Source organism: Oncorhynchus masou, chromosome 2, assembly GCF_036934945.1.
Source record: "Oncorhynchus masou masou isolate Uvic2021 chromosome 2, UVic_Omas_1.1, whole genome shotgun sequence".
NCBI lineage: Eukaryota > Metazoa > Chordata > Actinopteri > Salmoniformes > Salmonidae > Oncorhynchus > Oncorhynchus masou.
The window spans coordinates 45,030,021-45,174,199 of record NC_088213.1 but is presented as its reverse complement, the minus strand read 5'-3'; the positions used below and the strand labels follow the sequence as shown (position 1 = coordinate 45,174,199).

Sequence of the window (144,179 nt, the reverse complement as noted above, 5' to 3'; positions counted from 1 at the left end):
CCAAAACAGTGTAGAAAGTCTGAACTTCCAATAGACAACAGACAGGCAGGACAACATAGAGTACAACCAGACATTGGCACTGCTCCTTTGAGTCTGATATCAGCTGTGGACACACTTCAGTAACCTGAGTTATGCTTTGAGGTAGTTTGATTGACTGATCAGTATAGTGGGCTGGTGATTTGCAGGTTCATTGATTGGTTGATTGGTTAATTACAAGGTGTACTGATTGGTTGATTATGGCTAGTGTCCATGATGAGGCAGACTCTAACTGGGCTCCTCTTCTCATTCTGTTTCAGGGGGGAAGGTGCGCTGAGAGCCCCTTAAACAAAAGGAGAAGGAAGACTGGGAAAAAGTCGCTCACAAAAACATATACATACACATAGAAGAGGAGACTAAACCACAGGCACACACTGATGATTGGAGCGAGACAGGCAGTTCAACAGACAGGCAAAAAAGACGGAAGAATTAATAAATGGACACACACTTAGCAGAGGAGGCTGGTGGGAGGAGCTATAGGAGGACAGGCTCACTGTAATGGCTGGAATGATATAAATGAAATGGAGTCAAACATGTAGTTTCCATATGTTTAAACTTAACGTAGCAGGCGTAACAGAAACGCCTGAGAATATCCGGTTTTCTTCAGGGTAATGTCACGAACGCTTGAACCAGGTTATGTAGACAAACAGTGCAATTAGTGCAACCAATGACTATAGTGAGGGGTGTGTCATAATTATTTAGTTGATTACAATGAATTGAGTGAAACTGTAAAAAAAAAAAAAAAAAGTGTTTATAGCATATTAGATATATTAGGCTATTGTTATCCTAAGGAAACTGTACATAATATTAACATCAACATACTCTATTGTTTAATTCAATTTCACATACATATTTAATATATATAAAGTCAATATTCAGACCACTAGGGGTCAATGTTTTCAGAAAGGATATCCAGTAAGCCTTCCTTTGTAGTAGTAGGATCTCAATGTTACCTCCTCCTTGGTAGAGCAACATGCTCAATGCCTGTGTATTTGAGGGAGGACGTGGGACCTGATGACTCTGATCACCCGACTCTGTGACGTCCGACATTTCTACGTTTGTGGACCACCACATTAAACCGATGGATGAAAATCTCCCATCTTATGTCAAAGACACTAGTCACGTGATCTCATTGATAAAGGGCTTAGGAAGGACACCAGAGGGCACCCTGCTGGCCACTCTTGATGTGGAGAGCTTGTACACTAACATCCCACACACTGGAGGCTTGCAGGCACTGCAACACTTCCTTCAGCAGAGAGACTCTACCCTTTCTCCATCATCTTTGAGTCAGACTTTTTCCTTCAAATTCGGGGTGTAGCCAATGGCTCCCACTTTGCCCCCAACTATGCAAACCTGTGTGTGAGAGAACTTGAGGTAGCACTCATTTTAATAAGAGACACTAGTCACTTTCTAAAATCATCCTATGGAAGAGATACATATAGATGATGTCTTTGTACTCTGGGAAGGAAGTCAGCAGGAGCTAAATGAAATCCAAACTCTACTAAATGAGAGCTCTGAATACCTCAAATACACCATGCAGACTGATGAGAGAAAAATAAACTACCTGGATTTATGAATCATCAAAGAGAATGATGCATTACACACGGACTTATACACAAAGCCCACAAACCGCAATACCCTGCTATGTGCGAATACTATGCATCCCCTTCCCCTCAAGAATTGTCTACAATATAGCCAGTTATGCAGGGTTAAACGAATCTGTGGCCACCAGACAGATTTTGACAACAATACAACAAAAATGACAGATGCATTCAAAATGAGAGGATACAAGGACAAAACTCTTGATGCTGCAATGATCTCAAAAACCAAGAGAGCAATATGTAAAAACTCAACCAAAGAAGAAAAACAATGCCACAGTCTTTTGCACCGAGTACACCAAGTATTTGGAGAAAATGAAAGCAATCCCGAAAAAGCACTGGAATATTCTGCAATCTCATCACCTGTTCATGTGGGAAAGTCTACATAGGACAAGCAAAAAGATAATTAAAACAACGCATAGCTGAACACAGTAGCTCAATCAGGTGTAAGAACATTGACTATCCAGTAGCATTTCACTTGGGTGAAGCCAACCAGGTTGCGATCTCTGTAATATCCTTTTTAAGTTGTTCAGTGATCAGAGTCATCGGGTCCTATGTCCTCCCTCAAATACACAGGCATTGAGCATGTTGCTCTACAAAAGAGAGGAAGTAACATGGAGATCCTACTACTGCAATGGGAGGCTTACTGGAAACCCTATCTAAAAACATTGACCCCTAGTGGTCTGAATATTGACTTTGATCTCGGACCCTTCTTATGAACTCTTCGTTTGGGCTCCAGAGTGGCGCAGCAGTCTAAGGCACTGCATCTCAGTGCAAGATCTGTCACTGCAGTCCCTAGTTTGAATCCAGCCTGGGAGTCCCATAGGGCGGCGCACAATTGGTCTGGGGTAGGCCGTCATTATAAATAAGAATTTGTTCTTAACTGACTTGCCTGGTTAAATTTAAAAACATGTAATTGAAATGAACAACTCTCTCTTTTATGAACAAGTCTTATAAATGGACATCAGCTTATCAGCGTACACCCAATATGTTCCCCCTGTTGATGATGCTTATTATGGTTGAACCAAAAGATGACATGTAACAAAATGTTTTAATGAAATAGGGAACAATTAAAAATATGTGAAATTGAATTAAACAATAATGTATGTTGATGTTAATAATATGTACAATATTTAATTATGTTTCCATATGATAACAATAGCCTAATATATTCCTAATGCTACAGTTGAAGTCAGAAGTTTACATACACTTAGGTTGGAGTCATTAAAACTTGTTTTTCAACCACTCCACAAATTACTTTACTTCTTCACCTAACTATAGTTTTGCCAAGTCGGTTAGGACGTCTACGCTGTGCATGACACAAGTAATTTTCCAACAATTGTTTACAGACAGATTATTTCACTTATAATTCACTGTATCACAATTCCAGTGGGTCAGAAGTTCACATACACTAAGTTGACTGTGCCATTAAAAATCTTGGAAAATTCCAGAAAATTATGTCATGGCTTTAGTAACTTCTGATAGGCTAATTGACATAATTTGAGTCAATTGGAGGTGTACCTGTGGATGTATTTCAAGGCCTACCTTCAAACTTTGCTTGACATCACAGGAAAATCAAATGAAATCAGCCAAAAACATTGTAGACCTCCACAAGTCAGCAAATTCCAAATGCCTGAAGGTACCACGTTCATCTGTACAAACAATAGTACGCAAGTATAAACACCATGGGACCACGCAGCTGTCATACCGCTCAGGAAGGAGACGCGTTCTGTCTCCTAGAGATGAACGTACTTTGGTGCGAAGTGCAAATCAATCCCAGAACAACAGCAAAGGACCTTGTGAAGATTCTGAAGGAAACAGGTACAAACATATCTATATCCACAGTAAAACGAGTCCTATATCGACATAACCTGAAAGGCCGCTCACCAAGGAATAAGCCACTGCTCCAAAACCGCCATAACTACGGTTTGCAACTGCACATGGGGACAAATATTGTACTTTTTGGAGAAATGTACTCTGGTCTGATGAAACAAAAATAAAACTGTTTGGCCATAATGACCATCGTTATGTTGGAGGGAAAAGGGGGATGCTTGCAAGCCGAACAACACCATCCCAACCGTGAAGCACGGGGGTGGCAGCATCATGTCGTGGGGGTGCTTTGCTGCAGGAGGGACTGGTGCACTTCACAAAATAGATGGCATCATGAGGAGGGGAAATTATGTGGATTTATTGAAGCAACATCTCAAGGTATCAGTCAGGTCGCAAATGGGTCTTCCAAATGGACAATGACCACAAGCATACTTCCAAAGTTGTGGCAAAATGGACAACAAAGTCAAGGTATTGGAGTGGCCATCACAAAGCCCTGACCTCAATCCCATAGAACATTTGTGGGTAGAACTGAAAAAGCATGTGTGAGCAAGGAGGCCTACAAACATGACTCAGTTACACCAGCTCTGTCAGGAGGAATGGGCCAAAATTCACCTAACTTATTGTGGGAAGATTGTGGAAGGCTACCCAAACCGTTTGACCCGGGTTAAACAATTTAAAGGCAATGCTACCAAATACTAATTGAGTGTATGTAAACTTCTGACCCACTGGGGATGTGATGAAAGAAATAAAAGCTGAAATAAATCATTCTCTCTACTATTATTCTGACATTTCACATTCTTAAAATAAAGTGGTGATCCTAATTGACCTAATACAGGGAATATTTACTTGGTTTAAATGTCAGGAATTGTGAAAAACTGAGTTTAAATGTATTTGGTCGAGGTGTATGTAAACTTCCTCCGACTTCAACTGTATATGCTTTAACAGTTTCACTCAATGCATTAACTAAATAATTGATAATAATAATAATAACTAATTGATTGCACTTTTTTCTACATAACCTGATTCAAGCATTCATGACATTACCCTGAACAAGGCACAGTTATGCCGAAATGTTGGTGATTTACCCATTAAATGACTGGGAGTTTATATATAGAGTGTGCAACTCTCTTGATTTTATAGCTTATAGTGTTTTCGCCGTTAGTCAGCACCTCAACATAAAATCATTTTCTCTGGGTGTGCACCAGCTCATGTTTTTTTAACTCCACTAAGGGTGCCATAGGTTTGATGTGTTTGATAGCGTTCAATTTATTCCATTCCAGCCATTACAATGAGTCCATCCTCCTATAGCTTCTCCCACCAGCCTCTTCTGACACACACATAGCTAGAAATAGTCAATGGTTCTGTAAACCAATAGAGCTTTCAGTTCTTGCGCAGCTACAACACATAATGCACTTTCACCCTCTCCTTCCCACAAACGATTGAGCCAATGATAAGAGATTCTGAATGAAATTACTAATTAGGTTTAAGTACCCATAAACCAGGAGAATTAGCTTAGCATGGGAGTGAATATAGTCTAATTTACAAAGGCTGTGTTTACACAGGTGTCTCAATTTTGATCTTATGTCAATTATTTGGCATATCTGACATATATGATCTTTCCCCCCACAGCAACAAAAAAACATGGAATCTAATCTTTTAAATTCGGATTTATTCCACATCCGTGTGTGACTCAATTCTGATATGATTCTGATGCTCCATATGTGACCTCGTGTGGATGCTCAGATCGAATAATTATTTTTGCTCTGAAAGGTTTGTTGTTTGTTACATGAAAAAAAATAGCATTTTCAGAGGTCACATGAGTGTAAATGTGCAAATTTGTGGGTGTGAACAGCCAGAAAAAAATGGTTGAATATGAAACAAACATCTGAATTGGGTTGCTAGGATGGCTGTGCTAACATAGGCGTGATCATGCTATGATCATTATCTGTTAGCATCATAACTTTGGAAACAATATCTCACTCGAACTGCAATAGTGCATTGATGCTAATGATTTCTCCAAAAAGCCTAGGAATCTCAAAAAGCCTAGGAATACAGTTTTCTCCAGACAGACAGGGTGATCACAGCTAGTATAAGCTTTTTCCAATACTTTCCATTCTCATTTTAAACCGTGTAGAATAAATACACTGCTATCAATTGTTTTTAGATTGCATAGAAACGTGACAATAAAAAAAACAGTTGGATTGGCACTATATTTCACACACGGTTTGTAGTCGACATACTGTTAGCATAGTACACACTACTGTTAGTACTGTTGTTATTGTGTTTGTCCAATGAGACAAACACAATAACTAGCTAAGCCCAGGCAGCAATCTTATTGTTATGAAGATGTTTTTACATTATATGCCGTTTGTTTATGATTAATAAAGTGTTTGAAATGCAGTCTGGTGTTTTGTGTGACAGTCGATCAATCAATCAATCAATCAATCAATCAATCAATCAATCAATTAGGCTTATACCTATAAATATTCAAACAGCCAAGTATATAAAGGGGTCTGAATGACATGATATGATTAGAAGTTGGGTACACTGTATTTGTTGAATATATTTTCAATGGATCTGTACTGCTAGTGCTAACCTTTTGTAAAGCACAGTACTGCAATGTATTGAAGCGACCTTAAGCCAACACCTAGCGACCTCGTCAGGATGTTCGTTCCTCTTGGCGTAACGGTTAAGGCTTGACAGTTGCTGGACCCGGGTTCGAGTCCCAGTTGGGGCTGCCCCCCGACTTTGTTACATTGGTGTCAGAAATGGGATGGTGCCTGTGAGGCCATCGGAGAGGCGTGTACAGGTGGGGGACTTAGAACACTCTCCCGAAGGAAGGCGGTAAAGTATCGACCTTAAATCAACACCTAGCAACCTAGTCAAAATTTCTGACCTCTTGGTGTAATGGTTAAGGTGTTGGCTTCACAGTCGCTGGACCCAGGTTCCTGGTCAGGGCTACCCCCCAAATTCACTATACAGTATATTGAGCAAAATCAGTGGGCCCACTGATCCTCTGAGTCCATAATATGAGGTTGTAAATTGGGTAGACTATCCCTTTCATTTGAATATTCAAATTGGGAGTGGAGTAATACTGAGATCAAAACCAAGTAGGAAGATGATAATTAACAGTTTTGAAGTTGCAAATGCCAGTCGGATGAATTCATGTGCTTTGAACTCATTGAGAAACGCTGATTGGCTAATTGGCAAAAAAACAAAAAACACAGCTAGAAAACTGTTGTTACAAGCACCATGCTCTAACAGCTGAGCCACACGGAACCAGCTATCATGTTTGTAAACAAATGATAGTGTTCAAAAACCATATTAATAGATTGCTTTTTATAAATAATGTTATGTTGCTGCATTTATGAAGCCATTTGTTCCAACATTTTTCCCAGACATGCCACGATGCAAATATTATGCCCTTAACATGTAATCCTTAACATGTAATCCATATAGTTTTCTTTCTACACACAATACCCCATAATGAGAAGAAATGTTTTTAGACATTTTTGCAAATAATATAAAAAACCTTATATACAAAAGTATTCAGACCCTTTGCTATGAGACTCGAAATTGAGCTCAGGTGCATCCTGTTTCCATTGATCATCCTTGAGATGTTTCTACAACTTGATTGGAGTCCACCTGTGGTAAATTCAATTGATTGGACATGATTTGGAAAGGCACACACCTGTCTATACTGTATAAGGTCCCACAGTTGACAGTGCATGTTAGAATAAAAACCAAGCCATGAGTTCGAAGGAATTGTCCGTAGAGCTCTGAGACAGGATTGTGTCGAGGCACAGATCTAGGGAAGGGTACAAAAACAAATTCTGCAGCATTGAAGGTCCCCAAAAACACTGTGGCCTATAGCGTTCTTAAATGGAAGAAGTTTGGAACCAGCAACCCTTCCTATAGCTGGCCGCCCGGCCAAACCGAGAAATCGGATGGTCACTCTGACAGAGCTCTAGAGTTCCTCTGTGGAGATGGGAGAACCTTCCAGAAGGACAATCATCTCTGCAGCACTCCACCAATCAGGCCTTTATGGTAGAGTGGCAAGATGGAAGCCACTCCTCAAAAAAGGCACATGACAGCCCACTTGGATTTTGCCAAAAGGCACCTGACGGACTCAGACCATGAGGAACAAGATTCTCTGGGCTGATGAAACCAAGTTTAAAATCTATGGCCTGAATGCCAAGTGTCACGTCAGGAGGAAACCTGGCACCATCCCTACAGTGAAGAATGGTGGTGGCAGCATCATGCTGTGGGGATGTTTTTCAGCAGCAGGAACTGTGAGACTAGTCAGGATCAAGGGAAAGATGGACGGAGCAAAGTACAGAGAGATCCTTGATGAAAACCTGATCCAGAGTGCTCAGGACCTCAGACTGAGGCGAAGGTTCACCTTCCAACAGGTCAATGACCCTAAGCACACAGCCAAGACAATGCAGGAGTGGCTTCGGGACAAGTCTCTGAATGTCCTTGCGTGGCCCAGTCAGGGCCAGGACTCAAACATCTGAAAATAGCTGTGTTCCATCCCCATCCAACCTGACAGAGCTTCAAAGGATCTGCAGAGAAGAATGGGACAAACTCGCCAAATACACGTGTGCCAAGCTTGTGATGTCATACCCAAGAAGACTTGAGGCTGTCATCGTTGCCAACGGTGCTTCAACAAAGTACTGAGTAAAGGGTCTGAATACTTTTGCAAACGTGATACTTCCAGAGGGTCCTTGTTGTTAAAAAAAAACATTTAGAAAAACCTGTTTTTGCTTTTTCATCATGGAGTACTGCATGTAGATTGATGAGAAAATAAAAAAATATATATAATCTATTTTAGAATAAAGCTGTAACAACAAAATGTGGCAAAAGTCAAGGTGTCTGAATACTTTCCGAATGCACTGTACCCCTATTTCTCAGCTCCAATCTCTATATACCTCAGCCCACTTACCCACACACCTAAACCAAATTACTCACACATCCCAGCCCTGTTACCCTCATGCCCTAAAACTAACACCCAGAATCATCAGATCACTTGTTTTGGTACTGCCCTGTTTTTGGTCGCAGGTTCAGGAATGACTGAAAATTTTCAACATTTACATGGAGCTAGCTCTGCAAATAGCACTGCTGGGGGATTTGAAAAGTCATAGTCAATCGGTCCATAATATAATAATACATCATTTACAATCTGTATAAACTATGAAAATAGAAAGGTTCAGAACCTTTGTGAAACATCTCAGCACAGTGGGAAAATATATGGCAGCTAGAAATCAAAACGGGATGGTCTTCAGAGATACACTAGATGGTAGGGGTTGAGGGGAGCTGAAGGATGGGACTGGATGGTGTTCAGAGATAGATGGGAGGGGTTGAGAGTAGCTGAAGGCTGGGACTAAAAACAAACAAAAGATAAGTAATGTAAAATATATTGTCCGTAAAATGTATATGATATGTATAAGCTGGAAGTAGAAGCCTAAGTATTGTTGTCCATGAGTTTACTCAAATTAGGGGAGGGGTGAAAGGGTTAGGGGAAAATAATAAAGAAGGTAAATATATTTAAAAATTTATACAGTATCACTCAAAAGTTTGGACACACCTACTCATTCAAGGGTTTTCCTTTATTTTTACTATTTTTTACATTGGAGTATAATGGTGAAGACATCAAAACTAAGAAATAACACAGAAGCTTGATGCCCTCAACCACACACCAATTATCAATGAACCTACCAGGTACAACCCCAAAGCCGTATACACGGACACCCTCAAAGATATCATCTTAACCAACTTGCCCTCTAAATACACCTCTGCTGTTTTCAACCAAGACCAAGCAATCACTGCCTCATTAGTAATCACTGCCGCATTCGTCATGGGTCTGCGGTCAAACGACCTCCCCTCATCACTGTCAAACGCTCCCTGAAACACTTCAGCGAGCAGGCCTTTCTAATCGACCTGGCCCGGGTGTCCTGGAAGGATATTGACCTCATCCCGTCAGTAGAGCATTCCTGATTATTCTGTAAAAATGCCTTCCTCACCATCTTAAATAAGCATGTGTCATGTCCTGACCTTAGTTCCTTTTGTATGTTTCTGTTTTAGTTTGGTCAGGGCGTGAGTTGGGGTGGACATTCAATATTTTTGTTCTATGTTGTGTATTTCTACTTTTGGCCTGGTATTGTTCCCAATCAGAGGCAGCTGTCAATCGTTGTCTCTGAGAACTATTCTTAGGTAGCCTGTTTTCCCACTCTTGTTTGTGGGTGGTTGTTTTCTGTTTAGTGTATGTCACCTTGCAGAACTGTTTTGTTTTTTCCATTCACTTCGTTATTTTGTTTTGTGTGTTCAGTTAATAAATTAACATGGACACTTACCACGCTGCGCATTGGTCCGATATTTCATACTCGTCGTCAGACGACGAAGAGATCCGTTACAGCATGCCCCATTCAAGAAATTTAGAACCAAGAACAGATATAGCCCTTGGTTCTCTCCAGACCTGACTGCCCTTGATCAGCACAAGATCATCCTGTGGCGTTCTGCATTAGCACCGAACAGCCCCCGTGATATGCGGAGTTCGAGAGTCGCAAAATACATCAAGCATTATGATGAAACTGGCTCACATGAGGACAGCCACTGGAAAGGAAGACCTATAGTTACCTCTGCTGCAGAGGATATGTTCATTAGAGTTAACTGCAGCTCAGATTGCAGCCCAAATAAATTCTTCACAGAGTTCTAGTAACAGACACATTTCAACATCAACTGTTCAGAGGATACTGTTTGAATCAGGCCTTCATTGTTGGATTTCTGCAAAGAAACCACTACTAAAGAACACAAATAAGAGGAAGAGACTTGCTTGGGCCAAGAAGCGCACGCAATGGACATTAGACCAGTGGAAATCTGTCCTTTGGTCTAATGAGTCCAAATTTGAGGTTTTTGGTTCCAACCACCGTGTCTTTGTGAGATGCAGAGTAGGTGAACAGATAATCTCCACATGTGTGGTTCCACCGTGAAGCATGGAGAAGGAGTTGTGATGGTGTGGGGGAGGTTTGGGGGTGACACTGTCTGTGATTTATTTAGAATTCAAGGCACACTTAACCACCATGGCTATCACAGTATTTTGCAGCGACATGCCATCCCATCTGGTTTACACTTAGTGGGACTATCATTTGTTTTTCAACAGGACAATCACCTCCAGGCTGTGTAAGGGCTATTTGACCATGGAGAGTGATGGAGTGCTGCATCAGATAATCTGGCCTCCACAATCACCTGACCTCAACCCAATTGAGATGGTTTGGGATGAGATGGATCACAGAGTGAAGGAAAAACAGCCAAAAAGTGCTCAGCATATGTGGGAACTCCATCAAGACTATTGGAAAGCATTCCTCATGAAGTTGGTTAAGAGAATGCCAAGAGCACACAAAGCTGTCATCAAGATAAAGGGTGGCTACTTTGAAGAACATAACATGTATTTTGATTTAACACTTTTTTGGGTTACTAAATGATTCGGCAGGGTAGCCTAGTGGTTAGAGCGTTGGACTAGTAACCGGAAGGTTGCAAGTTCAAACCTCTGAGCTGACAAGGTACAAATCTGTCGTGCTGCCCCTGAACAGGCAGTTAACCCACTGTTCCTAGACCGTCATTGAAAATAAGAATTTGTTCTTAACTGACTTGCCTAGTTAAATATAGGTAAAATAAAAAATTCCATGTGTTATAGTTTTGACTTCTTCACTATTATTCTACAATGTAGAAAATAGTAAAAAATAAAGAAAAACCCTTGAATGAGTAGGTGTGTCCAAACTTTTGACTACTACTGCATATTTACAAAAAAATACATATGGGGTATTGGAAATGATGCAGACAATTACATTGATAGAAGCCATAATATGTCTGCAATGTTATAGCTGATTTAAGAAAAACACTAACAACCACATCCCAGTACACTCTTATTGATACAATCAAGTACAGATACATCCATATCTTAGCCCTAAATGCCCGATTTGTTAATCATAAACCCCAGTTCCTTTGCCAACACACCTCATCCATGTTATGCCTATCTCAGTCCTGTTACTCACTTTCCTTAGACCTGTATTCCCCAAGTCAACAACAGTAACCTATATCCAGCTATTAGCCTCACACCCCAACACTGTTATTTGCATATCTTAGTACTGTGACCTCTGACCTGTATATGCAAATCATTTCCTAGATAAACTCATAGTACAGTGGTAAAAAACATGTGCCAAAGCCCCATTCACTTTTTTTTATTACCACAAAGTTGTTGCCAGAAAGGATTTGAATGGGCAATACATGTCCATAAAGACACATTACCTGTATGAGCCTTGTGTATCCATACACCCCATTACTCATATAAACCAGGTAAATCCATTGGCATACTCATATAAGACAGGTCTACCCCCAGTGCCCAAGCCTCAACATTCATACAAACCAGGTCTACACTTGTACTTCAGCCTCAATATCCTTACAGACCAGGTGTGCATCTTCACTTCTAAACCAATATTGATTTTTTTTGTACTGTTACATAGAACTGCCAATTGTCATAACAATAGGTGTGCTTATGCATTTCAGCCCCACTATTCATACAAACCAGGTCGACACCTGTACTTCAGCACCAATTTACGTACCTACAAAATCTGCACCTGTTCTTGAACACATTTAGTCAACTAAGCCAGGTCTAAATGTGTCGTAGCCTGAATACTCATAAAATATAAACCAGGTCTACCCCTGCTACTCAGCACAAGTACTACTACTGTACAAACCAGGTCTACACCTTTGACTGAGTCCAAATACTAATATAAACCAGATCTACATCTGCATATCTATATCAAATCAAATCAAATGTATTTATATAGCCCTTTGTACATCAGCTGATATCTCAAAGTGCTGTACAGAAAACCAGCCTAAAACCCCAAACAGCAAGCAATGCAGGTGTTGAAGCACGTTGGCTAGGAAAAACTCCAGAGAAAGGCCAAAACCTAGGAAGAAACCTAGAGAGTAACCAGGCTATGAGGGGTGGCCAGTCCTCTTCTGGCTGTGCCGGGTGGAGATTATAACAGAACATGGCCAAAATGTTCATGAATGACCAGCATGGTCAAATAATGGGTCTGGGACAGGTAGCACGTCCGGTGAACAGGTCAGAATTCCATAGCCGCATGCAGAACAGTTGAAACTGGAGCAGCAGGACGGCCAGGTGGACTGGGGACAGCAAGGAGTCATCATGCCAGGTAGTCCTGAGGCATGGTCCTAGGGCTCAGGTCCTCCTAGAGAGAGAAAGAAAGAGAGAAAGAGAGAATTAGAGAGAGCATACTTAAATTCACACAGGACACCAGATAAGACAGGAGAAGTACTCCAGATATAACAAACTGACCCTAGCCCCCCGACACATAAACTACTGCAGCATAAATACTGGAGGCTGAAACAGGAGGGGTCAGGAGACACTGTGGCCCCATCCGATGATACCCCCGGACAGGGCCAAACAGGAAGGACATAACCCCACCCAGTTTGCCAAAGCACAGCCCCCACACCACTGGAGGGATATCTTCAACCACCAACTTACCATCCTGAAACAAGGCCGAGTATAGCCCACAAAGATCTCCGAGTGACGCACCCCTCCTAGGGACGGCATGAAAGAGCACCAGAGGCAGGGAATCCCAGTGGAAAGAGGGGAACCGGCCAGGCAGAGACAGCAAGGGCGGTTCCTTGCTCCAGAGCCTTTCCGTTCACCTTCACACACCTGGGCCAGACTACACTGAATCATATGACCCACTGAAGAGATGAGTCTTCAGTAAAGACTTAAAGGTTGAGACCGGGTTTGCGTCTCTCACATTGGTAGGCAGACCATTTCATAAAAATGGAGCTCTATAGGAGAAAGCCCTGCCTCCAGCTGTTTGCTTAGAAATTCTAGGGACAATTAGGAGGCCTGCGTCTTGTGACTGTAGCGTACGTGTAGGTAACTACGGCAGGACCAAATCAGAGAGATAGGTAGGAGCAAGCCCATGTAATGCTTTGTAGGTTAGCAGTAAACCTTGAAATCAGCCCTTGTTTTGACAGGAAGCCAGTGTAGGGAGGCTAGCACTGGAGTAATATGATCAAATCTTTTGGTTCTAGTCAGGATTCTAGCAGCCGTATTTAGCACTAACTGAAGTTTATTTAGTGCTTTATCCGGGTAGCCGGAAAGTAGAGCATTGCAGTAGTCTAACCTAGAAGTAACAAAAGCATGGATTAATTTTTGGACAAAACGTTTCTGATTTTTGTAATGTTACGTAAATGGAAAGAAGCTGTCCTTGAAACAGTCTTGATATGTTCATCAAAAGAGAGATCAGGGTCCAGAGTAACGCCGAGGTCCTTCACAGTTTTATTTGAGACGACTATAAAACCATTAAGATTAATTGTCAGATTCAACAGAAGATCTCTTTGTTTCTTGGGACCTAGAACAAGCATCTCTGTTTTGTCCGAGGTTAAAAGTAGAAAGTTTGCAGCCATCCACTTCCTTATGTCTGAAAGACAGGCGTTGCTCGCGAGGGCAATTTTGGGGCTTCACCATGTTTCATTGAAATGTACAGCTGTGTGTCATCCGCATAGCAGTGAAAGTTAACATTATGTTTTCGAATGACATCCACCAGGGGGAAAATATATAGTGAAAACAATAGTGGTCCTAAAACGGAACGTTGAGGAACACCGAAATTTACAGATGATTTGTCAGAGGACAAACCATTCACAGAGACAAACTGATATATTTCCGACAGATAAGATCTTTACCAGGCCAGAACTTGTCCGTGTAGACCAATTTGGGTTTCCAATCTCTCCAAAAGAATGTGGTGATCGATGGTATCAAAAGCAGCACTAAGGTCTAGGAGCACGAGGACAGATGCAGAGCCTCAGTCTGATGCCATTAAAAGGTCATTTACCAACTTCACAAGTGCAGTCTCAGTGCTTTGATGGGGTCTCAAACCAGACTGAAGCATTCCGTATACATTGTTTGTCTTCAGGAAGGCAGTGAGTTGTTGCGCAACTGCCTTTTCTAAAAATTTTGAGAGGAATGGAAGATTCGATATAGGCTGATAGTTTTTTATATTTTCTGGGTCAAGGTTTGGCTTTTTCAAGAGAGGCTTTATTACTGCCACTTTTAGGGAGTTTGGTACACATCCGGTGGATAGAGAGCCATGTATTATGTTCAACATAGGGGGGCCAAGCACAGGAAGCAGCTCTTTCAGTAGTTTAGTTGGAATAGGGTCTGGAATGGGGTATGCAGCTTGAAGGTTTAGAGGCCATGATTATTTTCATCATTGTGTCAAGAGATATAGTACTAAAACACTTGAGTGTCTCTCTTGATCCTAGGTCTTGGCAGAGTTGTGCAGACTCAGGACAACTGAGCTTTGAAGGAATATGCAGATTTAAAGAGGAGTTTGTAATTTGCTTTCTCATAATCATGATCTTTTCCTCAAAGAAGTTCATGAATTTATTACTGCTGAAGTGAAAGCCATCCTCACTTGGGGAATGCTGCATTTTAGTTAGCTTTGCGACAGTATCAAAAGAAAATTTTGGATTGTTCTTATTTTCCTCAATTAAGTTGGAAAAATAGGATGATCGAGCAGCAGTAAGGGCTATTCGATACTGCACGGTACTGTCTTTCCAAGCTAGTCGGAAGACTTCCAGTTTGGTGTGGCACCATTTCCGTTCCAATTTTCTGGAAGCTTGCTTCAGAGCTCGGGTATTTTCTGTATACCAGGGAGCTAGTTTCTTATGAGAAATGTTTTTAGTTTTTAGGGGTGCAACTGCGCAAGGTTAAATTGAGTTCCTCAGTTAGGTGGTTAACTGATTTTTGTCCTCTGACGTCCTTGGGTAGGCAGAGGGAGTCTGGAAGGGCATCAAGGAATCTTTGTGTTGTCTGTGAATTTATAGCACGACTCTTGATGCTCCTTGGTTGGAGTCTGAGCAGATTATTTGTTGCAATTGCAAACGTAATAAAATGGTGGTCCGATAGACCAGAAAAACATTAAGATCCACAACATTTATTCCATGGGACAAAACTAGGTCCAGAGTATGACTGTGACAGTGAGTAGGTCCAGAGACATGTTGGACAAAACCCACTGAGTCGATGATGGCTCCGAAAGCCTTTTGGAGTGGGTCTGTGGACTTTTCCATGTGAATATTAAAGTCACCAAAAATTTGAATATTATCTGCTACGATAGGAATTCAGGGAACTCAATGAGGAACGCTGTATATGGCAAAGGAGGCCTGTAAACTGTAGCTATAAAAAGTGATTTAGTAGTCTGCATAGATTTCATGACTAGAAGCTCAAATTGAAATTTGCTCTCGTAAATGTTAGCAACACCTCTGCCTTTGCGGGATGCACGGGGGATATGGTCACTAGTGTAACCAGGAGGTGAGGCCTCATTTAACACAGTAAATTCATCCGGCTTAAGCCATGTTTCAGTCAGGCCAATCACATCAAGATTATGATCAGTGATATAGTTCATTGACTATAATTGCCTTTGAAGTAAGGGATCTAACATTAAGTTGCCCTATTTTGAGATGTGAGCTATCATGATCTCTTTCAATAATGACAGGAATGGAGGTCTTTATCCTAGTGAGATTGCTAAGGCGAACACCGTCATGTTTAGTTTTGCCCAACCCAGGTCGAGGCACAGACACAGTCTCAGTGGGGATAGCTGAGCTGACTACACTGACTGTGCTAGTGGCAGACTCCACTAAGCTGGCAGGCTGGCTAACAGCCTGCTGCCTGGCCTACACCCTATTTCATTGTGGAGCTAGAGGAGTTAGAGCCCTGTCTATGTTGGTATATAAGATGAGAGCACCCCTCCAGCTAGGATGGAGTCTGTCACTCCTCAGCAGGCCAGGCTTGGTCCTGTTTGTGGGTGAGTCCCAAAAAGAGGGCCAATTATCTACAAATGCTATCTTTTGGGAGGGGCAGAAAACAGTTTTCAATCAGCGATTGAGTTGTGAGACTGCTGTAGAGCTCATCACTCCCCCTAACTGGGAGGGGGCCAGAGACAATTACTCGAATCCGACACATCTTTCTAGCTGATTTACACGCTGAAACTATGTTGGACTGTTTCAGCCCAAATACCCATATGAACCAGGTTTACACCTGTGGCTATGTCCCAATACTCTGGTAAACCAGGTCTTCCTTCATGACTATTCAGCAAAACGCACATAAACCAGAGACACTTAAGAAACCTATTGACGTTAAATATTTGTTCAATTATGACACTTTTTCAGTGTATGAGTCTATGTATTATGGATCCTCATTAGTTGCTGCCAAGGCATTACAATACATTCACAGATGATTTCACATCACATTAAGTGTGTCCTCAGGCTCCTACTCTACTACCACATATCTACAACACAAAATCCATGTGAACGTGTGTGTATAGTGCATATGTGATTGTGTATGCATGTGTCTGTGCCTATGTTTGTGTCCCTTCACAGTCCCTGCTGTTCCATAAGGTGTATTTTTATTTGTTTTTTCAATCTTATTTTACTGCTTGCATGAGTTACTTGATGTGGAATAGAGTTCCATTATAGTCATGGCTCCATGTAGTACTGTGTGCCTCCCATAGTCTGTTCTGGACTTGGGGACTGTGAAGAGACCTCTGGTGGCATGTCTTGGGGGGTATGCATGGGTGTCCAGTAGTTCAAACAGACAGCTTGGTGCATTCAACATGTCAATACCTCTCACAAATACAAGTAGTGATGAAGTCAATCTCTCCTCCACTTTGAGCCAGGATAGATTGATGTGCATATTATTAATGTTAGCTCTCTGTGTACATCCAAGGGCCAGCCGTGCTGCCCTGTTCTGAGCCAATTGCAATATTCCTAAGACCCTCTTTGTGGCAGCTGACCACACGACTGAGTGCAGGTGCGATAAAACTAGAGCCTGTAGGACCTACCTTGTTGATAGTGCTGTTAAGAAGGCAGAACAACGCTTTATTATGGACAGACCCATCTTAGCTACTGTTGTATCAATATGTTTTGACCATGACCACTACTTTCTCAATTTCCACATGATTAATTACAATATTAGTCGAGGTTTAGGGGTTAGTGAATTATTTTTCCCAAATACACCGCTTTCAGTTTCTTAAATATTTAGGACAAACTTATATCTTCCCTTCTGAAACCAACCGCAGCTCTTTGTTGCAGTCATTTAAATCTCTGTAGTAGCTGACATGTATAGTGTTGAGTAATCCGCATACATAGACACACTGTCTTTACTCAAAGCCAGTGGCATGTCGTTAGTAAAGATTGAAAAATGTAAGGGGCATCTGCCCTGGGGAATTCCTGATTCTACCTGGATTATGTTGGAGAGGCTTCCATTACATAACACCCTCTGTGTTCTGTCAGTTCTTTATCCACAATATAGCAGGGGGTGTAAAGCCATAATACATCAGTTTTACCAGCAGCAGACTATGATCGATAATGTCAAAAGCCACACTGAAGCCTAACAAAACAGCCCCACAATATTTGTATAATCAATTTCTCTCAGCCAATCATTAGTCATTTGTTCTTGTTGAATGTCCTTCCCTATAAGCGTAAGTCTGGTAATTCCCCAATGGCAATTCCCCCCAAAATATCAAAATATGATATTTTACAGTCAAAATCGCTGATTTACACATATGTAAAGGCTAATGGATAATCGTCAAAGCCACTGTATTTTCCCATTGGTCACAAAATGACTATTAAGATATTTTCATATACCACGAGCATGATGGATTCAATCTATTGCAAATTAGAGTGCATATGTAAACTACACCCTTTAAACATTATGTTTGAAGCTGTTGAATACAGACTTCTGGTGCCAAATGCATCGCTAAAAGTACACCTTGGAGATTTATGCTTGTGGTCTTGTGACCATTTTGAGAAATCATATGAAACTTCACTGAACCATATTAGACACCTTGGTAATGCATAATATATGACTTATTTGTTGATAAGGAAAACTTTAACTTCTGTAGAACCTGTTAAGTACAAAAAAGAATCCCTATTGTGACTGATGGGATTCAATCGGTTGCCAAAATGCTGTTATCGAGGTAATTTCCTAAGTAGGAAAATTGTGTGAGAAGTCGAAGAAGTCGAAGCTCGAAGAGGTCGAAGCTTGTGGGAGAAGTAGAAGCTCGGGGATGATAGACAAGCTTCCCACTAGTTGGAGGGGTTTCAAGTGGATTTTTCCCAGCCGTATGTGATAAATACCACCTTCCCACTTGGTTATGAATACAGTTTAAGCATTAATTGGCTTCTGAATATGAGGTTTCTCTTGATTGGTTGATCCCACCCTACTGTTCCATATCCTCTAACACTTAACCCACTGACCCACCTCCTTTTCATGCAACTTGTTTCCTATTTCCAATTTAGTCCTCATCCTGCAAGGCCATGAAGAAATGGTTCTGGAGGAGGTGGACCCAGATTGGGAGGAGAAGGAGAACAAAGTGGCTCAGGGAGCGGCCCTGCTCCAGGCCTTACCCTCACTCATACCCCAGGTCAGAGGCAGAATCAGATACAGCCTTGCTGGTAGTCAGTAGATTACCATGCTTGAATGGACAAAAGTGGCAATAGCTTCAAAGCTGACCAGAAAGTCACCAACATGATGTGACAGAAACAAAACTGTTCCATTTTCCCAATGGGAATTCCATTGAGCTTAATAATGTTCTTTATCAGGAGCTGCAATAGCCATACTATCTGTGTGTACTGTATTTCTCTGTTGCAGCAGGTTCTGGAAATGCAACAAGAAGCAGAAGATGCAGAGACACAGACAGAGAGATGGACTCCCCTCATAGAGAGCATAAAGAAAGAGGCAGAGGAGGCTGCTATGGTGAAAGTGGAGGAGAAGTAATAAAAGACTCCATCTGTTTTCCTCTTCCTCCTATTCTCTATGTAATTTCTCTCTGTCTCACACTCACTTTTTTTTACAATCTCGTATTTTTCCCCCCAGAGATCTGTCTCCCTTTGTCTGTACGAGTGATTGAATTGGGATTGGCCGTTGTGTTCATCAATGCCTTTTAGCTCTGTGTGATTGTCCGATGTATTGACCTCTGCCCACTCACCTGGTCTCCAGGCTGCAGCAGCAGTTAAAAGAAGCACGGATGGCTGAGGAGGTGGCCAGACAAGCGGCTGAGATGGCAGTTAGACAACTAGAGGAGGAGCAGGCTGCCAGTGCCCAGAGGGCCACAGACTCACAGCAAGAGACTGATGGAGAGCAGTACGTTCTCCCCCCTCCCACATACACACACAGAAACACATAGACACACATGCATGTTTGCATACAAACACATACATATACACACAGACACATACACACACATCTACTCACACACACGTACATACACACACACAAACGCACAAACACACACCCATAGGTGAATGAACATACATCCCCTACCATCTCAATGCACATGTGAGTGTGCTGGAGTGTGTGTTGCTGAGCTGGTTCGTGCTGAGCCAATGAAGTGAGGATCACTGGGTTGTGATAAAAAGCGCAATGTAAGGCTGAGAGCTGCACTTAGTGCCGTCGTGCAGCGGCTTGCTCCCACACACATGCAAACACATACACACACCAGGACATGTCATCGCCAATGAGACGACCCTTAATAATCATCCTGCTCACTGTCTGTTTTGCAAAGACTGCCCAATATCCAGGAGGAAGAGAACGAGGAAGACCCTGAGTAAGTCCCGCTCCTACTCCCTGTTATCCTTCCACGCTTCTATCCGCAGCAGAGTAGATGAATGTTGCCCTTAACCACGTCTCTTTGCTGTCAAACATTAAATCGCCACCCTAATGGTTAAGATTACAGTCAGGGGTTGTCTAATCTGATCCCGGAATCTGTAGTTAGGGGCAGCCTCTATCTCAAGCATGTTAACATCTCACATCCAAACCTTTAACCCCATCCTCTTCCCTCTACAGTTTGACTCATTAACCAGAAGTTTGATAGGATACGGAGCTTGAGATTTCTAAGACTGCTGCACAGTAGCCTACATACATTCTGGAGGGCTGAGGGGCTCTGTTTGTCTGCTGTTTGTCTGCTCTTCGTGATATGGATGCAGCCGTTCAAATTACAAGGGTGACTGGAGTTTCAAGGCACCCTCAATAAGCGGATTAAGCCCTAAAATGATCAATATTGGTTTTGCCCACTATTTGGGGAGCACTATTGAAAACTGATGTGTAAAATCGAGCTCTGTACATGTTTAAAACTACGGTTTATGACTATCTAACTGTCTGAGACTGTCTGAAGCTCTGTTTGTCCCCTTCTGCACACCGTCCAGGTTGCAGATGCTTCAGGCGGAGAGCGACGGGAGCATGGACATTGAGAGTCCCGAAGAGAATAAGATAACAGAGGACAATAAGATATCTATTCAGATTCATTTCAATGAAGACAAAAGGGTTGCATCTGAGGAGAATATAGTAACAGAGGAGGTTACGGTATTTGAGAAAATAGTTCCAAAAACTGAAGATAATATGACTACACAGGATAGTACGATATCTGAGACTAAAATAATAGAAGTTACAATCACTGAGGAAATGAAGAACCTTGAACAGAATACGGCCCTAGTGGCGTGTAAGATATCAAAAGAGAGTCATTTCCACAAAGACACAAAAGTTGTTCCTGAAGAGAATGTAATTACTGTCGATAAGATATCTGAGGAGACAAAAGTAACAGAGGAAAATGAAAATCCGGACAAGGCTAAAGTATCTGCGGTTACAGACGCTGAGAAAGTGAAGATCATTGAACAGAATATGACTACACAAGACAATAAGATATCTAAGGAGAAAAACGTACCCGAAAACAAAAAAGTTGCTGCTGATGAGAATGGAGTCACTGAAGAGAATATACCTATGGTAACAGTCAATGAGGTCATCAGGAATGTTGAACAGAATACAACCGCAGTGGAGGATATAGTCATAGGAGAGGAGATATCTGAGACAGAAGTAACGGAGGAAAATAAAAGTCCTGACGATAACAAAATACTAGAGGTTACAGGTGAGGTTATTGAGGTCATTGAGGAAATAATTCAGAACGCTGAAGAAAATACAACTAAACAGGGAAATAAGATGTCGGAGGAGACAAAAGGTACAGTGGAATATAAAAGACCTGATAAGAATAAGACAAAGGTTACTGCCGTTGAGAAAATTAAGATTGAAGAGAGCATCCTAACACCGGATATCAAGATACCTGAGGAAAAGCATGTAAATAAGGACAAGAAATCTTCTGATAGGAATATAGCGGTTGGAGAGATGGCCGTTGGAGAGATGATTTCTGTGGAGACTAAAGTAGCAGAGGAAAATGAAAAGTCTGACAAGGAGAAAGTCACAGAGGTTACCATTGTTGAGAAAATGAAGATGGTTGAAGAGAACACCATTATACAACACAATAAGATATTTGAGGACAAAAATATAAACGAAGACAAAAAAGTTGCTGCTGAGGAGAATAGAATAGTCTCTAAAGAGACGAAAGTAACAGAGGTTACAGTCACAGAAGATTATGATCAGAATATGACCACAGTGGAGGATATAGTCGTAGGAGAGGAGATATCTGAGACAGAAGTAACGGAGGAAAACAAAAAAGTTGCTGCTGAGGAGAATAGTATAGTCTCTAAAGAGACGAAAGTAACAGAGGTTACAGTCACAGAAGATTATGATCAGAATATGACCACAGTGGAGGATATAGTCATAGGAGAGGAGATATCTGAGACAGAAGTAACGGAGGAAAACAAAAAAGTTGCTGCTGATGAGAATGGAGTCACTGAAGAGAATATACCTATGGTAACAGTCAATGAGGTCATCAGGAATGTTGAACAGAATACAACCGCAGTGGAGGATATAGTCATAGGAGAGGAGATATCTGAGACAGAAGTAACGGAGGAAAATAAAAGTCCTGACGATAACAAAATACCAGAGGTTACAGGTGAGGTTATTGAGGTCATTGAGGAAATAATTCAGAACGCTGAAGAAAATACAACTAAACAGGGAAATAAGATGTCGGAGGAGACAAAAGGTACAGTGGAATATAAAAGACCTGATAAGAATAAGACAAAGGTTACTGCCGTTGAGAAAATTAAGATTGAAGAGAGCATCCTAACACCGGATATCAAGATACCTGAGGAAAAGCATGTAAATAAGGACAAGAAATCTTCTGATAGGAATATAGCGGTTGGAGAGATGGCCGTTGGAGAGATGATAACTGTGGAGACTAAAGTAGCAGAGGAAAATAAAAGTGCTGAGGAAAATAAGATTCCAGTGTTTACAAACGAGATTACCGTCGTTGAGGAAATGAAGACTGATGAAGGCATGACGACCACGCAGGATAATAAGACGTCTGAAGACAATAAAATAACAGAAGAGGTGACAGTCATTGTGAAAATTAAAATGAATGAACAGAATACTATGCGGGATATATCCAATGAGAAAACAATCGATGAATCCAGAAAAGTTGCAGAGGAGAAAATAGTAACTGTAGAGAATAAAATATCTCAGGTGAATAGATGTCCTGGGAAGAATAAGATAGCAGAAGTTTCAGTCATTATTACAATCACTGAAGACAGTCAAATATCAGAGGAGAAAACGGTCAACCAAGACATAAATGTTGCCGAGGACAATATTGTCGTTGAGGACCACATTGACGCTTTGGAGCTTACAGAGGACAATAAGATCACTGAGTAAGCTGAATCATTACCCGATAGAGGCTTATTCCCGCTTTGGAATGTGCTGAGAAGTTGTGCTTTGATGCCATAGAAACTAGGCTACGCATTCTTCATGGTACCCAATGTCACCCAATGTCTCATGGTACCCAATGTCAACTTTGAAACTTGCTCAATGGAGCATAATTGGGACAACAGGTACAAGACCTGTACGAAAAATTACATTTTCTGTCTCAAAGGACCATGAAAACAAAAACTCAACCAGCGTCATCTATACTGAACAAAAATATAAACGCGACATGAAACAATTACAACCATTTTCCTGAGTTACAGTTCATAGAAGAAAATCAGTCAATTGAAATAAATATATTAGGCCCTAAACTATGGATTTCACTTGATTGGGCAGGAGTGAAGCCAATGGGTGGGCCTGATCCAGGTCCAGCCAATTATAATGAGTTTTTCCACACAAGAAGGCTTTATTACAGACATAAATACTCCTCAGCACCCCTCTCCCCCTCCTCAGACGATCCTACAGGTGAAGAAGCCTGATGTAGAGATCCTGCTCTGGCGTGGTTACACGTGGCCTGCGGTTGTGAGGCCGGTTGTATGTACTGCTAAATTATCTAAAATGACGTTGGATATGGCTTATGGTAGAGAAATTAACATTCAATTCTCTAGCAGCAGCTCTGGTAGACATTCCTTCAGTCAGCATGCCAATTGCATGCTGACTGCATGCTCTCTCAAAACTTGAGACAGCTGCGTGACAAAACTATACATTTTAGGCCTTTTATTGTACCCAGCACAAGATGTACCTTGGTAATGATCAAGCTGTTTAATCAGCTTCTTGATATGCCACACCTGTCAGGTGGATGGATTATCTTGGCAAAGGAGAAATGCTCACTAACAGGGATGTAAACAAATTTGTGCACAACATTTGAGAGAAATCAGCTTTTTGTGGAACATTTCTGCGATCTTTTACTTCAGCTCATGAAACATGGGACCAACACTTTACATGCGTTTATATTTTTGTTCAGTATATATGGACAGTGTTTGGGCACAAACTTGTAAAGCTGAACAATGTTACGATTTATGGTAACACATATTGTTAACAGATTATTCATTGGTTACATCTTATTTGGCATATTAACTCTGCATGGATTCAAAGCCGACATTCCATGCTGCGCTTTCTCCCCAGCTTGAGTGCTGATAGAGTTGGTAAGCGATAGCGTTTGAATGTCTAATTCCTAAACCTTCTCATGGTCAAATCGTCCAGGTTGAAACTGCTTCACGAGAGCGACGAGAGCATGGAGAATAAAAGTCCCGAGAAAAATAAAGCCATAGAGGTTACTGTCCTTGAGAATATTCTGAGCGTTGAAGACAATACTCTGATGGATATTGTAGTTGCTGAAGACAATGAGATATCTGAAGACAACAAAGCTAAAGCTGTGGAGCCTAAAGTGGAAAATAAGATCAACGAGTAAGCCAAATCATTTAGCAGGTAGAGGCTTATTCCTGCTTTGTTTTTAACACCAAGGCTACTCACGCGTCATGGCATTCCCATGCGGCTAAACGGTTTGCTGTCCCCACATATGCTCAGCTTTGTGGCTTTTACTGAAACCAAAAGGCCAAAGAGGGATTTATTTATTCTGTGGAGTTTAAGATGACTATTTTGAGTGTTCAGAAGTAACATCCATCCCCAGTCATGCTAGGTGGTAGATTCTTCCTTGGGAATTATCTCATGCATAGTAGAATAAACACTGAGATATGAAGCTGAGGAGGCGAAGACTTAGTAATGAAAGGCTATGTTATGATATCATACAGTGCCTTCAGAAAATATTCATACCCCTTGACTTTTTCCACATTTTGTTGTGGTACAGCCTGAATTCGAAATTGATTAAATGTTTTTTTCTCTCTCCCATCTACAAACAATAACCTATAATAACAAAGTGAAAATGTGTTTTTAGACATTTTTGCACATTTATTGAAAATGAAGTACAGAAATATCTAATTTACTTAAGTATTCACACCCCTGAGTCAATACATGTCAGAATCACCTTTGGCAGCTGTGAGTCATTCTGAGTAAGTCTCCAAGATACTGTGCAACCTGGATTGTACAATATTTGCACATTCTTATTTTTTAAATTCTTCAAGTTCAGTCAAGTTGGTTGATGATCATTGCAAGACAGCCATTTTCAAGTCTTGTCATAGATCTTCAAATCAAATGAAATTGTTTTTGGTACATGCGCCGAATACAACAGGTGTAGACGTTACAGTGAAATGCTTACTTTACAAGCCCTTAACCAATAATGCAGTTTTAAGAAGAAAAAAAATTACAAAAATAAAAAATAATAATAATTAAAGAGCAGCAGTAAAATAACAATAGGGAGGCTATATACAGGGGGGTACCGGTACAGAGTCAATGTGCAGGGGCACCGGTTAGTTGAGGTAATTGAGGTAATATGTACATGTAGGTAGAGTTATTAAAGTGACTATGCATAGATAATAACAGGGAGTAGCAGCAGCATAAAAGAGGGGGGCGGGGGGGGCAATGCAAATAGTCTGGGTAGCCATTTGATAAGATGTTCAGGAGTCTTATGGCTTGGGGTAGGGGCTGTTTAGACGCCCGGGTACCTCTTGCCGTGCGGTAGCAGAGAGAACAGTCTATGACTATGGTGGCTGGAGTGTTTGACAATTTCTAGGGCCTTCCTCTGACACCGCCTAGTATAGAGATCCTGGATGGCAGGAAGCTTGGCCCCAGTGATGTACTGGGCCATACGCACTACCTTCTGTAGTGCCTTGCGGTCGGAGGCCGAGCAGTTGCCATACCAGGCAGTGATGCAACCCGTCAGGATGCTCTCGATGGTGCAGCTGTAGAACCTTTTGAGGATCTGAGGACCCATGCCAAGTCTTTTCAGTCTCCTGAGAGGGAATAGGTTTTGTTGTACCCTCTTCATGACTGTCTTGGTGTGTTTGGACCATGTTAGATTGTTGGTGATATGGACACCAAGCTCTCAACCTGCTCCACTACAGCCCCGTCGATGAAAATGGGGGTGTGCTTTGTCCTCTTTTTCCTTTAGTCCACAATCATCTCCTTTGTCTTGGTCACGTTGAGGGAGAGGTTGTTGTCCTTGCACCACACGGTCAGGCCTCTGACCTCCTATAGGCTGTCTAATCGTTGTCGGTGATCAGGCCTACCGCTACAATGTCATCAGCAAACTTTTCAAGACGATTTAACGGCAAACCCGTAACTAGGCCACTCAGGAACTTTCAATGTCGTCTTGGTAAGCAACTCCAGTGTATATTTGGCCTTGTGTTTTAGTTTATTGTCCTGCTGAAGGGTGAATTTGTCTCCCAATGTCTGTTGGAAAACAGACTGAACATGGTGTTCCTCTAGGATTGTGCCTGTGCTTAGCTTTGTTCTGTTTATATATATATATATAAACTCTCTGTAACGGCGTTCTTCGTTTGTCGCAAGAAAGTCGGACCGAAATGCAGCGTGTTGGTTACTCATGTCTTTAATGAAACAAATGACGATACATGAAATAACTTATAAATACAAAAACAACGAACGGAACGTGAAAAACCTATACAGCCTGTCTGGTGAACACTAACACAGAAACAGGAACAATCACCCACAAAATACAAAGTGAAACCCAGGCTACCTAAATACGGTTCCCAATCAGAGACAACGAGAATCACCTGACTCTGATTGAGAACCGCCTCAGGCAGCCAAACCTATGCAACACCCCTACTCAGCCGCAATCCCAATAACTAAAAAACCCCACTACGAAATACAACAACATAAACCCATGTCACACCCTGGCCTGACCAACTAATTAACGAAAACACAAAATACTAAGACCAAGGCGTGACACGCTCTAGTCCTTGCCAATGACAAGCATACCCATAACATGATGCATGCTTGAAAATATTAAGGAACGCATCTGAAGTCGGTAACGCTGATGTGCCAAGCCCAAACTATTTGAGCTACAAACTAATATGACCTCACGATGGAAGGGAAGGAAAGAAACTCTCATAATGCTCTATTTTGCTCTACAAGTGTCTCTGGACTCGTTTGAAGGTAACCTATACAAATGAATGGAAGTATGGAGATAGTTTTGTGCCAACCAAAATAAGCTGTTAAATATGTATTCAAAAAAACTTGAATATTTCCTGAGCTTTCTTATATCTCCTAGATATAGGACAGACACTTCAATACCGTATCACTTATGATTTAATGATTTCAATGCGTTTCTATGGGCTACGGAAGTAATGGCCAATTTCTATATGTTATCAAATAATTTGTCAATATATATATATATATATATAATGGGGTCCTAAGATTAAAAATATTTTCCATGTGTTAGCTTAGTAGAAATGGTTTACAAATGTTTTACTCGTGAACTTATTTATGCTTGCCATAACAAAGGGGTTGAATACTTATTGTTGCAAGACATTCCCGCTTTTCATTTTTTATGCATTTGTAAACATTTCAAAATTTCACATTGACATTATGGGGTATCGTGTTTAGGCCAGTGCCACCAAATCTCATTTGAATTCATTTTCAATTCAGGCTGTAACACATTTTTTTTTTGGGGGGGGGGTCAAGGGGTGTGAATACTTTCTGAAGGCACTGTACAACATTGATCACGCTTTTAAAGCTATCACTTGGAGGTTGAGCAATGAATTCACTAAGCAGCTTTAGTGCTATCTGCTGTTCAGTCTTTGGAGACTGTAGAATGCTAAAGCAACAGTCCATAGGCCTAACAACAGTGCTTTGTGCCGAGCTTGAGAGCTGATAGTAATGGTGAGAAAAGATCTTATTCAGTTTGACATGTCTCTTGTATTGCCTTGTGCCGCCAATTCCTCATTGAATCAGAGTGGACCTGAAAAGGTAGGTTCTAAAAAACAAATTTAGACCCTTAAGAATGACTTAGTCTCCAGATACTGTATTCTCATTGGCGGGCCGGCGGCGAGGCTATGTAATGACTAGTCTGGGATATGTTTAACTTAGTCTTTTTTTTTTCATTCTACACAAAACAATTGCTTCATTCATTTAAAAAAAAAACATAGTGTCTAACCCAATGTCAAACAGACAGAAGCCAATTCAAAGACAACATCTAAGTCGATCCCTCTCCCCAGTATCCATCCTCACAGTCCCCAATGACAAATGTTATCTTGATAATTCAATGCCGCTGTGGCAACATTGTCCGAAATCCTCCCATTCATACCCGTCTGATCTGGTTGTCGATGGTTGTCCTGATGATTTATGCCCTGTGATTGTCAGGGCAGTCATAGTTCACATCAAGTGCCAAAGTTTTTCCTCCAAATCAGAAATCAGACAAAACTCCAGGATTATTTGTTGTGAGGGTGAGATCACGCACTGTATTTTACATTGTGTTTGCCACAGAGGCAAACAGTCACGGAAGAAGGAGACCACATAGGCTTTAGAGAACAATATTCAGAGAGATTTCCCCCCCAATGGGTTCTGAGTAAGTTGTGTAATAGAAAACAATTTGTCTACATTGTTGTTGAGATATGGCTGCATCTGTTTCAGTGACGGATATAAATTATTTTCTTAGCAGTGGAGAATTCATTGTCTGCAATTGCGAGACATTGCATCTTGAGATCTTACTCTGGTATGCCCAGAGTGCATATGCCTATGGTAACGCTGAGCTTTCTAGCAAGCAGCTCTAACGTCCTGGACCAGAGCTAGGTGGATGTGTGTTTGTCCTAATTATTTTCTCTGCTTCACATCCAGCACTAAGATTGAATTGATAGGTTCTCTCAGTGTTCAACGCTACTCCTATTGGCTATCACGCAGTAAAGCTGCACTGATCGGACCACACTCCCTCTCCAGGTGCCTGATGGATGTGTGTCCAGCCGAGGGGTTGTCCGAGGTTGAGGCAGAGGCGGAGTCAGTCGAACCAAGCCCCCCAGTGTCTACCCCCAGAGAGGCCTCCCCAGAACCAGAGCCGCAAAATAAACAGTCTCCCACAGCGACAGAGGCCCCGGCAGTGACCGAACAGCCAGAACCAGCCGACCAGAAGACTCCACCCACTCCCGCAACTCAGGTAGGGAAAATTTTAACAGCCAACATATATCCTTGTTATTACACTGTAGTTACATGGGTGTTACTAACGCTATTACTATGGAGAATGTTTTTTATGTTCACTGCTCTCATTACAGGAAGAGGAAAGTGCCGACGAAGCAGGGTGTGAAGGTGAGTCTTCCTGATCATGTAATAAGAGGATATTCATCAATGCTGAACAGCAGTGTATATAGTAAAGTATGTGGACACCTGCTCATCAAACATCTCATTCCAGAATTATGGGGATTATTATGGAGTTGGTCTCCCCTTTGCTGCTATAACAGCCTCCATTGAAGACTTTCCACAAGATGTTTGAAAATTGCTGCAGGGACCACAAGAGCATTAGTGAGGTCGGGCACTGATGTTGGGTGATTAGGCATGGCTCGCAGTCGGCGTTCTAATTCACCCCAAAAATTAGGTTGAGGTCAGGATTCTGTGCAGGTCAGTCAAGTTTTTCCACACTGAAGTCATTTCTGTATGGACCTCGCTTTGTGCATGGGGGCATTGTCATGCTGAAACAGGAAAGAGCCTTCCCCAAACTGTTGCCACAAAGTTGGAAGCACAAAATTGGCTAGAATGTCATTGTATGCTGTAGCGCTAAGATTTCCCTTCACAGGAACTAAGGGGCTTAGCCCGAACCATGAAAAACCGCCCAAAACCATTATTCCTCCCCACCAAACTTTACAATTGTCACTATGCATTGGGGCAGGTAGCGTTCTCCTGCCAGATGGTGAAGTGTGATTCATCACTCCAGAGAACACATTTCCAATGCTACAGAGTCCAATGACGGTAAGCTTTACACCATTCCAGCCCACACTTGGCATTGCACATGGTGATCTTAGGCTTGTGTGTACGGCTACTCGGCCATGGAAACCCATTTGATGAAGCTCCCGATGAACAGTTCTTGTGCTGACGTTGCTTCCAGTGGCAGTTTGGAACTCGGTAGTGAGTGTTGCAACTGAGGACAGACGATTTTTACTCTTCAGCACTCAAATGTCCCGTTCTGTGAGCTTGTGTAACCTACCACTTCACAGCTGAGCCGATGTTGCTCCGAGACGTTTCCACTTCACAATAGTTGACAGTTGACCAGGGCAGCTCTAGTAGGTCAGAAATCTGACAAACTGACTTGTTGGAAAGGTGGCATCCTATTGTATGATGGTGCCACGTTGAAGGTCACTGAGCTCTTCAGTAAGGCCATTCTACTGCCAATGTTTGTCTATGGAGATTGCATGGCTGTGTGTTTGATTCTATTCACCTGTCAGCAACGGGTATGGCTGAAATAGTCTAATTAACTAATTTGAAGAGGTGTACACATACTTTGTATATATATATATATTGTATATGACAGCACAATTACCAGACATTAAAACTACTACTACTAACTACTACTCTAACATTTTCGATCTTAACATGACTTCCTGTTTTGCTCAATTGTATTGATCTGATTGGCTGTCTGACCATGTCGCCGCCCAGTGCCCTCCAATTGCTCTCCAATCAAGAGCCTGCTTGTGCATATCCCCCACGCCTGCCAGTGCCTCGACAATCTCACCAAGTTGCTACGCGACAACAACCTGAACCCTCCTAAACTGTCCATGCTTGCCCTGCCAGAAGAGTTAACCCTGCTAAAACATGAGATGTCCGAGCTACCCAAGCAGGTGCGACAGTACTGCCAAATGATACTCAATCGCCTCAACAGACTTAACCCAAATGCCGTGTCCCAAACGGAACCCCAGGAAGATGTCTCCAAGGAGTAACACTCCCTTCCCCTGTCCCAACGCCTGCCCCTCCCTGCAGACCTGGAGTTAGATTCGGAAAACTAGTGTCAAATTAGATCAACCGTCTCCTCAGAGCACTAAGTTTCACCTATCCTGAGACCTCCCGACTCCATCCTGACCCCATCCTCACCCCTGACCCCTTGACCACCGCCCTCCAAATCTCTGCCATCATGCTCTCTACCGTGCACCCTGCTTCATCTCGAAGAGCAGCAGCCATCCACCCACTGCTCAGGTGAACCGAACCCTCCAGGGTGAAATGTCCTGTGCCGTGCTGTTCTGTGTTGTGCAATGCCGTGTCGTGGTGTGCCATGTCGTGCTGTGTTGTGTCGTTCTGTTCTTTCACATCAATGACGATAGCCTCTTTATTTGTACTTTTTAACTTTTTTTCTACATTGTAGAGTAATAGTGAAGACATCAAAACTATGAAATAACAAATATGGGATCATGTAGCAACCAAAAAAGTGCCAAACAAATCAAAACACGCTCCACATTTGAGACTCTTCAAAGTAGCCACCCCCTGCCTCGATGACAGCCCGGGACACACTTGGCACTCTCCCAACCAGCCTCAGGAGGAAGTCACCTGTTAATTCACATTAGCCTCTTTACTGTTGTACGTACTGAAGTTATCCCTGGGCTAAGCAAACCCCATGGGTTCTAGAGTGTTTTTGTCATCATACAAAAGTTCTAGAACGCTTTCAAGTGTTGTTTCTAGAATTTTTATCTGATAGTTATGGGTTGTTGGTAGGTATCAACAGAACTCTCTTGAGTGAGTTTTCTAGAGTTATAGAAAACAGTTCCTCGTGTTCTTCAGGGAGCGTTGGAAAGGGCAGAGGAGGGAATGTGCTGCCAGAGGTTAAAGTGGAGGATGTGGACAGAGACATAGGGATGAGAGGGGGTCACAACATCCCCCAGATCATCACCTCCCAGGACCCCTGTCTATCTCTCTGACCGTGTCTCTCGCCCCCGGGACCAAGCGCAGGTAAACTGACTATACACTCTGCTGCTTCAAAAGCCTGTCTGATGATTATAGTAGCTGCACAGACTGCACAATCACTCTATGGTGATTTGCCTAGGATGACAGACAAACATTTAATTTACTAGCCATATTGCCTTAATATCACTCTCTCTTTTTCTCACACATTCAGCAAAGCTGTGGCTACAGAGTAAGTTGTGGCAGCTTTGTTTGTGCAGTTTATCCTACCCTTGTCTCTTTGTCTCCTATTGCCTAACCTTGTATCGCCTTTCCTTTAGTGGCTCGCTCCTCCCGGTAGAAGAGAGAAGTGCTGAAGAGGATGATATTTTTGGTGTTGATGACTTGGAGATGCAGACCGGCCTCCTGACTGTGGAAGATGGGTGAGTGATGCCACACAGGCAAATGCACAAGACGCATGCCAAACCAGTGGAGGCTGCTGAGCGGAGGACAGCTCTTAACAATGGCTGGAGTTAATGGAATGGCATCAACCATTTGGAAACCACGTGTTTTATGTATTTGATACCACTCAACCTATTCTGCTCCAGCCCGTCCTTCCCAATTAAGAAGCCACCAACTTGTTGTAATACAAACACGCATGCACACTTGCATGCATGGTACACTTGCACACGCTCACTCACTCACTGATGATGTCGTATCCTGCAGGGATCGTCCAGCATCAGCGGCCAGCTATGGCAGTGTGATTGTCCAAGAGAGAGTGACTACACTGGTCAAGCTGTTTAAGGCGAGGACGGTCCGCAAGAAGGAAAAACTGATGGACCCTGACGAATCTGAGGAAGACAGCCCTCAAACCTGTAGGTTACCACTAAGCATGACCTTTAACCTGTGACCCTGACCCTTGACCTTACAACAAGCAAAATACACAATTGCCAAATGATTTTCTAAAATGTACAAATGCAACCCTGACCCACATGCATTTTCACATAACCTATAACTTTTGACCTCTCAATCCCAGCCCCAGCCAAGGCGCCCCCTCCCCCTCCTCCCCCAGAAGATGACAAGGACATCTCAGCCCCGGTGGAGGAGGAAGAGGAGGAGGAGTACTGGGACTTCTATGGATACCCAATCAAAATCCTCAAACTTCCCAAAATGCCCCCACTTCCTAGTTGGCTTCAAACCATAGTGGACTATCGTTTCCCTTCCAGCATCGACCCTTATACTGGTGAGCTATATACCAAAACATATCATACTTAAGCACTAAGGCCCGAGGTGGTGTGGTACTGTATATGGCTAATATTCCATTGCTAAGAGCTGTTCTTATGCACGATGCAACGCAGAGTGCCTTGGTTCACCCCTTAGCCGTGGTATACTGGCCATAAACCACAAACCCCTGAGGTGCTTTACAGCTATTATAAACTGGTTATCAACATAATTATACAATAAACAAGTCATTTTGGGTCACGCCCGTGGTATATTTAAGTGATATGGCCCTAGGGGGGTGTGGTATATTGCCAATATACCACTTTTCAGGGCTGTTCTTAGGCCCGATGTACCGCGGTATTGCCTGCATACAGCCCTTGGCCGTGGTATATTATCTATATGCTACAAACCCCAGAACAGTAAACAGGTAATTCCTTGCCATACCCATGGTATACAATCTAATATACCACGGCTTTCAGCTAATCAGTATCCAGGAGCAAATCTTTAGAATAGTGGATAATATCCCTCACCAATTTTACTACCACATACCCCTGTTCCATTATACATTCCTATACAACGCATAATGATACTTTACCGACATGACTTGCCTCGTTAAATAAAGGTTAAATAAAATACAAATAAAAATGACCAACTGGCTGATGAGTGCGCCTTTTACAGGCCCATCTCACTTCTGAATCTTGACAATAAAATATGAACTATCTTTACCAGCCTGACCTTGGGCCCTGATACTTAATCTAATGAAATCCTAATATACCTTTTAGCCCCCACTGAGTTTTTATATTCACGTTGTAGTTGACTCTGCTCTGTCTGTGCCTCTCGTCTCCCTGTAGACCTGGTCTACGTGGTGTGGCTGTTCTTTGTGATGATGGCGTGGAACTGGAACGTGTGGCTGATCCCGGTGCGCTGGGCCTTCCCCTACCAGACTGCAGACAACATCTACTGGTGGCTGTTAATGGACTACACCTGTGACCTTATTTACATCACCGACATCCTGGTCTTTCAGCCCCGCCTGGAGTTTGTACGCGGAGGAGATATTGTGGTAAAGGGATCTGGATCCTCGCATATACTGTAGGCAATCACATATGCACCATGCTTATACAGACAGGTACATACACACAAACAGGCTCTCACACAAACAGGCCCTCACACAAACAGGCCCTCACACAAACAGGCCCTCACACAAACTGGCCCTCACACAAACTGGCCCTCACACAAACTGGCCCTCACACAAACTGGCCCTCACACAAACTGGCCCTCTATGGCAAGTAGTACTAGAAAATGTATGCCAACACAGACAATCATACACACAGATTCAGAAACACCTCTAAAACGCACATACATATACACATTTATAGATACAAGGAACTAAATTATGTTCTAATTTCTTCTCTTTTCTTGCAGTGTGACAAAAAGGACATGAGAGACAACTACATGACAACAGAAAGATTCAAGGTGAGGCTGAAGCTACACTGGGCTATTGACTGGGCTAGTAGACAAGTAACTCTATATTTCTCAGGTGGATGTGAGGAGTGTTGTTTTGTAAAGGAATGATTTGTCTTTCAGATGGATTGTGTCAGTATGTTCCCCATGGAGATATTTTACTACTTTACTGGCGTTAACTCCCTTCTCAGATTCCCCCGCCTACTGAAGGTACACACGCGCACACACACACACAAACAGACACACACACACAGACACACACACACACACACAGACACACACACACACACACACACACACACACACACACACACACGTACATTCATTGGAGTGCTTAGTGATTAATGATTGACGCCTCTCTTTCTCTGTTTCAGTACATGGCTTTCTTTGAGTTCAACGACCGTTTGGAAGCAGTCATGAAGAAAGCCTACATCTACAGGTCCCAGAGAGGGACACATAGAACACACTCTGACCATCAACCACACATACATACTCTACACAGGACATTAGCTCAACACAAAACACTCAGCAGAGAAAACCCTACACAGACACACTCAACGCGCAATACACATAATTAGCCAGCAGATGATGCTGTAGCCCTTACTGAGCTCTAGTAACTTTTCCTCATTCCCCTCCTCTCTCTCTCTCCCTCTCAGAGTGATCCTGACCACTTCCTACCTGTTGTATTCTCTCCACATCAACGCCTGTCTGTTCTATTGGGGTTCTGACTACGAGGGGCTGGGGTCCACTAAGTGGGTCTACAACGGCAAAGGGAACAGGTGAGGAGAACACCGCTAAACAGTCACAAAACGGCCGAAAAACCCTCACACCAACCACATTACCACAAAACATCTGGCTTTTTCCAAGCCCTCTTCTGCGGTCACCTTTAGAAATATTCATTCATCCCAGACGTGTGTGCGTGTGTGTATTTGTCGGACATCTGTGTGTATACAGTGCCTCTGTCTGTGTGCCCAGTTATATCCGGTGTTACTACTTTGCTGTAAAGACCCTGATCACCATCGGTGGTCTCCCGGACCCAACCACCGTGTTTGAGATCACATTCCAGCTCGTCAACTATTTTGTTGGCGTCTTTGCTTTCTCCATCATGATTGGTCAGGTAGGTGCAGCAAAGACAATCCATGCTCATTGGGGCATGCCACAGCAAAATGTTTTCCAACAGAAAATAATGGCTCAGATTGATGGCTCAGATCGTACGTTCTTGTTTCTGGACGTTTTGTTCCGTTTCATGCCTACTGAATATAAGGCTTGTTGTTCTGCTGTTGTTCCAGATGAGAGATGTGGTGGGGGCTGCCACAGCGGGTCAGAACTACTACCGGGCCTGTATGGACAACACCATCAAGTACATGACCTCCTACCACATCCCCACAGAGGTCCAGAACCGAGTCAAGACCTGGTATGACTACACCTGGAAAATACAGGGCATGCTGGGTGAGGAACGTTGGCTAAATGTTGTGAGAGTGCTACATGTCGAAATGTTACGAAGATATTGTTTTCTGTTATTGGCCTATTTGCTCGCTCACCATCCCCCTATCTCTCTCCTTCTCTCTGCCCATCTATCTCCCACCTTACCTTTTTCCCTCTTGCTGCCTCTTGGTCTCTCTCTCGCTCTACAGATGAGCAGGAGCTGTTGATCCAGCTGCCGGATAAGATGAGGATGGACATGGCTGTGGATGTTAACTACTCCATCGTGAGTAAAGTGGCCCTGTTCCAGGTAAGGGGAGGGAAGAGTCCAGCGCAGGAACTCAGACACTGCAGCCCTCGTCTTTGTCAAATCTTCAATAATACATACATTACTCTCTCGCTCTCTCTTTCTCTTGCGTTCTCTTTTTTTCTCTCTAATTGTACTAAACTCCCTCTTTCATGTCTCTCCATTCCCTGCCTCTATATCTGCCCCCTTTCTTTCTTTCTTTCTTTCTTTCTTTCTTTCTTTCTTTCTCTCTCTCTCTATTCCAGGGCTGTGACAGACAGATGATCTTTGACATGTTGATGAGGCTCAAGTCTGTGGTCTACCTGCCTGGGGACTTTGTCTGTAAAAAGGTAGGCCAATGGAGTAATGCCCTCACCCTCCCATCACAGCTTTTACCCTAAGCTTAGCCTAAATCACTTGCACATGGTCCATTCTCCCTCTGTGAACCGTACCTCGAATTGTACCTGTGTGCCTTTGCTATGATCTGATATAATGTGCTGTGTGTCCCATGTGGGCAGGGTGAGATCGGCAGGGAGATGTATATCATCAAGCAGGGGGAGGTTCAGGTGGTGGGAGGACCTGATTTGAAGACTGTGTTTGTGACAATCAGGGCCGGCTCTGTGTTTGGAGAAATCAGGTGAGAGCTCCCCCCTAATCACTGGTCCAAATCTTTTCCTCATATAGAGTATCATGTATTTAAATATCTACGGCCTGTACATTGTACACAATCCCAATGAACCTGTTTCAGCACTCAATGCATGTGACAGTGTGCATGCTACGTCTCAAGCTTGCCTCTAGAATGTCTCTAAGCATGTGTTTGGTGTTTGTTTGGCGTGTAACCCATATCTGTCCTCCGATTGGACAGCTTGCTGGCAGGGGGCGGGGGGAACAGACGCACGGCCAATGTGATGGCTCACGGATTCGCAAACCTCTTCATCCTGGATAAGAGGGACCTCTCAGACATCCTGGTGCACTACCCCGAGTCCCAGAAACTCCTCCGCAAGAAGGCCAAGTGAGGGGGTGACCTCTCGCATCCAACGTTCCTACCTTTTCCAGTTCACCTATCCCTCTCTTCTTACCCAGGACACGGCCAAAAGGCCTGAGGGGGAAGGTCAAATGGATGGGCTGGGAAGTGGCATATGAGTCTCGGGGGAAGGGTGGATGGGGATGGTTAAGGTGCTCTCTTTTTCTCTCTCTTTACCATAGCCTCTATCTCTCCACTTCATCTCTTCCTCCATCTGTCACTATCTCCCTCTGTCTGTTCGTCCACTCTGTATCTCTATCTCTTTCCCTCTCTACTGTAATTCTCTCTCTCTGATCATCGTTACGAGGAGAATTGAGCTCCTGATGAAGTATTATTGGTTTAAGTGAGAGGCAGGGAGAAGTTAGGAGGGAATCATGTCTGGATAAACAGACAGTCTCATGACCTGCTCTAACTCATCCGTGGCATCAATTTATCTCATAAGTGAGGACAGGGAGGTGCAGTGTGTGTGTGTGTGTGTGTGTGTGTGTGTGTGTGTGTGTGTGTGTGTGTGTGTGTGTGTGTGTGTGTGTGTGTGTGTGTGTGTGTGTGTGTGTGTGTGTGTGTGTGTGTGTGTGTGTGTGTGTGTGTGTGTGTGTGTGTGTGTGTGTGTGTGTGTGTGTGTGTGTGTGTGTGTGTGTGTGTATGTATATATATACATATATATATATATATAGTACCAGTCAAAAGTTTGGACACACCTACTCATTCAAGGGTTTTTCTTTATTTTTTTACTATTTTCTACAATTGTAGAATAATAGAGAAGAAATCAAAACGATGAAATACCCCATATGGAATCATGTAGTAACCAAAAATAGATTTTAGATTCTTCAAAGTAGCCACCCTTTTCCATGATGACAGCTTTGCACACTCTGGGTATCCTCTCAGCCAGCTTCATGAGGAATGCTTTTGGAGTTCCCACATATGATGAGCACTTGTTGGCTGCTTTTCCTTCACTCTGCAGTCCGACTCATCCCAAACCATCTCAATTGGGTTGAGTTCAAAAGGGTTGTGGATGCCAGGTCATCTGATGCAGCACTTCATCACTCTCCTTGGTCAAATAGCCCTTACACAGCCTGGTGGTGTGTTTTGGGTCATTGTCCTACTGAAAAACAAATTATAGTCCACTTAGTGCAAACCAGATGGAATGGCATATCATTGCAGAATGCTGTGGTAGCCATGATGGTTAAGTCTGCCTTGAATTCTAAATAAATCACAGACAGTGTCACCACCAAACCACCCCCACACCATCACACCTCCTCCTCCACATTTCACAGCAGGAACCACACATGTAGAGATCGTCCGTTCACCTACTTTGCGTCTCACAAAGACATAGTTAGTTTAGTTACAGGTTGTAACTAAAAATCTCAAATTTGGACTCATCAGACCAAAAAACAGATTTCCACCAGTCTAATCAAATCAAATGTCTCAAAGTGCTGTACAGAAACCCAGCCTAAAACCCCAAACAGCAAGCAATGCAGGTGTAGAAGCACGGTGGCTAGGAAAAACTCCCTAGAAAGGCCAAAACCTAGGAAGAAACCTAGAGAGGAACCAGGCTATGTGGGGTGGCCAGTCCTCTTCTGGCTGTGCCGGGTGGAGATTATAACAGAACATGGCCAAGATGTTCAAATGTTCATAAATAACCAGCATGGTCCAATAATAATAAGGCAGAACAGTTGAAACTGGAGCAGCAGCACGGCCAGGTGGACTGGGGACAGCAAGGAGTCATCATGCCAGGTAGTCCTGAGGCATGGTCCTAGGGCTCAGGTCCTCCGAGAGAGAGAAAGAAAGAGAGAATTAGAGAGAGCACACTTAAATTCACACAGGACACCGAATAGGACAGGAGAAGTACTCCAGATATAACAAACTGACCCTAGCCCCCCGACACATAAACTACTGCAGCATAAATACTGGAGGCTGAGACAGGAGGGGTCCATTGCTCGTGTTTCTTGGCCCAAGAAAGTCTCGCTAAGTCTTCTTCTTGGTGTCTTTTAGTAGTGGTTTCTTTGCAGCAAAAAGGAGACGCATTCTGAAATCTCCTAGAGATGAAGCACTTTGGTGCGAAAAGTGCAAATCAATCACAGAACAACAGCAAAGTACCGTGTGAAGATGCAGGTGGAAAGAGGTACAAAAGCATCTATATTCACAGTAAAACGAGTCCTATATTGACATAACCTGAAAGGCCGCTCAGCAAGGAAGAAGCTTCAAAACCGCCATACAAAACACAGACTATGGTTTGCAACTGCACATGGGGACAAAGATCGTACTTTTTGGAGAAATTTCCTTTGGTCTGATGAAACAAAAATAGAACGGTGTGGCCATAATGACCATCGTTATGTTTGGCGGAAAAAGGGGGATGCTTGCAAGCCGAAGAACACCATGCCAACCGTGAAGCACGGGGGTGGCAGCATCATGTATTGGGGGTGATTTGCTGCAGGAGGGACTGGTGCACTTCACAAAATAGATGGCATCACCAGGAATTAAAATGATGTGGATATATTGAAGCAACATCTCAAGACATCAGTCAGGAAGTCAAAGCTTAGTCGCAAATGGGTCTTCCAAATGGACAATGACCCCAAGCATACTTCCAAAGTTGTGGCAAAATGGCTTAAGGACAACAAAGGCAAGGTATTGGAGTGGCCATTACAAAGCCCTGACCTCATCCCATAGATAATTTGTGGGCAGAACTAAAAAAGCATGTGCGAGCAAGGAGGCCTACAAACCCTGACTCAGTTACACCATCTCTGTCAGGAGGAATGGGCTAAAATTCGCCCAACTTATTGTGGGAAGCTTGTGGAAGGCTACCCAAAACATTTGACCCAAGTTAAACAATTTAAAGGCAATGCTACCAAATACTAATTGAGTGCATGTAAACTGGGAATGTAATGAAAGAAATCAAATCTGAAAGCAATCATTTTCTCTACTATTATTCTGACATTTCACATTCTTAAAATAAAGTGGTGATCCTAACTTTTTACTCTGATTAAATGTCAGGAATTTTGAAAAACTGAGTTTAAATGTATTTGGCTAAGGTGTTTGTAAACTTCTGATTTCAACTGGATACAGTGTATTAGTTTGTGTTTGTTATGCCACATGTGTGCATCCCTAAATGTTTCAAGCACACAAAATGCATCAATGTACACAGTGTGTATGCACAGTGTGTATGCACAGTGAGACCATATCTGAAAGCTTTACCTCAGTCTGACGGAACTGACCACAACTTCTCCCTGCCTTCCTCCCTTTCCAGGAAAATGCTGACGAAGGATAAGAAGCCAGAGGAAAAGGCCGAGGTGAAGGAGACTGCCGAGGTGATCCCAGACAGGCCAGAGACCCCCAAGCTGTTCAAAGCAGCCCTGGTGATTACGGAGCAAGCAGGCATTAAGGGCACCTTCGCCAAGCTGAAAGAGGGCTACAAACCTGCCGAGACTGGGGTAAACAGTACACACATGCATTTACATGCACACACCTAGTGTCATACACACAACACACCTACCTCTGTGTCTGTCCCCAACTCTCCCTTCTCACACCCTCCCTCGTACTCTCTCTCTTTTTTGTGGGTGGATGGAAAATGGTCTGAAATCAATCTTTGTTCTCTTTCTCTCTCTCTCTCACACCCAAAACACCCCCCCTACCCCCAGTCCTCTGGACTCCCCATACCTCCTCCCTCCCCAATGGTGCACCGTCGCTCCCCCATCCCCCCTACAGATGCCCAGGTCGAGGATGACGAAGATGCGGTTTCCGAGACGACCGACAGTATGATGCTCATCCGCATGACACGCCGTCACAAAGGCGAGGAGCTCCTGTCCGTCGAGCAGAAGCCTGGAGATGAAGAGGAGGAGATGGAGAAGAAGTAGAAGGAGACCGAGAAGGAAATTGACAGAAAGAGAAGGGGAAGAAATGTTGTGATCACCCGCTACTCTTCTGTGTGTATTTTGACTGAGATTTCAGACCGAAATGGTTTTAAAAAATATATATATTTCTCTATTGCCGAGTTCACTTCATGTCAGAAACTCTGGATCTCCGAGTTAATATGAACGTAAGTTATTTGCGTAGAGCTTTCTATTGGTAGATTCTGATACTTCCCAAGTGGGAAACTCGAGTATCATATTTCTATAACGAGTAAGCAAGTCGGAAATGTCTGAGTTTCATGACGTGAACACGGCATATGTCCCCCTCAGGTTAAGTTCACTTTACAGCGTTATCCTGTCATATTCCGTGTGCCCCTTCTGTCCCTCACTCTCTCGTGGTCTCACTGATGATGTGTGTGTTAAATGCGTTTTAGTACCTTAAAGTGGCAATTAGCAGTTGAAACTTTTTCGGTAAAAAGCTGAGGGATGGAGAAATGTAACCACTGTCAAATTCATAGACAGAGCTATGGATGGAAGGATTGACCATCCATGATATCAAAATGTAGTGTTATGCATGTTCGGAGGCTATATAGTGTTTGTTTACATTTGTTTTGTTGAAAACATTGAAGTAAAACTAGCTTGTTATTTTGGGTTCTGAAATGGTATGACAGTTGAACTAAACTCATGAGACATTTATAAGTTATATTCTTCAAGAATGAATGGGTACATATCATTAATTTATATGTACAAAAAAATGATGTAGCAACTGCAGATTGCCCCTTTAATCCTTATTGATGCTTTATAATCCTATATAGCCTTGTTATAAAACTCCATTACCCAGGGGGCTTAGCTCCAGGTCTCCTACTGCTTCCTGCTTCGAAGTACTGCCACTCTCCCCAAGTACCTGTGACAGAGGCAATATGGCCTTAACCAAAACCTAGACGTTGCTGGTTTCTATATTTCTTTAGCCATTCCATTTTAAAAGAGAGACCATTTTCTTTTGTAGTCTGTGTCACAAGAGTGAACACTATTATGTTTAGCATTTAATCTTTGGGAAAACATCTGTGTTTCTCTTATCTGAGGTATATGGGAAAACTTTTTTTTCTTTCGTATTTGAACTCTTACGAGTGAGTGGTCCTGTGTTGGTTTTCTTTGGTGCCGTGACGCATCACACTAGTCGAAATCTGATTGGCTGATTCAGGGTCATGCCATGTGTCCTCCTGTCTGACACAGCAGGAGCTCAAATGGGTTTCAATGATTTTACTGAGCTACTGAGTTTTCGAGGTCAGAGAGAGTGTGTGTGTAAAATGTGGAAATGAGTGTGTATGAGCAGGAAGAGGTGCAGAAAGCCAGAGGAAGTGTTCATTGTGTCCGTCTCAACCAAACGGGGAAAGGCAGAATAAAAAGGCGTGAATAAAACAATGCTGAGCAAGCCTCCGAACGAACCTCTGTCCAATTCTGTGCTTACATCTCAGGGTGTGATGAAGTGTGTGCTTACTTGTGGTAGGAGTCACATTTGAACTGATATTACAGTTAACTTTCCAACCCCTTCCCATCTCTATCAGTGACCTTAAGTCAGGCACATAGTGGGTCGTCATAGTGGGTTCTTTTTACACACCATAGCATACTTCAGCCATAAAAAGATGCCTAGGTGCTATTAGAAGATTTCGGACTAGATTCAATAAGTAGCGCAGAAGTAGGATATCAAGGAAGATCAGCATTATATGTTCCCTCATTCGCCGATACGAGATTCATGGATAAACCATGCACGTGTCGGCTCAATCGAAAATGACCTTTACATTTTAATGTGGATCTTCCAAGATACTTCCGTGATACGGATTGAATCCAGCCCTTAAGCGCAACGCTCAGGGATTATGCCCATATTTCATGTTTTTACGAGACTGTTTTTAACGTGGATATATATCAGTCGACTGGACGTGCTTTTTTTGTGTGTCATTTTCAACTGAGAAAATGACGTTTTGAACCATTTTGGAAATAAAAGCTTGTGAATCCAAAGTCAAGCGTTTATAGATATTTTGTTGTTGTTGTTGTTGTTTAGTGTTTAAATTATATCTTTGGAACCAACAGCTGAATAAAACTGGCTAGGTAAACTCCCTTGTTGGATTCAGATAGATTTTTGATAATGAAGAAGAATGTTTTACAGATGACAATTTGCCTAGTATTGTAATAGGTATGGTGAAAGCATATGTATGCAGCTTGTAAACAATACAAATACTGCGCTTACTGAAGATTGTGTAAAGTGTGAGAGAGAGAGAGAGAGAGAGAGAGAGAGAGAGAGAGAGAGAGAGAGAGAGAGAGAGAGAGACAGAGAGAGAGAGACAGAGAGAGAGAGAGAGAGAGAGAGAGAGAGAGAGAGAGAGAGAGAGAGAGAGAGAGAGAGAGAGAGAGAGAGAGAGAGAGAGCCCACCTGCATCCTATGTCTGCCAGTTGCTATAGGTCAGAACTGTGGTAAAATAAAGGCAACAAAGTGATCCCTTAATATACATCTTTTATGCTCTCATGGTTTGCATTAGGACCACTGGTTGGTAATGAAGACGTTTCAGGGCACAGTGAAAAACTGTTTTGCTTGAGTTTTGAGCTTTTGACAGGTCTTCTAAACGGGACATTCGCATGAGTAAAGCACAGCAAAGATCAGTAAAAAAAAAAAAATGCATTCATTGTGGTGTAGTTTTTTTGACCAATGAGAAAGTCAAGGAAACACGATGCGGGGAAAATATATTATGGGTGCAAATACCCCTTGCCGAACCCCTATCTTCGTCTTCTGAGGTTTAACGGCGGGTGGCATCCAATTTGTTGCATTACCGCCACCTACTAGACTGCAGTACAACTCCCTTATACTTTACTTGAAAAAGAAAAATGTACTAAATAAATACCCTACCATCTGACACTATATACTCACTAATTTCAAAATAACATAAAATTAACACCACCCTACCCCCCTAATTAAATGTATTTATTCCTACCTCATGCCATCATCCTGAAAGGATGGGACATCACCACTTAACACACACCCAGTAACTCTTCTGATGTCAAGTCTCGCACACCCAAATACCTCTCTGTAGCTGCCACCAAAACCTCCATTTTCTGAGACTTCCGATCCATGCCTGTGTAACAGAATAACTTTATACCGTCCCCTCGCCCATACCCGGGTGCGAACCAGGGACCCTCTGCACACATCAACAACAGTCACCCACGAAGCATCGTTACCCATCGCTCCACAAAAGCCGCGGCCTTTGCAGAGCAAGGGGAACAACTAGTTCAAGGTCTCAGAGCAAGTGACGTCACCGATTGAAACGCTATTTAGCGCGCACCACCGCTAACTAAGCTAGCCGTTTCACATCTGTTACACCTGCAGTACAATTGATAACCATTGCTATAAATCCAATCTTCCTGAAACTTATTTCAGTGTTTGGCCTATCCCTCTGTACTGGTATATCTCTACTACTCTACCCTCTGTACTGGTATATCTCTACTACTCTACCCTCTGTACTGGTATATCTCTACTACTCTACCCTCTGTACTGGTATATCTCTACTACTCTACCCTCTGTACTGGTATATCTCTACTACTCTACCCTCTGTACTGGTATATCTCTACTACTCTACCCACTGTACTGGTATATCTCTACTACTCTACCCTCTGTACTGGTATATCTCTACTACTCTACCCTCTGTACTGTACTCTGTACTGGTATATCTCTACTACTCTACCCTCTGTACTGGTATATCTCTACTACTCTACCCTCTGTACTGGTATATCTCTACTACTCTACCCTCTGTACTGGTATATCTCTACTACTCTACCCTCTGTACTGGTATATCTCTACTACCCTCTCTATCCCTACTCTACCCTCCTCCCTCTGTACTGGTATATCTCTACTACTCTACCCTCTGTACTGGTATATCTCTACTACTCTACCCTCTGTACTGGTATATCTCTATATCTCTACTACTCTACCCTCTGTACTGGTATATCTCTACTACTCTACTCTACCCTCCTGGTATATCTCTACTCTCTACCCTCTGTACTGGTATATCTCTATACTCTACTCCCTCTGTACTGGTATATCTCTACTACTCTGGCCTCTCTGTATACTACCTCCCTACTGTACTGGTATATCTCTACTACCTCCCCTCTGTACTGGTATATCTCTACTACTATCCCTCTGTACTGGTATATCTCTACTACTCTCAACTCCTCCCTCTGTACTGGTATATCTCTACTACTCTACCCTCTGTACCTCCCCTCTGTACTGGTATATCTCTACTACTCTACCCACCCTCTGTACTGGTATATCTACTCTACTACTCTGTACTCTACCCTCTGTACTGGTATATCTCTACTACTCTACCCACTCCTCCCTCTGTACTGGTATATCTCTACTACTCTACCCTCTGTACTGGTATATCTCTACTACTCTACCCTGTACTGGTATATCTCCCTCTGTACTGGTATATCTCTACTATACTCCTCCCTCTGTACTGGTATATCTCTACTACTCTACCCTCTGTACTGGTATATCTCTACTACTCTACCCTCTACCTCTACTACTCTACCCTCTGTACTGGTATATCTCTACTACTCTACCCTCTGTACTGGTATATCTCTACTACTCTCCCACTCCTCCCTCTGTACTGGTATATCTCTACTACTCTACCCTCTGTACTGGTATATCTCTACTACTCTACCCCTGGTATACTCCTCCCTCTGTACTGGTATATCTCTACTACTCTCTCTACTACTCTACTCCTCCCTCTGTACTGGTATATCTCTACTACTCCTCCCTCTGTACCCTCTGTACTGGTATATCTCTCTACTCTACTCTCACCACTCCCCTCTGTACTGGTATATCTCTACTACTCTCACCACTCCTCCCTCTGTACTGGTATATCTCTACTACTCTCACCACTCCTCCCTCTGTACTGGTATATCTCTACTACTCTACACCCTCCTCCCTCTGTACCTCCCTCTGTACTGGTACTACTCTACCCTCTGTACTGGTATATCTCTACTAAATACCCTTAAATGTACTGGTATATCTCTACTACTCCTCCCTCTGTACTGGTATATCTCTACTACTCTACCCTCTGTACTGGTATATCTCTACCTAACTCTCCCTCTGTACTGGTACTCTATCTGTACTGGTATATCTCTACTCTACCCCCACTCCTCCCTCTGTACTGGTATATCTCTACTACTCTACCCACTCCTCCCTCTGTACTGGTATATCTCTACTACTCTCACCACTCCTCCCTCTGTACTGGTATATCTCTACTACTCTCACCACTCCTCCCTCTGTACCTCTCTACTCTCACCACTCCTCCCTCTGTACTGGTATATCTCTACTCCTCCCTCTGTACTGGTATATCTCTACTACTCTACCCACTCCTCCCTCTGTACTGGGTATATCTCTACTACTACTCTCACCACTCCTCCCTCTGTACTGGTATATCTCACTACTCTCCTCCCTCCCTCTGTACTGGTATATATCTCTACTACTCCTCCCTCTGTACTGGTATATCCACTCCTCCCTCTGTACTGGTATATCTCTACTACTCTACCCTCTGTCTGTACTGGTATATCTCTACTACTCTCACCACTCCTCCCTCTGTACTGGTATATCTCTACTACTCTACACCACTCCTCCCTCTGTACTGGTATATCTCTACTACCACTCCTCCCTCTGTACTGGTATATCTCTACTACTCTCACCACTCCTCCCTCTGTACTGGTATATCTCTCTACCCACTCCTCCCTCTACTCTGTACTGGTATACTCACTCCTACCCACTCCTCCCTCTGTACTGGTATATCTCTGTACTGGTATATATCTACTACTCTACCCTCTGTACTGGTATATCTCTACTACTCTACCCACTCCTCCCTCTGTACTGGTATATCTCTACTACTCTACCCACTCCTCCCTCTGTACTGGTATATCTCTACTACTCTACCCTCTGTACTCTCACCACTCACTCCTCCCTCTGTACTGGTATATCTCTACTACTCTGTACTGGTATATCCACTCCTCCCTCTGTACTGGTATATCTCTACTACTCTCACCACTCCTCCCTCTGTACTGGTATATCTCTACTACTCTACCCACTCCTCCCTCTGTACTGGTATATCTCTACTACTCTCACCACTCCTCCCTCTGTACTGGTATATCTCTACTACTCTACACCACTCCTCCCTCTGTACTGGTATATCTCTACTACTCTACCCTCTGTACTGGTATATCTCTACTACTCTCACCACTCCTCCCTCTGTACTGGTATATCTCTACTACTCTCACCACTCCTCCCTCTGTACTGGTATATCTCTACTACTCTACCCACTCCTCCCTCTGTACTGGTATATCTCTACTACTCTACCCACTCCTCCCTCTGTACTGGTATATCTCTACTACTCTCACCACTCCTCACCCTCAACCCATCTTCTTCAACTTTCTTGCCTCAGCATATGACAACTTCTGCTCTACTCTAACCCTGGAAACCTCTACCTACCTCTCTCGCATATGGGACACTACAATTAACACATTCCACTACGTTCCCAAATACTACACATTCCTTTGTCGCATGCCCTTCTGCACATTTCTCAGACCTTGGACCCTCCCTCCTCCACACTGCTGCCAAATGCCCATAAGCTTGACACCTGTAACATCTTAATGTGTTCGGCACATAAGCTTGTACATGATACCTTTATATATACATTATTCACTGTCAGGCAAAGACTCAAATTCAAAACTCAAAAGAACAGACAATGGCTCTTCTGTTTCCCCACTCTCACCACCCTGTCTGCGTTGCATCAAATGACGAGCATCACATACACCGGGAATATTTGCCCTCAGCTGGTCAACTTCTATATCTACTGCTACCCCAGTTATCACTCCTTTCATTGGTGCCCTTTTCTTGATAAACAAAACAATTTACTTTTCTTGCCCCCATTCGTTTTGCTTCGAGCGCATTCTTCCTCTGCCCAACAGAACCACAAACAATTATCACTTGACCACTTCTAGTTACCCTCACCAATTCCACATGACCCAACTCTTTTTCCACCTGTCGTGAAACCACAAATGGATCAGCCAAAAGGCAAGAGTCCACTTTCTCCATAAACTTCACTCCTACTGTCACAGACTCTTCTTCATCCCGACCCTCCGTGCACACCTCGGTCTCCGATAACTTTACTGCACCAACCACCTCTGATTCTTCACCCTCATTCTCTTCCATTTCTCCCCCTGTCTTCAGCTCCCTCTGCTTACACTTTCTACCATTCTTCTTTGACAAACCATCTCCCTTTTTCCCACCATTTTTATCCGCCCCAAGCTCACCCTCTTCTTCCCTCACTCTCTTAGACCTCTTCTCCCTCTCTTTTTTCCCTCCATCCCTTCTCCATTTTCCAAGTAGACGTCTCCTTATGATAATACTGCCGCTCCATCCCGCACAACCATCTTGTACTTGCTTTCTCTAGGGACTCCATTTCCCCCTCCCAGAGTTCTGCTCATGTCCCCGATAACGTGCCTCTACCCGAGTCCATATCAACCGGATGTTCCGGTTTAAGGGAAATGGAAAGAGAGCCAGGACTTCAACATGGCGATACTCCGCCTTCACATTTACTGGATTGGTTAAACAGTGCAGAAGATAACCATTCCCTGCCCTGTAACTGCATTTACCTTGTCAAAGTATTTTATTGGATAAACTAGTATAACATTAAGCTATTTACTCCAAACAGTTGAGCGTGTTATCGGTCAGCAGGTCAAGCAACAACACAAGGAGAGAAACATCTGTCAAAAGTCTCGCTCTTTTGGTGCTTTCAAGACAACTGGGAACTCGAAAATAATCTAGGTCAAATCATGACATCGGACATTGGGAAAGTGGAAGCTCAGACAGATGCCCAAGTTTACGACTTGGAAGCCCCGAAAAAAAAATCCCTGTTTGAGCTCGTTTTTTCCCCGAGTACATAGCTGTCTTGAACGCAATGAAGTCGGAGATGTCCGATTCCGCGTTTTTTTAAACGCGGCAATATGTCTGGTCTTTGAAGTGCAGTCAGCTGGTGAATCCACTCCAAGTCGCAAGGAGACTTGACTTTCGGCCGCGGCAACAAACAAAAAACTTATCCAAGGAAATATTTGCACCTCTTAATTCTGGATGGGCTACTAAATGATTTGCGCTGTGCAACACAGTCCAACCGCGACTATTGATGTGAGTTATTTGGTCAACTCGGGAATAAGAAGGGGAGGTTTCGCGTGTTGGACCGAGTGGTAAGAGTTGCACTATTTTCCTTTAACACGTTTGCTTTCCATTTCCCCATTTGTATTACATTGTTTGACATTTGCACACGCGTTTACAAAGTAAGTTTTAGTTACCTTGTCAAAACTGTTTTTTTAATTAACAATATTGTCAAGCCGCGAGTTGCATATTGATTTTGCAGCGTGGTCGTACGGCTCAATTAGTGATATTGACTGTTTTTGTTTTAGGTGCTTACAGAAAATGGCAACAGAGCACATCCAATTCACTGAAAACAGCTGTGGTTCACACCATTCAGCCGTTTCCACGCATGTCAAAAAATAAATGTAACCAGCGTTTTTATTTCAATGTTGACCGTGAAAGGTGTATGTGTGCGCCGACTCATGTATGTAAATTCAGCAACAACAAAAACACGTCCTCACTGTCAACTTTATTTTTAGGAAACCTAACGGAAATATTTGTATGAATATAAGATTCAACAACTGAGACACAAACTGAACAAGTTCCACAGACATGTGACTAACAGAAATGGAAGTAATGTGTCCCTGAATAAAGGGGGGGAGGGGGTCAAAACCAAAAGTAAGTCAGTATCTGGTGTGGCCACCAGCTGCATTAAGTACCCCACTCTTCCACCAAGGCACCTGCAAGTTCCCGGACATTTCTGGGGGGAATGGTCCTCACCCTCCGATCCAACAGGTCCCAAACGTGCTCAATGGGATTGAGATCCGGGATCTTCCCTGAACATTGCAGAACACTGACATTCCTGCCTTACAACAGGCCTACAAGCCCTCAGTCCAGCCACTCTCAGCCTGTTGTGGACAGTCTGAGCACTGATGGAGGGATTGTGCGTTCCTGGTGTAACTCTGGCAGTTGTTGTTGCCATCCTGTACCTGCCTCGCAGGTGTGATGTTTGGATGTACCGACCCTGTGTAGGTGTTGTTACACGTGGTCTGCCACTGCGAGGACGATCAGCTGTCCATCCTGTCTCCCTGTTGCGCTGTCTTAGGCGTCTCACAGTATGGACATTGCAATCTATTTCCCTGGCCACATCTGCAGTCCTCATGCCACCTTGCAGCATGCCAAAGGCACTTTCACGCAGATGAGCAGGGACTCTGGCCATCTTTCTTTTGGTGTTTTTCAGTCAGTAGAAAGGCCTCTTTAGTGTCCCTAAGTTGTCATAACTGTGACCTTAATTGCCTACCATCTGTAAGCTGTTAGTGTCTTAAAGACCATTCAACAGGTGCATGTTCATTAATTGTTTATGGTTCATTGAACAAGCGTGGGAAACAGTTTTTAAACCCTTTACAATGAAGATCTGTGAAGTTATTTGGATTTTTATAGATTATCTTTGAAAGACAGGATCCTTTAAAAAGGGACATGACTTTTTTTGCTGCATTTGTATATCTATGTGGTTATTTTTAGCATGTATATCTTGGTGGGGCAAACTCGCCAAAAATGTTTTAGATGCGTGCCAGCAAAGACACACAACACTAAACAATACATTAATTGCACCATAACGATAGCGAGCTGTGCCCACAAACTGTTAGGGCCTTCATAAAGCTATCTCAACAGCAGAGCAATCTTTCCAGCACAATGGATTGAATCCTTACCACCGCTACACCTGGATATCAGCAGAGCCTTGTCTGGCAGCGAAACAATTAATTCAGTCTTGTTTACTGCCTTTTAAAAACAACATGGCTGACTTGCTTAAACAAATGTGGTTCTACTGGCAATTGAGATGTACACACTATGGCATAAGGGAATGATGAGCGGATAAGAGGCATTCTGTAATTTCAATTAAGACATTAATGAGCGAGCGATGATGGACGTAGTCAATATAACTATGTGTAGAGCACTTTTGAAATGTAGACAGAATTCAGAACATGGGCTGCTCTTACAGAATTTTCCCTGTCCACCAAGTCAGAACTGTAGGATAAATAAAGGGGGCATATAAGCAGAAAATGAAACCTCTTACAATATTAGATGACTTTTCTCAAAAACAGGTTATAGGCTACATGTCAGTAACGTTAGGTGACATTATGGGAGCAAATAGACGTAATTATTAGGGTGAGGCACATGGGCTACTAACAGCTTACTACACAACATACACTTAGTATTACTTTCTTAGCTACAGTATATATATCTCCCATGTATGCTGCTGCATAAATTATGTAATATACAAGACATTTTTGGACTCACCTTGGCTTGTGATGTGCTCACTTAAACATGAAGATGGCACGGTGGTTTTCTCATCAAACTTTCATCAAATTCTGCTATTCTCTGGATTATGGTGGGAACTCAGGGGGGGAAAACACACAGCCACTCCATTGAATAGCAGGCTACTGGTTGCTTTGCACTGCTTGCAGTTAGTTGCTGATTCCTCCCAAAAGACTCATTGTTGAATATGCGATTTCCAATTTGTGTAATCTTTCTATCCAATGGCCGATGAGCACCGATACGCTTTATCTATAGTTTCTCTTCACATGACAAGGATTAAAGAGGATTTGAAAGTAGATTGTCGACTTGATTCATGATGATGACTACTAGCTAAGACTTTGAAAGTAAGACGTTGACATGATCAGTCCAATCAAAGCTACTGTACATATAACTTGATTTGATGTCATTTTATCTGTGGCCAATGACCTTGAGCCTTCTTGGAAGGACACTTGTAATATAACTCTATGGCGGGACCCAAAGGCTTGACGTTTTGGATGTCTACCCTTACTAAGGACATCAACTTCCAGATGACGTAGTTTCCCCATGAGGGACAGAACATTTAGCCAGTCATGGCTTAATGCTCCTATTTTTGTTCTGGCTCGCCCCACCACCACGGAATGCACTGAGCTAGGCAGAAACACCTGCATGTTAGAGACCATGTGTATGTGGCTTTATTTAACTCCATGATATATATATATATTTTACATTGTTTGCAAGCTGATATGTGACACGTATTAATGCCCAAACAACATGCAAAACAGGCAAGCCCCTCTAAAAATGACATGTATATAATTTATTTTTGCAACAAATGTGGGGCTCTGCCCTGAATGACAGGTTGCCACTGTAATACACTGCTCAAAAAATAAAGGGAACACTAAAATAAAACATCCTAGATCTGAATGAATGAAATATTCTTATTAAATATTTTTTCTTTACATAGTTGAATGTGCTGATGACAAAATCACACAAACATCAATGGAAATCAAATTTATCAACCCATGGAGGTCTGGATTTGGAGTGACACAAAATTAAAGTGGAAAACTACACTACAGGCTGATCCAACGTTGATGTAATGTCCTTAAAACAAGTCAAAATGAGGCTCAGTAGTGTGTGTGGCCTCCACGTGCCTTATGAGCTCCCTACAATGCCTGGGCATGCTCCTGATGAGGTGGCGGATGGTCTCCTGAGGGATCTCCATCTCGAGACATGATGTCCCAGATGTGCTCAATTGGATTCAGGTCTGGGGAACGGGCAGGCCAGTCCATAGCATCAATGCCTTCCTCTTACAGGAACTGCTGACAAACTCCAGCCACATGAGGTCTAGCATTGTCTTGCATTAGGAGGAACCCAGGAAAAACTGCACCAGCATATGGTCTCACAAGGGGTCTGAGGATCTCATCTCGGTACCTAATGGCAGTCAGGCTACCTCTGGCGAGCACATGGAGGGCTGTGCGGCCCCCCCAAAGAAATGCCACCCCACACCATGACTGACCCACCGCCAAACTGGTCATGCTGGAGGATGTTGCAGGCAGCAGAATGTTCTCCACGGCGTCTCCAGACTGTCACGTCTGTCACGTGCTCAGTGTGAACCTGCTTTCATCTGTGAAGAGCACAGGGTGCCAGTGGCGAATTTGCCAATCTTGGTGTTCTCTGGCAAATGCCAAACGTCCTGCACGGTGTTGGGCTGTAAGCACAACCCCCACCTGTGGATGTCGAGCCCTCATACCACCCTCATGGAGTCTGTTTCTGACCGTTTGAGCAGACACATGCACATTTGTGGCCTGCTGGAGGTCATTTTGCAGGGCTCTGGCAGAGCTCCTCCTGCTCCTCCTTGCGGCCTCCTTGCGGCCTCCACCACGTGTCCTGATGTACTGGCCTGTCTCCTGGTAGCGCCTCCATGCTCTGGACACTACGCTGACAGACACAGATAACCTTGCCACAGCTCGCATTGATGTGCCATCCTGGATGAGCTGCACTACCTGCGCCACTTGTGTGGGTTGTAGACTCAGTCTCATACTACCACTAGATTGAAAGCACCGCCGGTTTTCAAAAGTGGCCAGAACATCAGCCAGGAAGCATAGGAACTGAGAAGTGGTCTGTGGTTGCCACCTGCAGAACCACTCCTTTATTGGGGGTGTCTTGCTAATTGTCTATAATTTCCACCTGTCTATTCCATTTGCACAACAGCATGTGAAATTTATTATCAATCAGTGTTGCTTCCTAAGTGGACAGTTTGATTTCACAGAAGTGTGATTGACTTGGAGTTGCATTGTGTTGTTTAAGTGTTCCCTTTATTTTTTTGAGCAGTGTATATACATACATGCGTGCACACACACACACACACACTGCAATTCAGAAAGTATTCACACCCCTTTTTCCACATTTTGCTACGTTACAGCCGTATTCTATTTATTTAATTTATTCATTTTTTTCCCTCAATCTAGACACAATACCCCATAATGAAAGAGAAAAACAGGTTACATTTTTGTGTGCTAATTTATAAAAAATAAAAAACGGAATATATTTATATAAGTAGTCAGACCCTTTACTTTGTTGAAGCACCTTTGGCAGCATTGAGTCTTGGATATGACACAACAAACTTGGCACACCTGTATTTGGAGTTTCAGAGATGTTCGATCGGGTTCAAGTCCAGGCTCTGGCTGGGCCACTCAAGGACATTCACAGACTTATCCCAAAGCCACTCCTGTGTTGTCCTGTTGGAAGGTGAACCTTCAACCCAGTCTGAGGTCCTGAGTGCTCTGGAGCAGGTTTTCATCAAGATCTCTCTGTACTTTGCTCTGTTCATCTTTGCCTTGATCCTGACTAGTCTCCCAGTCCCTACTTCTGAAAAACACACCCACAGCATGATGCTGCCATGACCATGCTTCACCGTAGGGATGGTGCCAGGTTTCCTCCAGGTGTGACGCTTTGCATTCAGGCCAAAGAGTTCAATCTTGATTTCATCAAACCAGAGAATCTAGTTTCTCATGGTCAGAGTACTTTAGGTGCCTTTTGGCAAACTCCCAAGCAGGCTGTTGTGCCTTTTACTGAGGAGTGGCTTCCGCCTGGCCCCTCTACCATAAAGGCCTGATTGGTGGAATGCTGCAGAGATGGTTGTCCTTCTGGAAGGATCTCCCATCTCCACAGAGGAACTCTGGAGCTCTGTCAGATTGACCATCGGGTTCTTGGTCACCTCCCTGACCAAGGCCCTTCTCCCCCGATTACTCAGTTTGGCCGGGCGGCCAGCTCTAGGAAGAATCTTGCTGGTTCCAAACTTCTTCCATTTAAGAATGATGGAGGCCACTGTGTTCTTGTGAACCTTCAATGCTGCAGACATTTTTTGGTATCCTTCCCCAGATCTCTGCCTTGACACAATCCTGTCTCGGAGCTCTGCGGACAATTCCTTCGACCTCAGGGCTTGGTTTTTGCTCTGACACGCACTGTCAACTGTGGGGCCTTTTATATAGACTGGTGTGTGCCTTTCCAAATCATGTCCAATCAATTGAATTTACCACAGGTGGACTCCAAGTTGTAGAAACATCGAGGATGATCAATGGAAATGGGATGCACCTGAGTTCAATTTCGAGTCTCATAGCAAAGGGTCTAAACTTATGTAAATGAGGTATTTCTGTTTTTATTTTTTATAAATTAGCAAAGATTTCTAAGCCTGTTGTCATTATGGGGTATTGTGTTTAGATTGCTGAGGACTTATATTTATTTAATCCATTTTAGAATAAGGCTAAAATGTGGAAAAAGTCGAGGGACAGAGAGGAAAAAACATGATTTCACCTTGGCTTGGGTACATTTTGAAAGCCAGCGTGTCAGTTTCAATTGCATAGTTTGGTTCCCATTTTTGTACACGAGCATCCTGAACAGAAGCCCTTGGAGAGAGGGGGAACACATCGAGAACACAAACTGTGCCAATGAACGGATGATTGATCTAAAAATAGAAGTTGATTTATGAGTTATCCTACTTTCCTGCCAAGTTAGAAAAGTTTTTTTTTAAATTTAAATTACAGACCTGTGTCATGGGACAGTGATCTTGATTTGACTTTGGAACATATTTTTAACATTTTTAATGGAGAGCCTGTTCATTTGTTATTTAGTCCTGCTTCAGGAATAACTGTAAGTGTGGGTAACATCCCTCTCTTATTCTTAAAACATTTTATGTCCCAGTCAATGTGAGGGTGACTTATTTTAACAGGACCACTGTTTTTAAAAGCACTCCCAGTTGTTACTGCACCAGAGGGGGACTGTGTTTGTTAAATACATACTGCTGGAGTACACACCCACATAGACAGTACAGGGACATTCCATTTTGTTCTGCATGTTCCCTACAGCACCTCTCCTCACGTCATCACTGGCATGGCATTCCAGAGGCAGGAGTCACGAGCAGAATGAACTGACCCATACCCCTCTCTGTTGGACCTGCGTAGCTGAGAAGAATTAGACCGCTTTTACTCAATCATGTTGATGTGAGGGAAGATGAAGATCGGGGCTGCCTGCCAGGGCTCTGTACCTGTTCGGACTGTTATTGTGGGAATTGCTTAGACAGTTCATATGTTGGACTCTCATGGAGATAGAGACAATTCTCCCCCCCCCTCTTGATCATGGTCCCCCAAGCAAGGTATTGTTGGACAAGACACCAGTGTGGGGTGTAGAAACAGAGCTGAAAACACACACACACACACACAGTGTGGTTGCTGGGGGATGGGCTGGGTGAATCACAGGCTGGAAAGAGAATAAGAGACTACTGGTGGAAAATTACATGTTATGCAGAGGGATTATGTAGCTCCAACCGTGTGTGTGTGTGTGTGTGGCGCGCGCGCAGCTACTAGCTTACACATTAGACAATGTATTCTGTAAATATTTGCCAAAGACACTATGGGGAAATCTGTTCCTAAACATGCCTTGTCTGTGTTTGCACAAATGTATATGAGCTTGCATGGGGATAGTGTTTGTTTGGATCACACACTCAGTCTGGTTTGGTGCTCTATTTATTGTAAACTGTTTGTTAAATAAGTCCTGGACGGTTTGACTTGTTTGGCTGCAGTAGTGGCGATGATGAGGTCAGGGACTTGTGACTTCTCCATGCATTCAGGCATTATATAACGGCTCTGATTGGAAGCAGATTATTGTAGAATGTGAACATTACCAGATAACCAGTAGGTGGTGCTGTTTGCTGCTGTGTCTGTCACACAGATGGACCACAGTCTCTTGGCACTGATGTTGGTTAGCCTACATAGCATGCTCAGGGTAGAAGTTACCCTTTGGCACAGATCTAGGATCAGCTTATCTTAACTAAATTCGTTGTGGGGTGAATCACAAAACTGACCACGAGGGGGTCCAATCCGGCCCCTGGGTAGTTGGAGTAAAAATATATATTTTACTCTAGCTTGCTATTATTCACAGATATTAAAGCTAGACAGTCAGGGAGCATCGGAAATTCAAAAAACAATGGCTAAAGGAATTATTTTTTTTACACACATTTTGATGGTGAGGAAATGCAACCAATTTTCAATGCGGCCAGCCGGACCTCATTGAAGACAAGACTGCGGCCCCGGTCAAAATTAGTTTGACACCCCCTCATCTAGGGAAATTAACAAGTTCATCCTACTGTCTTGCACCCACACAAAGATCATGCTCTTTCTGTAACGAATGTAAATGTTACACAGTGGACTGTTAGTCTCATGTTCATTTCAACACAACTTTTAAATCGGATTAAATTCTGAACAAGAGAAGATGTGGAAATGACAGCAGAGCCTCAGTTCAGCTGTAGCTAATCTGGCCCAATTAAACTGTGTATGAAAGAGGGGTAGATGTTATATTAGGAAATGGTCATGCAATGTTGCCCACAGCGGATTACTGCCGAGCTTCATTTGCATATTAATGGCTAAAAGACGCATAAAGAAGATGACTAGGCAATTTTAAGTGTGAGCACAGTGGGTTAGCACATTACACCATATCGGGTGTCAAACATACTGCCTTGCGGATCCAATCCAGCTCGCGGGTGGTTTGACTAAAAAAATATATATACAGTACCAGTAAAAAGTTTGTACACCTACTCATTCAACGTTTTTTATTTACTTTTCTATTTTCTACACTGTAGTATAATTAATAGTGAAGACATCAAAACTATGCAATAACACATGGACTCATGTAGTAACCCAAAAAAGTGTTAAACAAATCAAAATATATTTTATATTTGAGATTCTTCAAAGTAGCCACTCTTTGCATTCTCTCAACCAGCTTCATGAGGTACTCAGCTGGAATGCATTTCAGTTAACAGGTGTGCCTTAAGTTAATTTGGATTTTTTTTTTCCCTTAATGTGTTTTGAGCCAATCAGTTGTGTTGTGACATGGTAGGGGTGATATACAGAAGATAGCTCTATTTGGTAAAAGTCCAAAGCCATATTATATCAAGAACAGCTCAAATAAGCAAAGAGAAACGACAGTCCATTACTTTAAGACATGAAGGTCAGTGATCCAAATAATTTTACCACAGGTGGACTCCAATCAAGTTGTAGAAGCATCTCAAGGATGATTAATGGAAACCGGATGCACCTGAGCTCAATTTTGAGTCTCATTAGCAAAGGGTCTGAATACTTTTTTTTTTTAAATGGAAATAACTTATATACATTTCCAAACTTGTTTTCACTTTGTCATTATGGGGTATTGTGTGTAGATTGACAAACATTGTTTATTTAATACATTTTAGATTTAAGGCTATAAAGTAACAATGTGGAAAAAGTCAAGGGGTCTGAATACTTTCCGAATGCACTGTCTGCTGCAGAACGACGAGAGCTCATGAAACAAATTATGATCAATCATTGAAATAAGTACTAAACATGTTGGCTCACTTTTTAACCATTTAGAACCTGTAACGGCCATCGACTGTATTTATTTTATTTTTTCAAATTAATATATTTCCAAACAATATCTGTCAAATATCACAAAATGAACTTGCTTACAACCTGTTGTCGTATTCGCGTGCCTGTCGTCAACAACCATAAACTGGAGACAGGGTATGCTGTATCCGTTGTTTGGTGTTACTGATTTGGACACGTCTTTTTGAAAGCGACGATGTTTAGTGAAATAGCTAAGTAAACAGCAGATATACATTACCCGTCAAAAGTTTGGACACACCTCCTCATTCCAGGAGTTTTCTTTATTTAGACGTTTCTACATTGTAGAATACTAGTGAAGACATCACTATGAAATAACACATATGGAATCATGTAGTAACCAAAAAGTGTTAAATAAATCAAAATATATTTAGAGATTCTTCAAACTAGCCACCCTTTGCCTTGATGACAGTTTTGCACACTCAACCAGCTTCACCTGGAATGTTTTTCCAACAGTCTTGAAGGAGTCCCCACATGCTGAGCACTTGTTGGCTGCTTTTCCTTGACTCTGCAGTCCAACTCATCCCAAACCATCTCAAATGGGTTGAGGTTGGTTGATTGTGGAGGCCAGGTCATCTGATGCAGCACTCCATCACTCTCCTTGGTCAAATAGCCCTTACACAGCCTGGATGTGTGTTAGGTCACAGTCCTGTTGAAAAACAAATGATAGTCCCACTAAGTGCAAACCTAATAGGATGGCGTATCACTGCAGAATGCTGTGGTCGCCATGCTGGTTAAGTGTGCCTTTTTTTAAATTCTATATATGGATGATCTCTGCACGTGTGCTTCCCCCCCGTAGCGTACAGGCTGCTGACTGAACACTATGACAAGTCTTTTTCTCTCGCTCTCTAATTCCTTCCCCCCCCCCACACACATCCTTTCTTTCACTCTCCCTGACTCAGACTAAGGATGGATGGGCGTTTGAAATAATGTCACTATTAGAATATTATCATTAAATGTTTTCGGATATCAGTTTTTAGCACTGTTTTTAACCTGAGCACTGCTACTCGAGGGAGAGACAATGCCGCGCTATTGCTGGAGCAGGTCGTGGGGGAGCTGGGAGCGGACGGGAGGAAGAGAGCGAGATGCAGTAGCCAACTCGGCTACAGCCAAGCCTAGCTGACGTGTAGCAGCCACATGTAGTTATTTCTCATGCCATATACCAGCGCCTGTCTTGATTAGAGTAGCCTAGAGAAGCTAGCGAGCTACCAATGCTAATTGCAAGCTAGATGCTGCGCCTTCTCCCCAGCCCCATTCGGAGATTGTTGAGCAACCAACAGCAAGATGTTGTTTGTTGTAGCCTACTCCTTCTCATTTAACTCTGCTAATTTAGAATTCCGTTTTGCATTGCATTAGTGAACTCTCACCTCACTTGATACACATTGAGCCTTTGACTGTAGTGCTGCTTTGATTGGCCGACAAAAATAAGCTACAGACGGGTGTGAAGGCTACCGGTCATTTTATGGGGTGCATGTCGGGAAAACTACTCTCCAAAAGTTTGTTTTATATTAAGAATTTGTAATGTCATGGCATATCCTTGTAAGTAACAATGTCACATGGATATTTTATTGTGTTTAGAAAAGGCCTTTTCATTGTTAATTAATAAAGTAGATTTGTAGATTTATTTATTTATTTTGCTCAAAAATGAATACTCACAAGTAATCAAATACTAACGTCCATTCGGATATTCAAATATGCCGATCCCTAATTCAGATGGCCTCTAATACCACATTTGTGTGTTGGGTGACTGAGTTAAATCCTTTACCTAAACCCTAAAGTAAAGTGTGGCACATTTCTCCCGTAAGCTGCTTAAACGGCCACACCAGTAAAACCCCCCACTTTTTTTTTCAAGCTGAAAGACGATGTCAAAAAGTCCTAATTTTAGTCAATGTATGATACATTTTTGATTTGAAGTGACAAATCTGTGTGAATGCGTTCGTCTTTTCCTATGATATGACGTACAAATAATTTTCAGACAACTTTTTTATTTCATGGCTGGGTTTTATTTGAACGTTACCACCCACCAACATGGCATTGTTTTATTAATCACAAATGGCTCCAGAGTTTTTCCTCTTCACAACTGAGATGAGCCAAACAGCCTTGTGTCCACCTGGTTGCCTGGAGGTCCAAACATATGCTTTTGCACCGCAGCTATTTTGATCAGAAAATGATCATAAACCATGGTATAATATTGATCATGTTCACCTTTGTTTTAGCTAGTCTGTACAAACAAAATGTGTATATACAGTGCGCTCCGAAAGCATTGGGACAGTGACATCTTTTGTTTGTTTTTGGCTCTGTACTTTGGATTTGAAATGAAACCGTGACTATGATATTAAAGTGCAGACTGTCAGCTTTAATTTGAGGGTATGTTCATTCATACCGGGTGAACCATTTAGATACTACAGCACTTTTTGTACATAGCACTGATCTGATCACTCCACCCATGCCTTATCAGCTTTATGGTTTGGTTCAAACTTATCAGCCACTTAACCCGCTATTGAACTTCAGACCTTGAACTTCAGATCTTTTTTTGTTATTCAGGTGACTTCATGTGGTTGCTCAGCTGGCCTGCCCCAATGCCATGTATTGTCATGGGTCCCTGAAAGTGCAATCATGAGTCCCACGAGAGGGCTGATAATTTGGGCCAAAAGGGTGTGGGTAGATTGTGTTATCCAAAAGGAATGTGTTCCAACAGACCAATTTGGTCGAGGAGAATGGGGCGTTGTAATCTGTCTAACGATCCAATAGTTGCGAGTTTGCGTCGGGGACAGCTGTAGCGTTTTAGCTAACCCTTAATTCCAAACGTAAGCCAAATCCGCTAACCTGCTATGTACATTTTCTTGACATTTGTTGTTTTAGTTCCCCTAAACTTTTACATCAATTAACAACCTTAGTTGTTAGTTCCCCCAACCACCAACGTAAATCCTCCCCAAAATCCTCCTTTGTTATGGCACAACCTAGTCTCAGAGATGGGCGTATAATAGGGAAAGGGGGATACCTAGTCAGTTGTCCAACTGAAATGTCTTCCGCATTTGAACCCAACCCCTCTGATTCAGTGTGGTGCGGGTGGATGCCTTAATCGAGTAAGGCATCCACGTCTTCAGTAAACGGGGAAAACTATACATCCTCCAAGATTGTATTATAAATTACATAATCCAATTCGTATGCTATTGTATAACCGGGTAAGATTTAGGATACCATATGTCCTATAATTTGTATGATATTTATTATCAGCTATTCCATTCATAATGTTACCTAACATATCTCATACTGCATGGAGTGTCACAGATTTACGAACAGAATAATGATTACCCTGAGACCACGTTGACTTGGTGGGTCACAAAACTGGATTGGGTCACTGCTAAACCGTTTTTGGATTCATTCAGTCATAGTGCCTTATTCATTCTGTGTACTAGCTCATCCTAGCCAGCCTCCTTTCTAGGGTCCCCTCCCCAAGAGTGTGTGTGTGCCCTGTCCCATCCCGTCCCCTTCATTAGGATCCTGAAAGTGACCACTCAAGCGGAAGACTTCTCCTTTGTCCCCATAGGACCATGTTAGCCTAGAGAACCACTCCATGTTTACAGTATGTCACAGAACAGGAAACCAGAACTGTGACTGTCCAGGACCGCTGGGTACAAAGTGACCGCAGTGACCTCGCTGACTGCCTTGGACGGCGCATCACGATTCAACGGCCGTGATCGACACTGTCAGTTCCCATTGTGGCTTGGTTCCATAGCTGCACGGTTGCCATGGCATTACCGTGCAGGGCTGTCACGTACCAGGAAGATGGTCAGGCATACAGGACACCAACTAACAAGGTCGCCTCTGAGCCCAGAGATCAGTTTGAATTGATATGGTGGAACTCCAAACGGATGCAGGTGGGAATATTTTTTATTTTTTTTATTTTTTATTGAACTCTCCACTCAGTTGGTATTGCTTTGTACATACATCCATATCAATAGTGTATTATGAGCGCATGGCCGGCTCTGTCCCATTCCAGCGCTTATCCTGCAGCGACAGATGGACAGAACACAGGGAGGGAGGGTGAGAGCGAGAGTGGATGAAGATACTTTCTCTTTCTGGAGAGTTGCGGAACAGCACATGATAGGGCAGTAAACTCTGTGCATGAGTGGAGAGGGAGAGATGGAGAGCGACTGAACAAGGGAAGAGGTGTAGATGTCGCATCCTCTCTCTGTCCAGAGACTTTTCAGTGAGGACGGGACGGCAGGAAGAGGGAAATGGGAGAGGAATTACTTTGGACCTGTTGATCAATTACACCGTCCTGGACTGGGCTGTAAAAGCCAGTAAATTAGCAGGGCAGAGAAGGACGAATCAACAGAGACATTCCTACACTGTTTGACGTTTGCCAGGGTTTTGTGTGTGTGTGTGTGTGTGTGTGTGTGTGTGTTCAGTGCGTTATCTGCTTGTGATCCTGCTTTTGTGTAGATTTAATATTGACTAGTTCTGTGTATGATTGGTCAAGGTGTGTGTCTGTCGTTACCTGGAGAGACTGAGACAGCTGTCTGCTCCTGTGGCTTTTGGGTAACCTGAGCTCCACCGGCTTGGCAGCGGGACAGCAATCCCCTTTTTACAATAGGACAGGGTCCGAAACCTTATCGTTGTTCTGAGGAACTGTAAAGGCGGTGTGTTTTCAAAGATGTGTGTGGTTCTGTGGAAGTCTTGTCTCAGAGTGGGAGGGGCCAGGAGAGTCACAGGGACAGAGTTGGCACAGGTGAGATATAAAACACATGCCTGTGTGTGATATCTGAGGATCACACTCACTCACCTCTCGTCCGTCTGCGTCTGTTGACCGGAGAACAGACTTGGGGATTATCGGACAGTTGATGAGCTTTAGGGCACTGCCATTGTCCAGGGGATCAACACACACAGAGGAGAACTTTTGAACTTGGCTGCAGTACAGATTGTGCAGTACAGACATTATAGTACAGGACAGAACTTAGGAACTGTTCTCGCTGTGGATTCGCTTGTTGCCATCTCTCGCACCCAGTCTTCTGCTCTCCAACTCATGACAACTGCAAGGACTCGGACCACAGAAGATACGCCTGGAGCTCTGACTGCCATTCACAACTAGACCTCAACAGCAATGGAACCCCTCCTTCATAACAGCTTATAAGCTATCATAACAACCTGTGGCTCTTCAACAGTTCCTGTCCCATTCAAACAAGGGAGACCTTGTTTGTGGGAGAACGGAGCGAACCAACCTTCCAGTCTCCACGGGGGGGGATCATGTATGTGCTTTGCACCCTGGTGGTACTGAGTATCCACAGCCTCTTTAAGAGCCGACACAAAACCCTGGACCCCGGTGACAAAGAGGCTGGAGATGGGGCCACGTTGCCTGGGGACAAGGCCCCTCCGCTGGGGGAGGGAGGCAGGGTAAGGGACCCCGGGCCTGGAGGTCTTGGAGGGGGTGTGGGGCCCAGGGAGATGGAGAGAGGGGTGACTGTAGCCCTCTCTCAGGGGAAGAGGCAGAGGGCTGTAGACTGTAAGGCTTCAGGCTGCAACTGCGCAAACAAACGTAGAGGTGACCGGGAGCTGCGCTGCAGGCAGGGCAGGCTAGGATGCGGAGGAGGCAGCCTGGAGAATGTGCCGGACAGCAGAAAACAATTGCAGGTGAGAGGAGGGGAATACTGGGATGGAGGGTGTTTTGAGAAAGGAGTAGAGACGATTGGGGTGAGGACACACTAAGGAGAACAAGAGGGAGGGGGGAGGGGTGTGCCTAGATGTGCAAACCAGCACGTAGGCACAGGTATGTTTAATGCCATGCCAGTCTCACAGACACAGATAAGGCACCAATCTAATTAATCAAGTACCAATCATAAATATTGTGGTACAGAAGTCCTGAGGTTTAAAATTGGATTCCAGATTATGTTGAAGTCTTTTATAATGAGAAGCAGCACCATGTTGGTTTAGTTTTTATGTAATTATGTGCTTGTGTGACTGAGTTGGAGAGAGAATCTAAGCGCTGCTCCAGCAGTCTTAACCTTTCTGGGCTAATGAAAGAATGTGGGTAGTAGTTTATGGGTGATTATGGGCCTTGGCAGTTCACCAACGATTACCTTGAGGTTCACATTAGTGAGGAATGTGATGACCGTAGCCCATTTTCCTGCCCTCCATCTCTCTCCTTTTCCCTCTTTCTCTTCCTTATTCTGAAAAAATTGTCACCCTCCTGACTTTCTTCATTTCACCCACCCCTGCATCCTTCTTTCCCTTCTCTCTGACCTACCTGTTCCATAGCACAGCTGTGATGTAGCTAGCTTTCATTATCCCACATTAGCATTGGAGGTAAAAGCCCAGTCAAATCCCCTCCTAACCTGCTGACTATATACCTATTGGTGGTATGAGAAATGAGTTATGGCAGTTCGCGTGCTGATGCTAAAGTGGGCCGTAATGTCCCTGCGTTCCGGGGGAAATGGATTCAGATCATTGTTTATGTAACCATGTTAATCTGAGGACAGCAACACACTCTCTGCTCTGTGTGTTTCGGGTAAAGTGGACGTTAATCCCTCACAATGCTATAATTCTGGCTGTTGGTCCAATGACCCATCATAACCTTCACCTAGGGCTGGGCGATATGGCCAAAATATCAATATTGCGGTATTTATTTATTTTTTAAGAAATTGGACTGTAAATGACAGTATTTTATGTTTTTGCATAATAGAAGTTTATACATTTGCTTTATGAGTAGTGCTTGATTCAACTTCAACCCAAAACAAAATTATGCATTTTCATCAATTTCTGCATTTCCTGCAATCATTTGAGATAATTTCCACACTGCCACGTAGGGCTGCACTATATGGGCAAACAATCTGATTTGACTTGCGCTTTAGAGAAAAACACTTGGTGTAATCATGGAAATAGGATGAATGCCGTGTTTGACATGACAAAGAAAAAATGCCACTGACTAGTTGTGACAGGGTAGGAACCAAAGTGTTGATAATTTTTCCTAGGGGACCCTATAATTTTTGGCTACATTGAATGTTTTCTCTTAGCTACCTCATGTAGCTAACATATTCATGCTTCACCTATTCCTCTTTGATTTGGAAGATACTGCTGCACAAACATGCTGATTTAGGACTATACCTGTATACCTGTATTTTTAGGCTGTATATTTATTAGCGAGCTAGCCAGCCAGGTAACAAAAGATTAGCATTAGCGGCTAACAAGATTTAGGCACAACGTCCTAAAAATAGACAAATTAGCTGTTTGCAGATGTAAGAAACACAAACTTATAGTGTAATTATAGAACGCCAGTGGATTTATATTAAGAAGCTAAGTGAAAGCAGTGTTGTTGTCATCAACATTGTTGCATGTGCTGCATTGACCATGCAGACTGAACACAAGTGCCTCGTTGTCGAGGAACAACAATGTGTTCCTTGAGTGACGGGGTGGGGATAGGTCTGTGTGGAAAGCAGAGAAGAGAGTGATGACTCAAGCAGCGAAGTAAACTATGAAACTGACTATGAAAGTGACGTTACACTCGGCATATCACATTTTAACAAACAAAACAATCAAAAACGTTATAGAATTATTATTTTTTTACGAACTGCTCTGCATCAATACCGGTATATTGTACAGTATACCGCCCAGCCCTTACCTTCACCCCACCCAGTCACCCAGTCTCTTTCAACCCCATTCCCCACTCTCCTGGTCATAGGGAGGGCTCTCTCTCTGAATCACTCTCATTTTGACATTTGTCCCTGTAAATCCCCAAACAACGCTTTGGTTACACAACTAAGACTTTGAGGGAATGCCAAGGAAGTTTGATTAAGTAACATTATCACAGAGGGAGCATGGTCACTGTGCAGGCATCTGATGTTCTCTACATTCAACATCTACAACATGATTAATAAGTAAAGGACAAACTACACCAGGAACTTGAGTGTTCTGATAATACTAGAATAATGCCTTGCAAATGGTTACCTGAGCCAAGATATAGTGTGTTTCATCTTTAATTCCCTGCGGTACAGTGCCAATACCCTGAACACCTTCTGTGTGTGTCTGCTAGTTTTTCTATACACACACCAGCCTTTACCTCAGTTTCCCTCAGTATGGGTAGTCACACAGACCTGTTCTAGAAAACTCCATTACCCAGCAATGAGGAGTGAGGGGCTCTGGCTTGAGTGTTAGGGAATTGTCAGTGAAGCAGCTCTCGCACACGGTGTAATTTACAGTCCTACTTGTTTTGATCAATATACCTTTGAGCAGTGGCAGCCATAGGAGACCATATGTTCTTTGTGTGTGCATATTTCAGTGTGTACTTTTAGTTACACTATGGCTTAGGATCAAGTGTATGGCTTAGGGACAATAAGTGTGTGTGCCCTTGTTACAAGAGCCATTTCTCCTTTTAAGTAATAAAGGATGTGCGGAGACGGGCAATGGTGTTTCGTAAACGCATACGTGCACACACACACAAACACATTTCTCTGTTAAATATTGCAGGCAGAGGGATGAGAGCTGAGAGGAGCCACGCTTCATTTGTGGCTGAAATATTTATTTCTCCGCAGGAGAGCGAGGGGGAGCGACAGAGAGGGAGGGCACTGGAAGATGGAGAAAGGGAGGGGGAAAGAATGAGGGGGGCTACAGGAGTGGAATGATGCTGGCTCCGATTCTGCTGTTACTAAGGAACGGAGCGAGGGTGCGGTGTTAGAGACGGGGGAGAGAAGGGGGGCTGGCTGGTGACTGAGTTCTCGCCGGGGGTGTGTGTTGATCTGCGAGTGTGTTTTTCCGCCGCGTAAAGATGGTCTCTACAGCGATGCAGGGATGATCAGGACACAGAGACCGCAGGGTGGGAGGTGAGTACCCTAAAGAAAAGGAATGGATAGATGGGTGGGTGAGAAATGGAGAGGGGGAGAAAAGAGGGGGACATGTTGAGCGAGGTGTGAGAGGTAGCCACTAGGGTTAGACGGAGAGAAATAAAAAAGGGATAGAATAACTGCAGGAGAAAGAAAAGAGGGGGACATGTTGAGCGAGGTGTGAGAGGTAGCCACTAGGGTGAGACGGAGAGAAATAAAAAAAAGGGATAGAATAACTGCAGGAGAAAGAGAGAAAAGGCTGTCATAGTGTTGTTTTTCCTCGAGTGTTGCATTTCCCTGTTGTTGACCGAGGGTCCCTGTATGGTATCTTTTTCCATCTGTCTTTGTTAAGGGTTTACCCATATCTAGTAATCCCAGTCCATATGGTGTCGTGCTGATGAATTGATCTCAACCTTATTCTGATGCATTGTTGTTTTTTCAACCTCCCAGAGCTGTGTGATGTTGAGCAGACCGGTTCTGACACTTGACGCATGGTGAAAGCAGATTCCTTCTGCTAGAGTCCTGCGCCAGCTCTGTCTGGCAGGCTATGTCTATTCTGTCTATCCTTTCTGTCTCAGGCTACGTCTATATCCTTGTCCGCTAGCAGCATTTGAGCTACAAACTTATGTGCTAGCTGTCTGGTCTGTGTTTTTATAAATGTGCAATAAAAGTACCTATTTGTATAAGGAATTGGTGACTAGTTCTCATTCTGAGAAACAAGCATCTTCTTATCCAGGTAGGCCACTTGATTTCAACATCTGAACAAAGTGAACAGGATAGGTTGTTCAAGCATTTGGAGATGGAAAGGAGGGTGTGTTCATAACAGCTCAACTGTTCTAACTTGTTATCAAGCAAATAGATTAGCTGGCTACTCACTAGCATGTGGGCTTGTGCTTGAGAGATTGTTTGAGACCTACAGTATGTTGAAGGAAATTCCACCCAAAAACGATCTATTGGTATTTGCTTCCTTAGTCCATTGTTGATGTAGTCCCAAAATGTTTTGCATGTCAGCAATCCAGCTTCCAAGACTTACTCTCGAAGTACAGCCAGTACGATGCAGTTTCTTGACAACTTGATCACTGAAACAATGGTCTAATGAAATAAATACCAAAATCTAGTTTTGGGCTGGGGTTTTCCTTTAATTTTCTATAATGCCTACTAAGAAGTTGGTCATTATTAGCAGGTTAGTGTTTTTTTTTTGTAATGAATCTTGTTCTGGTGGCAGCTCAGAGTGGTCACTAGCTGGCACAGCCACAAAGTCATAAAATCTGAAAACCTAACCTTAACCACATTGCTAACCCTAATGCTTAACCTTAAACTAAAGGGACACTTTTGGATATTGGCAATGAAGCCATTTATCTGCTTCCCCAGAGTCAGATGAACCAGTGGATACCCTTTTTATACAATACTTCTCCATGCAGTTTGAAGGAAGTTGCTAACTAGTGTTAGCGTAATTGTTAACTAGCGTTTGCGCAACATCTGGAAGTCTATGGGTAACTGTTAGCATGCAAGTAGTTACCGTAGACTTCAGCCATTGTGCTAACTCTAGTTAGCTTTGGCTTGCAATTACCTCCAACTTCCTTCATACTGCATGCAGAGACATACAAGTGGTATCCACAGAGTTCAGAGTTCATCTGACTCTGAGGAAGTAGATAAAGTGCTACATTGCCAAAATTCCAAAGTATCCCTTTAAGACCGAAAGCAAATGTTTTGTTTATATGAATTTTTACAAAATAGCCAATTTTGACTTTGCAGCTTGCCTATCTAAGGGAAAATCACTCAGTTCTGCCTCCAGGACAATACTCATGACAAAAGTATACCTGCTCATTATTAGTGCATTGTGCAGGTTAAATTTGTAACAAAAATGTCATTTTCATGGACTTGAAAGCCAGATCAGTGATTATTGCAAAAAAGCAGGTTAAACGATTTTGATAAAATAATTCAATTATTACTTGTGGTTGTGGAAGGCTTATTTATTCAATAATATATCAATAAATCAAGATGATTTTCAGGCCATATCGCTAAGCTCTACTTCAAGGGGGGGGCTTCAGGCCATCTGACTGTACAGTAGGAGCTAGACAGTGACATACTGCCTGACCACAGGAATCTTGTGCTGTCAGAGACTCCCTATAGCCTTGTGTGTTTAAATAATGTATGTTATCGGCTGGTACATTTTAAAGAGCTCTTTGTTAGGGATACAAAGCCCTTGTCTCTCTCTCTCTAGGAGCACTAAAACAGTCCTCATAATTGGGTCTGTCAAAGCCCCCTTACAGGGCAGTGAAAGTATAGTGAAATGTGTTTTGTTATTATTAAGACTCAAACTTCATAACTCAAATCCTTATCCCCTTTGTCAGGAATGTTCCAATAAACAGGGTTTTATGGTTCCCAGGAAGAACCTGCTCAGACAGTGGATCTGTAGCTGTGTTAGACTGAAAACCCTCGCCTCACAACGAGATGGAGAAAAGGGGCTTGTTGGACTGTTTCTCTATTCCTATTTTCATAGCCATAAACGGTCTGTGTTCATTTGCAATATTTTTGACTGTAGTCTATTTAAAGTTTAGTGTGCCTGGTGTTTTTCATTCTATGGTCATCTCCCTGTTGTCGTAGCAGAAGGACACAAATAGCTTCTGTCTATGTAGCCCTGAGGGAAACACTGATTCAACACACAGATACATGCTGGTTAAGTGTGCCATGAATTCTAAATAAATCACATACCGTGTCACCAGCATAGCACCATCACACCACCTCCTCCATGCTTTTACAGTGGGAAATACACATGCGTAGGTCATCCATTCACCCAAACAGCATCTGTTCATACATACAGTTGAAGTCGGAAGTTTACATACACTTAGGTTGGAGACATTTTTCAACAAAACTATAGTTTTCAAATCAAATTTTATTTGTCACATACACATGGTTAGCAGATGTTAATGCGAGTGTAGCAAAATGCTTGTGCTTCTAGTTCCGACAATGCAGTAATAACCAACAAGTAATCTAACTAACAATTCCAAAACTACTGTCTTATACACACAAGTGTAAGGGGATAAAGAACATGTACATAAATATATATGAATGAGTGATGGTACAGAGCAGCATAGGCAAGATACAGTCGATGGTATCGAGTACAGTATATACATATGAGATTAGTATGTAAACAAAGTGGCATAGTGAAAGTGGCGAGTGATACATGTATTACATATAGATGCAGTAGATGATATAGAGTACAGTATATATGTATACATATGAGATGAATAATGTAGGGTATGTAAACATTATATTAGGTAGCATTGTTTAAAGTGGCTAGTGATATATTTTGCATCATTTCCCATCATTTCCCATTATTAAAGTGGCTGGAGTTGAGTCAGTGTGTTGGCAGCAGCCACTCAATGTTAGTGGTTGCTGTTTAACAGTCTGATGGCCTTGAGATAGAAGCTGTTTTTCAGTCTCTCGGTCCCAGCTTTGATCCACCTGTACTGACCTCGCCTTCTGGATGGTAGCGGGGTGAACAGGCTGTGGCTCGGGTGGTTGTTGTCCTTGATGATCTTTATGGCCTTCCTGTAACATCGGGTGGTGTAGGTGTCCTGGAGGGCAGGTAGTTTGCCCCTGGTGATGCGTTGTGCAGACCTCACTACCCTCTGGAGAGCCTTACGGTTGTGGGTGGAGCAGTTGCCGTACCAGGTGGTGATACAGCCCGACAGGATGCTCTCGATTGTGCATCTGTAGAAGTTTGTGAGTGCTTTTGGTGACAAGCTGAATTTCTTCAGCCTCCTGAGGTTGAAGAGGCGCTGCTGCGCCTTCTTCACGATGCTGTCTGTGTTGGTGGACCAATTCAGTTTGTCTGTGATGTGTATGCTGAGGTACTTAACTTACTACCCTCTCCACTACTGTTCCATCGATGTGGATAGGGGGGTGTTCCCTCTGCTGTTTCCTGAAGTCCACAATCATCTCCTTAGTTTTGTTGACGTTGAGTGTGAGGTTATTTTCCTGACACCACACTCCGAGGGCCCTCACCACCTCCCTGTAGGCCGTCTCGTCGTTGTTGGTAATCAAGCCTACCACTGTTGTGTCGTCCGCAAACTTGATTGAGTTGGAGGCGTGCGTGGCCACGCAGTCGTGGGTGAACAGGGAGTACAGGAGAGGGCTCAGAACACACCCTTGTGGGGCCCCAGTGTTGAGGATCAGCGGGGTGGAGATGTTGTTGCCTACCCTCACCACCTGGGGGCGGCCCGTCAGGAAGTTCAGTACCCAGTTGCACAGGGTGGGGTCGAGACCCAGGGTCTCGAGCTTGATGACGAGCTTGGAGGGTACTATGGTGTTAAATGCCGAGCTGTAGTCGATACAGCATTCTCACATAGGTATTCCTCTTGTCCAGATGGGTTAGGGCAGTGTGCAGTGTGGTTGAGATTGCAACAGTTCGGTTAGGACATCTACGTTTGTGTATGACACATTTGTGTATGACACAAGTTATTTTTCCAACTGTTTACAGACAGATTATTTCACTTATAATTCACTGTATCACAATTCCAGTGGGTGAGAAGTTTACATACACTAAGTTGACTGTGCCTTGTAAAATTCCAGAAAAGTATGTTATGGCTTTAGAAGCTTCTGAAATGCTAATTGACATCATTTGAGTCAATTGGAAGTGTACCTGTGGATGTATTTCAAGGCCTACCTTCAAACTCAGTGTCTATATACTTGACATCATGGGAAAACCTAAACAAATCAGCCAAGAACTCAGATTTTTTAAGTCTGGTTCATCCTTGGGTGCAATTTCCAAATGCCTTAAGATACCACGTTCATCTGTACAAACAATAGTATGCAAGTATAAACACCATGGGAACATGCAGCTGTCATACCGCTCAGGAAGGAGACACGTTCTGTCTCCTAGAGATGAATGGTGCGAAAAGTGCAAATTACCCCAGAACAGCAGCAAAGGACCTTGTGAAGATGCTGGAGGAAACCGGTACAAAAGTATATATATCCACAGTAAAAACGAGTCCTATATCAACATAACCTGAAAGGCCGCTCAGCAAGGAAGAAGCCACTGCTCCAAAACCGCCATAAAAAAGCCAGACTATGGTTTGCAACTGCACATGGGGAGAAAGATTGTACTTTTTGGAGAAATGTCCTCTGGTCTGATGAAACAGAAATGGAACTGTTTGGTCATAATGACCATCGTTATGTTTGGAGGAAAAAGGGGGAGGCCTGCAAGCCAAAGAATACCATCCGCACGGTGGTGGCAGCATCATGTTGTGGGGGTGCTTTGCTGCAGGAGGGACTGGTGCACTTCACAAAATAGATGGCATCAACATTTCAAGACATCAGTCAGGAAGTTAAAGCTTGGTCATAAATGGGTCTTCCAAATGGACAATGACCCCAAGCATACTTCCAAAGTTGTGGCAAAATGGCTCAAGGACAACAAAGTCAAGGTATTGGAGTGACCATCAGAAAGCCCTGACCTCAATCCTATAGACAATTTGTGTTGGCAGAACTGAAAAAGCGTGTGCGAGCAAGGAGGCCTACAAACCTGACTCAGTTCCACCAGCTCTGTCAGGAGGAATGGGCCAAAATTCACCCAACTTATTGTGGGAAGCTTGTGAAAGGCTACCTGAAACGTTTGACCCAAGTTAAACAATTTAAAGGCAATGCTACCGAATACACTCAATTAGTATGTTAACTTCTGACCCACTGGGAATGTGATGAAAGAAATAAAAGCTGAAATAAATAATTCTCTCTACTATTATTCTGACATTTCGCATTCTTAAAATAAAGTGGTGATCCTAACTGACCTAAGACAGAGAATTTTTAAATGTCAGGAATTGTGAAAAACTGAGTTTAAATATATTCGGCCAAGGTGTATGTTAACTTCCGACTACAACTGTGTGTATATATATATCTCTCTCGCTCGCTCACTCTCACTACATGACCAAAAGTATGTGGACACATGCTCGTCATTCCAAAATCATAGACGTTAATATAGAATTGGTCCACCCTTTGCTGCTATAACAGGAATATGGAATATTGCTGAGGGGACTTGCTTCCGTTCAGCCACGAGCGTTAGTGATGTCGGGCACTGATGTTGGGCGATTAGGCCTGGCTCATAGTCGTCATTCAATTCATCCCAAAGGTGTCCGATGGGTTTGAGTACAGGGTTCTGTGCAGGCCAGTCAAGTTCTTCCACACCGATCTCGACAAACCAATTCTGTATGGACCCCGCTTTTTGCACGGGGTCATTGACATGCCGAAACAGGAAAGGGCCTTCCCCAAACTGTTGCTACAAAATTGGAAGCACAGAATCATCTAGAATGTCATTGCATGCTGTTGCGTTAAGGTCTCCCTTCACTGGAACTAAGGGGCCGAGCCCCATACCATTATTCCTCATCCACCAAACTTTACAGTTGGCACTATGCATTGGGGCAGGTAGTGTTCTGCTGGCATCCGCCAAACCCAGATTTGTCTTTCGTACTGCCAGATGGTGAGCGTGATTCATCACTCCAGAGAACGCTTTTTAGCCACACATTGCATGGATGTGTGCTGCCCCCTGGACACTGATCACTTGGCTACATAGCTGATGCTCTGCTAACTCTGATGTCCTTGCAGTGTCTGAATCCTGGCTCAGGAAGGCCACCAAAAATTCTGATATTTCCATACCCAACTATAACATTTTCCGTCAAGATAGAATTGCCAAAGGGGGAGGTGTTGCAGTCTACTGCAGAGAGAGCCTGCAAAGTAATGTCATACTTTCCAGGTCCATACCCAAACAGTTCGAACTACTAATTTTAAAAATTACTCTCTCCAGAAATAAGTCTCTCACTGTTGCCGCCTGCTACCCCCCCCCCCCCCCCCAGCTCCCAGCTATGTCCTGGACACCATTTGTGAATTGATCGCCCCCCCCCCATCTAGCTTCAGAGTTTGTTCTTTTAGGTGACCTAAACTGGGATATGCTTAACACCCCGGCAGTCCTACAATCTAAGCTAGATGCCCTCAATCTCACACAAATCATCAATTAACCCACCAGGTACAACCCTAAATCTGTAAACAAGGGCACCCTCATAGACGTCATCCTGACCAACTGGCCCTCCAAATACACCTCCGCTGTCTTCAACCAGGATCTCAGCGATCACTGCCTCATTGCCTGTAACCGCTATGGATCCGCAGTCAAACGACCACCCCTCATCACTGTCAAACGCTCCCTAAAACACTTCTGTGAGCAGGCCTTTCTAATAGACCTGGCCCAGGTATCCTGGAAGGACATTGACCTCATCCCGTCATTTGAGGATGCCTGGTCATTCTTTAAAAGTAACTTCCTCACCATTTTAGATAAGCATGCTCCGTTCAAAAAATGCAGAACTAAGAACAGATATAGCCCTTGGTTCACTCCAGACCTGACTGCCCTCGACCAGCACAAATACATCCTGTGGCGGACTGCAATAGCATCGAATAGTCCCCGTCAGGAACCAATACACGCAGTCAGTCAGGAAAGCTAAGGCCAGCTTCTTCAGGCAGAAATTTGCATCCTGTAGCTTTAACTCCAAAAGGTTCTGGGACACTGAAGTCCATGGAGAACAAGAGCACCTCCTCCCAGCTGCCCACTGCACTGAGGCTAGGTAACACGGTCACCACGATAAATCCATGATTATCGAAAACTTGAACAAGCATTTCTCAACGGCTGGCCATGCCTTCCGCCTGGCTACTCCAACCCCCCCCCCCCCGCAGCTACTTGCCCAAGCCTCCCCAGGTTCTCCTTTACCCGAATCCAGATGGCAGATGTTCTGAAAGAGCTGCAAAACCTGGACCCGTACAAATCAGCTGGGCTTGACAATCTGAATCTGAACCCTCTATTTCTGTAACTATCCGCCGCCATTGTCGCAACCCCTATTACCAGCCTGTTCAACCTCTTTCATATCGTCTGAGATCCCCAAGGATTGGAAAGCTGCCGCAGTCATCACCCTCTTCAAAGGGGGAGACACCCTGGACCCAAACTGTTACAGACGTATATCCATTCTGCCCTGCCTATCTAAGGTCTTCGAAAGCCAAGTCAACAAACAGATCACTGACCATCTCGAATCCCACCGTACCTTCTCCGCTGTGCAATCTGGTTTCCGAGCCGATCACGGGTGCACCTCAGCCACGCTCAAGGTACTAAACGATATCATAACCGCCATCGATAAAAGACAGTACTGTGCAGCCGTCTTCATCGACCTGGCCAATGCTTTCGACTCTGTCAATCACCGTATTCTTATCGGCAGACTCAGTAGCCTCGGTTTTTCGAATGACTGCCTTGCCTGGTTCACCAACTACTTTGCAGACAGAGTTCAGCATGTCAAATCGGAGGGCATGTTGTCCGGTCCTCTGGCAGTCTCTATGGGGGTGCCACAGGGTTCAATTCTCGGGCCGACTCTTTTCTCTGTATATATCAATGATTTTGCTCTTGCTGCGGGCGATTCCCTGATCCACCTCTACGCAGACAACACCATTCTGTATACTTCCGGCCCGTCCTTGGACACTGCTATCTAACCTCCAAACGAGCTTCAATGCCATACAACACTCCTTCCGTGGCCTCCAACTGCTCTTAAACGCTAGTAAAATCAAATGCATGCTTCTCAACCGTTCGCTGCCTGCATCCGCACGCCCGACTAGCATCACCACCCTGGATGGTTCCGACCTTGAATATGTGGACATCTATAAGTACCTAGGTGTCTGGCAAGACTGTAAACTCTCCTTCCAGACTCATATCAAACATCTCCAATCAAAAATCAAATCTAGAGTCGGCTTTCTATTCCGCAACAAAGCCTCCTTCACTCACGCCGCCAAACTTACCCTAGTAAAACTGACTATCCTACCGATCCTCGACTTCGGCGATGTCATCTACAAAATAGCTTCCAACACTCTACTCAGCAAACTGGATGCAGTTTATCACAGTGCCATCCGTTTTGTCACTAAAGCACCTTATACCACCCACCACTGCGACCTGTATGCTCTAATCGGCTGGCCCTCGCTACATATTCATCGCCAGACCCACTGGCTCCAGGTCATCTACAAGTCCATGCTAGGTAAAGCTCCGCCTTATCTCAGTTCACTGGTCACGATGGCAACACCCACCCGTAGCACACGCTCCAGCAGGTGTATCTCACTGATCATCCCTAAAGCCAACACCTCATTTGGCCACCTTTCGTTCCAGTTCTCTGCTGCCTGTGACTGGAACGAATTGCAAAAATCGCTGAAGTTGGAGACTTTTATCTCCCTCACCAACTTCAAACATCTGCTATCTGAGCAGCTAACCGATCGCTGCAGCTGTACATAGTCTATCGGTAAATAGCCCACCCAATTTTACCTACCTCATCCCCATACTGTTTTTAGTTATTTACTTTTCTGCTCTTTTGCACACCAATATCTCTACCTGTACATGACCATCTGATCCTTTATCACTCGTGTTAATCTGCAAAATTGTAATTATTCGCCTACCTCCTCATGCCTTTTGCACACAATGTATATAGACTCTCTTTTTTTTCTACTGTGTTATTGACTTGTTAATTGTTTACTCCATGTGTAACTCTGTCTGTTCACACTGCTTTGCTTTATCTTGGCCAGGTCGCAGTTGCAAATGAGAACTTGTTCTCAACTAGCCTACCTGGTTAAATAAAGGTGAAATAAAAAAATAAAAAATAGAGGTCGACCGATTATGATTTTAACGCCGATACCGATTTATTGGAGGACCAAAAAAAGCCGATACCGATTAATCGGCCCGAAATTTATTTATTTATTTAATGACAATTACAACAATACTGAATGAACACTTATTTTAACTTAATATAATACATCAATAAAATCAATTTAGCCTCAAATAAATAATGAAACATGTTCAATTTGGTTTAAATAATGCAAAAACAAAGTGTTGGAGAAGAAAGTAAAAGTGCAATATGTGCCATGTAAGAAAGCTAACATTTAAGTTCCTTGCTCAGAACATGAGAACATATGAACGCTAGTGGTTCCTTTTAACATAAGTCTTCAATATTCCCAGGTAAGAAGTTTTAGGTTGTCGTTATTATAGGACTATTTCCCTCTATACCATTTGTATTTCATTAACCTTTGACTATTGGATGTTCTTATAGGCACTTTAGTATTGCCAGTGTAACAGTATAGCTTCCGTCCCTCTCCTCGCTCCTCCCTGGGCTCGAACCAGGAACACATCGACAACAGCCACCCTCGAAGCAGCGTTACCCACGCAGAGCAAGAGAAACAACCACTCCCAGACTCAGAGCGAGTGACGTTTGAAACGTTATTAGCGCACGCTAACTAGCTAGCCATTTCATTTCGATTACACCAGCCTCATCTCGGGTGTTGATAGGCTTGAAGTCATAAACAGCGCAATGCTTGACGCACAACGAAGAGTTGCTGGCAAAACGCAAAGAAAGTGCTGTTTGAATGAATGTTTAAGTGCCTGCTTCTGCCTACCACAACTCAGTCAGATACTTAGATACTTGTATGCTTGTATGCTCAGTCAGATTATATACAACGCAGGACACGCTAGATAATATCTAGTAATATCATCAACCATGTGTAGTTAACTAGTGAGTATGATTGATTGATTGTTTTTATAAGATAAGTTTAATGCTGGCTTACTGCATTCGCATAACAGGCAGTCTCCTTGTGGAGTGCAACGAGAGAGAGGAGTGGCAGGTCGTTATAGCGTTGGACTAGTTAACTGTAATGTTGCAAGATTGAATCCCCTGAGCTGACAAGGTGAAAATCTGTCGTTCTGACCCTGAACGAGGCAGTTAACCCACTGTTCCTAGGCCGTCATTGAAAATAAGAATGTTCTTAACTGACTTGCCTAGTTAAATAATGATTAAATAAAGCTGTAAAAAATAAAATAATAATTGGCCAAATCAAGTTATGAAAATTTGAAATCGGCCCTAATTAATCGGCCATTCCGATTAATCGGTCGACCTCTAATTGTCATGCTGGAGGATCATTGAGATTGCCTGCAATGACAACAAGCTCAGTCCGATGATGCTGTGACACGCCACCCCAGACCCTCCATCTCCAAATCGATCCCGCTCCAGAGTACAGGCCTCGGTGTAACGATCATTCCTTAGACGATAAACGGGAATCCGACCATCACCCCTGGTGAGACAAAATTGCGACTCGTCAGTGAAGCGCACTTTTTGCCAGTCCTGTCTGGTCCACGACGGTGGGTTTGTGCCCATAGGTGACTTTGTTACCGGTAATGTCTGGTGAGGACCTGCCTTTTAACAGACCTGCAAGCCCTCGGTCCAGCCTCTCAGCATTTTCTGGACAGTCTGAGCACTGATGGAGGGATTGTGCGTTCCTGGTGTAACTCGGGCAGTTGTTGTTGCCATCCTGAACCTGTCTCGCAGGTGTGATGTTCGGATGTACTGATCCTGTGCAGGTGTTACACATAGTCTGCCACTGCGAGGACGATCAGCTGTCCGTCCTGTCTCCCAGTCTTAAGCGTCTCACAGAACGGACATTGCAATGTATTGCCCTGGCCACATCCACAGTCCTCATTTCTCCTTGCAGCATGCCTAAGGCACGTTGACGCAGATGAGCAGGGACAATGGGTATCTTTCTTTTGGTGTTTTTCAGAGTCTGTAAAAAGGCCTCTTTGGTGTCCCAAGTTGTCATAACTGTGACCTTAATTGCCTACCGTCTGTAAGCTGTTAGTATCTTAACGACCGTTCCACAGGTGCAAGCTCATTAATTGTTTATGGTTCATTGAACAAGCATGGGAACAGTGTTTAAACTCTTTACAGTGAAGATCTGTGAAGTTATTTGGATTTTTACGAATTATCTTTGAAAGACTGGGTCCTGAAAAAGGCATGTTTTCTTTTTTAGCTGAGTTATATATATCCACACGCACGCACTACCATTCAAAAGTTTGGGGTCACTTAGCAATGTCTTTGTTTTTGAAAGCGACGCAAATTGTTGGTCCATTTAAAATAACATAATTTATCAGAAATACAGTGTAGACATTGTTAATGTTGCAAATGACTATTGTAGCTGGAAATGGCTGATATTTATATGGAATATCTACATTTATCAGCAACCATCACTCCTGTGTTCCAATGGCACGTTGTGTCAACTAATCAAAGTTTATCATTTTAAAAGGCTAATTGATCATTAGAAAACCCTTTTGTAATTATGTTAGCACAGCTGAAAGCAAAACACCAGTCTCAACGTCAACAGTGAAAAGGTGACTCCGGGATGCTGGCCTTCTAGGCAGAGTTGCGAAGAAAAAGCCATATTTCAGACTGGCCAATTCAAAGAAAAGATTAAGATGGGCAATTGGAGCCAAATTTCCTCCTACAACAGGACAATGACCCAAAGCACAGCTCCAAACTATTCATTTTGCAACTAATTTCTTGTATGTTTTCATTGAAAACAAGAACATTTCTAAGTGACCCCAAACTTTTGAACGGTAGTGTGTGTGTGTGTGTGTGTGTATACACTGCTCAAAAAAAAAATAAAGGGAACACTTAAACAAAACAATGTAACTCCAAGTCAATCACACTTTTGTGAAATCAAACTGTCCACTTAGGAAGCAACACTGACAATAAATTTCACATGCTGTTGTGCAAATGGAATAGACAGCAGGTGGAAATTATAGGCAATTAGCAAGACACCCCCAATAAAGGAGTGGTTCTGCAGGTGGTGACCACAGACCACTTCTCAGTTCCTATGCTTCCTGGCTGATGTTTTGGTCACTTTTGAATGCTGGCGGTGCTTTCACTCTAGTGGTAACATGAGACTGAGTCTACAACTCACACAACTGGCTCAAGTAGTGCAGCTCATCCAGGATGGCACATCAATGCGAGCTGTGGCAAGAAGGTTTGCTGTGTCTGTCAGTGTAGTGTCCAGAGCATGGAGGCGCTACCAGGAGACAGGCCAGTACATCAGGAGACGTGGAGGAGGCCGTAGGAGGGCAAAAACCCAGCAGCAGGACCGCTACCTCTGCCTTTGTGCAAGGAGGAGCACTGCCAGGAGCCCTGCAAAATGACCTCCAGCAGGCCACAAATGGGCATGTGTCTGCTCAAACAGTCAGAAACAGACTCCATGATGGTGGTATGAGGGCCCGACGTCCACAGCTGGGGGTTGTGCTTACAGCCCAACACCGTGCAGGACGTTTGGCATTTGCCAGAGAACACCAAGATTGGCAAATTCGCCACTGGCGCCCTGTGCTCTTCACAGATGAAAGCAGGTTCACACTGAGCACATGTGACAGACGTGACAGAGTCTGGAGACGCCGTGGAGAACGTTCTGCTGCCTGCAACATCCTCCAGCATGACCGGTTTGGCGGTGGGTCAGTCATGGTGTGGGGTGGCATTTCTTTGGGGGGCCACACAGCCCTCCATGTGCTCGCCAGAGGTAGCCTGACTGCCAATTCCTTTGACCTCATGGCTTGGTTTTTGCTCTGACATGCACTGTCAACTGTGGGACCTTTATATAGACAGGCTTGTGCCTTTCCAAATCGTGTCCAATCAATTGAATTATACCCCAGGTGGACTCTAATCAAGTTGTAGAAACATCTCAAGGATGATCAATGGAAACCAGATGCACCTGAGCTCAATTCTGAGTCACATAGCAAAGGGTCTGACTACTCATTTGTATTTTTTTCTTTGTGCTAGTTAGAGGATTGTATAGAGCTTTTATTGCTTGATAGTTTATCAATTTGAACTGTTTGTTTTGTATAGGCAGTAGGAGATTGCAGGTTAGCTGGTAGAGCTGCGAGTCTTAACTCTAGCTGGGCTAGTGAGATTCACATACTGTGGAGAGGAAGAGAGTAGGGAGGGATCCTCGGAGGATACACTCAAATGGAAGGAGAGCGATAAGAGGGCCAAAAATACTTGAGGGATATACAAACGATACGAGGGAGAGAGAGGCGGGGGGGTGGGTTCTCGTCATATCCTCTCTGCTTTATGCTAAGCCCTCCCTCTGTGCAGTCATCAAATATTAGAATGAGTGAGTGAGGCTGAACGCTAGCTAAAGTAGCATAGAGTAGGGGGGGCGGGACATGCAACAGTAGCTCCTCACAGTATATCACAGCTAGCCAGCCACTCCTGTCCTCCCCCTGTTCCTCAACATTGATTTCAACAACTGCACTAGGGCCATGTTGTTTTTGCAGTATTCCTGGTGCATGGAGTAGACAGCTGATACTATAGAAGGCAGAGTGCCGACAGGAGTGTGTAACCATATCCTACACACCATGCCTTGTGCTCAACGAATCATGCGGAGCGTGATCACTGTGGTAACCTAGAAACCTGACAAGCGTCAGGCGTGCGTGTATGTTTCTGTGAGGACAATACCTTGGAAGCAGTAAATATCTAGATTAGCTGAATGACTTTACTCTTTTTATTTCCGACCCCTATTGGGCTGGCAGAGAGCCGCATGAACCAAAAAGATACCCACAACTCTATACTGTATCACAAGCTCCGTGTAAAAGTTGCCTTTAGCCACAGATCTACACAATGATATCACATTACCTTGCCTCTACAGACTCATTTTCTACAACCTAGGAAAAGCCACAGGGGGTGTCTGAGCTCAGCTTTGTAGTAATGAGATTGCTTTTCATTTTGCCGGCACTACCGTCTAAGCAAAGTATCGGATGTTATAGTCTGTGCTGTGAATACAGAGAGTAGAAAGAGGTGAGGTGAGGGAAAATTAGGTGAGGGAAGGAAGCAAAGATCGAAAGGCCACCCATCACCCATCCTGCAGTCATAGGGGGAGAAGGGGTGGACAAGGGGAGGCAAGTGAGGACAAATCCCTAAAGTGACCACCCTAGTCTTCCCAATGATGGTGTTCTTGCTCCAAGGTCAGTTTTGTATTTCCCCCCCTAATGCTAAAAGCTAGGATTTGAAGATCGATCCATGGTGATAGATCTGATCCGAGATCTGTGGTTAGGGACAACTTGATCCTTCTCCTCAGAGGAAGATGTGTTTATAAAGGAGACCATCTGTTGTGGAGTTTAAAGGATTATGGGTAAATGAGTGTGGGAGGTAGAGGTTGCCTCTTACCACTGGTCCAGGGTAAGGTATTATTTAATCAGCCTAATGATTTAGGTTAGGCTGGGGTGTTAAATAACCTGATCTTAGATCAGTGGCTTATAGCAATGTCCATTCTGCGTTTCCTGTGTCTTCGTGGGTGGGGCCTAACCCTGTCCATACCGCTGGTAAACAGCTACTGCCTGTCGCTACGGATACCGATGTCTTTCTGTGGATACCGTGCGTGTGTGTGTGTGCTGTCAGATGGTAGAGTGCGGATGTTATGATGGCCGCCAGGCCTGTGGAAGTGTCTGCATGTGTGTTTACGTTGTATTTAATTTGTAGTTATTTGGAATACATAGGCGTGTAAGAGTGGTCACATGGTATTGTGTGTCTGTCTTTAGGAGGGTAACTGCCACAAGGGCCAGGGGCTAAGGGGCAGGCAGGATGATTGGCTGGATGGGATCTCTGATCAACAAACACTGGCTCGACCGAGATCGAGACAAAGAACACTACAACAAACAGGACCACATTCCCTTCGGAATCGCACAAAGGGTATGGTTTCATTCAGGGACACAGGGTTGGTTCTCAGGTTTTGTGTAGACTGAAGGTAAATTCTGATATACACATACTATGGGAGGGTAGATAGCGGCCCAGAGTATGGTCCAGTTCATTTGGTGCATCTCTGTAGTCTGACCTGAAGACACATGACTGGTGACAGCAACTCTGTGGATTAGGCATTTTATTTTAGCTGTCCAGTTTCATCCCATCAGTCTACATGAAGGAAATAAGATGAGGAAAGGAAAGGAAGACCCATTAGACTTGAGATCCATCCATGGGTTCTGGATTCCAGATGGTCCAAACAGGGTCTAAGGACAGAACTTAGTATAGTACTGTGGCTATTTTAACACTTTGTAAAAGAACTCTGAGGGCCTTTTGTACGGTAAACCTCAGTTCTGGATATTCTGCTGTGGTAAACAGTACATTGATGAACACACACACTTGCTGAAAACTTTGTGTACAATAGAACACAAGGAACGGTGGTACAGTACTTTGGGGAACTTCCCGCTGTGTGAGATTAGACTAGCTAATACAGCGGTCCTGGACTGGACCTGCTGACCCACCGCCTCTCCGACAGAACAGTCAACTCTGGGTTATGGTCAATACAACCACACACGGGCTGAACCAGACTGACCACATGATCCATGACAATGACTCTTCAGTGGTCACAGATTCACCCAATCATGGGACTCACCAAACACATGCAGGTGTGGGTTTGACGTTTCTGCAAGGTTCTTTGTGCAGGCATTGCTATATTTGCACACTGGGTGCATTCACATGTATTGTATCCCCCTCTAATGTGTAGCTTGAATGGAGTTGAATAGTGTCGAGTAATGCATTGATGTGGCTTGTGTGTGTGTGGGGTGGGAGTGTTACGTATCCTGTAGTTGAATAGTGTTTTATTACTGTGTTTGTGTGGTGGTGTAGTACAACAAGGAGTATAGAGTTGAAGACAGTTTTTAGTATTGGGTAACGTGTTTAACTGCTCAGTGTAGGCTATTCTGGGTGTGGGGTAATGTAGCGCCTGTCTTGAGTCTCACTCTTTTGCTGATTGCTTTAAGGTCGGACCAGTCTGTGTGGGGCTGTGAGCTGTAAACTGGTCATCACTGTCGGTATAATCTTATTGGTCAGTATTGACCAGGTTGAGGTCAGTCCTGTATAATCTGATTGGATTGACCCTCGTGCCCCAGCTCAGACCAGGGATCAGGACAAGGGAGAGTCTGGAAGGCAGTGGATTGACGGAATAGGAAGATGTTCTGGTCCATTTGGGACTGGGGTGATGATGTAGCCACCAGAATGGCCTGACAAAGGTTAAATGCAAATAAAGACAGGCATTTCGTTAAGGCCAATGTCCCAATGTCATTGCCACATGCATTACATACTTGAATGTGCTACCTAACCTCCAACTGTCCAGAGCCCGGTTTCTCGATATCGATGGAACTTAGGTTTACGAGTGTTTGTTTATTTATTTTTAACGATTCATCTTTCCTACAACTGCCGAAGATGTAACACCACACAGAGAGAACGGTCGCTAATTGCGTCGTTGGAACGGTCGCTAACTACTCTCGCACTTCTGCATGGCCAGGCGCTAAAATAGAAATTAGTTCTATTTGTGACCCTCAATGCGCTGGAAGTCCGGCCTCTCCCATCTCCTCATTGGTTTTTAGGAGCATATAACCGTGTGGGTGATTGAAAGATTAACTGAGGTCCGCACTCCTGTCGGTTGTAGTAATGCACTGTAAAGTTGGTTGCCAACTGTCATATGAAGTAAAAAGAAGCCTGAAGGAAGAGAGATGATGAGAAATGAATTCTGTTTACCGTTTTACCTGTGGATTAATTGTCGGAGTAGTGGACCTTGTGCATTTCAGGTAAAATAACAACCCAATGTTTATATCCCAGGACAAATTAGTTAGCAACAGTAAGCTAGCTAGCTAAATTGACAAATGTTTAATGCTTCTTGACCTGTCCCCAAATTAATATTATTGGTTCAGAGTTTGTGTTGATATTTCATCTTGCGTGACCGGATCGCTTCTGATGTGGGTGAACAAAATCAACATGCGTTTAATGGCACATGCAGATGCACGCTCGGTTCCGGTTTTGTCAGCATGTTGGCTGTTCTACAGGTGGCCTGATTTAGGCAGGTGTTAGATTACGAGCAGCCTCAAGTGCAACATTAATAATGATGGTTTTGGGAAGGTTCTAACAATGAACTTAGCCAACCAGGGCCCAGTTTCCCAAAAGCGTCTTAAGGCTAAGTTCGTTACAACCTTCAAAGGAGAATCGTTAAATCTCCAAGCTATTTCCCAAAAGCATTGTTTTTAAAGTTGATTTACCGACTGCCTCAGAAAAGCTAAGCACGTTATTGGATGCATTTTTGCCCTTCCGTGTCACTTTGGGATGCTGGCCCATGTGATGCCAATGCTTCCCACAGTTGTGTCAAGTTGGCTGGATGTCCTTTGGATGGTGGATCATTCTTGATGCACATCGGAAACTGTTGAGCGTGAAATACTTAGCAGCGTTAGCAGTTCTTGACACACTCAAACTGGTGTTCCTTGCACCTACTACCATACTCCATTTAAATCCATCTACAACTTTTTGTCTTGCCCGTTTACCCTCTATATGGCACACATACATAATCCATGTCCAAAAATTCTAATAATCCAAAATTCTTCTTTAACCCGTATCCTCCCTTCATCTACACTGATTTTGAAGTGGATTTAACAAGTGGCATAAGGAATCATAGCTTTCACCTCGATTTCACCTGGTCAGTCGATGTCATTGAAGGAGCACACCTGCTCCTAATGTTTTGTACACTCAGTGTATTTCATGATATGTAACGTGTGCTCAATGATGTGCAAAATCTGGGATTTGGTGCATTAGGCTAGAATAAGTCCCCTCAGTATTTGCAGTCAAATACAATGCCTTCAGAAAGTATTCATACCTCTTGACCTATTCCACATTTTGTGTTTTCACCCGTCATCCACACACAGTACCCCATAATGACAAAATTAAAACGTGTTTTTAGACATTTTTGCTGATTTATTGAAAATGAAATGCAAAAACCTAATTTACATACAGTACCAGTCAAAAGTTTGGACACCTACTCATTCAAGGGTTTTTCTTTATTTTTACTGTTTTCTACATTGTAGAATAATAGTGAAGATGTTAAAAGTATGAAATAACACATGGAATCATGTAGTAACCAAAAAACTGTTAAACAAATCAAAATATATTTTAGATTATTGAAAGTAGCCACCCATTGCCTTTGACAGCTTTGCACACTCTTGGCATTCTCTCAACCAGCTTCATGAGGTATTCAACTGGAATGCATTTCAATTAACAGGTGTGCCTTGTTAAAAGTTAATTTGTGTAATTTCTTTCCTTCATAATGCATTTGAGCCAATCTGTTGTGGTCATCCCTACTGCCTCTGATCTGGTGGACTCACTAAACACAAATGCTTTATAAATTAGGTCTGAGTGTTGTGTGTCCCTTGGTTTAGTGTCCTTTAGTTTATTAATTTGACCATTTAAAAAACAAACAAGCACCTTAACTTAAAAGCCATACATGCACATGAATAAAATCATCGAGCCACTGTCCCTGGCTATCTGTAAATAAATACAAATATTAAAAAAATTGGTGCGGCCTGGTTTGCTTAATATAAGGAGTTTGAAATGACTCATACTTTTGATACTTAAGTGTATTTAAAACCGAATACTTTTACTCAAGTTAGTATTTTACTGGGTGACTTTTACTTTTTTACTAGTCATTTTCTACTAATGGATCTTTACTTTTACTCAAGTATGACAATTTGGGTACTTTTTCCACCTCTGAATGTTGTTTACCCATCCTTAGTTTTCTCCAATCACAGCCATTAAACACTGTAACTGTTGTAAAGTCACTATTGGCCTCATGGTGAAATCCCTGAGTGGTTTCCTTCCTCTCTGGCAACAGAATTGGGAAGGACGCCTGTATCTTTGTAGTGACTGGGTGAATTGATACACCATCGAAAGTGTAATCAATAACTTTACCATGCTCAAAGAGATTCAATGAGTGTGGCTACATGCACACAATAACTTGATTATTGTGAATAGTCCGATTTTATGTAATAGTTAGATTAAAACGTTTACATGGTTTCCAAGAAGAACGATTTCCCTAATAATCCTTTTTACACATTGTATGTGTGGGGTACAGAGATTAGGTAGTTATTAAAAATGATTGTACACACTAAAATTTCTACACACTAAAATTCCTAAAAACATTATTCCCATTAGACATTATGAGGTATTGTGTCTAGGCCAGTGTCAAAACAATCTCAATTGAATCGATTTCCACGAAATGTTGAAAAAGTCCAGGGGTGTGAATACTTTCTGAAGGGCACTGTAGGTGATCATATCTCTCTAGGAGCTGATCTGTTGTCAGTATTGTGGAATAATTCCCAATGTTAAGGTAACATTGGAATGGAGAAAGCTCATCCTAGAGCAGTGCTGCATTTGTTTTTTGACACACTTTGAAAGTTCTCCCTTCTCCTCCTGTTTTGGGAAATGGATACGAGTTATTTGGCCATTATAGGAACGATGCATCGTTATAACACTCGTAAGCTTACGTTCCGTCACTATCGGGAAACCGGGCCCAGATCAGTATTTGTGTATCCAGTGTGGCTGTCATAAACAGGGAACTGGTTACCACTAGGAACCAAGCTGAACCTATCGGAAGCAATCCGAATGAAAACAGGGCGGGCCCTACCTAAAATTGGCCAATAGTTGCAAAACGTTTTCCGTTTGTAGTAAATGGTGTCCGAAAAATGAATTACAACCCAGTATCGGCTGTGAATGTGATGGTCAGTCATGCAGGAATGTTGTCCATCTCTTTCTAATTTCTCCTGTGTTTCATCATGAACTCTGAAAGGCTGTTCCCACCACCCACTGTGTAAACAGATTCATGCTCACACACACGCGCTTTCTCCTCTCCCTCTCATACCGTGCTGTCAGACTTTTTCTCTCTTTCGGTGACATTTCTCTCTTTCAGTTACTTTCAATGAGCTTTATTGGCATGACAAGTCGTTACCTTTATATTGCCAAAGCAAGAACCTTTTTAAATCAATAATAGCAATGAAATTTGAACACAGGGAATGTTAACAGTAAGCCATAGCTCATGTCTTTACTCTCTCTCTGTGTATATAATATGATGTAGCTCAGTTGATAGAGCATGGCGCTTGCAACTCCAGGGTTGTGGGTTCGATTCCCACGGTGGCTCAGTATGTAAGTCGCTCTGTATAAGAGTGTCTGCTAAATTACAAAACATTTAAATGTACAGTAGGTCTTTCTCTCTTTGTTTCTCTCTATCTTGCTGTCTCTCTAGCCGGTCCAGAGACCCAGTGCTTTGCTCAGCCCTGTGGTCATGTTCGGAACAAGAAAGACCTGGGACCTTGGCCACGCCCCCTGTCTGCAGGAGCTCTGGAAGAAAGACGTCTCATTGGATGGTGAGTGGATTCTGTAGGCCCACCCCATTGGGCAGCAAGGGAGTCCCTCTGTGACAGGGGTGGGACTAAACCATTGTGACCACATTTTTGGGATGACAGGGAGGGTGGGAGGGAATGGGAGAGGTGTGTGTGTGTGTGTGTGTGTGTGCTGCCTGTCTGACAGGACTCTTACTAAGAGTAGAGGAGTGTGACACATTCCCATGAGCTGTGCCTCTCAGTGAAACTGGGAGAGACGGGAAATACTGGAAAAGAGGAGCGGAAGGGAAGGCATTCCTATATCTGACTGGAGAGTGGAAAGGAAGAGTGTATGCCAGCTGTCTGAGAAAGCGGCGAGGAGTGAGTGTGTGCCAGGCTTCTCTCTTTCTCTACCTCTCTCAGCTGAAGGAGTGCGTCTCTATTGGGTACAGAGCTTAAAGCTGATTCCCCCAGCCACAGTCCAGGGGCCAGGAGTGCAAACACTGGACCTATTGTGTGTGTACGGTGTGTGTGTGTGTGTGTGTCCATCTGTCTGTGGGTGTGCACTTCTCTGTGCCAGTGCTCTTGCAGGACTGCTCAAGGTGACGACGGAGCAGCCCAACTGTGATTTGTGCTTAGCGCAGAAAAGCGAGGCGAGGTGACTGTCTGAGAAAGAAAGGGACAGTGTAATGCTATCGGAGAGCGGAAGGTAGAGGAGGAGAGGATGGTTGTGTTTACGCGTCGGTCGTATAGTACTTCACAGTGTGTGTCCTAATGGTGTGTGAGTTTGTGTATGTATAGTACATTTGTCTGTACGTGTGGGACTTCATCTGCCGGGTCATCAGTTACCGAAGGCTTGCTGTTTTGTTTTTTTTGTTCTCCCAGCCTTACAGAGCTGCGAGTCGACCCGTGTGTCTCTGTATTAAACTGATTTGAGCAGTGTGTGTACACATACAGTCTGTACACATAATGTATTTGTAGACTGTGTGGGGGATACTTTAAGCACTACTTCCCTGAATAAGTGTGTTTGTCTTGGTGCGTGTTTTCCTTAGTCCATTGTATGCATAGGTGGTGCTTCATTCAGTTAAATTGCTCTTACGTGTGTATTAGAAAATACATGTTTGTTTGAGCATGTGTGTTAATACAGGTTAATATTGTAGGGTTGATTGTGTAGAATGGACCTAGTGCAGGAGCACAGTGTACTGATTGTCCTCAGGTTGATAAGACCCTGGGTCCCCAAACAAATACACGAAGACACGCGCACACACAGGTAAACAGGCCTGTATGAAGTTGTGTGTGTATATATCACCTACTTAGGCCTGGGTTATCACACTGCTTATCTAGCTGTGCTCGTTTCTATGGTACTGTCTGTGCGAACCTTGGAAGGTTGGGGAGTGAAAATAGGGGAGAGAGGTGTGTGTAACTGTGAGTGTATGTTTGTGTTTCCCTAACTTTGTTTGTCCCTCCCGTGTGTCCGTAGCGAGCTCAGTGGACTTCTTGATGAGTGATGGTGAGGAGGACTGCTCCTTCCTGTCTCTACCCACAGCCGCTTTCCCACAACGTACCGCTCTGACCACTACTGACCAATTAGAAACCAGCCAGCACAATCACAACCAACAGCTACTCATACAGGTGAGATGACCGTGCACACACACACACACACACACACACACACACACACACACACACACACACAATTAACTAGGTCAATGTGGCTAGCGTATCGTTCATATTGGTGGGTGTTTTCCCAACATGGCACTTGTTTGTCCTGGTTTCACTGGCTAAACTGGTGGGGGGGGTTTCAGGTCAGTAAGAGCCTTGGGGAGTGGATTTATCGATCCGGTTTTAATGAGCTTCTAACACACACGCACACCAATACATACATACAGTCGAAGTCAGACGTTTACATCTTAGGTTGGAGTCATTAAAACTTGTTTTTCAACCACTCCACAAATTTCTTGTTAACAAACTATAGTTTTGACAAATTGGTTAGGACATCTACGTTGTGCATGACAATTGTTTACAGACAGATTATTTCACTTATAATTCACTTTATCACAATTCCAGTGGGTCAGAAGTTTACATACACTAAGTTGACTGTGCCTTTAAACAGCTTGGAAAATTCCTGAAAATTATATCATGGCTTTAGAAGCTTCTGATAGGCTAATTGACATCATTTGAGTCAATTGGAGGAGCACCAGTCCCTCCTGCAGCAAAGCACCCCCACAACATGATGCTGCCACCCCCGTGCTTCACGGTGGGGATGGTGTTCTTTTGCTTGCAAGCCTCCCCCTTTTTCCTCCAAACATAACAATGGTCATTATGGCAAAACAGTTCTATTTTTGTTTCATCAGACCAGAGGACATATCTCCAAAACTATGATTTTTGTCCCCATGTGCAGTTGAAAACCGTAGTCTTGACTTTTTTTATGGCAGTTTTGGAGCAGTGGCTTCTTCCTTGCTGAGAGGCCTTTCAGGTTATGTCGATATAGGACTCGTTTTACTGTGGATATAGATACTTTTGTACCTGTTTCCTCCATCTTCACAAGGGCCTTTGCTGTTGGTCTAGGATTGATTTGCACTTTTCGCACCAAAGTACGTTCATCTCTAGGAGACAGAACGCGTCTCCTTCCTGAGCGGTATGACGGCTCCGTGGTCCCATGGTGTTTATACTAGCGTACTATTGTTTGTACAGATGAACATGGTACCTTCAGCCATTTGGAAATTGCACCCAAGGATGAACCAGACTTGTGGAGGTCTACAATGTTGTGGAGGTCTTGGCTTATTTCTTTTGATTTTCCCATGATGTAAAGCAAAGAGGCACTGAGTTTGAAGGTAGGCATTGAAAAACATCCAAGGGTACACCTCCAATTGATTCAAAGGATGTCAATTAGCCTATCAGAATCTTCTAAAGCCATGAAATAATTTTCTGGAATTTTCCAAGCTGTTTAAAAGGCACAGTCAACTCAGTGTATGTAAACTTCTGACCCAAAGGAATTGTGATATTATAAGTGAAATCATCTGTCTGTAAACAATTGCTGGAAAATGTACTTGTCATGGACAAAGTAGATGTGCTAACCGACTTGCCAAAACTAGTTGGTTAACGAGACATTTGTGGAGTGGTTGAAAAACGTGTTTTAACGACTCCAACCTAAGTGTATGTAAACTTCCGACTTCAATTGTACATACACACACACACACACACACACACACAGCATAGCTGTCATTATCCTGTACACTCTGTGCACTCTGCAGAACAGAAAATCCTGTGTGTCTGCATAGTATCCCTCCTGTGGTTTTATTTCATGTGTTCAGGATTGTGTTGCTTTGTCAGCATTTGGAATAACACAGGGTAGAGCACACACTGTTACAACAACACAGATCTTCATTCAGGAGGGTGTAACGGACTGAGCGTTGTATGTAGAAATGTCACAAATATAGCAGACCTAATTTTATCACATGACTAAGAGGCATGTCGTTCGTACATTTCCATCGGAACGTTCCACATTGTTGTGACCCACTGAGCACAGCACAGAGGGTTATACTACAAAAGCAGGGTCGATGAGTTCGCCAGCTATCTTGGATAAACATAAATAAGTACTGATTTTCTGGTTCATTAGGAAAGATAAACAAAGATGTGTTTTTGGTTGTTGGGTCAATCAGACATGCCTATCTTTGTACAAAATAAAAAGTTATTTCAGAATGTTTAGGCAAGTTAGCTGGCTAAGTCATTGATCTGCGTTGTAGTATACCCCTAAAGTGTGGGTATTCTACACTGTAAGGGATTTCACCCCGTAGTGGACAAAAATGAATGGCAAGTTATTGGCATTGGCCAAACCATGCACACATTGGCCAATACCACCCAAAGCGGCGTTGATTCATGCAAAGTTTACTGCTATTGCCATATGGGTATTGCCAGTTGTAACACTTCAAAAATCCAACAGGTGGCGATTGCACTCCACCATGGTTTTTCATATTGGTATTGGACTCCAAGTCAACATCCAAAAGCCAAATTTTGAAAAAACAAATTTTTTGAAAAAAACGTATCACCCCTTAAAAAAGTGCTTTCTGGACCGTTTTTCGAAATTCTTTCGCTTTTTTTGACAATTACACATGTATAAGAACTGTATGAAAATACTTTTGTCCAATTTTATTAACATAATTTTTTTTAATTTTTTTACTTGCGCATATTGCATATGTTTTGTCCATTTGCAATATGATTTCATAGGAAGTCAGAAGTCAAAAGTCAAAAATTCTTAAATTTCATAAAAAACTTCACACACCCCTAAAAAAGTGCTTTCTGGACCGTTTTTCGAAATTTTTTCGCATTTTGTGTCAGTTACACACGTATAAGAACTGTATCAACATACTTTAGTCATATTTTATTATCATAATTTTTTTTTTTTTTTTACTTGCGCATATTGCATGTGTTTTGTGGGGGCCAAATGTCATAAGAAATTTGACATGCTCAAAAATCCTTCAGAAATGCAAAATTGACTGGCCTGATGAACTCGGGATGGCCGGGCAGTGATTGTTGTTCCTTTCAATCACTCGTGGTGTTGATTTCATCATGTCCATTTGTTTATGTTTTCTCACTTTTGCAAAGTCACTGTGCATTTGCCATATGGTTAACTGGGCAGTCACCATCACCAATTTGTCATGCCATAAAAATCATGTAGGAATGCCAAATTGACTGGCCCGATGACATAGGGATGGCTGGGCAGTTATTCTGGTACCTCTCCATGGCTCGTTTGGGTTGATTTCAGAATGTCGCTTTTGGTGATGGTACCTCACTGTTAAAACATATTGCAAATGTTCCTTACTTTTGCAAAGTCACTGAAAATTTTTGCAGGAATGCCAAATTGACTGGCCCGATGACCTCGGGATGGCTGGGCAGTGATACTGGTACCTCTCCATGGCTCGTTTGGGTTGATTTCAGAATGTCGCTTTTGGTGATGGTACCTCACTGTTAAAACATATTGCAAATGTTCCTTACTTTTGCAAAGTCACTGAAAATTTTGCAGGAATGCCAAATTGACTGGCCCGATGAAGTCGGGATGGCTTGGCAGTGATTCTGGTACCTCTCCATCGCTCGTTTGGGCTGATTTCAGAATGTCCATTTGGTGATTTTTCTCACTCTTTCAAAGTCACTGTGCAGTTGCCATATGGTTAACTGGGCAGTCACCATCACCAATTTGTCATGCTATAAAAATCATGCAGGAATGCCAAATTGACTGGCCCGATGACCTCGGGATGGCTGGGCAGTGATACTGGTACCTCTCCATGGCTCGTTTGGGTTGATTTCAGAATGTCGCTTTTGGTGATGGTACCTCACTGTTAAAACATATTGCAAATGTTCCTTACTTTTGCAAAGTCACTGAAAATTTTTGCAGGAATGCCAAATTGACTGGCCCGATGAAGTCGGGATGGCTTGGCAGTGATTCTGGTACCTCTCCATCGCTCGTTTGGGCTGATTTCAGAATGTCCATTTGGTGATTTTTCTCACTCTTTCAAAGTCACTGTGCAGTTGCCATATGGTTAACTGGGCAGTCACCATCACCAATTTGTCATGCTATAAAAATCATGCAGGAATGCCAAATTGACTGGCCCGATGACCTCGGGATGGCTGGGCAGTGATACTGGTACCTCTCCATGGCTCGTTTGGGTTGATTTCAGAATGTCGCTTTTGGTGATGGTACCTCACTGTTAAAACATATTGCAAATGTTCCTTACTTTTGCAAAGTCACTGAAAATTTTTGCAGGAATGCCAAATTGACTGGCCCGATGACCTCGGGATGTCTGGGCAGTGATACTGGTACCTCTCCATCGCTCGTTTGGGTTGATTTCAGAATGTCGCTTTTGGTGATGGTACCTCACTGTTAAAACATATTGCAAATGTTCCTTACTTTTGCAAAGTCACTGAAAATTTTTGCAGGAATGCCAAATTGACTGGCCCGATGACCTCGGGATGTCTGGGCAGTGATACTGGTACCTCTCCATGGCTCTTTTGGGTTGATTTCAGAATGTCGCTTTTGGTGATGGTACCTCACCGCTTAAACATATTGCTAATGGACAAGAGTCACCTGCAAGTCACTGTCCATCAGTCAATTTGATATCATTCAAAGCTAACTATTGGAGGCACTGTCAGTCTCTACGCACCCCAATGATACGTCCCTCCATCCATGTTGTGTATCTGTGTGATTTAGTTTTCCTTTGAATTTTGTTGGGAAAAATGACTGATTTACAGTTCATGGGGGTTGCCTAATCATATATATGAAGTTTTGGAAAGATCTGATATTTTTAACCCCTCCAAACAGCCCATGAGACACCAATTATGGCACTTCCGGTTGGCACAGGAAGCTGTAACTCAACATACATCCTCATTGGGCTATTCCATTAGAGAATCCTGAGTTTTAAGTCTTTACCATTAAAACTGACTGATTTACACAGGGTTCAATGCACTATGTCCATCAAATTGCAGGCAGTGTATGGGTATACACTTTTAGGGCGATTTGAACCACTTCCGGTTGGTCCAGGAAGCTTAGAATCGACACAGGTAGACCTTATAGTGGTCTGATGGACTGGTACCAAAGACAGGTTCATACAACATTCATAACCCATATAGACTCCAGGTTGTATTTAGTGGAGCAGCCAATATATTCCTATGGGGAGAGAAGTCAATGAACACTGTTTTTATGTAAACACCTTCTTTTGACTGTGAAGGGTTAATGTCACACGGTCAAGGATAGGCTTGGACAGATCAGGAGGACCTTAGGAACAGTCCTGTGGTTGAATTGTCTTTCTAAACCTAACGGTTCCGCCGCTGTCACCCAAAATCAAATGACGTACTGGTGAAGGCTTAATATTGGGCCTATTTTTCTCATGGTCGCCGCGCTCAGACCGAGCGAGCTACGGTCAAGCGGGGCGCCTCGTTGGACTCGGCACAGTCTGGACTCTATGGTCATGCCATTGTTTGTGTTGATTTCAGAATGTCCATTTGGTCATGTTTTCTCACTTTTGCAAAGTCACTGTGCATTTGCCATATGGTTAACTGGGCAGTCACCATCACCAATTTGTCATGCCATAAAAATCATGTAGGAATGCCAAATTGACTGGCCCGATGACATAGGGATGGCTGGACAGTTATTCTGGTACCTCTCCATCGCTTGTTTGGGTTGATTTCAGAATGTCGCTTTTGGTGATGGTACCTCACCGCTTAAACATATTGCAAATGTTCCTTACTTTTGCAAAGTCACTAAAAATTCTTGCAGGAATGCCAAATTGACTGGCCCGATGACCTCGGGATGGCTGGGCAGTGATACTGGTACCTCTCCATGGCTCGTTTGGGTTGATTTCAGAATGTCCATTTGGTGATTTTTCTCACTCTTTCAAAGTCACTGTGCATTTGCCATATGGTTAACTGGGCAGTCACCATCACCAATTTGTCATGCCATTAAAATCATGCAGGAATGCCAAATTGACTGGCCCGATGACCTCAGGATGGCTGGGCAGTGATACTGGTACCTCTCCATCGCTCGTTTGGGTTGATTTCAGAATGTCGCTTTTGGTGATGGTACCTCACTGTTAAAACATATTGCAAATGTTCCTTACTTTTGCAAAGTCACTGAAAATTTTTGCAGGAATGCCAAATTGACTGGCCCGATGACCTCGGGATGGCTGGGCAGTGATACTGGTACCTCTCCATCGCTCGTTTGGGCTGATTTCAGAATGTCCATTTGGTGATTTTTCTCACTCTTTCAAAGTCACTGTGCATTTGCCATATGGTTAACTGGGCAGTCACCATCACCAATTTGTCATGCCATAAAAATCATGCAGGAATGCCAAATTGACTGGCCCGATGACATAGGGATGTCTGGGCAGTGATACTGGTACCTCTCCATCGCTCATTTGGGTTGATTTCAGAATGTCGCTTTTGGTGATGGTACCTCACCGCTTAAACATATTGCAAATGTTCCTTACTTTTGCAAAGTCACTGAAAATTTGTGCAGGAATGCCAAATTGACTGGCCCGATGAAGTCGGGATGGCTTGGCAGTGATTCTGGTACCTCTCCATCACTCGTTAGGGTTGATTCCAGAATGTCCATTTGGTGATTTTTCTCACTCTTTCAAAGTCACTGTGCATTTGCCATATGGTTAACTGGGCAGTCACCATTACCAATTTGTCATGCCATAAAAATCATGCAGGAATGCCAAATTGACTGGCCCGATGACATAGGGATGTCTGGGCAGTGATACTGGTACCTCTCCATCGCTCGTTTGGGTTGATTTCAGAATGTCGCTTTTGGTGATGGTACCTCACCGCTTAAACATATTGCTAATGGACAAGAGTCACCTGCAAGTCACCGTCCATCAGTCAATTTGATATCATTCTGACACCAAACTGATACAAACTGACACCAAACCCACTTTTCCCAACTCATTTAGGAGCCAAGTATAACATACTTCAGAGCTGGCCCAAAATTCACAAGGCCTTCGGTACAAAACATTAAAAAACCATAAAACACATAGTTACTTTCTAGCTGCGGGGCCAGTTCGGACATTATGTGTAGTCCTATGTGAGGCGACCCGAATCCCGAGTTTCGGCCCGATAGGTCATTTGGTGTCCGAGTAAAAGCCTAATTGGTGCTGAAAATCCACTTTTTTCAATGCCTTGCTACGGGGTCCTTGAATGAGCTATCGGACCGAGATGTTGGGTTCTGTCTCTATGGGCCGAGACGGTCACAATGCACCTAGTCTTGTGTCTCTGGGACATTTCTAAATGTCGCCATTTTCGTAATGGTCAAAATGAATTGAAGTCATTGCAAATGTTCGAAGCTGTTTCTCGGTCCGAGAACCTCCTAGAGCGCCGTAACTCACCACGCACTATCTACCTGAGGTCTAGAACAGGATTCTAAAGTTTCGGAACTCTAGGTCTGACGGTTCTTTTTTAGCTCGAACAAAGCTAACTATTGGAGGCACTGTCAGTCTCTACACACCCCAATACGTCCCTCCATCCAAGTTGTGTATCTGTGTGATTTATTTTTCCTTTGAATTTTTATGGGAAAAATGACTGATTTACAGTTCATGGGTGTTGTCTAATCACACATATGAAGTTTTGGACAGATCTGATTTTTTTAACCCTTCCAAACAGCCCCTGAGACACCAATTATGGCACTTCCGGTTGGCACAGGAAGCTATAAATACACACATGTCTTGACTGACATAGAAACCTAGGGAATCCTGAGTTTTAAGTCTTTAAGTTGAGAATTGACTGATCTACACAGGGTTGAATAATGCAGAGGCCTCGGCACCTTTCGAGGTGATGTACATCCAAATACCTTTTGGGTCAATTTAACCACTTCCGGTTGCTCCAGGAAGCTTAGAATCGACACAGGTAGACCTCATAGTGGTCTGATGGAATGTCATAGAAGACAGGTTCATACAGCATTCATAACCCATAAAGACCCCAGGTTGTATTTAGGGGAGCAGGCAATGTATTCCTATGGGGAGAGAAGTCAATGCACACTGTTTTTTTGTAAACACCTTCTTTTAACTGTGAAAGGTTAATGCCACACAGTCAAGGTTAGGCTTGCACAGATCGGGAGGACCTTAGGAACAGTCCTGTGTTTGAATTGTCCTTCTAAACCTGTCGCTGTCACCCAAAATCAAATGACATTGTGGTGCAGGCTTCATTGTGGGCCTATTTTTCTCATGGTCGCTGCGCTCAGACCGAGTGAGCTACGGTCAAGGGGGCACCTCGTTGGACTCGGCACGGCCTTGGGATTATGTTTATGCCATTGCCTGCTCTCTGTGTCTTTAAACACCACGCTTTGTCACTCCATCCTTGCTGTGTGTGTGTGTGTGAGAGCTTTTCTTTGACATCTGTTGGGAAAAATGACTGATTTACAGTTCATGGGGGTTGTCTAATCACACATATGAAGTTTTGGACAGATCTGATTTTTTTAACCCTTCCAAACAGCCCCTGAGACACCAATTATGGCACTTCCGGTTGGCACAGGAAGCTATAAATAAACTCATATCCTCATTGGGGTATGCCTTTACAGAATCCTGAGTTTTAAGTCTTTACGTTAAGAACTGAGTTATTTACGGAGGGTTTAGTGAGTGTGTGTTATTTCAGAAAATCATAGAAAATCACAGAAATGTCGCAGAGCTCCGCAGCACATTTTAAAAATACTCGTATGAACACCCTGCAACTGGATCTGTAACCGTTGAAAAAAAAAACACCTATATCTGAACATCACGATCTGGTCAACGTACGATTTTCGTAAATGACGATAGATAAATGGCCGATTTTTTTTATTGACACCGGAGGCTCCTTGACTTTGACGTGAAGTGAAAAAATCTTTTCTCTATTTTCATTTTGGACCTTTAATCCCAGAAATATGGCCATAACTCAAAAACCGTTGAGGCCTAGACGCCATCTTGTTGGGCCATCTTCCCATAATGCCAAACCTACGCTCACAAGTTTCGGCTTCGAAATATTTTCGGTTTCCGAGATATGGCACGTCGTGATTCGTGATGTTTTGTCCAATAGCAATATGATTGCTTATGCCCTCTTGTGGGATATTTCGGCATTGCGCAAAAATGGGCTAAAATTTGTTTATTTTATTAAACGAAAACCGAATGTCCGACAAAGTTCATTTGATGACTTCCCGGTAGGTCTGGCCCTAACGCCGTCCCGAATTTCTAAAATGTTTTCGGACGTCTAGTAAGGGACCGTACAGTTCCAATAGGGACTTTCTCACTAACTATACGGTGATTGTCGAAATGTTCCCTTAAGGTATGTTCTGCCCAGTGCCTGGTGACAAGCATCCTAATCTGCCCCTGTGACTTGGATTTAGACTTGCGTTGACAGCACCCAGTGCTTTCATAAAGCTCACATCAGCACTTCATAAGATGACATTGGCACCTCATAGCGACAGGTCTAATAGATTAAAGATGACAGTGCGGTCCGTGCCTTTTTGACGCGTGGCTTTTTAGGTAGACACGTGAGAACTTACACGCGTACACAAAAAGCAGTCTCTCTTCAACAAATCGTTGCATTTCCTCCATATTCCTCTTTCATTCATTGTTGTGCCGTTTCTCCGTTATCTCAACCGGCCATTTCTCTTTGTCTTCCTCCAGCCCACTACACCTTTCATTGCTGTACATTCTCTCATTCCTCTCTCCTCCCCACATCCCGCTTTCCTTCACAGAAGGTGACCTGGTCCTGTTCCTGGACATCTGCCTATGTAATGTTCTCATTCGGTCTCTCTGCAGTCTCCAGCTGTATCTGTCTCATCTCTTTCTCTATCTCTCTCTCTATCTTTCTCTCTGTAATTAGTATTTTAGTTTCTTTCGTCTGATTTGTCTGGCTGTAGGTGGTTTCAGTTGGTAGAGTAAGCAGTTTCATCTCTGCAGTCTAGTTGTGGAGACCAGTGGTTTTCAAACCTTTTCTCAGGGACCACATGCAGTTCAATGTATTTGATCCATTCCAGAACTAGTACACAACTAATCATCAAACCCTTATTTAGATGATTTTCACTCGCCGGCCAGTTTATTAGGTACACCCATCTCGTAAGGGGTCGGACCCACCTTTGATTCCAGAACAGCCTGAATTCTTTAAGGGCATTGATTCTACAAGGTGTCAGAAATGTTCCACATGGATTGCATCACACAGCTCCTGCAGATTGGACAGCGGTACCGCCCATTCCATCTCATCCCGAAGATGCTCTAATGGGTTTGGTCAGCAACAATGTTCAGATGCGCTGTGTGGTTCAATCGTTGCACAATTGGTATCAAGGGACCTAACGTGTGCCAGGAAAGCATTCCCCACACCAGTCCACCACCGACACCAGGCAGGGTGGGGCCAATGGACTCATGCTGCTTACGCCATATCCTGACTCTGCCATCAGCAGGACACAACAGGAACTGGGATCCTTGGACAAAGAGCTGTTTTTCCTGGAGCCATTTCTTGTTTTTAGCTGATAGTAGTGGAACCTGGTGTGGTCATCTGCTGCAATAGCCCATCTGTGACAAGTTGTGTGTTTCCCGAGATGCCTGTTCTGCACACCACTGTTGTACTGCACAGTTATTTGTCTGTTTGAGGCCCGCCTGTTAGCTTGCCCGATTATTGCCTTTCTCCTCTGACCCATAAAATCAACGAGCTGTTTTCGCCCCACAGAACTGCCGCTGACTGGATGTTTTTCGGCGTGCGGTTTCTGAGATACTGGATCCGGCGTGCCTGGGACCGACGATCATACCACGCTCAAGTCGCTTCGGTCACTCGTTTTGCCCATTCTAACGGTCAATCGAACAGTAACTGAATGCCTCGATGCCTGTCTCCCTGCTTTATATAGCAAGTCACATCCGCCTGACTCACTGTCTGTAGGAGCGATCCGTTTTCGTAAACTGGGTGGTGTACTTTAATAAACTGTCAGGTGAGTGCAGATGAGCTAGTTCGGGCTATAACAAAATTGTGAAATGTCTGGGGGTCCCAGAGGAGATGTTTGAAAACCACCATATAGGGGTATATCCATATGAATTCAATTACTTTTTGACAGCACCCCTTTTGACTTGAATGAAACCTTCCACACATATTTGGCCATTGTAGAAGTGCTCAAAATGACTTTTTGGACCTGAGTGCAAAAACATTCAAGAGATAAAGGTGCTCAAAGTTGACCCATTTTGCATACCCCAGCATACCATGAGACATCCATGTCTTCATCACTGGAAAAGATAATCGGTTGAGGTTTAAAAATCTTAAAATCTTGCAAACGGGGTTGTCAAACTTTCATAATTTCTGGAAGAGTTTAAAAAAAAAAATGTTTATACAAATTTTAATTTCATTTCCTTTCCAGTCAATTATCTAAAAACGTGTAAATCAAAGTGGATGCTGTCAAAAAGTGCTTGCTTTCAAATCAATTTACCTATAGACTGACTGCATAGGTCGGTTTTGATCAAACCTGTGAACATGGATGTTGTTATAAATTGACCAATCCACCTTTACGCCTCCTCGTTCCCTTGGAATTGTCCCGTTATAACGACCTGTCTGGCTTCTAATCTGTGACCTTTGCCGCATGCGTGCGTGTGTCTAGACACTGCAGGAGAAAGTCTGCGAGTTCCAGGCGCGTCTGCGACGCCAGGAAGCTTCCCAGGGTCTGCAGCTGCATAGGCCGCAGCAGAGTCACCAACAGAGTCTTCAGGAGAAGACGAGCCTCATACACACGCTACAGGAGGAGCTGCACACAGCACTGCCCAGCGGTGAGAGAGGAACGGGTAGCTGGTGGGGGGGGACTGACTGACTGACTGATACATCAATAATTACTGTGAAATGAATGACCCCGAATGCTCTCTTTGTGGTGTCTGTCAGGACGGTGTTCCCAGTACTGACACAAACCAGCCTGTCAGCAAGAAGAGGGCTGTGTGTCACGGCTGTGACCGACTGTCAACGCGCATTATCCACTGCTGTGGGGCTGGATGGCGTGTGTGTGTGTCTTGTTTTTAAATTCTGTGGGTGGCGTGTATGTAATGTGTAATCACTGTGTGTGTGTGTGTTGCAGGTGTTCGGGCAGTGCAGAGGCTGGCTGAAACACAGGAGCAGCAGCAGCAGCACAGCAACTGTCTCATTCAGGAAGGAGAGCAGCTCATCGCAGCGCTGCGCACACAGGTGGGGGAGCTGGAGGAGAAGCTGCCAGACCAGACCCAGGAGGTGGAGAGACTGCGCTCGGGGGTGGTGAGTAGAAGAGAGAGAGAGAGAGAGGGGAATGGAGAATGGTGAGGGAGGAGGGATGGAAAAAGATAATGAGGGCAGAGCCCAGCTGGCCTACATTCTTGGGAAAGCCTGGGAAAGACGAGCTCAAAGACATATATTTTTCTTCCAGGTGTAAGATTGCACCGTGACACACTTCTGCTTCACAGGCATTCTAAGGTGCTGCATGTGAGTGTGTGTGTCAGAGGGTGAGAGGGGGAGGTCAGGGCGAGGGAGCAGGTACAATGGTATGTAGATGTGTATGTGTTCTTTTGTTTCACTGTCTCCTGATGTTTGTCCGGGGGCAGATATTGAACAATGGTCAGAGAAAAAGTGCTTGTGCATTGCCCTGTGTGTGTGAATGAGCGTTAATTCCTTCCTGTGTATATTGATATCCCTCCGTGTGGTGCCTTTGTGAGTGTGATACTGACATGTGGAGCGGCAGGGTAGCCTAATTGTTAGAGCGGTGGACTTGTAACCGGAAGGTTGCAAGTTCAAATCCCTGAGCTAGAAATCTGTCCTTCTGCCCTTAACCCCACTGTTCCTAGGCCGTCATTGAAAATAAGAATTTGTTCATAACTGACTTGCCTAGTTAAATAAAAAAAAATGTGCTTGTTCCTCCTGTCCTGTAGGGGGCGACCGACCTGGAGAAGCACCTGGAGCTGCTGGTGGTCGAGAACGAGCGGCTGAAGCAGGAGCTGAAGGCATGCAAGACCTCACTGCTCCAGGAGGCTCCTCCACCGGCCTGCACAGCCACTGACTGCCCCCACAGCCAGGTACGGATGGGCAAAATCAAGTGAGGGCAGAGGTTGTGAAAACCATTATAGCTCTGTCTATAGCACTGTTTGTGTGTAGGGTACTGACGCCCTGTGTGGCAAGGTATCTCGTTGGAAGTACCAGGCCAGAGAGCGAGTAGAGGCGGTGTTATAAGTGTGTGTGGTGTATTATAACTGCATGTTATATAGGATGTGGAGGCCCTGCGTGAGGAGGTGTCTCTCTGGGAGAGCCAGACCAGACCGAGGCAGAGGAGGCTGGCTGAGTTGGAGCAGCAGGTTCTGGAGAAGGCCAGCCGGGTGGAGACGCTCAGCCGACAGCTGGAGGAGTCCAAGTTCCACGCGGGGGAGATGCAGAGGCAACTGGAAGAGTCCAAGTGTCAGCAGGGGGAGGTGGAGCAGCAGCTGAGCGTCCGGCTCAGAGACTGTGAGGAGGAGCTGGCCAGACAGGCTGCCCGGACCCATCAGGTCAAGGTGAGGAATCGCCAAAAACGGTCCCATTTCAAACACAACCCCTCGCTAGCTCCTATGTTACTTAATAGTCCCTCACAGATCTGAAATGATAGGATGGGTAAGCTTATATGTTGGTAGCTTACCACCTATCCAATGATTTTGAGTTATATGAGAGCATTTGCTGCTGAATTGTGTTCCCTGGTGATCTTACAATATCAATCTCTCTCTTTTGCTCCCCACCTTTCTCTCCTCCTACCTCATCTATCTCGCTCTCTCTATTCTCTCTCCGTCCAGTATGTGACTGAGATAGTGGAGGTGGAGTCGTCAGAGTCTCGGCAGGCGGTAACCGAGGCCCAGGCCAAGAGCGCCGCCCTGCAGGAGCAGCTATCACTGCAGAGACAGCTGCTCCGAGAGCTGGAGACACAGCTGCATGAGTCCCAGAGGACCAGCACCCAGCTCCGAGCTCAGGTACACACATAAGGAGATGCACATGTACACAGATGCACACACACAACCATCTAACAACACGCACATACTACTCTCACACACGCATACCCCTCTGTGCCCCTTCCTAATCCCATTAGCTCTTTCACCAGTTGGTCTTTGATATTTCTCAAGTTCTCCTCATTCCTCCCCTGGTACAAGCATTGATACAATCCAACTCACCCCCTTGTAGTAGATTGTGACGGTACGGTCCTTCCTAAAAACGCCCTTCCCTCCCAGTAGAGGTGACTGGTTCGACCCTTGTCCCATCCCCTCCCCTGTAGTGGCATGGGCCGTGTTAACCCCTCTTTCTTCGCTTACGTTTGGTTTCAGCTGCGTGCGGACCGCAGCCGTATCTGCGGCCTGCTCTCCAAGGCCGTCGGAAGGGGCAATGGCGAGATCATTTGCAGGTTGTCTAAGGTTGGCCCCCCTTGATAGGCCCCTCATAGTGCTTCCTGTTTTGTCACTACATCACTTCCTGTGTCTCAGGCACCCTGCTCCCCAAACTCTGCCCATCTGTGTGGTTTCAACCCCCACCAAAAACCTGTGCTGGAGTGACACACACAAACTTTACCCTAAATCTGTCCGAGGGTCCTCCACTCCTGTATTGGGGCGCAGTGTATGGTTGTTTTGGATTAGCTTTTAGCTGTAATGATAGTTGCATCACTGCCTGGTATGGCAACTGCTCGGCCTCCGACCGCAAGGCACTGCAGAGGGTAGTGCGTACGGCCCAGTACATCACTGGGGCCAAGCTTCCCGCCATCCAGGACCTCTATACCTGGCGGTGTCAGAGGAAGGCCCTAAAAATTGTCAGACTGTTTCCTCTGTTACTGCACATCAAGCGGTACCAGAGATCCAAGTCTAGGTTCAAAAGGCTTCTTAACAGCTTCTACCCCCAAGCCATAAGACTCCTGAACAAAGGTCTATCCAGACCCCTCTTTTACGCTGCTGTTACTCTCTGTTTATTATCTATGCATAGCCACTTTAACTCTACCTACATGTACATATTACCTCAATTATCCCGACTAACCGGTGCCTCTGCACATTGACTCTGTACCGGTCGGTACCCCTTGCTATTGTTATTTTGCTGCTGCTGTTTAATTATTTGTTACTATTATTTATTTTTTTTCTTCTTAAAGCATTGTTGGTTAAGGGCTTGTAAGCATTTCCCTGAAAGGTCTACACCTGTTGTATTCGGCGCATGTGACAAATACAATTTGATTTGATTGTGTCCTGTAGCTGAGAAGAAGCAAACCCATGGTTTTGCTGGGAGCTAACTTTTAATTTTATTAGTTATAGGCTTCAGATTTTAGCAAAGATGGTAAGGGGCATTTGAAGCCCTTAGTTCAAATGCCCTGGTAGCTATTAGATCTGAGTTCCCGTGCTGTTAGCTTTTATGCTAGCTTTTAGCTACAGGTAGACCACCAAACACGCTCCAGTCCCCACCCAGACCAGTGTGGTGTGTTGGTACTGTCCCAAGATCTACTGTAACCTCTCTCTGTCACCTGTAGATCCTGGTGTACGAGGGGGAGATGGAGCGGGCCCAGGGCCAGTTGGAGGCTGAAATGCAGAACCTGGAGGAAGAGAAGAACAGGGTGATCGAAGAGGCCTTCATCAGGGCTGAAAGTGAGATGAAGGCTGTGCATGAGAACCTGGCAGGTAAGCCGTACATTTAGGACTGCATTTTTGTTGTATTTGTGAGTATGCACATTGCAGTTCCGGATGGTATTCATTAGGGTACACCGTAGCGAAACATTCTCCATCAAAAAAAGTACGTGTTCCTTAATGGACAACTTCAGGTTTTATTTGATTTTGTTGTCCTTCCTAATGAATATGACCCAGGAATGTTTGTGTGCTCTGTTTTATTCACTGTTGTAACAAAATGTGTGTCCCTCCCTGTCCCCAGGTGTGCGTATGAACCTTTTGACGCTTCAGCCAGCCCTGCGTACTCTCACCTGTGACTACAACTGTCTGAAGAGGCAGGTTCAGGACTTCCCCTTCATGCTGGAGAAGGCCATGACCGAGGCCAAGCAAGAGATCTGCCAGGTGATAGGTGAGGTGAGCAGTGCCAACCAAGAGCTGTTGAGGAAGTACAAGAGAGAGATGAACCTGAGGAAGAAATGCCACAACGAGCTGGTGCGCCTCAAAGGTACGACCCCTTGACCGTGCATTCTGATGTGTGTGTGATATCAGTCGTTCATACGAGCTAGTGTATAGGGTGTACATTCCACAGGTGCATCTGTGTACATAACAGATCCAATTCTGTTCAAAAGCAGTGGATCTTTGCATTTGTTCCAAAACAGTATTGTAATTTGTCTCCTCTTGCCTTCACCTCCCAGGTAACATCAGGGTGTTCTGTCGGGTGCGGCCGGTGTGCCGGGGGGAGCATGATTCTGCCGAAAACATGGTCAGCTTTGACCCAGATGACGATGCCCTTCTCTACCTCTCCAACAAGGGCAAACTGATGACCTTTGAACTGGACAAGGTGTTCCACCCTCAGGCCACGCAGGAAGGGGTCAGTAGAACGTCACGACTTGGAGTACATCTCAATAGTCTCAAAATGTCTTCCTTGCCTTCATCTTTGCCGATCAGAAAATGCACAACAGGTAATAGCAACATATGATATTTCAACTCGAACTATAACCGTCACATGCGCCGAATACAAGTGTAGACCTTACCGTGAAGAAGCGTAAGAAAATATTGACCAAATAAACTGAAGTAAAAAAGAATAAAAAGTAACACAATAAAATAACAATAACGAGGCTATATACAGGGGGTACCGAGTCAGTGGGGGTGCAGGTTAGTTGGTATGGCAAGTAGAGGCAGTTTACAAAACAAATGGAGCGGGGGGGAGGAGGCCTCAATGTAAATAGTCCGGTGTCCATTTGATTAATTGTTCAGCAGTCAACGGGCTTTGGGGTAGAAGCTGTTAACCTCTGGTACCAGTGGGACGTTGGCGTTCCACCTCGACAACAGCAAGTGAAATTGCAGGGCGCCAAATTCAAAACAGAAATCCCATAATTTCGCCTGCCATATCAGTTCTGTTATACTCACAGACATTATTTTAACAGTTTTAGAAACCTCAGTGTTTTCTATCCAAATCTACTAACTATATGCATATCCTAAATTCTGGGCCTGAGTAACAGGCAGTTTAATTTGGGCATGCTTTTCATCCAAAATTCGGAATGATGCCCCCAACCCTAGTGAAGTTAAGGAGCCTCTTGGGCCGAGACTTGGCGCTCCAGTACCACTTGCCGTGCGGTAGCATAGAAAACAGTCGATGACTGGAGTCGCTGACAATTTTTTGGGCTTTCCTCTGACACCGCCTATATATAGGTCCTGGATGGCAGGAAGCTTGGCCCCCGTGATGTACTGGGCCGTACGCGCTACCCTCTGTAGCACGTTACGGTCAGATGTCGAGCAATTGCCATACCAGGCGGCGATGCAACCGGTCAGGATGCTCTCGACGGTGCAGCTGTAGAACTTTTTGAGGATCTGGTGACCCATGCCAAATCTTTTCAGTCTCCTGAGGGGGAAAAGGTGTTGTCGTGCCCTCTTCACGACTGTCTTGGTGTGTTTGTACCATGATAGTTCATTGACGTGGACACCAAGGAGCTTGAAACTCTCAACCCGCTCCCCTACATCCCCGTCGATATCAATGAGTCCTTTTCCTGTAGTCCACGATCAGCTCCTTTGTCTTGCTCACATTGAGGGAGATGTTGTTGTCCTGTCACCACACTGCTAGGTCTCTGATCTCCTCCCTATAGGCTGTCTCATCATTGTCGGTGATCAGGCCTACCACTGTTGCGTCATAAGCAAACTTAATGATGGTTTTGGAGTTGTGTTTGGCCACGCAGTCGTGGGTGAGCAGGTAGTACTGGAGGGGACTAAATACACACCCCTGAGGGGCCCCAGTGTTGAGGATCAGCGTGGCTTATGTTGACTACAGGTCCAGTTGCAGAGGGAGGTGTTTAGCCCCAGGGTCCTTAGCTTAGTGATGCCCTTCGTGGGCACTATGGTGTTGAACAGCGTTCTCACATAGGTTTTCCTTTTGTCCAAGTGGGAAAGGGCAGTGTGCAAATATGAAGGTAATAACATGAGAGGAATCCCCTTTAGATTATTGAAATACACCACAAGGATGTTGCGATCTCTCTATATTCTAATGGTTTACTGTCACCAATCACAGCAGCTGTCATCTAAACTGTCCCTCTCTGATTGGCTAACCAGGTGTTCCAGGAGGTCCAGTCCCTGGTGACATCCTGTATTGATGGCTTTAACGTATGCATCTTCGCCTACGGACAGACAGGCTCAGGAAAGACCTACACCATGGAGGTATTCGCTGCAATTACACACATACATACACACACACACACACACACTTACTTTCGCTCTCACTCCATCTCTCTCATGGCTACAGGAGATAAATTAAGGATGAAAGAGAAATTAAGAGATGTGTTGTAGTGGTTGTTAATAGCAAATGTTTTGTCTGTCCTTTTTTTTTTAGGGTGTGGCCAAGGACCCGGGCATTAACCAGAGGGCTCTCAGACTGCTGTTCTCTGAGGTGACTGAGAAAGCGCCCGACTGGGACTTCAAGATCACTGTTAGCATGGTGGAGATCTACAACGAAACCCTACGGTGAGAGGACACACACACAAATCGGTATGAGGTCGGACAGGGTGAGTGGGTTTGGATTTGAGTGCAGGTGCGGCCTTGCCTCAGGTCACGCAATGACAGAGGTGAAGCAAGCAGTGTTGCCAGCGAATTTTCAGGGGAAGTTGCTAGAGGCAGGTCGATTTGTTGCTAAATGGCTTTGTGATGTCATTGCGCGATGACGTCATTACGTAATAACGTAACACTGCGTCATTACGAATAATACACAATAACGTTACTCAAATTGACTGGCCATCTTGGCGAAAAATATGATTCTTTTAGATTTAGATTTGCTAATAAATTTTTTTAGATTTGTTTATTAGCATATTTTTATTTGTAAAAGTAATATAACACATTTATAACACTTTATATGATCGGATTTTTATTTTTAAACACAACACATTGAATTATTGAACAATTTCACATTATTGAACAATTACATTTGATTGATTTTCTTTTTAACTATTAAACCTACACATTCTGAACAATTATAGTTTTAAGCAGTGTATTGGTAGTTAGTTAACATGCTACCTAACAGAGCAACAATTATAGGTACAAGCTAATAACAAGGTATATATGCTATCTTATTGAACAAGCAACTTAACTCAAATAGTGATGTGTGCGCTAGGCATCTCTCTCCAGCTCTCTCCAGGTTGTTGTGCCGCTTGGCTGGCGAGCTGCTCAATGGTTTCCTCCAGATATTGCCACTGTTCTCGCTCACACTGCAGTGCACGCTGTCACCATCAGCTGTGTGTCTCCCCCAGTTCCAGAAAGTCCACTCCTTGCTTACGTACTGTAAATATGATGAATCATAGATTGGCAAGGAAATCTTCTTCATCTTCACTGTCCAAATGCATTGTCACCCAGCTGGAACCAGCAGAAGAGGATGGAGTGGCCTTAAAGCTGTATGCTGCTGTGGTGCCAAACTGCTGCAGAACTTCACTTGGTAGTTTATACTGGTATAACCGGTATCACCAGCCAGCTTCAGTCTGTACCGCACCGGGAGTATGGAGTTGAGAGCGTGCAATGACATTCTATTTCTTAACTTTGACTTGACCACTCTCATTTGGCTGAACAGCTGTTCAACCTCTGCATTAGAGTGTTGCAATGAGAGGGCAGCGTGTGCAGCTTTGCACAGTTCTTCATAAGGATTTGACCCGGGAAGAGTCTGTGTAGATATTCACTTCACTCCAAAACTCGACTGTGTTTTCAGTTTAGTCCCACCTAAACAGATGATGTTTCTCCATTGGGAAACAATTTTATAATTTGTTTGTGGCTGGTACCACAGTAGCTCAGCTACTTTATTAATTTCAGTGGTGCCTTTATTGTGCTTTAGCGTTTCCTTAACACTGAACAAGGCCATGTTTTGCAAGGCATCTACGTTGTCTGGGAGCTTTGCTTGCAGCTCCTTGCTAAAAGCAACAATGTAGTTGATGATGCACTTGTCTCCGAATGACCTTTTCGTCTTCTGGCGCAAGACTGAGTTGAAAAGGTACCCAAGGTATGGTGTGAGAATGCTGTTCATCGACTACAGTTCAGCATTTAACAGCATAGTACCCTCCAAACTCGTCATCAAGCTCGAGACCCTGTGTCTCGACCCCGCCCTGTGCAACTGGGTACTGCACTTCCTGATGGACCGCCCCCAAGTGGTGAGGGTAGGTAACATCTCCACCCCACTGATCCTCAACACTGGGGCCCCACAAGGGTGCGTTCTGAGCCCTCTCTGTTCACCCACGACTGCGTGGCCATGCACACCTCCAACTCAATCATCAAGTTTGCAGACGACACTACAGTGGTAGGCTTGATTACCAACAACGACGAGACGGCCTACAGCAAGGAGGTGAGGGCCCTCGGAGTGTGGTGTCAGGAAAATAACCTCACACTCAACGTCAACAAAACAAAGGAGATGATTGTGGACTTCAGGAAACAGCAGAGGGAGCACCCCCCTATCCACATCGATGGGACAGTAGTGGAGAGGGTAGTAAGTTTTAAGTTCCTTGGCGTACACATCACGGAAAAACTGAATTGGTCCACCCACACAGACATACATTGTGAAGAGTGCGCAGCAGCGCCTCTTCAACCTCAGGAGGCTGAAGAAATTTGGCTTGTCACCAAAAGTACTCACAAACCTCTACAGATGCACAATCGAGAGCATCCTGCCGGGCTGTAACACCGCCTGGTACGGCAACTGCTCCGCCCACAACCGTAAGGCTCTCCAGAGGGTAGTGAGGTCTGCACAACGCATCACAGAGGGCAAACTACCTGCCCTCCAGGACACCTACACCCCCCGATGTCACAGGAAGGCCATAAAGAACATCAAGGACAACAACCACCGGAGCCACTGCCTGTTCACCCCGCTATCATCCAGAAGGTGAGGTCAGTACAGGTGCATTAACTTCTTGCGTCGAGCAATCCCGGATCCGGGATTCTATTTATAGCCTCAAGCTCATTAGCATAACGCAACGTTAACTATTCATGAAAATCGCAAATGAAATGAAATAAATATATTTGCTCTCAAGCTTAGACTTTTGTTCACAACACTGTCATCTCAGATTTTCAAAATATGCTTTTCAACCATAGCTAAACAAGCATTTGTGTTGATAGCTAGCATAAGCCTAGAATTCAGCCAGCAACATTTTCACAAAAACAAGAAAATCATTCAAATAAAATCATTTACCTTTGAAGAACTTCAGATGTTTTCAATGAGGAGACTCTCAGTTAGATAGCAAATGTTCAGTTTTTCCAAAAAATATTATTTGTGTAGGACAAATCGCTCCGTTTTGTTCACGTTTGGCTATGAAAAAAATCTGTATCCAGTTATAGCCTCAAGCTCATTAGCATAATGTAACGTGAACTATTTATGAAAATCGCAAATGAAATGAAATGAATGTGCTAGCTCTCAAGCTTAGCCTTTTCTTAACAACACTGACATCTCAGATTTTCAAAATATGCTTTTCAACCATAGCAAAACAAGCATTTGTGGCATTTAGCGTAGCATTTAGCGGGCAACATTTGCACAAAAACCAGAAAAGGATTCAAATAAAATCATTTACCTTTGAAGAACTTCGGATGTTTTCAATGAGGAGACTCTCAGTTACATAGCAAATGTTCAGTTTTTCCTGAAAGATTCTTTGTGTAGGAGAAATCGCTCCGTTTAGTACATCACGTCACGTTTGGGTACCAAAAAAACCCGAAAATTCAGTCATCAAAACGGCGAACTGTTTTCCAAATTAACTCCATAATATCGACTGAAACACGGCAAACGCTGTTTAGAATCAATCCTCAATGTGTTTTTCACATATCTCTTCATTGATATATCGTTCGTGGTAGGCTTTCTCCGGTGAATCGCTTGGAAAAAGACGTGCAGTTGAAGATGACGCACCAATTTCGACGGAGGACACCGGGCGGACACCTGGCAAATGTAGTCTCTTATGGTCAATCTTCCAATGATATGCCTACAAATAGTCACAATGCTGCAGAGACCTTGGGGAAACGATAGATCGGGCAGGCTCATTCCTTGCGCAATCACAGCCATATAAGGAGACAATGAAAAACAGAGCCTCAAAAATCCTACTCATTTCCGGGTTGAAGTTTCATCTTGGTTTTGACTGTAGCATCTGTTCTGGGGCACTCACAGACAATATCTTTGCAGTTCTGGAAACGTCAGAGTGTTTTCTTTCCAAAGCTATCAATTATATGCATAGTCAAGCATCTTTTTGAGACAAAATATTGCGCTTAAAACGGGCACATCTTTTTATCCAAAAATGAAATAGCGCCCCTATAGATGTAACAGGTTAAAGCTGGGGCCGAGAGACTGAAAAACAGCTTCTATCTCAAGGCCATCAGACTGTTAAACAGCCACCACTAACATTGAGTGGCCGCTGCCAACACACTGACTCAAATCCAGCCACTTTAATGATGGAAATTGATTGGAAAAATATACCACTAGCCACTTTAAACAATGCTACTTAATATAATGTTTACATACCCTACATTACTCAAATCATATGTACTCTATATCATCTACTGCATCTTTATGTAATACATGTATCACTAGCCACTTTAAACTATGCCACTTTGTTTACATACCCTATATTACTCATCTCATATGTATATACTGTACTCGATACCATCTACTGCATCTTGCCTATGCCGTTCTGTACCATCACTCATTCATATATCTTTATGTACATATTCTTTATCCCTTTACACTTGTGTGTAAAGGTAGTAGTTTTGGAATTGTTAGGTTAGATTACTCGTTGGTTATTACTGCGTTGTCGGAACTAGAAGCACAAGCATTTCGCTACACTCGCATTAACATCTGCTTACCATGTGTATGTGACAAATAAAATTTGATTTGATGATGGACTGAGATGTCCTGAAGGATGCCATTGATAGACATCTATTTTTGCCATAGGGTTGACTACTCCGCTGCAAATTGATGTTAAGAGGTGTACCAGATTGTCCAAAAGCTTGACAGGATCTGTTTGCTCTCCCTCAACTGACTTCACTGCGACTTGTAAGTCGGACAGGATTGATTTCCATAATATCAGGTACAGATAGTTGGTCTTGTCCATGTACATGGCGTGGAGCACATCCGCCATGTAGCAACGCACACTGGCATTGATCAGCACAAAGTGGAGTTTCAGTTCTTCGCACTGGCTCAATATACGAGTTACCGCAGGCTCAATCTGTGATCTGCTGGGGTTTCTGGCCACAATTAATGGTGGCATACACTGCTTTGTATGATTGTTTCCCCGTTTTGGGGAAATGGAAAACCAATTGTAGGTTTCCCTGATTTAAGTACTCAACACTCCTAGGGATGGTTTCTTTGGATGCTGCACTGACTGCCAATTGTAAAGAATAGCACAAACAGCGGGTGAGTACCAAATTGGGCAATGCACATTCTTCCTTTAAAATCTTGTGCACCCCCGTTGTGCACCCCAGTCATCACGGACAATTCCCTGAAGATTCTCTTTTTTTTAAGGTTAGACTTCTCAAGAAACTCAACAACCGCCTGCTACCGCCTGCTACCGCCTGCTATTGATCTGGCATCGCCCCCCTCCAATTCAACCAGCCCGAGCAATGTGGACACAACGGTTCTTTTTTTAGCACTGAAATACCGAATCACCACACCCAGGTATTTAGAGACACTGACATCAGTGGAGTCATCCAAAAGGAGACGGAACTTCTCATCCCCCACATCTGATGTTACCCTTTTGAGAAAATATGGAGCCAGTACTCGCCTAATCATTTCTGTGCACTTGGTAAGGTGCATTTGGAAGTTTGTTGCTGCCACAGAATCTGAAAAGGCAGCTTTGCAAGCCATACTTAAATGGTTGCATGCTAGCAGCGAACAATGCTCTGCAATGCAATTTTTTTATATGCTTTGCTGTAGCAAATGTCATTTTTGCAAAGCATATCTGATCTGCAGTACGCACAGTATGCCCGACAATCATCCCCAATTACTGGCTTCAGCCACCCTTTAAATTCAGGTACAGACTCCCACTCTTTTTAGTACGTCTGGCTGTACAGTTTTGATTGAGACATGTTGATTGATGTAAGTTCTGTTCAAGGTCAAACATTGGTGACCAACTACATTCATTGGGTTTGTCTCGTCGACCGCATACTCCTGCTGCTGCAGTCAGCCAACAATGATTTGCAATTTGCTGAAATTGCTGCTGGCCTGCAGTTGCCTGTGCACGAGCTGAGCACCTGCTGCTGACGTCACTCACTAGGCACTTTTGCAGCCAGGCAATAAAAATAAAATCTCTGTCATTTAGAGGGAAAATGCGTGCATTTTAGTGTTTGAGTCACTTTTCAAAGTTGCTAAAAGTTCCAAATACATTTTTAAAAATAGCTCAATTTGTTGCTAAGTGTTGTTTGGAAGAAGAAAAATGTTGCTAAATCTAGCAACAAAATTGCACAATTGGCATCACTGGAAGCAAGGGGTCACGTAGTTACAGTACTTACCTTTATGAGCAGGCTTATTAAGATCACGGCCGACGCGTTATTTCATTGTCATTTAGACAAGCTGTCGTTTGACACACTTCCTGTGTGCGTGTGTGTAAGCAATTCGAGCGCATGGGCAAGCAGTAAAATAAAAGTGGATTATATTTCATGTCCTTGATTCATCTGTTTTCCACAAGCTCTTCTCCTCCCTCCCTCTGTTGCGTAATCTCTGAACATCTGTGTGTCCTTTCTGCCAAAGCGGGATGGCAGGACTCACCGTGGAAAGAGAATTGGAGGGGTGGAATGTCATAACGCATGAAAGAAGCAATTTTGGCCCCACTTAGTTGGAGCGTCAACTACAGATTACCTTGATCGTTATTTGTTCATTTGAGCTATCTAGTCATCCGTCTATCTTTCTATCTGCCAAATGTTGGGGATATCATAGGACAAATTATCATATTATGGCACCATACACCCAAAGTAGTGCCGTATGCATATCATATTAAGATTTTTTTTATTTGAGTGGGACAATCTTTGCGACTGTGCGTTGCCGTTTCCTGTAGGAACCTTTTGGGGGACAACCAGGGTGAGAAGCTGGACATCAAGATGAATCCAGATGGTAGCGGTCAGCTCTATGTGCCGGGCCTCACGGAGTTCACTGTCCAGAGCCCTGAGGACATCAACAGGGTGAGACCACCATTCTACCACTGACACTTATACTATGCCTGCCACAGGACATTGGGTTAGTGGGGTAGTTAGTGTGCTCTGATCTGCAATCAATTAATCACATTTTGTTCATATGGTGTTACTTACCAGTCACAAAGTGCCAAATGGTATTCCTGGCCTAAACCGCAAAGCAATACTTTTCCTTAGTAGTGTTTTCCAAATAAATTCAAAAGTGTAGAGACAGCTGTTTTTTGGGTGTTGTTTACAATCGTGCGTCAGTTAATAAGATGGCTCCCACGGTTCTTTAGGCCTGAGGCTGAGTACTCATCCTGAAATATCTGTCAGAGCTCTTGTGTTCCCTGAACCAGTAGAATGTGCCCGAGCCTGGATTTTCTACAAATTAGTTTGTGTGTTAATGATTAAAATCTGCTCCTGTCTGTGTGTGTGTTCTGCCATATGCGTGAATGTGCAGTTGACAGAGTAGTTATTCACTTCCTATGACCCCTGACCTGTGCTCTCTGTGTAGGTGTTTGAGCTGGGTCACATGAACAGGGCCACAGCCTGCACCAATCTGAACGAACACAGCTCCCGCTCTCACGCCCTCCTCATCATCACCGTAGCAGGCATCAACTTCTCCACCGGGAACCGCACGCAAGGTGTACACACACACACACACACACACACAATTCCTGTACCGGACATCACACACACACACACACACACACACACACACACACACAGACAGTCTTTCAGGATTTTATCTCTGTACACCCGCTACTAGGTAAACTGAACCTGGTTGACCTGGCTGGCTCAGAGCGGATTGCAAAGTCCGGGGCAGAGGGCAGCCGCCTGCGAGAGGCCCAGTACATCAACAAGTCCCTGTCGGCCCTGGGTGACGTCATCAATGCGCTGCGGAGCCGACACTCCCACGTGCCCTTCAGGAACTCCCGGCTCACCTACCTGCTGTCTGACTCACTGAGCGGGGACAGCAAGACCCTGATGATGGTGCAGGTGAGAGGGGGAGGGGTACAGGAGGGTGAGAGAGGGATTGGGGAGAGAGGGGTGGGGGTGTAAGGGGTTACAAATTAAATGTGTATATTAGCCTATAATAAAACCATCAATGCTACCCTTCAGGCTAATATCAGAAGGTATTTGCTCTAGGTGTCTCCCCTGGTCTGTAACATGAGTGAGTCGGTGTGCTCTCTGAAGTTTGCCCAGCGGGTTCGGACCATCGAGCTGGGCAACGCCACCAGGAGACAGTGGGAGAACTCCTCCACCACCTCCTCGCCCACCCACGACAGCGTGGAGGTAACCTACACACACACACACCCTGGAGAGAGTGAGGGATGCACTCACAAATTAAATCTCACACGTGTGCTAGGTCAGCCCAGACCTTACGTCAAACCTTCCCCAAGTCACTGAGCCTAATCTGGGGCATCAGGTTTCATTCTGTCCCTCTGCCCTTAATGATCCAAGTCGGGATGAGGGTTGGTGGAGCTGAACACAAAGCAGTTGTTTTAGGAAAATCACTTTCTCGTAAAGAAGCTGTAGTTGACTTAGGATGTTTGAAAAGGTTCTCTCCAAAAAGCCTCTGGGTCGTGTCATTTAATTTTAGTAAGACGTGACACCCACCATCTCAGATTGTTCTGAAATAGTTTCTGTTAGAAACGGATAAGAGTAGCATTTCGGCAACATTATTTTTGTTGAAATATAATTTGATAACTGAAAAATTAAGGTAATTGATCGCACCCAAATTGGCCATATACATTTTTAGGATTCATATAATATTCAATAAATATAGTACCTAACATCCGATTTAGACCCCCCCCCCCCCACGCCCAAACCCAACAACGAGTATACAGTATCAATTCTCTATGTTTGCCAAATAGTATTGAGCTGTGGCTTGGCATATTGTTTATTCATCCTATGTAATATATTCTCAGTGAAGTTGGTGGTAGATGCCGCCCCCCCCCCCTGTTCAGATAAATGGTGCATAGATTTTACACGTTCAGGTAAGGTGATGAAAATGCTCTCTATGATGGACCATTCCTGGTGACCACTTAGTTATGATTAGCTATGCACTTTGTTCACTTAGGAGATAATTTCAACAGGCGCACTGCTTTCATCAGATGAAGACTGCCGAGGTAATGCCAGACAGAGCCTGCACTCAAATGCATAATAGATGCATCCAGTCTGGGTTTGAGAAGTGTTTACACCTGGATAGAAAGTGGAACTTGCAGCAGGGTCGTTCCATTTAATTTCAGAGCAAGCCATGACACCCACCATCTCAGATTGTTCTGGCACCATCTAGTGGTCATAACATGGTAATGTCAGGTGTCGGCATCATTTTATTTTCATTCATTTTGGAGTAGAATGTCCTTTTTAAAAAGTCACCAGCACTTCTACATACAAATTAGGGGGACTGGAACCAGTCAAACTCGCATGTAAGTTATCCTCTTTCCCTAAAAGCATGATGGTCATGACTTTCTTACATGAGATGTGAGATTAACTTGGCCCCAGACAATCGATCTGAGATCGATTTAAGTTTCAGTCATGGGATTTTGCTTTAACCCCCGACTGCAGTAGATGAGCGCGAAACGGAGAAACAACCGTAATCTAGTTTGACAGGATCCTTAGCGGAATGGGGTTGAATAAGGAACTTGGAACTTTGATATTGATATTTCTGTCATTGAACTTTGACCTTTCTGCAGATGGACTCTCCCCCGGTGACTCCCGTGCCCCTCCCTATCTCCCGGGCCAGCAGTGCCGGCTCCACCCTCTCCGCCTCCTCCAAAACCCCCACCACACGACGGAGGTCTCAGTCCCAGCTCTCTGCAGGTAAATGTATATACACACACACAAACACACCCCTTAGTCCCATGTCTCAACAGGTACACATGGCTCTTTGTCACCAAGAACCCTGGCATCCATCAATATACAACGACGATAATGTGCACACCCTCCATACACACACACACACACCACCTTATGCCACCATTATTGGGATGATAAAAATATTGTGTATATATTTTCAAAAACTAAGTGAACTCAAGTGAGGTGTGAATGGTCAGGGTGAATCCATTCACTCCTGTGTCCTGATCCTCTGGTCTGATTGGTTGGTTTGCAGACAGGCTGTTAGGCAGAGCCAGCCCATTGGTGGTGGACGGTGGGCAGGTAGGTGGGGTTTATGCTGATTGGTCGCTTGGCATGGAAAGTAAATGCTCAGCATGGCATGGTGCCCTGTGCCCACCCGTGTCACCTGGTCAATGCCCACCTATCTAACACACCCCGCCTCTAACCCCAGGAAGTAGTGTGTGTGCGACTGTAAACTTCTTGTGTGGGTCTTGACCCTTGTCTCTCTGTCTGTGTGTGTGAGAGACTCAAAGCTTTGTTTGTCTATCTGCAGATTCATGTGTGTGTGAGTGAAGGTGTCCATACATGTCTGTGGCTGTCTGGCAGTCTGTGATTTTGTCTGTGACTGACGGTCTGACTGACTGACTGTCTGAATGCAGTTCTTATTTGTATGATGTGAGGGTGTTTTGTGTGTCTTGTCTATATGGATTTGTTGTGGGTGTATCACCTCTTCCTCTCCCCCATCTGTGCTGCTCTCTGGCTGGGTTGTAGTGAGACGTTATTAACACAGGGACACCACTCTCCACTATTCATTTTCCTAAACCTATTACTCTTCCCTACAGGACGATTGAAACTGTCTGTCTGAAGGCTCCAAAGGATCCGGACCCTGACCCAGTCAGCCATTGGGCCTTCTGAACAGGAGGGTGTTAACCAGCACCTTGACCCACCAATAGGTTGTTCCCAAAGCAGAGTTTCTATCTCCTGCTGATCTCACTCAGCCAATGGGTGAGAGAAACTGGACAAGACAAATTATCAGATTGAGAGAATGGTGACATTTCATTTATTGAGCTGTTTAAACAGCAGAGGGATGAAGAGGGGGATACGAACTTTGACCCTCGTGGAAGGCCCATACCAAGACTCTGTCCCGATGCTCTAAAATGGTCTCCAAGTCTCATTTTCTTCATTACCACTGATAGCTGACAGGAATGGATAGGTGTTAATTTTAGCCAGGACTGTTGTACAGCCCCCCATATCTTAACTACGTGTCCTCGTTTATACCCCTCAAGGAACAAAACACCCAAGACTGCAAGTGACTACAGGACACACCTGTCTGTCTTCCACACCTGACTAGGGGCCAAAGTGGACGAGCACCTGAGAGTAACACAGGCCCCTGTCCTAAAAACAACTCTCATTAAAAAAAAACTATACTCCTCACAGCCCAGAACAACTCCACCACACCTTCATCTTTGACCCTTCAACTGGGCCTGTGATCTATTCTCCCATTGGCCAATGTATTGTCGGCCCCTTACAATAACGTCACACCCTTAGTGCTAACCAATCCCTTCGTCCCATCATCCACTAACAGTATAGCCCTTTCAATCACAGTATTCCTGGGTAAAAATGCACTTTAAACAAGGCTGATACCTTCTTGATGTGTTTTACGGATTATGATAATATGCATATACTGTATATATCGGTGTTTGAGATTTTTTTTTTATCCCTTTAGACTCCATTGTGGGGTTTTTTGGGGTGGGGGGGGGGGGTTACGAGGGTTCCATCCTGGTATCCTTCCACACTTTCTCCCCCTCATCCAATCAGGGTACTCTACAGATATGGAGCTGGGCTTCTTTTGCCCTGTAGGACGCAAGCAATAAGAGACGTGAGTGCAGAGAGCGTTTAACTTCCTGTGTAGCCGTTTGTGTTTTAGATTAGATTTCTCCAGGGCAATACAGAGCCACCTCAGCCACTGCATGGAAACGTTCACGTTGTCGTGTTTCTTGTACCGAGTGAATAAAGCTAGACGATTCAAACTCCCTGCCAGACAGGAAATGCCATTCCTGTTATTGGATGCTGCCGGTTGAAGTTGCCCAGAGGCACAGATCTAGGATTAGTTTATTCTACCCAAATTCTAAGGTTCTCCAATAGGGACACAACACAAAACTGACCCTAGATCTGCATCCAGGACAGCTTAATCCTACTCCCTATGGCTGACCACAAGCAACCAATGACAACGGATCGCCTCACAGAACAGACACTGCTGCCCCTGAGGGAGTGATCAAGCTTATGAACTGTATTTGAAAATGCATTGTGTAAATAGGAATGCTTTGTACATTTGATCAGCTGATCAATACATATCAGCTAATCGACCGTGTGTCTTCAATGTTAAACCAATGTTCCCTCCAATACCAGGATGTCCGAGGAACATTGAGGACACGCTGCATCGTGTTGGTTGTTGATGGATATCTCTACTTGCTTTTGTCGTTGTTGTGGAAACCTTCTGCGGCATTCTTGATTTTGTACACCCTTTTTTAATAAACACTCAATACGAAATTAAACTCGGCTGTCCCTAACAGATGTTTGTTGAAATATCCTGCCTTCTAGTGGTTATATCTTTCGTCACCGTTTATTAAATGGTAGGTATTACATCTACCCGGGACAATGCTCTTTGACCAACTGGTTCAGGATGGTTGGAGCCATTGAGTTGTATAGAGCAGGAGTTCCCACACTTTTTCACAAGTGCAGTCACCTCGTCTATTTGGGGACAAGCACTGTTCACACCTCGTTGGTTTTGAGAATTTTGCAGGTTTAAAGCTTATTTCCTGCAATTCTATACATTTTGCCATGTTGCCATATACATTTTGCCATTTTGCGATATGAGTGACAATTTTTTTTAAACTTTAGCTGACATGGGCTAGTTGAGCTGGACATTTCTGATAAGTTAAAGAGCGCTTTAAGTTATTTGGCAGGTAGCCCTGCGGTTAAGGTCGCTGGTTCAAATCCCAGAGCGGTAAGTTGCTCTGGGTGAATGTATGCACTGGCTAACATGAAAAGAGGAACTGATAATGCACTACCCAATTTCAAAATTGCACCTTGTGCATTCTACTATTACTCTTGACAGTTCTTGAAGGTGGCGGTTTCTTCTCCTGCAGGTTGCATGGAGTACAATTAGGTTAACAAAAAAATGTAGTGTCTTTGATCGATTAGTAGGACACGTGACATCCCAGCAAAACACTTTAAATAAATAAACCCTGCCTAGTTCTACAATCTCAATTTTTTAACCTTAAAGCTTTTTTCTCCCATGAATTAGCCCATTTTAACTGTGGAAACCGTGGTGCCTGTTGTCCAAATGTATCTGCCCTCATTGGCTAGAATGGTCCCGACTAACGTTTTAAACTGGAAGGCAGAGTATCTATTATATTGACCAGATAATCTATTGAGGCCTTGGATGGGCGAGCGCCTTTCAAACAGTACCTTCCCAACCCGCTAGAACAGTGCTGCTCTCTGTTGGGAGTGGAATTACACACATCTTAACAAGAGTTGTTCCTTATCAATTCCAGAAACATGCCTAAAACTAGACTTTATTTGAAAAACATGTTCTTTTAGCGTTAACAATACTTTCAAATAGTGCATCTAGGGTTGACATCTCAGGTACAGAATGTAGAAAACACCGTGCACCTGAACACAGGTATTGCGGCTTTTAAAGGTGAACATTGCTTTTTTTAAAGCCGCAACTCCTATAACCCACGATCGGATTGAAACCTGGCCCTAGTCAGGTCTGTGTGCTCATCTGTGGTGGGCAAGTTAAGGTTACAGAGGACATCATTTCTCTCACATACAGATTAAGGAATCATAAGTGCCCAGTGTTTAAATAGGAGAGCCGAGTCCCGCGCCCTGAGAACACAGCCTACACAGTGAGTTCTAAACATGGGCTTCTATCCCGTACGGTCTCTGAGTCCACTGCTTCAGTCCTTCCACACGTAGTGTGAATCTGGGATTTACCACTCAGGTGGATGACAAAATGCAGCCGTCAGTCAGACTTGAGTCCTCACAGCACAGTGGTCAGCCGTTGAGGAATCTGTGCGTGTCTCCAGTTGCATCGTCGACCGTCAGTAGTCCAGTGGCGCCATGAGCAGTTGCAGCTCTTTGAAGGCGCTGCCGTGGCGACCCACCTGGTCGGCCTTGTTCTTCACCAAGTCGCTGAGGTTCTTCAGCAGCTTGTAGCATGCCTTGCACTTCTGGTGGCTGGGCTCAAACACAAACCATTCATTCACAGTATGCAATGGAAATAGCCTGCCTCACTGTGGCAGTCTGACCTCAATCCAAAATGTATCAGTTTTTCCTTCAAGCAATTGGATGAATATGGAGCTAGAACCCTTTTTTTTTTTTTTAAATGGTTCTTTAGTGATGGGTTACCTGGTGTACCTCTCCAGGACCAGGATTAGTGATCATTGCTTTAACACACAGTACAGTAAGTATGGTTAAAAGCACAAGCATGTTTAGGACTTAAATGGAGCTGAAACTCACCGTTCCTCCCGTGTTATATCCACTCCAACAGAGGGGGGCGCTGTCAGCGTGTCTGAGATGAGAGGCCAGAAACGCTTCAGGATCAGCTTCAGAGACGTGCAACCCGTCTGCATGTAACTGACCACATGGGGAGAGAGAGATGGGTTAATACACACACACACTTGTTATCACTGGTCTCTGTTGTCTCACCTCTCATACTTGCTTTGCAGCAGCTCTTCAATCTGGGGCAAGATAGAGGTACACAGGTCCAGTTTCCATAGCGACCTGGGGGACAGGTCAAATGACTCAATGTCACTGTTAAGAAGGGGCATTCATGGTACTCTCAGCAACACCAAGAGAGACAGTGAGAGTATACGTGCGGCCTCCTCAGCCAAATAAGATCTGCAGTCTTTTGTATGCGCGCACGCCTTTCAACATCCACTCACGGTTTGAGGTTAACGATGTTGAGGATGTCCACGACGATCGAGAGATCCTTCATCGAGACCGCAGAGTCCAAGGAGGTCTGAAGACAGAGTGGCATCCAATCACAACAAAAAAACACCTTAGTGGCAGCCAGTAACATCTCTCCATACTTTGACGCCACAAACAGCTAACCAATCAAAACGGATTGTCCGTCAGTTGAAGGATGTTGTGTGTGTTTAACATTGAAAGTCAAGTAATTATTTATTTCAAGTGATGTTAACACTGCATGAACATTGCTCACTACCCCATGCTCAAGATTCAGACAATGTTATCGGTGTGTTAGCGTTGTCTGTTAAGTGCCATACCTTGACGTCCCCGCTGCCCCACACGGCTCTGATAGTGTCCAGGTTCTTGTGTCGGCTGGTGAGCATCACACACATGGTGTCATGACCCTTTCTGATCTGGGCCAGAGCCTCGTCATCACCCAGCACACTGGATCGGTTGTTACGAGCAGGCTAGGACAGAGATAGTTACACGTCTATAACCTGGTAAATACACACACCTGTTCAAATCATACCTAAACTGACAAAGTTAGGTGCCAATTCCATTTCTGTGCGCATGTGTTAAAACCTATTTAAAAAGCTGACCATCTTGTTTTTGTCATTTTTGATGCGTAGCACAATTTCACTGGGTGACTGGATCATTTGAGTGAATTTAAAACTGTACTGCTACGGTAGGTTCAATGTTGAGCTGATTTTACATGTTGATATGCATTAAATGACTTTGTGTTCCATTTCATTCTATACCCAGTTTATCTTATGGGGCTTGTGGTAGAGAAGAAAGTCCAAAGTTAAAGACAGTGGTGATGTCAGAGGCTAATAATAGGAGAACTGTACTATTCCACTCTGATCTACTGGTGCCGGTAGTACAGCTTAATTATTAATACACTTGAATTTAACCATACAAATTGTGATGTCTTTTGAGTGAAATTTCTCCATGGGAAATGAAACAAACAAGATTGTGTGTGTTACGCATGGATATACACACTCACAGGAAGGAAATCTCCCACGTTGAGTCCTATTGGTTCATTCCTGGAGGAGAGGATGACGCTGGGCTGGGGTTTGGCCTTCGCCATAGCAACGACCGGTGGGGGGGCTGGGTGGGGTGCAGGGGCGTGGTTAGTCGGCGGCCGTGCGGTTACCACTGGGATGGGACAGGGCACCGTGGCGACCACGGTAGGCTCCACCCTCAGGACCGGAGTGGACGATGCCACTGGAAGGTTCTTCAACAGGCCGGGCTGCAGTGACGACACACACACACACACACACTAGAAACAAATCGAACTTATTTACATAGAAAAACTCACACAGACCGAGACATTCCCACTCAAGCATTACAAAAACACAAATCAGTCACACATACAACAGTGCAGCTAGTAGGTACAAACCTGCTGTCTGTCAGTCATAGGAGTCATGACCTCCACCAGCCCTTGGTTAGCCCTCACCACAAAACTCTCTAAGAGAGAAAAAGAGAGAGAACTTGAATACGAGTGCCCGGAGTCCGGTGAAGCGGACCCAACATGCCCCTTGACAACGGGGGTCGAGCCCCCAGCTCAACCAACTGTCTGTGCCCTTTCTTTATCCATCTCCATTACATGTCTCCCCTTCTGTTCTTCTATATAATAAATAATAAAATACAACAAAAATAACTTGTAATATGAAACTCAGGACAGAAAAACATCTTATACACACACACACAACAGATCAATGTGATAGCTTTATCACAAACACCAATGTAATACTGTTCACACTAACGGCTTGACAGAAGGGACTCACCATCTTCTAAGGGGGCAGGGAAGGGCTCATTCTTTGGGGGGGTGCGAGCTGGAAGGGGGGGGGATGAGGAGACATTTAGTATGAAATTCAAGAATGATTAAGACACTGCGAGATGTTGATGTAGTAGTGCATGCATTCCGCTGTTAGTGTGAACACAATAGAAGGCAACAAAAAAAATGTAAGGTGCAATATCAGCCTACAGATGGCGCTCTTTGGCTGGAAGATCTCTTTGTAGTCCTCGGGGTTACGGATCTCGGCGGAGGACTCCTTCTCGTCCTCGCTGCTGGGGCTCCTTATCTCCCCCTCGGGACTGCGCCGCTCTGACTCAGAACTCTGCTTTACCCTGGAAGAGCACAGCCCAAATAGCCTGCTTAGCGATGCAACGGAAACTAAATGGACGCGGTTTTGGTGCCGTATTCGCTATATTAACATATGCCATTTATCAGCGCGGATACATGTCATTATATGGGTGGTCCTGGGAATGGAAACCGCCTGGCATTGCAAGCGGCATCCTCAACCAACTCTGCTCAGTGGACCACATGATTTGAACCGCTACGATTTGAATCAACTCATAGGGGATTTTGTTGAAACAGATTCTGTAGCATATAGGGCCAAATACTAAATCTGAGTTAAGCGCTCTCCCAGCTCACATTAGGGTTAGGATTCGCTCCATAGGAAGTAGGAATAGCGGCGTTTGGAAGTGGGCAGTACCTCTGTGTGCTGCAGGTGGTCAGGGGTCGCTCGTAGTTGCGTCGCAGCGTGGATCCTTTCGGGGAGGGCTCTGTGAGCGGCTGGTCGTCCTGGATTACGCCTTGGATCACAGAGCCAGACTTCTTCACCCGCGTCAGATCCACCACGTAGGACGAAACATTAGCCAGATTGTACGACACGCCAATCTTGGAGAGAGAGAGATGAGAGGGGGGAGGAGAAACAGAAAAACACAGGGGCTTGGCTATTGGTAATATTAATAGCAACAGTAACAGGTCCAGTGGCAGTAATGAATGTAGAATTGTCATGCTGACGCCACAGAACTACATAAAGAATCCCTAATAGTAATTTAATAAGATCCCGATGGCTCTCACACGCACACACAAGGTTGCAGTAACACAGTAGTTACATAGTAATAGTAACATTAAAAAGAGTAACCCCCAAAACAACAACAACAAAAACATGCACTTTTCCTACTAGCACTGACTTTGCTGATGACTATTTTGAGGAAAAACGTACTTACAATGACTGAAACGTGGTTGTCTCACCTGGCCATCTTAAGACGAACGCCGCTAACTGTAAGCAGTTCTGGATAAGTGTCTGCTAAACGCCGCAAATGTAAAACATGTAAAAAATAAAGTAACGTCATGCTCACACACCAGCTGGTGGTTGCAGATAGCCAGGTCTGCCACCTTGCCCCAGCCCACTGGCACCACATCAAAGCAGCGGTCGGGCTCCCAGCCATACACACGGAGAGAGTCCACAGCTCCACTGTACAGACAGCAGCCATCCAGGTTAAAGGCCAGACACCTGGGGAGAAAGAGAGAGAGAAATGGGGGAGAGGAGGGGAGGGGGGGATGCAGGGATAGTTTAGATACACGGTATAGAGTGTTAGTTGCATCTGAACTTCTAATATCGTGGTGTCCCGACCAACCAGACTTGTTAACTGTCGAAGAAAGCCCTCACCTGACGGGTCCCATCTCTCCCCCTGAAGAGCCAATCATCTTGAACTTTTCCAGATCCCACAGTTTGATGGTCCTGTAGGGGACAGACATACAGACACAGATAAGAGCTGTGATGAAGCCAGTGGAAAACACAGCCATCCTTATAAGGCATTCCACTTTAGTCATGGAGTTGAAGCCATCGGAACACAAATGTTCAGTTGCCTCATACGTATTTATTTACTATTTTTCACCCCAGAGTGTGTGGATACAACACCTGTCAGAGCTGCCTGACGCTAGCAGATACTCGTTGGGGTGGAACTGGATGATGTTGATGGCTCCGGTGTGTGCTGTGAACTCTGTGATCATCTTCCCTGCAGTCAGGTCCCACAGCTAGGACACACAGGTCAAAGGGCAATATGAGCTCCTGACTGGCACAGCTAGGAATATTATGAATCAAGTAAGCTGATCCCAGATCTGTGCCTATAAACAGAGAACTTCTATGCAGAGGGGTATACTACAAAGTGGGATCAATGAGTTAGCCATCTGACTTTGATAAACAACCAGAAATAACTATAACCTTCTTAATGAACCAGAAAATCTCAATTGAGATATGTGTTTCTGGTTGTTGAGTTAATTAGGCCATGCCCATTTCAAGCTTATTTTCCCAAAAAGTTATTTCAGAATACTTAGCCAAGTTAGCTGGCTAACTCATTAATCCTGCTTTGTAGAAAACCCCTCTGAACATAAGGTTGAGAGTATACAATAGGGCTCTGCAAACCTGTTCCTGGAGAGCTAACCTCCTGTAGGCTTTTGCTCAAGACCCAGTTGTAACTAACCTGACTCAGCTTATCAACCAGCTAATTATTAGAATCAGTTGAGCTAGATTAGGGTTAGAACGAAAACCTACAGGACGGCAGCTCTCCAGGAACTGGGTTGGAGAGCCCTGGTTTACAAACTGAATACATTCATGTGAGATGAGAAACATGTGAAAGCAAGCTTCTGACAATGTGTAGGTGGGTTCATACCTTGATGGTGCTGTCATCACTCGCAGAGGCCAACCATTTCCCATCTGGACTGAAGGCCAGGCACCTCACTGCCTGAGTGTGACCCTGCGCAAGCACATTATGCCAAATGAAATTGATAGATAACCACGGGCCCCCTACTTCTGTCCAGACGGTCAGTCCCCAGCCCCTCCTCCCCAGGCCAGACAAGATCACTGTAATCTCTGGCTTCGTCTTGGTGCCAGACATAGACACACAGCAATTACTGCTGATTAGCAGACCCATTCCCAACATAATCAGCCAGCAGGCCGCTCACAGACAGTGCGGGGGGGGGGGACTTTTGCCGATAATTAACCTTGGTGCTCTTCAGTTGGGTATAAATTACACATGGGCGCAAGTCTTACCTTGTACCTGAACACACAGCCCTTTCTCCGTACATCCCACAGCTGAAAGAGAAAAACTCTGTTTAAGCACAATATCACATACCAATCCACATACAGTACCAGTCAAAAGTTTGGACACACCTATGGATTCAAGGGTTTTTCTTTATTATGATCATTTTCTACATTGGGGAATAATAGTGAAGACATCAAAACTATGAAATAACACATATGGAATCATGTAGTAACCAAAAAAAGTGTTAAACAAATCTAAATATATTTTAGATTCTTCAAAGTAGCCACCCTTTGCCTTGATGACAGCTTTAACCAGCTTCACCTGGAAAGCTTTTCGAACAGTCTTGAAGGAGTTCCTGCATATGCTGAGCACTTGTTGGCTGCTTTTCCTTCACTCTGCAGTCCAACTCATCCCAAACCATCTCAATTGGGTTGAGGTCAGGTGATTGTGGAGGCCAAGTCATCTGATGCAGCACCATCACTCTCCTTCTTGGTCAAATAGCCCTTACACAGCCTGGAGGTGTGTTTAGGGTCATTGTCCTGTTGAAAAACAAATGATAGTCCCACTAAGCACAAACCAGATAGGATGGCGTATCGCTGCAGAATGATGTGGTAGTCATGGTGGTTAAGTGTGCCTTTAATTGTAAATAAATCACAGACAGTGTCACCACCAAAGCACCATCACACCTCCTCCTCCATGCTTCACAGTGGGAACTACATATGCGGAGATCGTCCGTTCACCTACTCTTCGTCTCACAAAGACATGGCAGGAACTAAAAATCAAATTTGAACTCATCAGACTAAAGGACAGATTTCCACAGGTCTAATTTCCATTGCTCGTGTTTCTTGCAAGTCTCTTCTTCTTACTGGTGTCCTTTGTAGTGGTTTCATTGAAGCAATTCAACCATGAAGGCCTGATTGTCCTCTGAACAACTGTTGTCTCCCGCTGCTTATTTGAGCTGTTCTTCCCAAAATATGGACTTTTACAAAATAGGGTTATCTTCTGTATACCACCCCTACCTTGTCACAACACAACTGATTGGCTCCAATGTATTAAGAAGGAAAGAAATTCCACAAATTAACTTTAAACAAGGCACACCTGTTAATTGAAATGCATTCCAGGTGACTACCTCATGAACGCTGGTTGAGAGAATGCCAAAAGTGTGCAAAGCTGTCATCAAGGGAAAAAAGATTTGAAAAATCTCAAATATATTTTGATGTGTTTAACACTTTTTTGTTTACTACATGGTTCCACATATGTTATTCCATAGTGTTGATGTCTTCACTATTATTCTGCAATGTAGAAAATAGAAAAAATAAAGACAAACCCTGGAATGAGTAGGTGTGTCCAAACTTTTGACTGGTACTGTACATAGTAGAGTTCTTAACAACACTCAATCATGCAGCACACATACACACCTTGATGTTGGTGTCCATGGAACCAGATGCCAGGTATTCCCCAAATGGGTGGAAGTCCAAGCTACAGATATTGGCCTTGTGTCCCATTAGAGTTCTTAGGACTGGGATAAAATAGCAAAACATTGTTATGGCATTCTCAGAACTGGTAGCCTAGGTCTAGTTGACTCTAGTAGAAACACATCTCCACATCCCACACGCCTAACCTCCCCATACACACACAATATAGGAGAAATTCAGTCTCACTCTTTGCAGCCTCCAGGTCCCATACACGCAGTGATCCGGACTGTGAGCCAGCCACCACCTGCTCCTCAGAGTTATTAAACTTCACACACTCTACTGGGTTATTATGGCCTGTCAAACTCTGAGAAAGAGACAGGGAAAGACGAGGTGGTGGGAGAGAGGTGTTACAGGCAGCAGAAATAAGCAGAGATCAAACTGTGCACACACACTTCTTCCCTAAAGGTCTGACTAGTCTGTACCATGATGCAGTTGGGTTTGCTGACTGCCCAGATGTTGACTCGGCAGTCCTCTCCCCCAGTGGCTAGCAGACGGCCAGAGTTCTTCCCCAGGGCCAGACACGCCACATTACTGGAGTGGGCTACAATCTCCTCTGGAACAAAAAAAAAAACAATCCAGAACTCACCAGGATTAACCTCTGGGTCCATGAAACCAATACGATTGTGGTCTGGACAGGGTGAGTGAAATGGAGACTACTCACGTAATCTCCATGATGTTTTGGTGGTGTTGGCCACAGCCATGGTGATTCTTAGGCGTCCAACACTCAAAGGAGTGTTGTTATTATTCACACAGAGGTAACTGCGTCAGGTGTGTAGACTGTATGATGAGACCTTTAGCTTCTCTCCAATGAAAGAACAAGAGGAAAAGGGAAAATATTTTGTATGACAAATTGTTGATGGTGGCAGAAGAGACATATAAAATGTCAACTTCTCTGCTTCATGTCCCCTGTTGGCTTCTCTTGAAGCTGAGGGGGGATGCAAACCAATTAGAAACTGTTTAAACCAGATAATTATTACAGATAGTCGAATCTACGCTATTGCTGTTAGCAATCTGGTTCGCTAGCAGGCTGTTAACTTAGCTAGCTAAAGTTGGCTGGCTATGTACTGTTAACTAGCTTAAACGACACAAACAAAGTAACGCTTTATTTCGGGCTGCAATTTAGGCACATGTCACAGTCATGCAAATACTTGTTAGCTAGCTAAGGCAGCTAGTAAACGCCATTTCGATGGTTAAACAGTTAAACTTTATTAGCTAGCTAAATTAGCATAAGGTGCTAACGTTAACAGCTCAATTAGCTAGCTACTTAGATTGCTCGTCCTGGGCAGAGCAAAATATAATACAGAACATACCTGCATTTTAAGCTAATTGCCACCAGAATATCTCTAGCTATGATTGGTGAAAAGAGAATGGTTAAGACCGAAATCAGTAGCTAGCTAGTTGATGCCAACTACTAATCTGCTTTCTGTCTGGCTCCTTCAGTGCTTGTTGTTGATTTCATGTTTGTGTGGCTGCTTGCGACCCCAGTCTACACTTGCAGCTTAGCAACCGGGTTTGCGATGAGATCACTTATTTACTTCCGGATGTCTGAAGTTCAGGGGACACATGACTACTCAAAACCCGCACAAAGCCTGACAACATGCCCATTTTTTTCAGCAGCAAAAAAAACACTTTTTCCCATAACGTTGTAGAGGAATTTATGAATATCGACGTAACGTAACGACGAAATTAGAAGAAAAAAAGTTTTTCCATCAAAATTATAATTATTGGCAGCTATCGTGACTAATAAATGAATTTGAATATGTCGCAAGAGAAAAGATAATACTCGCCACATCGTTTTCCAACTTCCGAGTGGCGCACTGGTCTAAGGCACTGCATCTCAGTGCAAGAGTCGTCACCATGGACGCTGGTTCGATTCCAGGCTGTATCACAACAGGCGGTGTTTTGGGAGTCCCATAGGGCTGCGCACAATTGGCCCAGCGCCGTCCGGGTTTCAGGGTTGGTTGGTTTGTCCGTGATTGTAAGTAAGAATTTGTTCTTAACTGACTTTCCTAGTTAAATAAAGATAATAGAATAAATAACTAATTTAATTGTAAATAAATCCCTTATGTGCATAACGATAGATAAATCCGACAGGAGAGTTTGAGGGAAGAAAGTTTTTTCACCTTTATTTAACCAGGTAGGCAAGTTGAGAACAAGTTATCATTTATTTATCATAATTGCGACCTGGCCAAGATAAAGCAAAGCAGTTCGACACATACAACGACACAGAGTTACACATGGAGTAAAACAAACATACAGTCAATAATATAGTCTATATTATTATAGTCTATATACGATGTGAGCAAATGAGGTGAGATAAGGGAGGTAAAGGCAAAAAAAGGCCATGATGGCAAAGTAAATACAATATAGCAAGTAAAACATTGGAATGGTAGATTTGCAATGGAAGAATGTGCAAAGTAGAAATAAAAATAATGGGGTGCAAAGGAGCAAAATAAATAAATCAAATTAAATACAGTAGGGAAAGAGGTAGTTGTTTGGGCTAAAATATAGGTGGGCTATGTACAGGTGCAGTAATCTGTGAGCTGCTCTGACAGTTGGTGCTTAAAGCTAGTGAGGGAGATAAGTGTTTCCAGTTTCAGAGATTTTTGTAGTTCGTTCCAGTCATTGGCAGCAGAGACGGCCAAAAAAGTTGGACAAAGGATCTCAATCTCAGTACCAGAAACACTTGGCTAACCTTCAAAAGAATGTTAGGCTATTTTCTGGCAATTGTGCCATTATTGTATGCCTGATGTTAAGACTACAAACCATTAGAAATGGCCAATTTGCAAGATTGACTTGTAATTTCAATAGGCATATAGGCTGGGCCTACTAAAATCTGGGTTTATGGATGTAATTAAACTTTGCCATGGTTTGGTGGCAAGAAAAAGTATGTGAACCCTTTGGAATTACCCAAATTTCTGTATAAATTGGTCATAACATTTTACATGATCTTTATCTAAGTCACAACAATAGACAAACACAGTGTGCTTAAACTAATAACACACAAATTATTGTATTTTTCTTGTCTATATTGAATACATCATTTAAACATTCACAGTGTAGGTTGGAAAAAGTATGTGAACCCTTAGGCTAATAACTTCTCCACAAGCTAATTGGAGTCAGGAGTCAGCAAAACCTGGAGTCCAATCAATGAGACGAAATTAGAGATGTTGGTTAGAGCTGTCCTGTCCTATCAAAAACACTCACAACATTTTAGTTTGCTATTCACAAGAAGCATTACTTGATGTGAACTATGCCTCAAACAAAAGAGATCTCAGAAGACCTAAGATTAACAATTGTTGACTTGCATAAAGCTGGAAAGGGTATCTCTACAAGCCTTGATGTTCATCAGTCCATGGTAAGACAAATTGTCAAAAATTGAGAAAGTTCAGCACTGTTGCTACTCTCCCTAGAAGTGGCCGTCCTCCAAAGATAACTGCAAGAGCACAGCGCAGAATGCTCAATGGGGTTAAGAAGAATCCTGGAGTGTCAGCTAAAGACTTACAGAAATCTTTGGAACATGCTAACATCTCTGACTAGTCTACGATATGTAAAACACTTAACAAGAATAGTGTTCACGTGAGGACACCACATAAGAAGCCACCGCTGTCCAAAAAAACCATTGCTGCACGTCTGAAGTTTGCAAAAGAGCACCTGGATGTTCCACAGCTCTACTGGCTAAATATTCTGGGGACAGATGAAATTAAGTTGAGTTGTTTGGAAGGTACTATGTGTGGAGAAAAAAAGGCACAGTACACCAACATCAAAACCTCACCCCAACTGTAAAGTATTGTGGAGGGAGCATCATCATTTGGAGCTGCCTCAGGGCCTGGACAGCTTGCTATCATTGACATATTTCACAAGTTTATCAAAACATTTTGCAGGAGAATGTAAGGCTATCTGTCCGCCAATTGAAGCTCAACAGGACATCACTATCACGTTCTGACCATAGTTCTTGTGTGTTTTCCTTGTTTTAGTGTTGGTCAGGACGTGAGCTGGGTGGGCATTCTATGTTGTGTGTCTGGTTTGTCTATTTCTATGTTTGGCCTGATATGGTTCTCAATCAGGCAGGTGTTAGTCATTGTCTCTGATTGGGAACCATGTTTAGGAAGCCTGTTTTGTGTTGTGATTTGTGGGTGGTTGTTTCCTGTCTGTGTTTTATGCACCAGTTAGGACTGTTTCGGTTTTCACGTTTATTGTTTTGTATCCTGTTCATGTTTGAGTTACCTTATTAAATTAACATGAACTCTAACCACGCTGCATTTTGGTCCGCCTCTCCTTCCCAGGAAGAAAGCCGTTACAATCACCCAGAAGTTGGGTGATACAACAGGACAAAGACCCAAAATGCAGAAGTAAATCAACAACATAAAGGCTTCAACAGAAGAAAATGTTTGTCTATTGTTATGACTTAGATGAAGTTCAGATCAAATTGTATGACCAATTTATGCAGAAATTCAGGTAATTCCAAAGGGTTCACATACTTTTTCTTGCCACTGTATATGCAGGTAGCCTATAGCAGCCTAGGCATGATGTAAAATGAATGATTTAGCAGCTTGCTAAATTCAAATTGACAGACTAATTTATTTAACATGAATAGTGAGGCAATTTCAAGGTAAGAAGTGCTTCTGTTGCCCAATAGCCTGCTGGAATAGTCTGAGGATGGGGTTGTAATTTAAATCACTAATAATTGAATTTAAGTCATATTAATTATGGATATTACCTGAATAGGCCTATGCTTGTCAACAACAGATGGGTTTTACATTTTTTTACCTGTGGCCTAATCTGACTGACTGTTACCTTCTATATAATGCATTCTAACATCTGATGCAATTGCGATAGAACTGTGACAATATTCAATGGATAATGTCCAATTTCATTAACTAAACAGCCATTAATAATTGCATAATAACAAGGCTACAACAACAAACTGCAAGTTATAGGCAATTTATTAAATCCATTTGCCAGCCCCAGGTAGGCTACACAAGTGGCAAAAAATGTATTTGCAAAGACTCCAGTGATATCATTTCAACATATTTATTGCATCAAATGGTAGGATATAGTAGCCTACATAGAAAATGATAGGCTACTTAATGGCCAACAGATATCTAGTGGCACAACTTTTAGTTTTAGAAGTGGGGAGGACACATTATCTACACTTCAAACAGCCAACCCGACTGCTAGTTGTCGACCGCTTGGCCATAAAGCCCACCATTCCCTCGTTTTGTGTCCTATTCCAATGATAAAACTAGGGGGTGGGGCATCCCCAGCGAAAGTATCACTCTCCACATCAGTTTCATTGTGGCCATATCAGAAGCACATGAGGGAGTTCCATAACTTCCATTTAACATTTCCACACACACACACACACCACTCCAGACCCAAGAACTGAAGATTCACACTCTAGAGCACCTAGTTGTTTTCCTGTGCATTGTCACCTTATTTCTTGATGCGCATCAGTTCTAGCACGTTAATGTTTTATGGAAAGAGGGTTGGAAATACGTCTCCATAATAATCTAAATAGCCTACCTACAACTGGTCAAAGTTGTCATGACTGTCTCCTCTCACTCATGTGACTCAGCTGCAGCACTCAGTCTCAACATACAACTATCCCCTCCGGCCCTCCCCACCACTCATGCACTCACTCACAGTTGACTCAGCAACAGGCTACTTCACTACCTGATAGTCAGCGGCAGGTCACAGTGAAATATATATTTTTAAAGAAAAATGTCATGACGGCCGTGGTGCAATTTAGAAGTAGCTCAAAAACCTGCAGCTTATGGCCAATACATTTTCGTGGCAGGTTCGGAGAGCATTTTCACAAACCTTAACCCTGTTCAGTCTCCTAACCTGCTACGGAAATGCAACTTCGGCACTGAAGTGGCGCGAAGTGTTTCCCTGAAGTTCATGTTCAGACTATGAACAGAGGAGGTCGTCCATAGAAATACAGGGATTGTGCAAAAATGTTTACAATCTCTTTTTGAATTGGAAGTATTGTGAAGCAAGCTCCATTAAAGCGGCAATCTGCCATTGAAACAATAACAGAGGGCAACCCACCCGTTTTGGTAAAAAGCTGAAGGATGGGCTGGAGAAATATAACCACTCTCAAATTCACAGACGAGCTATGCATGCAAGGACTGACCATCCATGATATCAACGTTATAGTTTTAACCATGTTTTGAGGCTCTATAGTGTTTACAAACATGGGCATAAAACAAGCTTATATTTTGGGTTTGAATGTAGCACGGCAGTTGAACTAAGCTCATGAACCATTTCTAAGTTGTGTACATATCATTACTTCAATTTTAAAATGGATGTAGCAACAGCCTTTAAGGTCACATGACCATACGAATAATTTTCAGAATAAAAGTCCCCCCAAATTCTTTTTACTTGAACGTTAAAGTTTTACACTACGTTTTTCTGATTTTAAAATCGTGAAAAAGGTTACTTTAATATACATTTATTGAAAACACAAACAATACTGTAGACTTCTGGGCACAGATGTTTGCTCTCTACATTGAAATAACAGATCAAAAGCTAGTAAATGTACTTCTTCAATCGTTATGAAAAAACAGACAAAATGAGACCTCAGACAGGTTGTTTTTATACTGAAATCAATTTAATCATATGTACATTAAGACTTTGTAGCAACAATATCTAGGCTTACATAGTTGTTGGCTGATCGTAAAAAAGGCAGACATTTCTGAAGAGTTCAACCACCACGTTACCCCTGCATTGACATGCTTACAATGTATAGGCATATTGATTACACAAGTTGCTGCCAACTAACAACCAGTGCATCAATATATACTTCCATTTCATTTGTGTAATATTCAAATATGATTTTGGTAAAGCCGGAACAGCAGTCATAGGTCATAGCCCCATTCCTAGCACCTTGTCTATTCTTGTCAATGGCTCAGGCAATAACTCACTCACTGGGGATGCATTAGCTACAGGAAGCTGTTTTCTACGATCTACCCTCCATCACTCCCCTTTTGCGGATCTGAGACGACAGTTCTATCACATCTGCAAAAGGGAGTGATGACACAGCCTGGGTCATTATGTTTGGGAGATATGGAGAAAGAAACAGAACAAAATACTGATTTCACACCAAGATGGCTACACATCACAAAAAGGTATACTACTAAAGCGTCTTTATAACGCATTCATACCCCTCGACTTATTCCACATTTTGTTGTGTTAGAAGGAATTCAAGATGGATTAAATAGATTTGTTCCCCCCCATCCATCTACACACAATACCCCATACTGACAAAGTGAAAACATGTTTTTACACATTTCTACAAATGTATTGAACATGAAATACAGATCTCATTTACATAAGTATTCATACCCCTGGGTCAATACTTTGTAGAAGCACCTTTGGCAGCGATTACAGCTGTGAGTATTTCTGGGGATGTCTAAGAACTTTACACACCTGAATTGAGCAACATTTGCCCATTATTCTTCAAAAACTACTCAAGCTCTGTCCTCTGGATAAGAGCGTCTGCCAAATGACTTAAATGTAAATGTAAATTGGTTGTTGATAGTTGCTATACATTCAACAACCATTTCCAGATACTGCCGTAGATTTAAGTCAAAACTAACTTGGCCACTCAGGGACATTCACAGTCTTCTTGGTAAGCAACTCCAGTGTATATTTGGCCTTGTGTTTTAGATTATTATCCCGCTGAAAGGTGAAATCACCTCCCAGTGTTTGGTGGAACGCAGTGGAAACCAGTTGCCTCTAGGATTCTGCCTGTGCTTAGCAACATTCCATTTCCAAGCTGAACACATCAAATTTATTTAGGACAAAAAGTTAATTGCTCTGCCACATTTTTGCATTATTACTTTAGTGCCTTTTTGCAAACATGTTTTGGAATATGTTTATGCTGTTCAGGCTTCGTTCTTTTCACTGTCAATTTGGTTAGTATTCTGGAATAACTACAATGTTGTAAACATTTGGCCATTTTCCAATAGCCGCCTTTCTTTACGAGGCATTGAAAAACCTCCCTGGTCTTTGTGGTTGAATCTGTGTTTGAAATTCACTGCTCGACTGAGGGACCTTACAGATTATTGTATGTGTGGGGTACAGAGATGCAAGGTAGTCATTCTAAAAATCATGTTAAACACTATTATTGCCTACAGAATGAGAATGAATGAGTCTATGCAACTTATGTGACTTGTTATTGAACATATCTTTACTTATAAAATTATTTAGACTTGCCATAAAAGGGGGGTTGAATAATTAACTCAAGACATTTCAGCTTTTAATTTTTAATTCATTTGTCCCACTTTGACATTATGCGGTATCACGTGTGACAAAATCTCAATTTAATAAATGTTTTAATTCAGGCGGTATCAACAAAAACATGGAAAAAGTCCAAGGGGTCTGAATACTTCCTGAAGGCACTGTATATTTCCTCTTGCTTATTTATGCCGTGAAGAAATGCACTTGAAATGTTAATGCATATACACAATTGTTATTGGTTGTAATCAAATCATTGGTTCAGCATTGCGAAGGATGGGAGCGACAACGATGATCAGGGCCGAGATACAATCCAATCGCGGATTTGGACAATGCCCCATTAATAACTGAACAAAAATATAAATGCAACATGTAACGATTTTACTGAGTTTACAATTCATATAAGGAAATCCGTCAACTGAAATAAATTCATTAGGCCCTAATCTTTGGATTTCACATGACTGGGAATACAGACATGCATCGGTTGGGCACAGATACCTTTAAAAAAAAAAACATTTAAAAGGCAGTGGAGTGGATCAGAAAACCAGTCCAGTATCTGGTGTGACCACAGCGCAGCGCGACATCTCCTTCGCATAAAGTTGATCAGGCTGTTTATTGGGGCCTGTGGAATGCAATGGCTGTGCAAAGTTTCTGGATATTGGCAGAAACTGGAACACGGCATCGTACATATCGATCCAGAGCATCCCAAACATGCTGAATGAGTGACATATCTGAGTATGCAGGCCATGGAAGAACTGGGCAATTTTCAGCTTCCAGAAATTGTGTAAAGTGCTGAAACATGAGGTGATGGCAGTGGATGAATGGCAAGAATGGGCCTCAAGATCTCGTCACGGTATCTCTAAGCGTTCAAATCGCCATCGATAAAATCCAATTGTGTACGTTGTCCGTAGCTTATGCTTGCCCATACCATAACCCCACCGCCACTCTGGAGCACTCTGTTCACAATGTTGACATCATCAAACACGAAGCCATACACGTTCACTGCGGTTGTGAGTCCGGTTGGACAGACTGACAAATTCTCTAAAATGACGTTGGAGGCGTCTTCTGGTAGAAATGAACATTAAATTCTCTAGCAGCAGTTCTGGTGGACCTTTCTGCAGTCAGCATGCCAATTGCATACTCCCTCAACATGAGATATCGGTTTGACAAAACTACACATTTTAAAGTCGCCTATTTCGTTGTCCTCAGCCCAAGGTGCACCGGGTAATGATCCTGCTGTTTAACCAGCTTCTGCTATGGCACACCTGTCAGCTGGATGGATTATATTGGCAAAGGAGAAATGTTCACTAACAGGGGATGTCAACCAATTTGTTCACAACATTTGAGAGAAATAAGCTTTTTGTGCATATGGAAAATATCTGGGCTCTTATTTCAGCTCATGAAACCAACACTTTACATGTTGTGTTGATAGTTTTGTTCAGTGTAAAAGTCCTTTCCGGCTGAGCCGACATATGCAGCAGTAACAGTGAATAGAGTTTCCGCGAGAACATTGACTTTAAGCGATGCACTGCGGACAATGCACAACCGGATTTAATTTCAACCTTCCCAATTCCAAATCAACACCTAGCACCGAACCCTACGCACGTCATGTAGATCTGAAATAAATAGCTGTAAAAGCAAGGTAATAGATTAACACCTAGGTGGTTGTTGCTAGTTGTCGATTTGGAATTGGGCATGAGTGTGTCTGATGAGCAGTGTCTAAAATAAAAATGTCTGCCATAGGGTAAGATCACCACATCCTTTTCACTAGTTCAGATGAAATTGATGCGATACATAGACCTAGATTATGAACAATTGAATGTAAACAAATGACAGGCCAAGGTATATGACAGCATGTATTGGTGGTGATGATGTCATCAGCCCAACAAGGACGATTTCCTCTCCAGATGTAAAGAAAAAGGGATAGGGCTAGAGGGGAGAGGAAGAACGGGAAGGATGAGGCGAAAGAGGAAAACCAGATAACCCACAGGGTCCGGTTCAGTTCTTTATCCATACCTGGATGTCTTTGGGCACACGTCAAAAGTTCCTCCTGAATAACTTAACCGTAGAGTTCCTGGCTGTCTGTATTTAGACTAATTCTGTGTATAGAAATACCACGGCAGTCGGCCAAGCTAGAACCTCTTCATCTGTCTGCGCTCCTGTCGTCTCTGCTTCTTCTCATTCACCTCCTCTGGGGCGGCACCAGGGGTCTCGGCCGAAAACCAGGGGCCTAGGAAGTTCACCCACAGCAGGAACATTGCACGGGCCGGGGCCTGACGCACACAGATTGATTAAGAGATCAACGAGGTCCATAAGAAAGGGAAAATAAACAACCAAAGAGAGAGTACAGCAAGTATGGGGTAAACGCTCACCAGCAGCCAAAGATACCAGAACCAGGAGGAGATGGTGCTGAGCACTTGTAATATGGCAGTTAGCAGGATAACATCCTTCAGATGCCTATAATGACAAAGAATCCATCATAATACACCACATTGCCATCACCTCTTTGAGAGACGTACCCTTGAATGGAGATAAGGGTACCAGTGTTACATGCATGTTGAACAGGCTGTAATACTCAGCAATTCTCTGTCACACACGCACTGTATGTTTGCACACTCATGTTCACGGAAACAGACACTCCTGCAGTGTGAGCACTCACTCTGCCATCCCCTGCTCCATGTTCAGATCTATTCCTCCGTCCAGCAGACTCCCATCCTCACCAATCACTGCTTTGGCCATGGCAGTCATGGAGCGGTAACTGCCCACATACACTGATATTGCAAACACCAGGGCAAACTACAGGGGTGGGAGATGGAGGAAGGAAGAGAGACAGGGGGAATGAGACAGTGGGATCAGAAACCAGGAAGGGATGAGGAACGAATACATTTAGTAATCCGCAATCGTCCCAGTTTTACTGCTCAACAGTAGAGGAGCCATTAATGTCAATAACATACACAGAATGAACTCGCTCACCCATGTCCAAAACGTTGAAGAGCTATAGAAGACCAAGAGGTTTAACACAGTGTATATCGCCTGGGAGAGAAACAAGTGTCAGGTGCTGTACTAGTCACAATTTCCATTCAAAAGGTAACATTGACAAGGAAGATGGTGTCTTACGTTGGCTCCCAAGATTACTCTGGTGTAGAACTTGAGTGTCGCCCCATTCTCCTCGTAGATTTGCTTCTTGCCTTTAGTGCCGACCTTACCTTTGGGCTGCGTGCATTAGAAAGGCAGGCTGTTAGTGTAGTCAACATTGCATGGACCTCGGAAGTAAGATAGCTTACTAGCATCAATATGGAGACAGGCTGTGTAGGGTTTGTTAACGAACGTTGGCTCAAGCTAATTAATTGGCTTTGATACACAGTTTATCATTCTATTAAATTAATTAGTCAATAGGTAACCGAGGGTGAGTTGGTTGCTATGGTGTTATAAAGCATAGTAGACTCGTTATCCTATGCTGTCTGCCCAACCTGAAACATACGCAGATCAAAGATTATCCTACCGCCATTAGTTCCTCAACCCTGTGCTGCTGCTGCTGCTCCTTTCACGTACGCGTAGTAGGTACTTTTTTGACATCGACTTGTACAGTATTCGAGCAATTTAGATGGACCGTTATAACACAGGCTTGACGTTCAACTGTGACGAGCTCTCGATAAAGGTAACGCGTCAGCATTGAAGAATGACACTTCCGGCGCAGGTAAGACGTCACTAATTCAAATGACTTTCTATTCAAAATGACTGTTGCCACCTGGCGTCGTGAACGTGAATGCATTCAACTGGTTGTAGTTATTGCACAATTTTTGTAATTTGCAAATATAACAATAGGCCAACTCAACCAGAACCATTTTTGACAGCCATGCCTGACAATAACTATATACATTTACATTACATTTAAGTCATTTAGCAGACGCTCTTATCCAGAGCGACTTACAAATTGGTGAATTCACCTTCTGACATCAGTGGAACAGCCACTTTACAATAGTGCATCTAAATCATTTAAGGGGGGGGGGGGGGTGAGAAGGATTGCTTTATCCTATCCTAGGTATTCCTTGAAGAGGTGGGGTTTCAGGTGTCTCCGGAAGGTGGTGATTGACTCCGCTGTCCTTGCGTCGTGAGGGAGTTTGTTCCACCATTGGGGGGCCAGAGCAGCGAACAGTTTTGACTGGGCTGAGCGGGAACTGTACTTCCTCAGTGGTAGGGAGGCGAGCAGGCCAGAGGTGGATGAACGCAGTGCCCTTGTTTGGGTGTAGGGCCTGATCAGAGCCTGGAGGTACTGCGGTGCCGTTCCCCTCACAGCTCCGTAGGCATATATAGATGCAAAATAAAACATAAGCAAATCAACCATATATACCTGAATCAAACATGGTGCCAGGTAGATGGTGATAATGAGATCAGCTCCACTCCATACTAGCAGTGTGCAGTGGAAGAACAGCTTCACTGGGCACCTGGCCTGCAGAGTTCAGTACTACTGTACCCTGTCCTGTTGGGTTATGTCTGACTGATTCGAAAGTGTATTTCCATACATTCACCACTTGAGGTCAACAACTCATAAGACAATCTTTGAATGATCACATTTTGATGAAGCCCTGACCACTGTAGTGAAATAAATAGAATTGTGACCATGTAAAATGTGTATAAATGTTGACCACATCACTTACTTTTTTGCATTTTTAATCCCTGAAACCAAAGATTTCCCAAGGGCTCAGGATTTAACCAAGTCAGACCATTGCAGGGTGCAGGGATGAAGCCACCCATATCAGGAGCAGTTGAAACATGGAAAACAATGCATAATGAGCAATAAAGTATAACCTTCACTAACATTAGGAATTTACCACCTTCATTTTCATTTTATTTCACCACTGGTATTTTATCACCACCATTACCTGCATAACTTGGACTGATAGAGGATCAGTTTTGATTGCCTGCAAACACATTAAAGCCATAAATGCAGTGCGAGTAAACCATCAGTGTACCTCTTGCCAGGGTCTTCAGTAGTTTGGTCAGACTGGGTAGTATCTGCTGTGGACAAATCCTTAGATGATGGGTCACGTCTGGCTTCAATGGGCTCACGGTCATCACAACATACTATTTATTCATCACTATTTTCATTATTTTCTTCGGGATTCCCTTCCAGGTCAGTCCCAGCAGGAGTTACCAGGGTCAGGTCTGATTGCTCTGGGAGTGGTATAGCAGCACCCTCATCATGACTTCCAGTGGCCTTCGTCAGGGTTCATTGGTGCCCATGGTACAGGCATCCGCAGCTGGGGTAACCTCGGTCTGGGGAGAGGCTGGAGGGAGGGCAGCTAACACTCAGCCCAGTCCAAGCTCTTCTCTGTCCTGGCACCCCAATAGTGGAACTAGCTTTCCCCTGAAGCTAGGACAGCAGAGGCTAAATCAATCTAAGATACATTATTCTGAACCAACACTTGCACTTGACACCCCCCCCCCCCCTCCTTACTAGCGCTGACTTTGCTGATAGCTACTTTATTAAAGGTTAAAGTGTACTTACTATGCTTGTGATGTGTGGTGATCCCACCTAGCTATCTTAAAATTAATGCACTAACTGTAAGTCGCTCACTGTAAGTGATTAAAATGTAATGCTGTTGCAGGCAGTTGTACTCTGAGAAGTGTTACCACTGGGTGGATATGTGGTTGTTGGGGGATTAGTGCTTCTGGACACATGGTTGAAACCATGGTTGAAACTTTTTTTTATTGTTGGACATAAAAGTGTAAAAACACTGGGAAATGAGCTCCAAGTGATTTATTTTAGAAATCCGTTCCTAAGTATTCCTATGCCTAATAGATAGACACGTGATAATATAAAATATAAGCAAGGTTTGAAATTATTATGTTTTAGTCAAAAATATCTGTTTGGACTTATTTGCAGTCAATTTGCAGTCTACAAATTATTTGTAATTATAAACTGGGTGGTTCGAGCCCTGAATGCTGATTGGCTGACAGCCGTGGTATACCACAGGTATGACAAAACATGTATTTTTACAGCTCTAATTACAATGGTAACCAGTTTATAATAGCAATAAAGCACCTCTGGGGTTGTGGTATACGGCCAAAATACCCCGTCTAAGGGCTGTATCCAGGCACTCCACCGTTGCATCGCGCATAAGAACAGCCCTTAGCCATTGTATCTTGGCCATATACAGTACATTCGGAAAGTATTCAGACCTCTTCACTTTTTAAAAATTTTGCAACATTACAGGCTTAATCTAAAATACATGTTTGTCCTCTACACACAATACCTCATAATGACAAACCGAAAAACAGTTTTTGGGACATTTTTGCAAATTCATTCAAATAAAATCATAAATACCTTATTTACATACGTATTCAGACCCTTTGCTATGAGACTCAAAATTGAGCTCAGGTGCATCATGTTTCCATTGACCATCCTTGAGATGTTTCTACAACTTGATTGGAGTCCACCTGTGGTCAATTCAATTGATTGGACATGACTTGAAAAGGCACACACCTGTCTATACAAGGTCCCACAGTCGACAACGCATGTCAGAGCAAAAACCAAGCCATGAAGTCAAAAGAATTGTCTGTAGAGCTCCGAGACAGGATTGTGTCGAGGCACAAATTTGGGAACGGGTACCAAAACATTTCTGTAGCATCGAAGGTCCAAAAGAACACAGTGGCCTCCATCATTCTTAAATGGAAGAAGTTTGAAACCCCCAAGACTCTTCCTAGAGCTGGCCGACCGGCCAA

General features: G+C 43.6%; 3 protein-coding genes across 8 annotated transcripts; 1 reads left to right on the top strand and 2 right to left on the bottom strand.

The window, feature by feature from the left end:
• The first annotated feature begins 48,860 nt into the window (after window positions 1-48,860).
• LOC135505953 (kinesin-like protein KIFC3) lies at window positions 48,861-120,479 on the top strand. Of its 5 annotated transcripts, none has more exons than XM_064925268.1 (20): window positions 48,861-49,423; window positions 88,270-88,390; window positions 89,826-89,977; window positions 101,442-101,607; window positions 101,907-102,079; window positions 102,727-102,870; window positions 103,060-103,341; window positions 103,615-103,788; window positions 105,315-105,462; window positions 105,710-105,952; window positions 106,143-106,318; window positions 108,031-108,135; window positions 108,308-108,438; window positions 114,969-115,092; window positions 115,598-115,727; window positions 115,853-116,082; window positions 116,233-116,379; window positions 117,783-117,909; window positions 118,199-118,245; window positions 118,767-120,479. In XM_064925268.1, exons 2-20 carry the CDS (start codon window positions 88,309-88,311, stop codon window positions 118,773-118,775), a joined length of 2,790 nt encoding a protein of 929 aa, XP_064781340.1. In that variant the 5' UTR covers window positions 48,861-49,423; window positions 88,270-88,308; the 3' UTR covers window positions 118,776-120,479. The 5 variants fall into 5 exon arrangements, with proteins under 5 accessions (XP_064781340.1, XP_064781310.1, XP_064781319.1 ...); XM_064925238.1 differs by lacking the exon at window positions 48,861-49,423 and adding an exon at window positions 63,303-64,165; XM_064925256.1 differs by lacking the exon at window positions 48,861-49,423 and adding an exon at window positions 67,207-67,347.
• Window positions 120,480-121,484: 1,005 nt separating this feature from the next.
• Window positions 121,485-130,801, bottom strand: katnb1 (katanin p80 (WD repeat containing) subunit B 1). Its single transcript, XM_064925225.1, has 20 exons — window positions 130,520-130,801; window positions 129,871-130,006; window positions 129,632-129,762; window positions 129,396-129,513; window positions 129,153-129,253; window positions 127,743-127,784; window positions 127,363-127,446; window positions 126,612-126,727; window positions 126,360-126,431; window positions 126,053-126,203; window positions 125,397-125,581; window positions 124,886-125,028; window positions 124,686-124,733; window positions 124,298-124,365; window positions 123,902-124,147; window positions 123,216-123,365; window positions 122,874-122,950; window positions 122,638-122,712; window positions 122,449-122,565; window positions 121,485-122,166 (listed from the first exon to the last, which is right to left on the bottom strand). The coding sequence occupies exons 2-20, from the start codon at window positions 129,908-129,910 to the stop codon at window positions 122,031-122,033; spliced, it is 2,100 nt and encodes a 699-aa protein (XP_064781297.1). The 5' UTR covers window positions 129,911-130,006; window positions 130,520-130,801; the 3' UTR covers window positions 121,485-122,030.
• Window positions 130,802-135,803: 5,002 nt separating this feature from the next.
• On the bottom strand, window positions 135,804-141,131 carry LOC135505939 (transmembrane protein 208-like). Of its 2 annotated transcripts, XM_064925204.1 has the most exons (6): window positions 140,956-141,131; window positions 140,571-140,666; window positions 140,427-140,486; window positions 140,113-140,249; window positions 139,826-139,910; window positions 135,804-139,726 (listed from the first exon to the last, which is right to left on the bottom strand). In XM_064925204.1, the coding sequence occupies exons 1-6, from the start codon at window positions 140,959-140,961 to the stop codon at window positions 139,586-139,588; spliced, it is 525 nt and encodes a 174-aa protein (XP_064781276.1). In that variant the 5' UTR covers window positions 140,962-141,131; the 3' UTR covers window positions 135,804-139,585. The 2 variants fall into 2 exon arrangements, with proteins under 2 accessions (XP_064781276.1, XP_064781285.1); XM_064925213.1 differs by lacking the exon at window positions 140,956-141,131 and having other exon boundaries at window positions 140,427-140,448; window positions 140,571-140,655.
• Between the last annotated feature and the right edge of the window lie 3,048 nt (window positions 141,132-144,179).

Excerpts from the sequence above, each read along its gene's own strand:
- LOC135505939 (XM_064925204.1), bottom strand. Across the intron at positions 140,487-140,570 it reads GAGTAATCTTGGGAGCCAAC|GCGATATACACTGTGTTAAA; the intron begins GTAAGACACCAT and ends TTTCTCTCCCAG. Across the intron at positions 140,250-140,426 it reads CTTCAACGTTTTGGACATGG|TTTGCCCTGGTGTTTGCAAT; the intron begins GTGAGCGAGTTC and ends CCACCCCTGTAG.
- LOC135505953 (XM_064925238.1), top strand. The coding sequence starts at position 63,782 with ATGTATGTGCTTTGCACCCTGGTGGTACTGAGTATCCACAGCCTCTTT. Across the intron at positions 64,166-88,269 it reads ACAGCAGAAAACAATTGCAG|CCGGTCCAGAGACCCAGTGC; the intron begins GTGAGAGGAGGG and ends CTGTCTCTCTAG. Across the intron at positions 102,871-103,059 it reads CTGACTGCCCCCACAGCCAG|GATGTGGAGGCCCTGCGTGA; the intron begins GTACGGATGGGC and ends CATGTTATATAG.
- katnb1 (XM_064925225.1), bottom strand. The coding sequence starts at position 129,910 with ATGGCTGTGGCCAACACCACCAAAACATCATGGAGATTAC. Across the intron at positions 125,029-125,396 it reads ACCACCTGCAGCACACAGAG|GGTAAAGCAGAGTTCTGAGT; the intron begins GTACTGCCCACT and ends GTGCTCTTCCAG. Across the intron at positions 124,734-124,885 it reads CCAGCCAAAGAGCGCCATCT|CTCGCACCCCCCCAAAGAAT; the intron begins GTAGGCTGATAT and ends CCCCCCTTCCAG.